The sequence below is a fragment of the Triturus cristatus genome, chromosome 5_1, assembly GCF_964204655.1.
Source record: "Triturus cristatus chromosome 5_1, aTriCri1.1, whole genome shotgun sequence".
In the NCBI taxonomy this organism is placed as follows: Eukaryota; Metazoa; Chordata; class Amphibia; order Caudata; family Salamandridae; genus Triturus; species Triturus cristatus.
In genome coordinates this window covers 762,614,334-762,758,512 of record NC_140587.1, presented here as the reverse complement: position 1 = coordinate 762,758,512, position 144,179 = coordinate 762,614,334, and positions in this window count along the sequence as shown.

Below are 144,179 nucleotides of genomic sequence, written 5' to 3'. Positions count from 1 at the left end.
AATCCCAGACAGACAACACGGTTCACGAAAAGTAAAATGCGAATAATATACATGACAACTCAAATACATTGTTAATACCAGACATAGATCAATTGATAAGAATTATGAAGAAATTAAAGCCACAAGGCGCGGCAGGACCGAATGGAATCCCAAATGCGCTATTTAAAGGAGATGTATCATATTGGGCTCACTATTTTTTTCCACTATCTATGAGCTGTACGTACAAATCAAATCCTGGAATAATGGAAAGGTAACATCTTTCAACCAATTTCTAAAAGTGGAAATCCGTCATCATCAACAAATTATAGGCGAAGCTCTACTCCTCTTGTTTATTGGAAGACCTCAAATCATGGACAGAGGACAAAAAGCTTATACCGTGGTTCCAAACAGGATTTTGTGCCTGGATTGGAACATAAACAAATCTAACAGCATCAACATTTTTAGTTGAAAAGGCAAAAAACAAGAAGACCCGGCTCTTTGCCTGTTTTGTAGACCTTACGTCCGCATTCGCCTGAGTGCCGGGTGGGCTCTTATTGTGAAAATTGGCAAAATGGGGCATTAATAGCAGTTTGCTGAGGGCTATAATTTAGTTATATACATGAACCTGGGCGCAGGTCAAAATTGGGGATGGCAGACAAGCAACAAACAAAATAGAGACAAGGAACGGATTAAAGCTGGGTTGTGTGTTAGCCTTGCTGACCCTGCTGAAGAACTTCAGGAAGATATCTGCCACCCGCCTTTCCTTGCAAACAAGGAAATAAGTTATCTTCAGTATGCAAATGACATTGTCCTAGTGAGCCAAATGCTGATAGGACTACAACGCAGCATGACAGGTCTAACAATTTATATGGACAAAGAAAGATTAGAATTAAATGTGCAAAAAACGAAAGTGGTTCGGCTGGTAGACTGCAAATACAAGTCACACTCCTGGTTCCTGGAAGGGAAAAAAGTTGAGGTAACTGGAACATATAAATATCTAGGATTCAATATCGAACATCAAATTAAGTACAAAGAGTATTCTGCAGTAATAATGGCAAAAGCCCAATCGCTAACTTCTGGTTTTAAGCTATTAAAAAGGAAACTGAGCTGTCAGTCCTTTGCCCACCCACTATCCGTAATGCGTGCCCAATTAATGTCAACAGTTAGGTACGGCAGAGAAATGATGAAGGGTCGTAAAGCAACTAAGGGTGGGCATGCATGCGCCCCCACGTGCGCATTTCTTGCGCATGTGCAGTTTTTTTGCAAGATGATCGACCCAAGTAGGAGAGAGACTGAGAGGAAGAGGAGGACGGCAGCGCGGGGATGCCGCAGTACAGGTAAGTGTTTATTTTGTTGTTTTTATTAATTTCTAATAAAATTTTAATAGGGGGGTGGAGGTGGGTGGCAGGGCGGAGTTCCACGGTGTTTGTTCCTAACTCTGTGGACCTCAGCGTTGTCCCGTTACACCAGCTACACCGGGGGTTAAACGCACCCATTCAAAATAAAATTCAAATGAGAGTATATAAATCAGTTTTTAACATATCAAAATCGGCTTCTCTGGCCCAAGTTTGTCTTGAGTTCGGATTGATAAATTAAACATTTCAAAGTAAAGCAGCCTTTGTTAAGTTAAACACTACAATAATAAACTTGAACTTGAAACTTGAAACTTGAACTTGACACCCAAATCGTCATCTCACTGAAAAAGGATGAAATATGTATAGGTCCCGATTTTGTGATTGCATACAGACAGTCAGCACGTGGATGAGCAGACACTGTCTTAAACTAAACACAGGGAAAATGGAAGTGATGCTTTTTGGAGAACAAACTTCCTTTTGGAACCCGTCATGCTGGCCGAAAGAGATGGGACATCTCCCAACTCCTGTCACTAAGACCCAGAACTTGAGAATTTTGATTCACAATAAATTAAGTTATACTAATCATTTAAGTGCCCTGTCCTCTTCCACTTTTTTCACTTTGAAAATGCTAATAAAGATTCTTCTGTTTATTCTGGTTCACCTTCAGAAAACCTGAATAGCATCTCTGATAATGACCAGAGTGAATTATTGAAATGGCTTTCTACTCACCGCACACCAACACATCCATACCAGACTGCAAATACAGCAAAAGACTGCGGCAACACTTCTCCTAAAAATCCCAAGACATCATTCAGTAGCCACTGCTATCAAAAACTTCCAATGGCTCCCTATCAGACAGTGGATCACATTCAAGGCACTTTGCATTGCTTACAGAACACTCCATGGCTTAGGCCCAATTATTTTCAAAAAAGTTTAAATTGATACACACCAAGTTCCACAACCAAACACATCATTGTTCCCCAATTCAAACACTCCACCTGTGGAGGCAGGAGCTTCTTTCAGAGAACGATAGCAACCTGGAATGCCCTATTACCTTCAGGAAGCTCCTAAAAAACAGGCTTTTCAGTACCTGCTAGCTCATTGCTGCCCCTTTCTTATGTCTCTTCTCCAGTATCAAAGCCAGCGCCAAGACACCCAAGTGCTTTAAATGTATATTAGCATAACATAGCATGGATTTTTGTGACCGTAGCATCAATATCATTCATATAGTTTTCAAAGTAAGAGGTAGGCTGGAATCCTATGAAGAAATTGATCAGTTGGTCCAAGCCTACCTGTTTGGAGAGTTTAACCTCCTCAAGCTCCCAATAGATGGCCTTCAGTCTTTTATTTGCAGAAGAGGGAATAGTTTCAGGAGATGACCAACACTCATGCAGATTCAAAGAGTATAGGGATTCTTTTACGCATTCCAACCAGGGTAGCAGTACACCTCTCTGTGATTTATATAGGATATCTCTTAGTCCCACCCTATATTCTGCCAACTCAGGCATAGACCAAATCTGTATCCAAAACAGAATCACTTTCAGGTGCACTAGGGGAACAATAGATTGGCAACCTAAGTCATGTTTAAAAATCAATGGCGTACTTTGTGGCAGTTTAAGGGATACTCTTAGAAATATATTCTGTGCCACCTAAAGGGCTTTAAGATTATCATATCCCCAAAGTTCTGCCTCATATGTTGCCGCACCTACAGGTTTGGCCCTCCAGACCTCAAGAAGGGGGGAGATTGTATGAAACCAGATCTTTTTTGTGAAATTTAAAATGACTGCCAGCCTGTGCTTTATTTTGAGAGTGCTTTCGGTAACCTGGCAATCCCAGGAATTCGCACTAGATAGGTGAACGCCAAGGTAATCAAAATCTAGCACTTTCTCCAACTCCTTCCCTTCCAACATTATTGATCTTCTGAAGCCTTTATAAGGGTAGATGGCCATAAAATGTGTCTTACTCGCTTTGTCCATGATCTAAGCAGAAAATATTGTACTTACTCACAAGGGTCTCTAGGCCCTTGTTTTTTTTTTATACTAATAAATTATTGTTCGCAAATAATAGGGTGGAAATTTTGGTTCCCCCTAGAACTGGAGAGTCATTATCACAACCCAAAAGATAATCAATACAGCCACTTATAAACAGCAAGAATTGTGTGGGTGCAAGGAAGCATCCTTGCATGATTCTTTTTGCAACCTTAAAAGGATTGGTGTTTTCCTTGTTTGTGCCCCATCTAACTTGTGCAAAAGTGTTGTGGTGAAGCCTGGCAAATAAGTTGAGGAGCTATGGTGTATACTGGAAGTCCTAGGTCTCTGAGCGTAAGCCATAGCTTCTCTTTAGGGACCATGTCAAATGTCTCCTTGAGGTTGACAAAAGCGACATAGAGGCTACCCCTTTTTAAGTCCACATCTTATTTATTAAAACCTAAAAACTAGGTTAACTGTACTAAGTTTGGGACAAAATTCAGCCTGTAACAGTGTTAAGATTTTCTTTTCTCCGACCCAGGTAAGGAGCTGCTCTACTAAAGCTCACAAAAGATGTTCTGGGAGAAATCAATAAGACTGAATGGGTGGTAATTAACTGAATCAGACTTAGGGACTTTCTTGTGTATATGAAAATGCTCCGCCCCTTTTCTTGAGGTTGGAATCTTCCCACCAGCTAAAATGGCATCAAAGTGTGTTTAAGGTAGTGTGCCCAAATTACCATTTCGGACTTGAAGAGGTCTACCAGTATTTGGTCTAACCTGGGTGTCTTTCCTGCCTTTTGAGATCTAATGGCTGTGGTCACTTTGGTCACTGAGAAAGCCCAACCATCTTTAACAGCTTCTAATTAAAAAGGAGTTTTGCAGGAAGTGGGGGGCAGCCTAAAATCAGGGGAATCAAGGATTTCTCTATAAAAATTTTGAATGGTTCACCCAGTCTTGCGAAAGAATATGTGCTTTGATCTTTATCCTATTTCTCTTGGTGATGTGTGTGATTATGTGCCAGAAAGCTGCTTGGTCCTTCAAGTGCGTTGCAGATAAAACATTGTTCCAAATTCCTGTATCCAATTCAGATTTTGAATGTTTCAAGACAAGTTTGCAGTCAGCTCTAGCTGACTTTATATCCTGCGAAGACCCTCTCTTGAGGGCACTAAGGAGATTACTCTTGGCTGACCTACAGGTCTTGTCATACAATGTAGGATCTGCCTTCAGAGGGGGACTATATTAGGGCAGGTTTAATTGAGAAAATCATTTTTAGTTTCTCAAACCATTTGGAATGAACATCCATAATCATATCAGGAGATTTCTCCAGGTTAGCCATGCAAGACAAAATTTGGGATTAGGTCTTGGTAAAGTAAGGCATACTTGGAAGTTGCCCATGATGTTCTCCCATGTAAATCTCCTCCCGATGTTACTGACTGAGAAAACACCTCAAAACAATAGAGGAGTCCTACTCCCCCCTTTGCCACCTCCACACATGGAGAGGTGGAGAGGGAAGTGGTTGATCTCATATCTAGGCAGGACTTTAATATAAATGAGCTTTCCCCAGGATTGTACATCTAATAAAAAGCGGTCAATACAACTCTGGTAAGTATTTCTTTTAAAAGTAGGACGCAACTCAAATCAGATTTAGTTCTACTGTCATATCCCCTCAAACAGCAACTCACACAAAGATCCAGCATTTGTATGGCTGCCCGTGGAAGTGAGGTTCAAGATGAACTCAAAATTTGGGAGGTGCCCCATATTGCTCTTCCTCACCTACGACCTTGTTATGGAGTGCTGTTGTTTCAATGCATACGCTAAAATCCCCAGCCACAATCACAGCTGCATCTTCTTGAGATAAGATAGAAATATAATCAGTTAAAAGAAGGAGGATGGAAGAATCAGCTGAAATAAAGGGGGATCTCCCAAGTTTCTTGAAGCATAATTTTATCAGCTGTGTCAATGAATACACCCAGTCCACTGGAACAAGCTTTGTACCCAGCCCCGCTATGTTCCAAGAAATCATTGTCAAGATATTTGTTGATGTAGGGGGCATTGCCACAGAGATCTGTGATTTAGACTTGGCCAATAGCTACCTCCACTGTGTGTAATATTCACTCCTTACAGTGTCATAGATAATCTCCCTCCAGTCATGCCTTCAATGAATAATAATGGCCTTTTTGCCCTGTATCGTTGATGCTCCGCTGTGGTTTCCACCAATTGCACCTTTCAGTGCACAGGCTGTGATTTGGGCTCAAAGTGGTTTTAAAAGAACATGGAGAAATTTCACTGGGGCAGGAATATGAAGATCAATACTCCATTCTTCAAAGACAGCCCACTCGGCCAAAACGGCACTCCATTGGGCCGTTCTTTTGAAGACTGTCTTGGTCACGTCCCCAGTTGAGTTTAACAGAGGCTTTTCAAATTTGATCCAATCCAGGTCATCACTGGATATGTTCCTAAGAGCAGGAATATGAGTAAACAACTACAGCAAAATCTCTCTGTTCAGGGTATCCATAGAGCCCTTAGGAATGTATCGAGGAATGAAGAGGAGTGTTAAGTGAGAACTATTCTCTTCGTCCCACATATAGAGGTTGAAATCTTGGTCATCTTCAGACTGAGCTGTAGAAAAATGCTGTACCAGGGGGCTATTACCTGCAGAACTATGGGATTCACCACTCTGGTGCTCACTAAATAATGCTTCTCAGCAATTTGAGACCAATTGTGGCCTAAGAATTTCCATATGTTTCGGAGGCCTCTTTCTTCCTCACACTGAATATACTCCAGCAAGTCGATAGACTTTATCTTTCAGGCACTTGATGATCAGTTATAGCTCTATAAGTGTGTGGACTCTTGGTTGATCCTAGGGATTTGGGCCTGTAGTTTCAGGGTCACCTTTTCAGACTGAGTACCATGGTTAAGCCTTTCACTTTGCGTGCCCGGCATTCCATCCACTCCTGTCAGATTGCCTCCCCTATTGAGGGTGCTGGACCATTGTCCAGACGTTCCGCACTTTAGCAGTTCCTTATTTCAGTTTGCTTTTGCGCCAAGTAGACATCGATTTCCGAAGCCCCGATCTGATTTGGCTCTTCAATTTCAAGTAATCCGGGGATGCCCTGTGAGACTGCGGTGGACATGTGGGTGGGGAGCAGGGGCTGAAGTGTTGTCTGTATCGGAGGGGCAAAGATAGGAAAACATTTTCCAGAATTCAGAGGAACCTGCACTTTGTTACTTCTAACTGTGTTGTCAGGTGGAGAGGTTCTTTTAAGCATACACTGCTTTTTGTCTGTGTTTTTATCCTTTTATTTTCCCTTACACTTATGCAGGAGTATCAAAGTGGCTGAGATGGCGATCCAGTTTCTTTTATTACTTGTAAACCTCTCGCATTGACTGCAGCATCGCACACTAGAGTGATCCTGTCCTAAAGCTGCTCTTGTTGATCCAATGGCCTGCTGGAGGAAGGACGTGCCAACTGATCCAGAAATCAGATAGTTGTTGAGAAACTTTCAGAGGAATGGCCGATTCAGATAAACTGTGGTTATTTTTATAACCAAGAAAAACAAGAGAAACTCCTGCACTACCTGAATTTCTTCTATATAGGCTTACTAGAGCTCTATGGGCTAACCATTACTAAAGGTATTAAGTAATGGGCACAGAGAACTGATATTTATCATTATATTAAAATTTTGGAACATATTTATATTCTTTTCAAAAAACTTTTTTTTTCATTTGATTATACAAAGTTTAAAACATATTTATGAAACCACAAATTAACCATTGATATGGATATACAGTTCTACCACATTTTAATACATCAAATATTTGTCTTTTGATAATGAAGAAAATGTACAATTATGCCTATGTAATAAAACATATATCCATCATGACATGCAGTCTTCCCTTATAGCCAACCACACATAGCCATTCTTGCCTCATACACAACAGTACACCATCACACTCTCATCTCATACATGACCTACCCAAACATGATTACATACTGCTGGTACTAACAGAGGTAATACTTAAAAAAATATCTGTTATTGTGTTCTAGGTTGGGATAAGGACAACCAGGTCAAGTTTCGGTGGGATTTCAAATTTGTATCCACCTTCATCAGGACCATAAGATGTAAGGTTATTTTGTTATGTGTAGAATACCTTAGATCTTGCCAACGGTATTCATGCAGTCAAGAATATATAAATAGGTCGTCATATGCAGAGGCTGAATCCTTGTTTGCTGGGTAGGGTTTATTTGATACAAAGGCCGAAATAGGGACAGAAACTACTGTCAACAAACCTACGTCCAAATTTTTGGTTTTGAAGTAAAATTCTAGACTGCCCCTGTAGACAAACTACTTGCCTTACACAATAAATTCATCAGAGTCTGCATAACCGTGACTTGATGTCTACCCAAGTATACACCAAGACCTAGGCATTTATATGCGTGCCAAAACCACACAGTACATCCTCTGCTTCGGAGGTCTGGCGTGCTGAGAAATCTCATGGGTGCCATCTTAAGATGTATTTCTGCAGATGAAAGTAATACAGGGTAGGTCGAACATGTGACAAGAATCAGCATTGACTTGCCCGGAGTAATATATATGTCAAACTCCACAGCCTATTTGTTGACATATAGCAAAAGAACGCCTCACCTACCTGATCCTTGCAAGATACCTATGTAAAAAGTGATGCAGGCAGCATATAGGTTATAATAGCATATCAACAGTTGTCATGAAATAGTCCCAATGTGATTACACTGCATCTTGTCAGTGCTATCTACAGATAGTTGCCCACACAAAAAAAGGCCTACTTACTCGGGCTTAATTAAAAATGACATAACACTCTCATATGATTAGTTGTTGTATGCTTGGGATGAGGGGAGCCAATGGCAGAAAGTGTGTTAAGTCAGACTACTTACCTTTATTAGGGTCAAACAGATAATTAAGGTATGCTCCTGAATTTCTGAAGTCCCATCGGGGCCAATTAGGTAATACCCCACATTATTTCTTCATTTAGACCCTCTTTTACCATATTCACGGAAAATATCCAATATGTTTCTCTTTCCTTGTGTAGCTCCAAGGTAGAGCACCCTAATTTAGATCTTACCTTTTCCAACATGAGTCATTTGAGATCATTTTCTGTATGTTCTTTATCGCAGCAGTGCTGGACCTTAGGAGTCCAAAGTTTGTTTGTCCTAGTTGCTGACTAATGCTCACAGAATCGAGTTCTACACTCTGCCGGTTTCTCCAATATACCCTAGGCCACATGGGCATATAATGAGGTACACTATATTTTTACTCCTATATTTGGTCATATCTTTTAGAATACCAGTGCGGCGTCTACATTCCCATCGCTCAGTAGTTAAAGCTGATTCACATGCATGGCATGTGCCACACCTGTAATTACCTTTAATTGGGGATAAATCCATTATTTACTCATTTACATATACCACCGTCCACTCACCTCAAAACAAACAAATGGGTGCAGTGACTTGGTTGTCCTTATTCCAACCTACACACAATAATGGATTTTTTTTAAAGTATTATCTCCGTTAGTAGCAACGGTGTATGTAATCATGGTTGTGTGTAGGTCATGCATGAGATGAGAGTGTGATAGTGTACTGTTGTGTATGAGGAAATAATGGTTATGTGTGGTTGGCTATTGGGAGCTGACTTCATGTCATGATTGATATATGTTTCATTACATATGAATAATTGTTAATTTGCTTTATTATCAAAAGACACATATTTGATGTATTACAATGTGGAAGAACTGCTTATCTGTATCAGTGGTTAATTTGTGGTTTCATAAATATGTTTTAACTTTGCATAATCAAATGAAAAAATATATTTTTATTGAAAAATGAAATGTTTCAAAGATGTAATACAATTATAAATATCAGTTCGTCTATGTCCATGACTTAATACATTTAGCAATGGTTTCTCTTGTTTTTCTTGTCTTTTTCCCCCTTTCTCCTTGACCTTTAAAGCATATTCAGTGGGTACCTTTTTTCTACTAGCATTTTGATAACCAACCTCCACCATAGTATTTTATAACTTAGTCTGGGATGCTTTTTTTGATGAAAAGACCTTGATTATACCAACCATATTCCCCAGTATCTCTGGTAATGTATTCAACTTATTGATGATTGGAGAGCATGGCCAGTTGTATCCTTCATGAGAAGTTTTAGCTCTGCTTCCATGAGATTAATCTTAGATCCAATTTCAGAAAGATGAGTTGTCAGTGATTGAACCAGATCTAATAGCAGCTCCATTTTGCTTGACTGCCAGTGTAGAGTCCTGGCTATAGTGTCTTGCTTGGCTCTTATTGCTACCATCTCTTGAATATGCTGTGTGGCCTGTGGTGTCAAAAGTGGCTCAGTAGTTCTTTCCTCTGGGCATCGGTCATTAACAGGGTTTGCTCCAAAGTTTCATCTATTTGAGCTTTAATATTAGAAAGAAAGTGATCTGTTAGGATTTCCAGTTCCTGGTCAGTGAAACTCTCCCTTCTAGGGAGTGAACGGGGGACCTTTTGATTTATGGGCAATTCACTTGTTTGGGGTAGCAAGTCCATGGGGCTCATCGGTTCCACAGAACAATCAAAGGATCGATAAACATTGTCAAGGTTGTATTTATATTTGAACTTTGAATTACACTTGAGGTTCCACTGGCAGTAACTAGAGAGTTACCTATATCACCTGTTTACCTATTTTTGGGGAAGGGCTGGGGCTAGCAGCAGGAATTGACTTTTGTATTTGTTCCTGCCCTCCTGTTGATGGTCTTCATATTCGAGTAGGGGGAGAGCAAGGTGTTGAGTAGAGTCTGAGGTCAGATTGATAATTGACTTGCACGGTCTTAAGCTGGGGCATGACTGTGTTCTATGCTTGCTAAGGAGCCCTATGCATGCAGCTTCTTTGCTTGAATTTTTTGAAGCAACGTGAGGTGTGCTGGAAAGACTGCTGGTTAATCACCCAGAATTATTTAGGACAATATGCCACAACTGAAATATCTCTTGGCTCCTTTGGAACTGCTTCTATTGCCTTACAAAAGTATTGTTTGATTGCTTTTTTTGGAGAGGAGTGCACATGAGAAGGAGACAGGGCACATCCCTTATGCCAGACGATAGGCACTATTCTGGAGCTGGTAGAAGTTGTTTGGTCTGTGGGTAAGAGTTGTAGTGACCGGTCTTTAGTTATTTCGCACCCAAAGCATTTTTGCACAATGGCTGCTTCTGTCCCACCATTTCCACGAAGATTACACTTTTGGCCAAAACTCAAATGATTTTGCAGGTCCTTCAGGACAGGATTGAAGAGACTGAGTGACCCTCTCTGTGCCATCTCACCTCCTGAACTGGTGCAGCTGTGAAGGGGCACTGGCCCAGAGCTAGGGGTCTTTCTTGATAAAGGGGCAGATGGCTGCTGTACATATGGGGCGGTATTCCACAATATGCCACCAAGAGTCAGCACAGGTACTCAGTGTTTGCTTAGAAATTGCTTTTTATCTGGTGCTGTAACTTTCAGTGATTTGCTATTTTACAGGTATGGCACAGTACTTTTGAAGGGTGTAGCATAGTACTGTTAATGAAGCCAATGTGGACAATATGAACAGTAGGAGAAATCCAAGATTTGAAGGAATGCAGTAGGGCAAAAAGGGCAGGAGCTGTAAACAGTGTGGGCACACATCTACAAAAAGCTGCACCTGGACCTAGCCAGGCTGCCTCCACTGGGATGGACCTCTCCCACTAGGCTGCGGCATCTAATGCCAGGCTATTGTACAGACCTATCACCAGTCCCCAGGGTCCCGAGCATGCACTGCCAACCACTCTACCACCACAGCACACAACAGATGTTTAATATATAGACTCTCCAGTTTCTCCGGCTCCTCCACCTGTATTTTATTTATTTTTTCTTTTATTTTTATTTTATAAAGTTTTATATAGCGCGAACCAGATCCTGAGGGATATCAGAGCGCTTTACAAAAGGAAGGAAGGGAGAGTACTATTACAGTAACGATATCAAGTAAGAATGCCAACCAGTATTAGTCACACAACAACCAAAAAAAAAGAAAAAAAGGAAAAATCACATACAAGTAATATACAACAGAAGGGAGGGAGAATAGAGCTCCAGTAATGATATCAGATATGAATACCAAACAATTAAAGTCACAATAATCACAAATAGGTGGTACACAGCTAGTAGTGAAATAAACAGGGCAATAACAGGCTGCTACCGGGGGCAAGCCTTACATCCGAAGGGGCAGAGAGCAGAAACACAAGATGGTAAAAAGGATGTAGAGTCAATAAACATCTGTTGTAGGATCAGAGGTTGCACGCAAATGCACATCGCCCAAATTAAGATAGGAATGTGTTCATTAGGAATCTTTTGGCTTTAAGTTTGAAAGCAGTTATTGATGATATTCTGCGTAAATCCGGCGGAAGAGAGTTCCAGATCTTTGGTGCAGCACCTGAAAAAGCTCGACGACAATTACTCTTTTTATTCATGATACGTGGTTTCAGGAGGAAGTTGTTAGTGCTTCTTGAAGCTCTTTCACCACATGATAATTCAAGCTTTTGTGATAGGTACTTGGGTGTGTTGTCATGCAAGGCTTTGTGCGCTAGAACGATAATCTTTAACTGGATTCGGGCTTTGTAGGGCAACCATTTAAGAGACTTAAGGACTGGGGAGATATGCTCATTTCGTTTGGTACCAGTAACTAATCTGGCCGCAGCGTTCAGTGCTGACCTCAGTGGTGCCAGGGTGTACTTGGGAAGGCCACAGAGCGTAGCGCTGCCATAATCTAGCCTCGGCAAGACCAGTGCTTGAACCGCTTGTTTGAAGTCATGTTGTGTAAGGAAGGGCTTGATATTTCTGAGTGTCCTCGTCAGGTGATTAGCTCCCTTACATATGTTGCTAATATGATTTTTCATATTCAGGTGCTTGTCCAAGCTGATTCCGAGGGATTTGGCAGAGTCTATTTTGAGAGGGGTGCAACTGAAAGCAGTGAGGTGAGACAAGCAAAGGTCTAGCTTGAGGGAGTGTTTCGGAGGAGAGATGAGAAGGAATTCAGTTTTGGAAGTGTTGAGCAGGATGTGGTTCTCAGTTAACCAATTTTGAGTAGACGTTAAGGTAGAATTGAGTGAAATGATGGCGTCCAGGGATGAGATTTTCAGGTAATGTTTTGTGTCGTCCGCGTACATATGGAAGGGAATGTTCATGTAATTTAGAGAATTAGCTGGAGGTTCGAAAAAGAGGTTGAAAAGGATAGGAGAGAGGGCGGACCCTTGGGGTACACTCATGAGAACTGGAGAGGGCTGGGAGAGGGAGTGATTTGCCTTGACTCTTTGTTTTCTGTGAAGGAGGAAGGAGGAGAACCATTGTAGCACCAGACCCGAGAATCCCATCCTGTTCTTCAGAGTGGAAATGAGGTTGTCGTGATTAACCATGTCTAATGCAGAGGAAAGATCAAGGAGGATCAGGAGGCAGGAGCCATTTTGATTGAGTATATTTAATATGTCGTCAATAACGTGTGTGAGTGCCGATTCTGTGCTATGCCCCTTCCGAAAACCTGATTGATGTTGGTTGAGGAGTTGGAAATTCTCCATGTGAGCACAAAGTTGGGATTGTACACATTTTTCGAGTAGTTTAGCTAGCGTGGGGATGTTAGATATGGGGCGGAAATTATTGAGGTCAGAATTCTCTGCAGTTGTTTTTTTTAGTATGGGTGATACCTGCGCTGCTTTTAGGCAGTCTGGGATCGTGCCCTGGGATAGAGAAGCGTTTACTATCCTAGTCCATGTGGGGATGAGAGCATTCTTGATCTCTTTGAAGATGGTTGAGGGCAATGGTCACTGAAGTGGTTGGATGAATTGATGTTCTGAAGAATCCTGTGGATGTCTTTTTCACTGAATGGGGTAAAGGTGCTCCATGAGGCCTTGTTCTTGATGATCAGGTTTTTGAGAATGGGCTTATCTATGACCAGAGGAGGTACGAACCCAGAAGCTGGCAGGAGAGCCTTCTTGGAGGCAAGTTCACTGGAGATGAGTCTTGATTTCTCAATGAAGAAAGCAGAAAATTAATCACCAGACGGTGTGCTGACATTGGAGACAGAGTGATTTGTACCCAAAGTTGATTGCTGTAGGTAAGAATGAGGTATACTGGCTGGTGTGCTGTTTAACTATCAAATATTGGGTAGGTTTGAGGCTACGGGGTGGTTAGCGGGGGTTCTTTTGAGTATCTCGATGTGGTGTCGATATACGGTGGGAATGCAGGACAAAGTCAATAGTGGGTGGAGATGGTGGAGTAGGCGGGGCAGGCCTCTGCTGATTCTGCTGGAAAGCACTACACAGAGCAGCCCCCAATAACCACATGGCAGATACTTGGTGGTGGGTGCTTGGGCACTGCTTGCTTGGTGGTGGGGGGAAAAATCAATTGAATTCAGCCCTCGATGTCTGTGGCGAAAACCTCTGCTGACGATTTCGGCATCTGCAGCGTCCTCACGTCCCGCGTTCCATGCGGCGTATAACATGCAGCGTCCATGCTGGCTTTCACTGCAGCCAAAAATTGCTGTAACATCACAGTAAATATTGCATACACTGATTCATATATGAATTTCACATCAAATATTCAAATGTAATTCACAATATGTAATATATTACATGCTGATGCAGTCCTACATTTGCCTTCTGAGTCATGATTCAGGCCTGATTTTGAGTTTTGCAGATGGGATACATATATGTGATGGCACATTCCATCTGCAAAAGTGGCTTTAAGTATCCCATTTTTTCCATCATTGATTTATCTTCTGGACAGAACAAAGGACAATGAAAATGGCTTTAGGTATGTGTTATTCTGTAACCAGGGGACCCCATCCTCTTTGTGAATGTATGCGCAAATATTTTTTAAGGGCAGGCAGTGGTCCCAGGGACCACTGCCTGCCCCTAAAAAATAAAATGAAAAAGTTTCATTTTTTTTAAAATTGATCCCGTTTTCCTTTAAGGAAAACGGGCTGCATTAAAAAAAAAAACTGCTTTATTTAAAAGCAGTCCCAGACATGATGGCCTTCTGACCCTAACAGGCCATCATCCCTGGGAGTGCCAGCCATTCCTAATGGGGTTGAAAATTGCAACAGCCTCATAATATGCATGAGGTATGCAATTTGCGACCTCATTGGGAAACCCGAACCGTGTCTCTGACACTGTTGTACATTGAAGTTTGCGACTCACAAACAGTGACTCGCAATTTAATGCAATTTGCGAGTCACAAACATCAATGGTTGTACATCTGGCCCATAGTTTAGGAAAGTTGGAATAGGGTTAGGAAATTAGGAATAGGTCTATGATACTAATAGTAGAGGAGATCATTGTTACTGCTTTTGCCTCACTCTGTCAAAATATTTTCGGGGAGATTATTAACTGTACCACCAATCTTTTTTTATTTTATTTTGTTACATCAGCATCCAGGGGCAAGAGGGATACCACAAAGAGGATGAGGGAGTTGGATGTGCTTCCACAAGTGCTGCTGGAGATGGCTCTTCTGGCCCCAGTAAGCCCTCCAGTTAATCATATTATTATTATTTCCCTAACTTTTGCCACTCAATATTTAGAATGATCTTTCATTTTTTTGTGCCTGACACCTAAAATGTTTCCAACTTGTCTTTGTTCTGATTCTTAAATTCTCCTTATCCCTGCATTGTCCTATCTACTAATTTTTATAAATTTCGAGTTTCTGTATTTCACTTCAAACTGTCTGTACTAGTCTGTCTGTAGCTTCCTTTCTTCTGCTTTGTCAGTATACTCAGTAGGCTTTACCTCTCCTCCAAGAAAGGGACAAGTCCAACAATGGCACAATGAGTACTGCAGACCAACTAGTAGCAATAAATTCACAGGTCCTGGGTATATGGTATACCACTTTACCAACAAAACAAACAAAAACAAACCCATCAAAAATATGAGGGGTAAAGGCAAAGGAAAAGACCACTTTAAGACTGACAGGTCTAAAAGTGCTATATTACGATTGCACAGTATGAACTGTGAATAACAAAAGGATCTCTACAACAAAATCCACATAAAATAAAATTTTGTGATCTGCATGGTACATACTTCTTGTAGCAGACATGTTAATAATCTGGGCTACTTCAGATGAGTCAAAACTGCCAATAGACAAAACTCTGATTCCTCGCCACCAGGAAAATTAATCACCAGACTTATCTGGACATTTTTATTGTTGCCTGAAAACGGTTGACTATAAAAGGAAATCTGAAGTGGATTATTTTAATCCGATAACAATCGGCAAAACACTGTAAAAAATTGACCCCCATGAACAAAACTGTCCCCCACCCTTCAAGCCTCACGGGGAAATACCTGATATGCCAAGTCCGGCCTTGTTTAAGTAGTAGTAGTGGGAAACTCTGACAGTTATAGGTTACCAGGAGTACTGGTACTAAAATTTTAATTCTGAAATATGCACCCAAGTGAGTTATTAAAACCTATGAGTACAGATTTCTAAAAGTCTATATGAATTGAGCTCTACGTTTTCAAATATGCTATGAACCTATTTTTGCAGTTTATATTGCTAAGAAAAAAAATTAAAAACATGTCAGTTGATACTTACTACATGGTACCATGGTACAGTGCATCTGGAATTGAACTGTACATAACTACTTTGCACTTGCAGGGAATTATTTGAATACGTGTCACACTGTAGAAATCATGCTTAAAGAGATCATGTATAATGTATGCTGTTTTTCAGACGTGAGTCTAACTTGTGCTTTGAAACAGCTTATGAATATTTATTTATTACATCATGAAGTATAATGCATTCCATAGAGAAATATTTTATTAAATAGATGAGTATTAATTTATCTAAAGACATGTGTTCATTTGTAGGTTGCTTCTCCATTCCATGGTATATATACCCTGCACTTACAGGAAGGTGGCTGAATGGAAGACTTGCCTGTAAACTGTGGTTATCTGTGGATTCTACTGTTTGTTTATCTTCAGTTTATAGTATTCTGCTTATCACCTATGATCGATTCCTCTCAGTTACAAAACCTGTAAGTACTATCTATCTATCTATCTATCTATCTATCTATCTATCTATCTATCTATCTATCTATCTATCTATCTATCTATCTATCTATCTATCTATCTATCTATCTATCTATCTATCTATCTATCTATCTATCTATCTATCTATCTATCTATTGGGTTTCTGGGCCTAGATCATACTCTTGATCATCATTGCTTAACACAAAGGTCCTAATCAATGGGATTGTGCTTTTAGTCTGATTAAATACATATGATAACTACTATACATAAAAGAACAGCATTTCATGAACAAGAAAAGCAGATCCATAGAGATTAAAATGCTATTTTTTACCATTGTTGAAAGATGGGAGGTGTAATCTCTGTCTTCTACAAACAGAATGTGTTTTTTTTAACGAAAATATATTTTTGAAAATGTTACACCCTTAAGTACATAGAACACACACATAGCTACTTTTAGCTGTTTGTTTTCAGTCCTTTTGTAAGTATTTGTATGATATATTGCACATGCCTACCATGTACCCATTCAGCGCAGTGCTCAGCCTTTAGCCATGTGCAGCAATGTCTAACATACGCAGTTAGCTTCAGGTCCCGGCTGCCCCCATGGATGTCTAAACCCTGAGGCACACAACCTTTAGCTCTGCTTTTTGTAATTCACATTAGAGCTTGACATTCTACTAGGTTCTGCAGTGGCAATCCATGACTCCTACCGGGGTTTTAATCCAACCATTGGCTTTATTGTTTTACTTTTACTGGAACAATCATAATTTTCATGAAAATTGTGGTTTTAGGAAAGTAGTCCCTGCTTCCTAATATACAATGGTGGCCATGCAATTGTGATTTGCAGTACAATCAGTTTTTAACATGGCAATTCTTTAACTGCATTTTCCAACTTCACCTCTCATGAGTCATCTTCTGGATCTGCACTCAAAAATGGTAGAAATACCAGTTAACACTGTAAAAGATATATTTTATACTGATAACCCATGGGCTATAATCACACTGAATGCTTATATTATGTGGCAATGAGGAAGGCTGGATGTTGAAACATGTTATCAAGCTGTGAATTACTTATGGTGATGAAATCAGGTTTTTCACATGCACACCAAAAATATGTGCATAATAATTAACATGGGATTGCGTAAATTGATAAATATATTATCTACTGGCGGTCGCCAGTGGATAGTTATAGTTCGGACCGTGTTTCCATAGGAAATCTGAAAATTCTATTTTGAACAACTTTGGCGCCGGTTGACGAATCCTCGCGAAATTTTCAAAACTAATGGGGCGCTGTGCTCAGCTCCTACCCTGAAAGTCTCGGGGCGATTCGTCAAGCGGGGGCTGAGAAAAGAGGGGGGTCCCAAAACTCATTTTCCCCATGCATTTTCCCATAGGACCTTTAGTCGAAGGTACAGCCCGAACAGCTGAACAGAATTACTTGAAATTTGGCAAAGAGGTAGTCCTCAGGTCAGGCATGTGCCTTTTGCATATATGGTGTCAATCTGTTCTGTAGTTCCTGAGAAAATTGCATTTAAAAGCACATAAATATCTATAAGCGCGCACCGTGTGCGCACCATAACGTGCGCAAGCGTAATTCTGTGTCGGCCGCCATTTTGTGTGTTTTGTGTGTGACAGTAAAAAGAAAGGTGGAGAACGTGAAAAGGGGGCAGGGTAGAGAGTTCCTGACCCCCTAGCCTTTGTCAGGGGGTCCCTGAAGGACCCCGAAGGGTGAAAAAAACATTGTACGCACGGTGAAAAACCTTAAAAAAAAAAAAAAACATTTTAAACGAGCCATTCCATATCACAGGATACAGTCAATCTATAACTATATACATAGGTAGCTTATTGTAAAAAAAATATATAAAAAATATAATAAAACATACATAACTTAGCATTTAAAAAACCTTACAAATTTACTTAAAAAACCATAGGTTTCACACACGTTATAGTTAGGCATTAGCATTTAAAAAACCTTGCAAATTCACTTAAAAAACCATAGGTTTCACACATGTTATAGTTAGCTGGACATTTCACTCGTAAAAAACCATTGAAATTCCCCCGTTATAGTTAGTTCAGATAACTATAACTCGCGCTGCCGCCACTCTATCACAAGGATGATGTCATCAGTGATGTCATGAGTGATGCCACTGACCATGTCATGAGTGATGTAATATGTGACGTCATCAGCAGTGGATTGCGGGAGCGCGAGTTATAGTTATCTGAACTAACTATAATGGGGGAATTTCAATGGTTTTTTACGAGTGAAATGTCCAGCTAACTATAACATGTGTGAAACCTATGGTTTTTTAAGTGAATTATATATATAGATGGCTGTAGGCACAATTGTCTGTAGTAGGAAAAATGTGTGTGTGGGTGTGTGTGGGCAGGTGTATGTCTGTTTGTACGATGTATATATATATTCACAGAAAAAAAACATAGGTTTCAGGCATGTTATAGTTAGAATTTAGCATTTTAAAAACCCTTAGAAATTCACAGAAAAAAGCATAGGTTTCAGGCACATTATAGTTAGTTGGACATTTCTGTCATACAAAACCATTGAAATTCCCCCGTTATAGTTAGTTCAGCTGATGACGTGACATATTACATCATTCATGACATGGTCAGTGACATCACTGATGACATCTCAAATTACATCACTGATGACATCACTGATGACATCATCCAGTGACTGTGTTTTTCTTTAAAGTTTAAATATGTATTATATATATATGCCAAGGTGTATTGAAGAATGAGTGGGTGAATAAGTGTCTGAATGGAGGATTTAGTAGGTGCGTGACTGACTGTTTCAGTAAGTGATTACATGTTTCTTAGTGAATGCATGGGTTAGTGACTAAATTGTATGAATGTCTGTATCAGCCTGTCTGTTGTTGTATAAGATGCTGCATGGGTTGGTCAGTAGCTACATGAGTGTCTATATGGGCTATCAATAGATTGCCTGAGTATTTGTATGGGTGCCTGAGTGTGTGTGTGGGTGGCAGGTGTGTGACTCTGTGCATAGATGTTTGAGTGGTTGATTCACTGTGTGTGTGGGTTGAAGAGTGCATGTGGAAACAGCTGTATGGGTAGGTGAGTGTGTGTATGGGTGTGTTGGTGAGTGAATGGATGTCTCAATGGTACATGTCCAAGTAACTACATATGTAAAAGGCAGTGTATGTGAAAGTTGAAGTATATAAATGACTATATGTGAGAGTCAGTGATTGTAAGAGTGGCTGTTTGGATGAGTGTGTACTTGTATCAGTGATTGTATAAGAGAGTAAGGTCAGTAAATGGAAGTGTGATTGATTCTTTGCATGAGTGACTATGTGAATGAGTAACTCTGGATGAGTGGTGGTGTGTGAGTGTTGTATAGGTGTATAGGTGACAGCTTATGATAGTGTTGTATTGATGAGTGACTGCATGTATGAGTGATTGTATGGGTGAATGAGTGGATGTGTGTGTAGACCTACGACTCAGTGAGTGCGTATGTAGTAACTGGTATTGGTGTGTCGATGGTTTCGAATAAAGGTGGGCGGAATTTGCGTAATCGCGTTACGCAAATCTCTGCGAAACGGTAAAAAATCTCCGCGTACACGCAGAAATTCCGCGAACACGCGGAATTGCTTGTTCGCGATGCTTTTTTCCTGTTCGCAATCGCTGTTTGTGTGCTCGGGGGAAATATCTTGCGAACACTCATTTTGAGAACGCGAACAAGCAAAAAATGTTGCGAAGTCGCGGAACGCAGATTTTTGGACAATTTCGCGTTCTCCGCGGAACGCGAAATTGTCCAAATTCCGCAAATTCCGCGAGCGGAACGGTATTTGCCGCCCAGGCCTAGTTTCGAAAATGGTAGCATGTATTTTACAGTGGGTGTATCAAAGGTTATATTAGAGTGTGAGGAGGTGCATCAGATTTTCAAGTGGATGATGTAATCAGTGATGTAATCAGTGATGTCATTTGAGATGTCACTGACATTGTCATTAATGATGTAATATGTCACGTCATCAGCAGTGCATTGCAGGTGCGCTAGTTTTAGTTAGCTGAACTAACTATAACGGGGGAATTTATAAGGTTTTGTACGAGAAAAATGTCCAACTAACTATAACGTGCCTGAAACCTATGGTTTTTTCAGTGAATTTCTAATGGTTTTTAAAATGCTAATTTCTAACTATAACGTGCCTGAAACCTATGATTTTTTTTGTGAATTTCGTAGGTTTTTAAATGCTAATTTTGAATTATAATGTTCATTAAACCTATGGTTTTTTCAGTAATTTTGATTTTTTTTGATGATATTTTGTAACTTTAATATACCAAAAATAGTTTTTGTAATTTTTTTAGTTTTTTATTAAAATAATTTGATTTCTTCTGTTTTCTTAAATATTAATATATATATTTTATTTTTTTGAGAAAAAAGTGGAGTCGTGCACCCATCGTGTACCTATCTCGGTGGGTGTGTGGATTCAAACCGCCATATTGGTAAAGTCATGAACGATGTGCGTTTCAGCCAGCCACTCCGCTTACACTTTCAGGGAGGGAACTACATCGCTACATGTCCCAGGTCTTCCCTGTAGTGATCTCATGATCACAGGTCAAGTTTTCAGCATGCCACAGCCTCTCCCTCACAGCTGCTTTACACCAACACCACACCCATGCAGCACAGGCGTCACAGGACATGTGACTCTGCCAATAAAAAGGGCCGTGCGCACATGCTCTACGCCATTTCCACTCTCTATCTGGGTGTATCCATGTGCTTATTATGTTGGGGGCAGCCGAGGTACTTTGACCGACACGGGTCTCCTGCAATGTCACAATGACTTGAGGTACACAGAGTTGGTGGCAGCCGAAGCACTTTGCCGGACACTCACCTCCTGCCACGTGATGATAACTTGAGGTGCACAGAGTTGGTGGCAGCCGAGGCATTTGGGCCGACACGGGCCTCCCACCATGTGGCGATGACTTGAGCTGCACTGAGTTAGTGCCACCAGAGCTGAGCAGGTTTACAGCCTGCGATAATGTGTGGCCTCGATACACTGTCCTGGCAATCAAGACCCAATTTGAATCGTGAGCTTGGCTGGATCGCATGTATGCCAAAGGAAGGTGGCTGTACAGACATGACACCTTGGCATGGTGCAGCAGGATGCGCTGGGGGCCTGTGCTGTGGAATCCAGTGATGGCTGAGGAGGTTGCTCCTGCACGTGGTGGGCCCTCTTCGAGACACGCCATTTGCGGCAGGTAAGCATTGATGTCTAGGTGTGCAGGGTCAGGCAGCCATCGCTGGGTGGCGGATTGGTCTGGGGACCAGGGCGGGGATGCTTCCGAAAGATGTAGGAATCATGCACATTGCCTGAGAAGTTTGCGACAACATTAGTGTACAGGCCTGCACATTGTTAGAATGTGTGTGGTTTCTGTTGTGGTGATTGTGTGCAGTGTCGGCAGGGGGCACAAGTAGTACATGTGTGCAGTTAGTTGCCCCCAACACGTCCAGGAAGGCTGCTATGGCGTGGTTCCCCTGCTTGGTCTCCAGTGGTTTCTGCGCAGCGTAGGTAAAGTGAACATGCAGGTGTCTCAAGCTGAAACAAACCCTGATGCTTGCAGGTGTGATAAATCCTGAATAATGAGACTGCAACAGAAGTTGGTGTAGTTGTAATGTTCCTTATCTTTCCCACGAAGGTTACGACCACACAAGCTTCTGTTACAGTCATTTTGTGCAGGATTGATCATACCTGTAAGCCTTCCGGTTTGTCCAAATACAATAAATTGTACCATATTACGTTTGTGACCATAATAACGCTTGACCATTGTCTTCATTTATCCAACAGGTTTCCGAACACAGAGTTTTCGGATTTCCAGGATGATCTAAAGTTATTTTGATCCACAAGTTGATGTTCCCCGTTGGCAATGCCACTCGTTGTTTGATGTTTTTGTGTTGTTAATTTATGTTTTTCTAATAAAGTACTGTTTTTCCACTACTGTTAACTACTAGACTTCATGACCAGGCGCACCCCCATTTCAGTGACTACAATCTTTGAACGGGAGCACAGAGGCGTCAAACAACGGCTGCTGTTGGGTTTGGTTGTGCAGAAATACTACAAATTGGGACGACCGGGTGGTGCGGATGCAGGGGCCCTATGTTGCTTTTGTAGATATGCATCCAAGACATGTGAGGAAGTTTAATACGGCTGGCTGGGAGACTCCTCCGACTCTCGAAGTTGTTAGTTGGAAGAAACCAGAGGCAAACAGGTGCAGCACAGCCAGCAGCTTTGTCTGCGTAACAATGTTGATTGTCCGCTATGTTGGTACCATCAGCCTGTGGGCAATGTGGCAGTGTGCACCAACTTGAGAATGGGGTGAAAATTCTTTTGCCACTTTTGCTGCGCTAAACTGCTGATAACTCGGTGATAAGTCCCAACTGTTGGGTTATAGGGTGACTCTAAAACAAGCACTTGTGTTTATTAGGACTTTGTTGTAGCTACATGTGAATCACAAGAAAAAAGATGAAAAAACAAGAAAAGTGGGCAGGGTACAAACACCCTGACCCCCTATGCCTGCTCAGGGGATCTCACAAAAAGCCCCAGGGCCAAAAAATTGTTACTATTTTTTTTTTAAAGCGGCTGGGTGCACGAATCCAGACGGAAAAAAATAAAAAAATTATGGGGTTTATTCTCAAGAACCTATCGCTGAGTTATCGGCACTTTGCTGCAGCAAAATAATTATCATCCCATTCTCAACCTGGTAAAAACTGCCGATATCTCTAGTTTTCCAGCGATAGCTTCCGCAAAAAAAACATCGCCACCAATGAGAGCGACAACTAAAGCTAATGATATGCAGAATAAGCGTTCCCGTGCAAAAAAACCACGAAAACACCACATCCCGATATTTTCAACGACCAGCGAAATCGGTGATGCTATCCAAAAACAGGCGATAAGCCGCGTTAGCAGTAGAAATTTAACATCTGCCTTTTACTGGTGTAAAGCAGGATGACTACCTACAGTATGAAAGCGAGCCCAGCCCAGAACCATATCTGAAGACCAACACATGTCATAGAGCTACTGATCATGCATCTCCGACACCCAAGAAAGCTACAACACCCACCGCCACCACCACCACCAGGACCTCCCACTCAAACCACCCCCCCTACTAACACCAAGGCAGTGCAGAACAGAACAGCGGACCTTCCCAAAATGGCATGGCCCCTCAGCCACACAATAGCTAAATGTTGGGAGACGAGGGAACCAAGTATGTGTGAAGGAGGCAAGTCACCCATCAATAACAATGCACACAATGCCAAGTGTAGCAGCAATGTGCTCGACAGACTTCACTCTGCAGAGCACAGACCTCTCCATGTGTACATATACTGCTGGTGCTTGTACTGTTGTGGACGGTGGATGCAACCATGTTACATCAGGCAGTGGGGAAGATCTCGATCATGTAGCTGTGTCTTTTCCCCCCTGTAAGCGGAACCGGAAGCGGAGTGGGCTGGTCCAACGTACGCCACTCCAGCCTAGGAGTGTGACTAAATAGGCTGGGGCTCTGGGCGTGGTTCACTTCTGTGAAGGTCAACGCGTCTGCCAGAGCAGCGGCTCTCACCCTGTCACAAGGCCACCACTGTGACCACGGGCCTCCTCGACAGAGGCCCCCTGCGAACCAAGCGGCACAGCACCGCAGAGTTATGTCTGTACAGACTACTGCCTTCGATGTACACTGCAGACGAATCACTGACACAATATCGAATGACTAAAAATCGACCTACAAATATATCGATACAAAATTATCGATCACATTATTATCGACATCACATACTTATTTAAAACATTACAAAAATATCGAACACACAATATCGAACTACAGAAATATAGGTACACAAAATATCGCAAACACAAATATCGAAATCCTAAAATATCGATGCTCAGTAATATACATATACTTCATAACAAAATATCGTAAACTAAAATATCGACCACTAAAATATCTCCATTTTACTAATATCGACTATATAACATTTAATTAAAACCTAAAATCAAACAACATAAACACCGAATAATGTCTTTTAACTCTACACAAAATTAATATTAAACAATTATATATTTACTACATTTAAAAATTGATTTAAATAATTAACTCTTTACTAAAACATTATTAACAACCTTCCTACATTAAACAACTATATTATTAAATTATACTTTATCAATTCATGCATCCAATACATAGGTGCCGATTACGATCCGGTAAAAACCGGGTACGAACCGTCGGTCGGAGCGTTTTCCCCGTCCGACTCGTACCCGGTCGTAAAACTTTACAAACATGGAATTACGATTCGCACGGAAACACCATTTCCGTACGAATCGTAAAAAACACCGACCGACGAAAATATACATACGAATGTGATCCGGGAATGCTGCGACGTGACGTCGGTACGCTTTCAGGCAGCGTTTCACGACGCAGGAATTACGATTCGAACCGACAGCAGTCCGGACGGCAATATTTTCACGGCACCCAAAAAGTGCGGGAAAAGCGAAGTACGCGCGAATCGACCAGAGTAGGTGGCCCGGTACGCGCCGACCCCCCCCAGCCCCCGTACGTACGCGCCGACCCCCCCCAGCCCCCGTACATACGCGCCGACCCCCCCCAGCCCCCGTACGTACGTGCCGAACCCCCCTGTATGTACACCCGTGTACGTGTCGAACCCCCCCGTGTACGTTCGAGTCGAACCCCCCCGTGTACATTCGAGTCGAATCCCCCCGTGTACGTTCGAGTCGTACCCCCACCCGTGTATGTACGGTGCGTACGCACCGTACATACACGGGTGGGGGTTCGACTCGAACGTACACGGGGGGTTCGACTCGAACGTACACGGGGGGGTTCGACTCGAACGTACACGGGGGGGTTCGACTCGAACGTACACGGGGGGGTTCGACTCGAACGTACACGGGGGGGTTCGACTCGAACGTACACAAGGGGGGGTTCGACTCAAACGTACACGGGGGGGTTCAACTCGAACGTACACGGGGGGGTTCGACTCGAACGTACACGGGGGGGTTCGACTCGAACGTACACGGGGGGTTCGACACGTACACGGGTGTACATACAGGGGGGTTCGGCGCGTACGTACGGGGGCTGGGGGGGGTCGGCGCGTACGTACGGGGGCTGGGGGGGGTCAGCGCATACGTACGGGGGCTGGGGGGGTCGGCGCATACGTACGGGGGCTGGGGGGGGTCGGCGCGTATGTACGGGGGCTGGGGGGGTCGGCGCGTATGCGGGCACGTCTCCATGGTTGCTATGGGAGTTCGGTGCGGACGGTGTTTTTTCCATCCGGTTGTGACCTCGGACGCACGGGATGGATCGTGATTCCTCGGTCGGACTTCACCTTTCACATTTGTATGGTAAATCGTACGAGGACGTGTCGGACACATTTTCCGACCCGAGGACGTGTGGGGAATGATTCCCAATGCGGTTCGTATGGACTTTTTACCATGAGAATCGTGATTGCCAGTTCGTACGGCACTTGTACGATTCGTACGGTAAAAAGACCGGATACGAGTCGCACGGGGAAATTTTTTACCGGATCGTAATCGGCACCTTAATATAATGTTTAGAAAAATACATATAGAATAATACACCACAAAACCACTAATTAGCGTTTTCCTTATTAGGAAACTACCAGAATAAAAAAAAAAAAAATTCGAACTAACCAATAAAAACACTCCTAATTCAAACTAACCAATAAAGCACAGATTACAACATCCAAAGCACTATAAAAAGAAGTTCAACTTCATTCACAGTCCAGAACCAAAAAAACAAATTGAATGAAGAGGAAAATCTACTGGATTGCAACTGCAGATATAAGAAAATCAACATAGAGCAAATATTTAAAACTATCAAAAGTAAGTTAACTATATTATACTCATTAAGACTCAAATGTAATAAATTGTAATTACAATATACATACACTATAAATAAATTAATGTCTTCTTTCTATTTCATGTTTTCACTACAGGAAACTCCAAAAGAAACTAAGAAAATACAGAACAACACCAAAAAAGATACAACTAAAAAGTAAGTATTTCACAACCAAAAATCAACTAATAGATTAAAATACCACCCTAATTAAATCCCAATTGCAAATCCCCTAACCATTCCCTAAAAAAATATAGAAACAATTATTGAAACAAATTTACTTTTCTTTTCCAGACAAAGAAAATACTAGAAGAAAATTCCACAAATAAAGAATAAAGAGCATTCTACTCAAACACATCAAAACCAACTTTGTAAGTATATAGTAACTAAATCTTGTTTTTTTTCTACTAAAAATTAATACAACATCATATATAATAAGTATATTATATATTTTTCATAGATAAAGCTACATCAAAATGACTGAAGGAGCTGAATTCATAACAAGCCAGAAGGGAAAAATGTTACTATGCTATATGGGATACACTTACACACAGGAAAAAGTGTATGGTTTAAAAGTTAACTGGAAATGCACTAAATACTACTCTAATAAGTGCTATGGGCGTGCTACAACACGACAAACAACAGTACTATACACTAGAGAACATAACCACCCACCAAACATTACTGAAATAGAAGTCAGATCTGCTTTAGAAACTATAAAGGAAGCTAGCACAAGTTCTCAAAAACCTACTAGTGTAATTTTAAAAGAGCAGCTTCCCAAAATTCCTAAAACTGCTACTACACAAATGCCATCTGTAACTTCACTCAAAAGAACTATAGCACGTACTAAAAAAAACACTACTACTTCAACCCCAATTCCTCACACATATAGTGAAGTTATTCTAAGTCCAGAGCAAAGTATAACTTTAAACAAAGAACCATTTGTCATTTTTGATAATAAAAACAATGACAAAAGAATAATAATATTTGGAACAGCTAATAATCTCTGTAAACTACAAGAATCACAGAACTGGATGATGGATGGGACTTTTACCATATGTCCCAAACCCTTTTTCCAACTATATACAATACACGTCCTATATCACAATTGCAATATACCATTAATTTACACATTATTACCAAACAAACAGAACTCCACATACACTGAACTATTAAATACAATAAAACAAAAAACAAATAACTTTTCCCCACAAAAAATAATCCTAGATTTTGAACATGCAATGATTAATACTATATTAAAAACACACCCCCATACCTCCATACAAGGCTGTTACTATCATTTTAATCAATGCCTATGGAGACACATGCAAAAATCAGCCCTAAGCATTGAATATGCAACTAATTCATCTTTTGCATATCAAATAAAAAAACTCATAGCACTAGCTTATGTACCTGACACAGACGTAACAGAACATTACAACATTTTAATAGACAGCGCCTGCTACAAACAAAATGAAGAAAAACTAAGTTCACTATTGGACTATTTCGAAGATACATGGGTCGGCAGGCTACATAGATCTGGCCACAGAAGAAACCCTAAATTCTTAATTCCCTGGTGGAACGTATACAGAAGCACATTAAATGGAGAATCCAAAACTAATAACGCAGTTGAAGGATGGCATAACGCCTTCCTACAATCAACAGGCAGAACAAAACCAACACTAGAAAGATTTATATCATGCCTACAAAAAGAACAGAGTTATCAAGAGTTCCGAATGGAACAATCCATAACTCAGCTAACTCCAAAAACCTCAAAACAAACTAAACAAATGTATAAATATCTAGAGCTTGTAATCACAAAAGAGGCACTGTTCCAAGGGGAATCAGGTCAAGAAGCGACCGTCATCCGCAATCTATTTGCGGATGACGGTCGCTTCTTGACCTGATTCCCCTTGGAACAGTGCCTCTTTTGTGATTACAAGATTTAAATTTTTGGAGCATAGGCACTGGACCATCATTTAGCTCCTGGTCCCCCCCTCTTTTTTTAAATATCTAGAGCAACAAGTAAAATTGTACCCTACTACCAAAGGCCTAGAATACCTAAACATCATAGCTAAAACACTTCTTTAAACTACAAATACAAATAAATGACTAATTACTCATTTTCAATAATATCAAACACATAAAATATATTTATCTTATTACAAAAATAATTACTGTGTGTAACATATTTATACATATTGTCAAAAATATATTAACACACATTAATAATATTTGTAATAAAATAAAAATAAACAATAATATTAAACAATACCCACCCACAAGAAATAATAATAAATTAACTTACCAAGTTTATTCCAAACTCTGAAAAATCCATTTCCTGCTTACACAATCCAAACATAAAAAAAAAGGTTCCAAAAAAAAAATGCAAAAATACAACTGTCGATTAAATCCATAATCCATTCACCAAATATCCTTCGAAAAACCATGAAAAACCCGAAAATAGCTAAAAATATTAAAAAACGATCCATGAAAACCGAAACATTTAAAGAAGTGTAAAAAACATATTGTTCAATAAAACGAACACACACTTCTTTAAAAAAAAAAACGAGTCCATCCGAAACGAAGAACCTAGAAAAGAAATTTAAAAAACAAAGCAACATACATTCCCACCCACATAAAACAACACATAAACACTTACTAACAATAATACTAGATTTAAAACAGTTCTAAATATACATTAAACACCTTAAACCTAACTCTCGAAACATGCCTACACATCGTTAAAAACACGTAAAAACACAACACGCAACTCTAACACATAACATTTCCAAATATAACTAATATATATACAGCTACACTAAACATTATCTAACTAGGCTCAAAATAAAGTTTTAAACCATCTAAAACATATAAAACAAACCTTACATTTCACGACGCGAAGTAACTCCCAACCGCGAGCTTCCCTTCAAACCAAATGACCCAAAACAACATTACCGGGTTACAAAATAGAGTGCCCAAAACATAATAAAACATTTAACTATACTAAAAAACCCTCATTAAATCAGGTAAAAAGTAAATTCACACACAAATATTTTATATTATTTAGCAAAAATAGACCTATTTTTTTCATGTACCTACAAATTGTCAACAAATGTTCCTAATGTTTAAAATTATATAAATAAATATTACAAAATTTAAAATATTTATTATTATAATTTCTAAAAAGAAAATACTACAAAACAATGTATGAAAAATTGTTACAAATATTTTGCATGAATGCTAAAATTTTATTTATGTTAAAAATATGTTTGTTTTGAAAACATTGTAAAAATATTTAATATTAATATTTTACATATTAATATTAATAAAAAAGGTATAACATGTTTGTACTACAAATATTAAAATGTTTATATATGAAAATATTTGCCAAAAGTTTTGTATAAAGATTTACAAAACCTATTGCTATGTTAAATTTAATTTAAAACACTACATTCTACAACATTATTAATAATAATTTTAATTTACTAAAATTTTTTAGAAAATATACTAAATGTACATAAAATTTGTTCTGACCTATATTCAATATGTTTCAATTTAATTACAATGTAAATAATGCTATTTCTGAATGATCTTACTCAAATGAATAAACAATAAAAAATTTGAAAAACTACAATAAAAACCATGTTCTTGTCTTATTAATTGTGGTTCTCTGATTATTAATATTGACCTTCTATTATGAATATTTAACATATAGAAAAAATTGTTTATAAAAAAATAAAAATCAATAAATATTATAAAATTACAAAATGCCATTACCCATTATTCCAATACAAAATATTCATATATTTTTCCTACTAATAATATTAAATATATCAAACATATCAAATTAAAACTTAAATGTATTTATTATCCTAAACTATAAATATTGAATTAATTAGTACAAATCCAATATATAATAATAAAATACAATTAATATACACTTAAATATATTTTTACTATTGCTATATCAATGTAATTTAATTTCATTAAATACCAGACAGATTGGAGTAGTTGCTGGACACTGACCATAAATAATTTAATATTCCCACTCCAGTCTATAATAAATTAAAGTAGATGCTTGACACTGACCATAAATAATTTACTATTCCCACTCCATTCTACAATAAATTAGAATAGGTGCTGGACACTGAACATAAATAATTTACTATTCCCACTCCAGTCTATAATAAATTAGAGTAGGTGCTGGACACTGACCATAAATAATGTACTATTCCCACTCCAGTCTATAATAAATTAAAGTAGGTGCTGGACAGTGACCATAAATAATTTACTATTCCCACTCCAGTCTATAATAAATTAGAGTAGGTGCTGGACACTGACCATAAATAATTTACTATTCCCACTCCAGTCTATAATAAATTAAAGTAGATGGTGGACACTGACCATAAATAATTTACTATTCCCACTCCAGTCTATAATAAATTAGAGTAGGTGCTGGACACTGACCATAAATAATTTACTATTCACACTCCAGTCTATAATAAATTAAAGTAGGTGCTGGACACTGACCAAAAATAATTTACTATTCCCACTCCAGTCTATAATAAATTTGAGTAGGTGCTGGACACTGACCATAAATAATGTACTATTCCCACTCCAGTCTATACTAAATTAGAGTAGATGCTTGACACTGACCATGAATAATTTACTATTCCCACTCCAGTCTATAATAAATTAAAGTAGGTGCTGGACAGTGACCATAAATAATTTACTATTCCCACTCCAGTCTATAATAAATTAAAGTAGGTGCTGGACAGTGACCATAAATAATTTACTATTCCCACTCCAGTCTATAATAAATTAAAGTAGGTGCTGGATACTGACCATAAATAATTTACTATTCCCACTCCAGTCTATAATAAATTAAAGTAGGTGCTGGACACTGACCATAAATAATTTACTATTCCTACTCCAGTCTATAATAAATTAGAGTAGGTGCTGGACACTGAACAAAAATAATTTACTATTCCCACTCCAGTCTATAATAATTTAGAGTAGGTGCTGGACACTGACCATAAATAATTTACTATTCACACTCCAGTCTATAATAAATTAAAGTAGGTGCTGGACACTGCCCATAAATAATTTACTATTCCCACTCCAGTCTATAATAAATTAGAGTAGATGGTTGACACTGACCATAAATAATTTACTATTCCCACTCCATTCTACAATAAATTAGAATAGGTGCTGGACACTGAACATATATAATTTACTATTCCCACTCCAGTCTATAATAAATTAGAGTAGGTGCTGGACACTGACCATAAATAATTTACTATTCCCACTCCAGTCTATAATAAATTAAAGTAGGTGCTGGACAGTAACCATAAATAATTTACTATTCCCACTCCAGTCTATAATAAATTAGAGTAGGTGCTGGACACTGACCATAAATAATTTACTATTCCCACTCCAGTCTATAATAAATTAAAGTAGATGCTGGACACTGACCATAAATAATTTACTATTCCCACTCCAGTCTATAATAAATTAGATTGGATGCTGGACACTGACCATACATAATTTACTATTCCCACTCCAGTCTATAATAAATTAGAGTAGGTGCTGGACACTGACCATACATAATTTACTATTCCCACTCCAGTCTATAATAAATTAGAGTAGGTGCTGGACACTGACCATACATAATTTACTATTCCCACTCCAATATATATTGAATTAGGGTTACTATATATTTTAGATTTTTTAAAATAATTACTAATTTGTAAACACTACCCACCCTTATCCCCTATAAATCCTACATCACTCTTATTAAATGAATTATCTTCTTAAAATTGTTAAATTTTAATTCAAAGAACATTTCTAAATGTAAATTATTTTTTATTAATATTAAATTTTATATATATTTCTAAAACACTCCCCACCCTTATCCCCTATAACCCCAAAATACCACTTATTACTTTTATTTTATTATTAAAATTATTAAATGTAACTTTTAATACCAAAATTGAAATTTCCATTATTTTTTTCTAATATAAAATATTACATATATTTCGAAAGCACTCCCCACCCTTATCCCCTATAACCCCAAAATCCCACTTATTACATTTATTTTATTATTAATTTTTTTAAATTTTAATTTTAATACCAAAATTAAAATTTCAATTTATTTTTATAAAATATTAAATATATTTCAAAAACACTCCACACCCTTATCCCCTATAACCCAAAAATCCCACTTATTAAATGTATTTTATTAGTACAATTTTTAATTGTAAATTTTAATACCAAAATTGAAATTTCAATATTTTTAATTAAATATTAAATATTAAATATATTTCTAAAACACTCCCCACCCTTATCCCCTATAACCCCAAAATACCACTTATTACATTTATTTTATTATTAAAATTATTAAATTTAACTTTTAATACCAAAATTGAAATTTCCTTTATTTTTTTCAAATATAAAATATTACATATATTTCGAAAGCACTCCCCACCCTTATCCCCTATAACCCCAAAATCCCACTTATTACATGTATTTTATTATTAATATTTTTAAATTTAAATTTTAATACCAAAATTAAAATTTCTATTTTTTTTTATAAAATATTAAATATATTTCAAAAACACTCCCCACCCTTATCCCCTATAACCCCAAAATCCCACTTATTAAATGTATTTTATTAGTAAAATTTTTAATTGTAAATTTTAATACCAAAATTGAAATTTCAATTTTTTTTAATAAAATATTAAATATTAAATATATTTCTAAAACACTCCCCAGCCTTATCCCCTATAACCCCAAAATCCCACTTATTACATTTATTTTATTATTACAATTTTCACATTTAAATTTTAAAAACAAATTTGAATTTAGTTTTTTTTTTAAATATAATATTTGTAAAATTATATCATAAAATATTACATTTAATATTTATTTCCAAAACACTCCCCACCCTTAACCCCTATATACACAACATCCCACAAAAAAAAATATTTTCATATTTAAAATTTAAATATTGCAATTTTGTTCAAAATTTAAATTCAAATTCTACAAAAATTTATTAAAATATTTTATTTCAAATATATATTTTTAAAACACTCCCCACCCTTATCCCCTATAAACCCAACATCCCGCTCCTAAAATTATATATCAAAATTAAAAAAAATATATTAATAGAAACAAAATTATTATTTTTAATACACTTAAATAAATATTTTCTGACACTTCTAAACAATAATTTTTAACAAATCACAAAATGACAAAATACTATCCTTTTTCGATATTTTTACTACATGATATTATGTCTTTCGATATACTATACCTCGATATTTTACTACACATAACAATCTCGAAATTTTTTACATCGATATTAATAACAGAGATATATTGTTCCATCGATATTTTGACTTCGATATTTCTGTATATCGATATTACATTTCCGATATTTTGTCTACTCACCCTGCAGACAGCAGGGCTCACAATTCAGATCAAGTCACGATTGCAGATGACGCACTCCAGTAGGAAAGAGACATTGCTCACAGTGTGGCCCGCCCGGACCACACATCATCGCAGGCTGCGCACACGCTGAATACTTCTGATGCCACTAACTGTACAGCTGAACTCAACGCCACGTGGCTGTGGGCCTTTGCTGACCGCTATATCCGGCCTACACTGCAGACAGCACGGCTTACAATTCACATTGAGCCGCGATTACAGGTGACACAGTCCAGTAGGCAACAGACATTGCTCCCAGAGTGGCCCACCCGGACCACGCATCATCGCTGGCTGTACACACGCTGAGTGCTTCAGGTGCCACTAACTCAATGCACCACAAGTCATCGCCAGGTAGCCTTAATAAGGCAGAATTCTTTAGGCAAAAGACATTGCTACCAATGCGGCCCGCCCGGACCACGCATCATCGCAGGCTGCGCACACATTGAATGCTTCTGGTGCCACTAACTGTGCAGCTGAACTCAATGCCACAAGGCTGTGGACCCTTGCTGACCACTGCCTCCGGCCTACACTGCGGACAGCAGGGCTCACAATTCAAATCGAGTCACGATTACAGATGACGCAGTCCAGTAGGCAACAGACATTGCTCCCAGTGCGGCCCTTCCAGACCACGCATCATCGCTGGCTATGCTCACGCTGAGTGCTTCAGGTGCCACTAACTCAGTGCACCACAAGTCACCGCCACGTGGCCTTATTGACGCAGAATTAATTAGGTAAAAGGCATTGCTCCCACTGTGGCCCGCCCGGACCACGCATCAACGCTGGCTGCACACACGCTGAGTGCTTCAGGTGCCACTAACTCTGTGTAGGTCAATTGAACACCACATGGCTGTTGGCCCTTGCTGACCGCTGCCTCTGGCCTACACTGCAGTTAGCAGGGCTGACAATTCAGATAGAGTCGCGATTCCAGATGACGCGGTCCAGTAGGCAACAGACATTGCTACCAGGGCAGCCCGCGCAGACCACGCATTATCGCTGGCTGTGCACACGCTGAGTGCTTCTGATGCCACTAACTCAGTGCACCACAAGTCACCGCCACAAGGCCTTATTAAGGTAGAATTCATTAAGCAAAAGACATTGCTTCCAGTGCGGCCTGGCCGGACCACGCATCATCGCTGGCTATGCACACGCTGAGTGCTTCAGGTGCCACTAACTGTGCAGCTCAACTCTATGCCACGTGCCTCTGGGCCCCTTGCCGATCACTGCCTCCGGCCTACACTGCGATCAGCAGGGCTCACAATTCAAATTCAGTCTAGATTCATTAATTTCAGAGTCCAGTAGGCAACTAACTATAACGTCCCTGAAACCTACATTTTTCGACAATGTATTCCATACAAATTTAATCTTTTGTTCCATATGCCTACACTGTGGTCAGCAGGGCTCACAATTCGAATTCAGTCTTGATTTATTAATTGCAGAGTGAATTGTACTCTATGTCCTCGGATTTTGTCAAGAGGAAGTGACAAAAAGCATTCCTCGATGTCTGTGCTAACTCCTGCCTTTGATGTACACTGTGGACAGGAGGGCTCACAATTCAGATTGAGTCGTGATTACAAATGACGCAGTCCAGTAGGCAACAGACATTGCTACCAGTGCAACTCGGCCGGACCACGCACCATCGCTGGCTGTGCACACGGTGAGTGCTTTTGATGCCACTAACTCAGTGCACCAAGAGTCACCGCCATGTTTCCTTATTAAGGCAGAATTCATTAGGCAAAAGACATTGCTCCCAGTGCGGCCCGCCCGAACCACGTATCATCGCTGAGCGCCACTGTTGTCACTAACTCAGTGCACCACAAGTCAACACCACATGGTTGTGGGCCCTTGCTGACCGCTGCCTCCGGCCTACACTGCGGTCAGCAAGTCTCACCCATATCCAATCCAATCCTGTCCTGCAAGGACACGCTATCATCGCTGGCTGTGCACACGCTGAGCTCTTCAGGTGCCACTAACTCTGTGCTTCACAACTCATGGACCCTTTATGATTGACTTTCGTGCTGTAGACACCGGATGCAACAATGTCACCTCAGGCAGCAGGAATATCCAGAAGGAACATTAACAATTTCTTCATATCAGCACGCTCATCTCTGGTGCCCCTACCTCAATGCACCACAAGTCATGGACCCTTTACGATACAATCTTTTGTGTGTGATTTAAGATCTGGTGCCCCTACCTTAGTGCACCACAAGTCATGGACCCTTTATGATTGAATCTCTGTGGGTGATCCAATGATCACTATAGTAGTTGTTGCCAGCACCAACTATTCCCTGTGGGCTGGCTTACACTCACCCCACACGTATCCAGCACAGATGTCACTGGACATGTGACCCTGGTAATAAAAAGGTGCCGAGCACACGTGCCCGTAGCCAGCTCCACTATCTATCTAACTATGTCCGTGTGTTCATTATGTATGCATGATGGCTCGGGTCCCTACCACATTACATTGTGCTGTTGACTGCGCACGCAACCGTGTTACCTCTGGCAGTGGGGAAGACCTCGGTTATGTAACTTTGTCTGGGTCATTGTATGAGTACATGGGTAGAGACTGGATGATTAGAGAACTGCAAGGAGAGTGTATAGTGAATTTATAAGTGCTTGTGGATTGACGGAGTGATTGGATAAGTACATATGTTTGCCGAGCCTAACCCCCAAGCACGTGCTTGGCTCTAATTGGCTGCCAACCAGTGGCAACCCCAGCGGAGCATCAGGATTGCAAACCAATCCACGGGAAAGGCCCAGAATCCTGTCTGCAAGATATTCCCAGCCCAACAGCTGAATCATTGACATCCGGCAGATAGAATCTTCGGAATTCTGTAAGCGTAAGCGGAGTTGGCAGAGTCGGCGCATGCCAGTCAGGGGCCCAACCAGAGCCAAATTTTGGGGTAGGCAGAGTGGAGGTGCAGGGGCTCTAAGAAGAGGTGAAATCACAACAAAGCCTAATTTACAAGTAAATGGTCATTTAAAGTCCTGTGCACCCAGCGCGTTCACACTGGGGGGGCCGCGCTGAGAGCCGCGCACCCAGGGTGTTCACACTAGGGGGCCGTGCTGAGCGCCGTGTTAGAATCCCCACTCCAAACTTTTCAAAAAAAGAAAATGATCCACTTCCATTAATTTATATTCGCCCCCAGGACCCCATCCCCCGGAGCATGCCCAATTCTTGAATGTTTTTATTAATCATTTTGAAGGGTGGCCGAGTGCTTCTTCTTCCCTTGTCCACTACTGGCCCCGGGGACGCCATCCCCTGGGTCCTGGCCTCTTTGTTGGTGACCGTGGGGGGAACCCCGATGCCCCCACAATCCCACTGGCTCCCCGCCTCCTGCGGGAGCGGGCATTGCTTTTGAGCAAAGGGAGCTGCTAACATACAGTCCCCCTTGCCCAAAAGCAATCCTGCTTTGCTTCATTGAATCGAGAGCAGGTTTTCCTCCTCTTGCTTCAACAAAGCAAACCAGGGTTTGCTATGACAGTGTGTGAGACGTGCTTCCACCCTGTCATAGCAAACAACAATGTCCTGGTGGTGGGCTCCCCTGGACATTGCAGGAACCGGCCCTGGGGGGTGGCGGTCCCCAGGGCCATCAAGGGTTCGCCCCCTTCCTCTATTTTCAAAGCCCCATGCCCCCCTGCATATTTAATTAGAGCCCCGGGGGTGGTGATCCCCGGGACTTAGGGGGGCCTCGGAGGCCTCCCAACAAAACAAGCCCCGGGGAGGTGGCGGTCCCAGGGTCTGCGGGAGGGCCGTGTGCCCTCCTGCACCTAATTTACATGGGAGGTGGCGGTCCCAAAAAAAGTTTGTCCCCCTCAGCTCCTTCCTGAAATCCCCATGAGTTTTCCATAGACTTCGTTAGACAAGGCTACAGCAAACACAGCTGAACAGAATTACACTAATTTTAGCAGGAACCTAGATCTTGGTACATGGATTGTGTGTATGCGATTTGATCCATTCAGTAGCTTTGAAGAAACTTAGGGTAAAAAATAATTATTTATTTAGGCAGTTGTTTCCGTAAGAGTCTCAAAAGACTCTTGCAAGAGGGCCAATTTATAAATGGAGCATTCTTATTGGCCCAGGGAGTTTTATTTCCCTTAGGCCATCTCACTCCTATGAGGGCTCTGATTGGCAGAGAGCAACATGAGAAAAATATTGTTGGCAGCCAATAAACGGATTGAATCCCCAGTTATAAAATACATTTTAAAAATGTATAAGGTGGCAGGGTAGGGATACCCTGACTCCCCTACTCGTCATGTGGGGACACAGAAGGACCCCTCAGGAGCCAAAAAGAATGGCAAAAAATGTTGTGATCCTGCGAGACTCACAGGATCGAAAAAAAGAAAAGAAATGGTGGCCGGGCTGCATATATAAACTGTAAGCCCCAGGGAGTCTACTCCCTGTATTCAATATGGGGAGGGGGGCAAACATATTGAGTGTGGAGAGAGAGGACAGTGCAGACCCCTCCTAGAGCAATCAGACGGCCCACCCCCGGGGATGAAAATATACTTTACACGGAGGTGCGGCCCCTTCCCGAACCTCAAGAAGCCTAGCAGAGCCCTTCCCTGGGGCTGAAAGTACATTGTACAGGGAGTAGGGCCATGCAGTGTTGTCATAAATGATGTCATTGGAGATGTCATCAGTGATTTAATAAATGATTTCATAGAACATGTCATGAATGATGTCATATTTTGAGTTCATCAGCAGTGCATGGTTGGTGTGTACATTATAGTTAGTGCTGCAAACTATATCTGCGAATTTCTGTGATGTTTTCAGGATAAAACTTCAAAGTTGTCATTGACAAATTCACATAACTATGATGTTCCTTTAAATTTTAAGCAAAAACATATCCTTTTATCACACCTAACTATATCCTAGATCCTGTGCGCTAATAGACAGAACTCCCACCCCGGTGGAGGGGTGGCCATTATTTACAGATCTATTTGGTCCATCTCTTCCTTCCTTTACCCTCAAATAGAGTGCATCGAGGCATTACCTTTTTGTATTAAATTTGCTGCTAACTTTACTTACTCAGGCTTATTAGTCTACCGCCCCCCCCCCCCAAATCTAAAATCTCCTATCTCCCGGCCCTTCTTGATTATGCCCTACAAGCCTCTTTTCGATACGCTAATTTTACCCTTTTATGGGACTTCAACCTTCACGTCGATAATATCGATGAACCCACCATCGCCAATTTTTTGTCCACCTTATCTGATGGTGGGCTAAACCAAATTGTTTCTGGTCCTACGCATAAGGTAGGACATCCCTTGGACCTGATCTGTACTAACCTAACGGATACCGTTTTAAGCAATCCCATCCCCGTAATCTGGTCTGATCACTTTGTGATCCCTTTTTCCATCTCCTTACGCCTTTGGGACCGCTCCAGACCCCTGTCCAACTCTGTGGGTCGGAATTGGAGGGTGATTTCTCCAGAGACCCTAGCCCCTCACCTTTCAATGTTCGCCCCTGAGGAGGCCAAAGATTTAGAATCTAGACTGGCTAACTTTAACCACTGGATCACCTCTGCTATCGATCTCCTAGCCCCTATCAGACCTATTAAATCCTCCCGTGCTACTCCTTCTGCACCGTGGTACTCGGACGAACTTCGTATTTGTAAATCGGTTTGCAAACAGCTCGAGAGAAGTTGGAGACGTGCTTACTCCCCTAACAGCAAATCTAAATATAAAACCGCCCTTAAGGAGTATAGGAAGAAAATCATAGACCACAAAAGATCTCATCTTCGGGAGAAATTTGCCCGGGCACAAGGGTCTTCTAGAGTCATCTTTGACACTGTTAGATCCTTTACTGACCCTCTGGCCCTCAAGCGTCAACCCCTGGTATCCCAGTCTCTCTGCGACAATCTTTCCAGTTACTTTGAAGAAAAGATTGCTACTATTCAGAATTCCTTTCCCAGCAAAAGTAATCCTCTCCATCTGAATTCACGTCCAATCAGTTCTAACCCTGATAGGGTCTTTTCTAACTTTGAGGTGATTTCCCCGGAACACTCGCTGTCAGAATTACTTAAATGTAAATCTGTCTCCCCTCTGGACCCCTGGCCGGCGAAACAGTATAAATCCCTAGCCCCTCTACTCAATCCTTTTTTAAATAAAATTTGGAACGATTCTCTTCAGACAGGAATCTATCCAGACTCCTGGAAACACGCTAGATTGGTTCCCATTATTAAAAAAGCAACAGCAGATCCCTCTGAACCAGCTAACTACCATCCCATCTCCCTGCTCCCAGCCCCAGCTAAAGTGCTGGAGAAATTTGTACAACGACAACTGGCTGGTTTCTTGGAAACTAACGGTGCTTTCCACATTTCACAGCACGGCTTCAGGTCGGGTCATAGTACCGAATCTGCCCTTATAGAGATGGCTGACGCCATTAGATGGAAGCTAGATGAGGGATCGAGAGCGGTGTTGATGCTGCTCGACTTGTCGGCAGCTTTCGACACCGTCTCCCACCCTGTCCTCCTCAACCGTCTGCAGGCAAAAGGCATACAAGGCAAGGCCTTGGAATGGCTTGCCTCCTTTTTGTCCAATCGGACACAGGCAGTATTCACTCCTCCTTTTACCTCAGACTGTCGCCCCCTCAGGTGGGGCGTCCCTCAGGGCTCATCACTGAGTCCCCTTTTGTTTAATGTGTATTTCTCCCCGTTGGCTGAGATTATCACTCAATCTGGTATCCAGGCCACATCCTACGCTGATGATATACAGCTTTTGTTTTCATTTGACTCCCCTTCCCAATCTACCTTTGACCCGCTGAAAAACTGCCTCCGTAACATCGCTAGCTGGATGGATAACAACTCCCTTCGGCTTAACGCTGGCAAAACCGAGGTTATATTTTTCCATCAGCCCTCGCCTTTGGACCCCAACCTGTGGTGGCCTCTTGATCTGAGCTCACCCCCGTTGCCTAAAGACTCAGTCAAAAATCTCGGAGTAATCTGGGATACCAATCTTTCTTTTCAGAAACAAATTCAGTCGGTATCTGCGGCCTGTTTCTCTAAGATGAGGATGATGAAAAAATTCATTAATTCCTCCCTAGCCAAACTAGGAAAACTATCGTGCAGGCTTTAATCACTTCCCATCTAGATTATGCCAACGGACTGTATCTTGGTCTCTCCCGGGGCCTTCAGTGTCGTCTTCAGACAGTCCAAAATGCCGCTGTCCATCTGGTTTGTGGGCTTCCACTTCGTGAACACATCGCTCCCCATCGTCACAGGCTGCATTGGCTCCCAGTTCATAGAAGGGCGGAATTTAAGGCTCTTACCCTTGCCCATCGCGCGATCTATGGGAAAGGTTCCGCTCATCTATCCTCTTGCCTTCGGCCTTACAGCAATACCCGACTTCTTCGCTCTAGCTTCAAACATCTCCTTTCTACCCCCAGAGTCAAAAAAGCTCGATCTGGGGGAAAAACATTCCAAGTTTGTGCTTCCTTCCACTGGAACAATTTACCCTTGTCCATTCGGTCCATCCGGGAGGAACTTCCCTTCCGGAGAGCTTTGAAAACGTTTCTCTTCTGTTAATACCACCTGAGTTCTGATGGTGCAGATCAGAGCTTCCGAATCCCCTCTATTTCCACGGACGGAGTGATCTCACAGTCACACACGCATACACACATCACACGCTGGTGGGGCCCATTACACCAACATTCATCCTACCACTCTTATCCATGCCATGTATAAGGGGAAACACACCTTTTAATACCTATCCGATCTGCCTGTACTTTGAGGTCAATGGCATCTACTTAGTTGCTTTTAAATCTAGCGAAAAACATTTCAAAGAATATACAAATAAATTCAATAGACATGACAAGAAATAACCACCCGACTCAGAGATTCAAACAGAATTATTTGTTTATCTAAAATTGTAAGAAAAGCCAATTAAATGCAAATTCATTTCTCTCATATTTACCTATTCTGTCTAAATGTCAGATCTTAAGTCAGAACCGGTCCTCTGTAGAAGAATTAGGGTTTCCTGCCGTCATGTAGAGTCACCGTCCTCTCCGTCAGCATAGGGACCTCGGATCATCAGTTCGGGAAGAAGTGGTGCTAGACCTCTCTAGTCTACTAGTATTTATACCAAATTTACATCATGAAATGTTACAATCCTCATCCGTTTAGCAGGAAAAGATGTTGTCTTGTTACATTAAGAAATGTTCTCATGTATTGTAAACCTCAAATTCTGAATAGAAATTATTAGTCCATAGCTAATTCGTTACTTTTACGGATGTCTCTACTGGATAAATTTGTATATAATGGTGGGATCATTATAAGTTCATGAAGTCAATATTTCAAGATTGCAACAAGCTCCATCTTCCAGGGGCACTTGGCAGACTTCCTGGACTTGTCATCATGCTCATGGCTTTTCAGTTCATCGGAAGTGCAAGGTCACAGGCAGCGCGAAGCCTTTTTGCAAAATTTCCATCTACTCGAATGCAGGCTGCGGGTGGTAGCCATTTTCTGGTAGGCCACATTAGATAACTTAAGTGCAAATAAACATAAAACAAAATTACTGCACGGAAATGATTATACAGTGTTATTCCCCTGCTAATACCCTTATGTGTATGTATTTATCTAGCCATTTGCGACATCAGAAGCCCTTAATGCATATTAATTATAAGCGCAAACACAATAACATCACATAAGCAACATCGATTTCTGTCAGTTTGCTCACCAACTTAGTTCACTTAATATTTTAGCCATGCAATAGCATTCCCACGTGTAATTCTTTTGTTAATAAGGTTGGTTAGACAACATTTGACAAACTTTTAATAATTAATAATTAATCAGTAGTACTTTTAGTTATAACATGCGAAAATGAAACAGGTATTCGGTTTTAAAGAAAAACCCTGCTCCATCAATCCCCCCTTTGGTGATATCTAATCACCACAAAAATCAAAACCCCAAAAATCCAAAAATCAATTTAGTTTCCCCTTTTGGAAGAATTCAAAATATCTTCTTGTTCATTTTTTTTTTTTTTTTTTAAACCCTTGTTTCCATCTCATCTTCCTTTTTAGTTTCTATATACATGCTTTCTCTTAGCTCTTCTAATTCTATTTCTTGTAGATCTCTTTCTGGTTTCTTTTGTCTCCTTTTAACATTTTCTTTTGTGATTTTCTTTTTATTTCTTCTATATCTACAACACATACACCCTAATATAAGGATCAATAATGCCACAATTACACATGTTAATGGAAATAATATCTTACCAAAAATGGTACTACCTATTTTAGCTATAAAATTCTTAATAGCAATCATCTTATTAGCCATTCTAGTCCAGATACTTTCAGCTTCCAGTGGTACTAATTCTTCATGCAAATCAGTAATATTTTTGATATAAACTTTTAGATCTTTACTTTCGTCAGGAATGTAAGTGCAACAATGTTGAACTTTCAGCATTCCACAGACTCCACCCTCTTTTGCTAAAAGAATGTCAAGGGCAAGTCGATTTTGCATCGCCATAGCACGCAAAGCAACCATTTCTGTATTAACCAAAAGAAAGCCTCCAGCGTTGCTTGTTGACAAGCGATCCACCACTGTTGACAGCTTCCGAATGGCAAATGCATTTAAAGAAATTCCCACTGCTGGAATTAAAGCTTCAAAAATATCTCCTACAATTTCTGTCCATGTTTCTCTTCTATAGCGTGTTAATAGATTAGTTTGTTCAGCATCATCTACTCTATCCATGTGAAAAATCTTTGGAAAGACCAGGCCAACATAACATGTACCAAACCAATGGTCAGGCAAACGGTAATAAGCCTTGTTCCCACAAATATAATACACTCCCGGGAAAACTGGATCTTCTCCTCCTCTAAATCCCCATCCGGTTGCAATAAAGTATGTATCATGGCACTCACTAGTCCATATGAAATAATAATCATATTGGGATCTCTTCCTGGTAATGCACAGTTTACCTTTCTGTGGGGCATCTATAGCCATAGTTGGACTGGCTCCATTTTTCAACTCCTTTTCTTTCTCAATATCCCACATTGTGTCACTCATTTTATGCCCTTCTGCTTTCTTGTGCATGTTCAATCTTCTTCTCTCAACCATGTCTAGAAAATTCTTCTCTTCTCCCTTCAAACTGCAAGTTAAATTATTTCTAAAAACATATTCTAATGTTAATTCCTTGGTTTCTAAAAAAATCTCTCCTAAAGTGTTAGCTTCTTTTGCAGGATTCAGTGCTTTATTCATAGGCAGTTGCCCAAGAATATTATCTACATTAGACATATTATAATCTAATTTCCCTAACTGGTAAAATATACTAATCAACACACTACAGGAAATTCCATATGTAGCCGGAAGATGATGATAAGTCACTCCTTCCGAAACAGAGGCAGGTAATTGCATGCAAACGTAGCAATCCCTTACTTCCATTGTCTTTACGTACTCATATAACAATTTAGAAAAAACATTGCTAGAAAAATCATTAATTGACCTATCCTTATGTATATGTATATTGCTAGTTCTAGTCGGTACTATTTTCGGTGAACTTTTACCTATATTAGTTTTGTTCTCAGTATGACCTTCTAAAGTGTCTATAGTGACTCTAAATGAAATCAGTAGAGCAAGCACTAATAAACCTGTACAGCAGCAGCACATTTTGCACCATCTTTTCAAAAATGTACATCTACTTTTATTATTCTCAGTGTTAGCCATTTTGTTAATTTGACCGTGTCTTTTGACTTAGCCTCTTCTACTCCTCTACCGAACTTTTAAGGGCAGCAAGTACCCAACAGATTATTACAATCTACTAATTTTTAGTATTTCTTTTTCTTCTCTTCTCCAAGTGATTTTCCTTGGATTTACTCAATTTGGATTTTCATCACTTTTCACTGTCTCTTCATCATCATCAAACTGTATCAGGTCCTGAACATCCGTCTCTTCTCCAATGTCGGACAAGATAACTCTCAGGATTCCCACAGCTTCTTCTTCAGCAACCTCTTTCAGTAAAGCCTCCTCTGGACTTCCTTGGCTGTCCGCCTCTTCTCCTTGTTCAGGCAGTGCCACATACGTCCATTCCGGTGACTAGCACCTCTGGGTTGGTTTCCTTATTCTTTTAGTTCTCTCAGTTATCTTTGTTTCTTCTTCTTTAGTTGGATTTTGACTTGACACTTCGTTCACTTGTTCAGCTTTCGAAGAGTTAACTCGTGTCAGTCTGTACCTCAGTCTCTTTATCTTATTTGGCCAGAGATCACCTTTAGCATTTCTCTTTTGTTTTCCTTCTTTATTGTTTCTTTCTCCAAGCCAAGTTCTCTTTCTCAGAACTCGTCCTCCATGTATCTCAGCATCACTTTCATCAGACTCTGTCTCAGTTGCCTCTTGTTCATTAACAGTTTTCTCTTTCCCAACAACTTCCTTTTCTCCAACAGTCTCTTTTTCCACCAATTGAGATTTCCCTACTTCTGTCCCTCCTCGGGTCTCCGACACACAATCTTCTTGCTGTCTACTTGTCCCTTCACCTAGCTTGTTGTTGATGTTCCCTACACCTCTTCTGGGTTTTTCCGCAATCTGTTCATCACTGTCTTTGTCTGCCCCTTTTTCTTCAATATTTATCTCAGGTGGAACTTGTCCAATTTCCCCATGTGATTCAGGTGTCTCTTCTGTTGGAATGTTCTTTTCTTTTCTTTCTTTCTTTTTGTGTTGGTCACTGTCAATTGGAACCTCAGGCAATTCTTATGAGTCTGAACTTGCTTCTGCAGTTTGCACTGTTCTCTTCAGAACCTCTTCAGGTGGGATGCAAATTTCCCTTGACTCACTTTCCCCACTTTCAGGATTCCTTTTCCTTCTTACTGTCTCACTGTCTGCATCATCACTGGAATCTGACTCTTCAAAGTATTATTTTCCAGTACCATCTCTTGGATTTGGAACTCTCAGTGTGTGACTTGCATGTATCTAATTTTTCACTCCAGCACACTTCACAGCAGTCGTTGTAGTCAAGATGACTTGTCTTGGCCTTCCCCACCTTGGAACCAGGCAATTCCTTCTTCTGTGGACTTTTATCCTTACCCAGTCCCCTGGGCTCAGATCATGGGCTGGTTTCTTTTCAAGTGTGGTGGCGTCTTCTCCAACCTGGTGAAACACAGAATGAACTGCATCAGCCAGGCCTTTACAGTAATCCAAAATCATGTCATCAGTTATTGTCATCAACTTGTTGACTGGTACAAATGCATGTCTCATTGCACGTCCCATGATAATTTCATGTGGACTCAAACCTGTCGTTCTGTCTGGAGTAGACCTAATGGTCATCAGGACTAGAGGCAAGACATCGGGCCATTTCATTCCTGTGGCTAAGCACATTTTGCCAATTCTGTTTTTGATGGTACCATTCATTTGTTCAACCACACCAGAAGCCTCTGGTCGGTAAGCACAATGTAGCTTCTGCTGTACACTCAATGCTTCACAAATTAGACTCATGATTTCATTATAAAAATGTCCTCCTCTGTCTGATTCAATGGTTGCTGGGAACCCGTACCTTGGGATGAACTCTCTTAACAGTAATTTGGCCACTGTTATCCCATCATTTCTTCTTGTTGGATATACCTCCACCCACCTGGAGAACAAACAGACCACCACCAGGACATACCTCAATCTGTTGACTGGGGGCATTTCAATGAAGTCTATCTGCATTCTTGTGAAGGGTCCTCCCTCTCTGCCTATTGTTCCTAGGCTCACCACTGTTTTCTTTCCAGGATTAAATTGCTGACATATCAGACATCTCTGGCAGAGACTTTCTGCTATCAGTCTGAACTTTGGACTGTACCAGGTTTGCTTAAAGGCTCTTATCATAGCATCCCTCCCCAGGTGTCCTTGGCCATGATACATCCTTGCCATTGTTGATAGCATGCTATTTGGAATGACTGGTCTTCCATCCCTATAGACCCACACATGATCTTTCTCTCTAGGTGCACAACCTGCTTTCACAAAATCTCTCATTTCTTCATCTCCTGCCTCATCCTGTAGCTGTTTTACTTCCTCCCATGTTCCCACCTCATTAGTAAACATTAAGGAACAAGAAGATATTTCCCTCTCCCTCCGGTTAATGGAATGATTGTTTCTTGCACAGTATTGTGCTATGTCATTAGCAAACTTATTTCCCACAGTAACAAAATCATCACCATGACCATGAGCAGCACATTTTACAACTGCTAATTCTTTAGGCAGCTGTATCACCTGTAGCAGTTTTCCAACCACTTCAGCATTCTTTATGGGAGTTCCACTTGAGGTCAGGAAACCTCTTTGTAGCCATAGCTGGCCAAAATCATGGACAACTCCGAAGCCATACTGGCTATCAGTCATCACAGTCACTCTCACACTCCTCCCAATCTTGCAGGCTTTTGTCAGTGCCACCAATTCTGCCACCTGAGAGGATTTAACTCCTTTCAAGGGTGATGCTTCCACAACTTCCGAGACTTTACACACAGCATATGCAGCACTCAACACTCCTTCATCTGTTCTCAGACAAGATCCATCCACGAACAACACATGATCACTTTCAGGCAGTGGCAGATCTCTTATGTCTGGCCTTGGCTTTGTACAGTAATCAAGTACATCCAGGCAGTCATGATCAACGTCATTTCTCACTCCCACACATTCAGCATCAGGCAACAGTGTCGCTGGATTCACATTCACACATCTTTCCAGACTTACATTGGTTGCACCAAGAATGACTTTCTCATATTTAGTCAGCCGACTATGAGACATGAACTGTGTCCGGCTCCTTGTTAAAAGGATTGCCACATCATGAGGTACGGATACCCTTACAGGGTATCCCATTATGATTCCCTCACTTTGTTCCAGACTTTTGCAGGTAGCAGCTACTGCTTTCAGGCAACCTGGTAAACCCACAGCTACTGGGTCAAGAGTTGCTGAGAAATAGGCAATTGGCCTCCTCAGACGTCCATGTTTCTGGATTAACACTGAAAGTGCACATCCATTTCTCTCACTACAATACAGCTCAAATTCCTTTTCATAATCAGGCATTCCTAGGGCAGGAGCCTCACATAGTCTGTCTTTTAACTCTCTGAATGCAGCCATTTCTTCTGGGTTTAGTTCCAATGGGTCTTTCACCTCACTTTTGGTCAATTTAATCAATGGTTTGGCAATCAGGGAAAAGTTCCTTATCCACTGATGACAGTAACCCACCATTCCCAGGAACATTCTCACCTCTCTTTGTGTCATTGGGGCTCTCATTCCTCTAATGATTTTGATCCTGTCACTTTTCTCAGGCCTTTCTCAATATTATGTCCCAGATACTGGACTTCTTTCTTACAGAACTGCAATTTGGCTGGAGATACTTTTAATCCTCCATCTGCCAAGTGATTCAGTAATGCAATGGTGTCTATTTCACAAGCTTCACGTGTTTTTGATGCCACAAGTAGGTCATCAATATACTGGACCAAGACCGAATTTTCAGGCATTGTCAGACTTTCCAGAGATTTCTTTAGCAATTGATTAAATATTGAAGGGCTCTCAATATACCCCTGTGGAATTCGGCACCATGCCAAAATCCGTTCTCCAAATCTAAAAGAAAATATTGGCTGGCTGTCATGATGCAATGGAATTGAAAAGAAAGCATGACACAAATCAATTACAGTATACCATTCTGCATCATGGGGAATCTGATACAAAATCACTGATGGATTTGGCACAATAGGACAACATGACACAACAATCTTGTTAATTTTTCTCAAATCCTGTACTATTCTGAACTTTCCATTAGGTTTCTTCAGTCCCATTATTGGTGAATTACATGGGCTGCTCAATATTTCTCTTAACACCCCCTGCTGAATCATCTTTTCAATTATGGGTGTTATTCCTTCAATTATTTCAGGTGTCAGTCTGTATTGCGGTATGTTTGGCTAAACCACTCCCTCTTTTACAGTAATCTTTACTGGATCTACATTTCTCATCAGACCCACATCTTCTCCAGTAAAATCCCAAACTGCTGCTTTCACTGTCTGTTTCAATTCTGGAGGTAATGCATCTGGATTAAATATTGCATATGTTCCCAAAGCCTCACATTCCCTGTTATCCATGGTCATTCTGTATAGAACATCCTCATCAGGTGTCTCAAAGGTTATTCCATCTGGAGTACAGAAAATAGTGCAATTCATCTTGCACAGCAGATCCCTGCCTAGCAAGTTCACAGGACTTTTGTCACACACCATGAATCGGTGCATGTCTGAAAATTTCCTTATTCTAACCCTTACTGGTTCAGTAAGTAGAGTTTTAATCTGTGTGTTGGACACACCAACCACTTGGATTGCTTCGTCCGAAAGAGGAAGATTCTTTATATCAGCTGACCTGACAGTTGATCTCGTGGCCCCTGTGTCAACTAGAAAAGTGACACTTTCACCATTAATTTTCCCATCTACAAAAGGCCCTGCCTGGTCTATTTCTAGAGCTGCGCCAAGTACGCACTCCTCTTCCTCTCTTTGGCAACGTCAGAAGTCTCCCTCGGAGTCGCTTCCCTCATTTTTCAGCCAGTACTGAGAAACTGCGCTTGCGCGTTTTGGTTTGATTACCTGTTCTTCATCGTAGAATCCCGACTCTTGGCTGTACTTCTGAGATCCTCTTCTCTGTGGTAAGGGTGGTTTTGGCACCTGATTCTGCTGCTTATCAGCCTTCTGCTGTTGCCGATGCTGACCACACCCCTCACTCTGCACCTGTGAATTCAATGATGGATTATCATCATTAGTAGACGGTGGATTCTTACACTCGGATTTCCAGTGCCCCAATTTTCCACAGTTGTGACATGGGAACTTTTTCTTGGCTTCTTCGATGTTCCCCTTTCCTTTTCCTGGACCAAACCTGGGCTTATTTCCTGGGTTATTTGCCTGTTCAACCAACTGAGCTTCCTGTCTTTCTGCAACTTTCACCTGTGCCCACATTGCCTTTTCTTTTAGCTTCCTCTGCTTTGCCTCAATCTCATCACTGAAGTATTTTGCATGTCTCAGAATCTCATCAATCTTCTTGCTCTGCCAGTCTACGGTATGCTGCCTTATCATTTCACTGATTTCCGGCCGCAAACCGTACACAAATCTATATACAAAATGGCTCAGGTCCTTGTCACCCAGATGTTCATCTCCACTGAACTGTTTGAAAGCTAATATTAATCTTTCATAATATGCATGGACAGATTCCTTTAACTCCTGATGTGTTCGATCTATTTTAACCCAATCGGTTTCCTTGGGAGGTACCTTATTTTTCAAGAAGGCCATAACCTGCTCATACTTCTTCATTACCTCCGGGTCTGGAGCTCCTGTTTTTGGATCTCTCGGGTATTCCTTAGTGGGCCAGTCTACTACTATTTTACATTCTGCCCACAGGTCTGCTGGTACAATTATATCAAACAGACTATTCAGGTCAATCCACAGTACTTTTGACAGCTTTACAAATCTGTCGACCTGTCTGTACCACTCAACGGGCTTTTCCCTTAGTCGAGGGAAATCATTTTAAAATGATAAAATATCCTGTCTGGTCCATGGGACATGTACGTACCCACCTCCTGGAATCTCTCTCATGGGGTAAGCTGTCACTGCCTTCTCTTTTTCTTTCAGGGGGAATGCCGAGTAAGTTCTATCTGCCCCATCCTCTCGCTTTCGGTACAATCTGTCTTTCCATCTTTCTACATCTCCCCATTTCTTCAGCAAAGCAATCATTTCCTTAATCTGTCCTGTTCGGCCTGCATTGTTCAGATTCTCAATGTCCTTATCTGTAAAATCCACTCGGTAAGGCCTTTGTAAAGCTTTTACCTTATCCATGTCAATTCCCAATTCACTGGCTATTCCTTTTAATCTATCATGTATGTTCTTTGCTCTCCATGTAATACTCTTACACAGGAAGAGGATCTCCCCTTCCTGATAATTTTTCAGTGTTTCTGTAGGAATTGTTCCTACTATCATCTCTTCCATTTCCATACGTAGCCTAGCTACATCAATTCCCTGTGATTCCTTTTCTTTTCTCTGTAAAGTTTTCAGCCAATCATTCAAATCTTCAGCAGTTATCACAGATTTTTCTGCACCCCCTGGTTCTGTCACTCTTTGTGGTTCTAAAATTGATCCTCTGTTCCCTTCCACACATCCAGAATTCAAACTTGAGTTAGTTTACACACTCAATTCTCCTCCACATATGGTATGTCTCCACTGATTTTCTCCTGTTCTCCACAGTGTTTCTCCTGCTCTCATTTCTGCCTGCTCCGGAGGAACAATCAATCTATTGCCCACATATGGTACTGTCAAACCATTCTCACCCGTCCTCTGCTTGTCAAAAATCGGCATAACCGGGCCTATTGTCACAGGCACTGTAATTGCCTCAAGATTTTTTGTCAGTTCTCTGATTTTCTCTGTCAGTTCAAAGATAGTTCTTGCTAGTTCTCTGGTCTTTTCATCCTCAAGTTCATTCTCCTTTTCTATCTCTCTTTCTCTCTCTCTCTCTCTCTCTCTCTCTCTCTCTCTCTCTCTCTCTCTCTCTCTCTCTCTCTCTCTCTCTCTCTCTCTCTCTCTCTTTCTCTCTCTCTAGCTCTTTCTCTATCTCTCTCTCTTTCTCTTTCCGCCAGAGAACAACTGCTTTTCAACCCAGGGGTGGTACCCTCTGTCTTAATAATCCGCAGGGTGTCTCTCATCGGGGTCACTGCTGTTCCTACCTCTGGTTCTCGTCTATACGGAGGTGGTCTTTTTTAGAGCATGTCCTCCAAGACATCATCATCAGACTCGTTTGCCCCATATCTCCTGGGTTCTATATTATGTTCTTTTTCTGTACATTTTCTCCCTCCTGATTCCTCTGCCGTTCTTACAGGATATAATCCCTCGGTCATACTGGCATCACGCCACCTTCTCATCCGGTCATGATGGGTTTCGCGATCATACTTTCGCCCAAACATGTACTTGTAGCTATCCCCACCCCTCTGCTTTTCTCGTTCATGCATTTCATCTTCCCATTCAGTCAATGCCTCGAACTGCGTCGGCCTAGGCCAAGGCTCTAGATTCATCATCCGATTCATCATCCGTTCCCGTAAATTCCTCAGTATGGCCAGATTAAATGAGCCATGTTCCGGAAAAGCTAAAACCCCATCCTCCCTTGTATACTTCATCCAGTTATCCAACCAAATACAGGTATGGTACCCATACTTTGCAACCATCAAGGATGCCGGGGTTCTTATCGGGGGCAATAACTGTCCTTCCCTAGTCACAATATCTTTATCCTTGTCGAACCAGTTCTTTACTTTACTAAGCAAGGATTTCTTTTTCTTTTCCTCAGCGTGGTAGTACATTTTCTTATTTTTCCCAAGCTGCTTATCCTTTCTACAGCTGTACGATCTCCTGTCCAATTGCAGCGCGACTCACACTAACGCACCAATCCTGGAGCGTCTACGTCACTGACTCAGTCCGCGAATCCCAGCGCGACTCACACTAACGCACCAATCCTGGAGCGTCTACGTCACCCTGTATGTCTCCCAATCCTAGCGCGGCGTACACTAGCACACCAATCACCGTACTTCCACTGTTTTAACCCACTGTCCAATCACAGCGCGGTTTCCCTGATGTCAGCAGTCGCTGCAGTCGCTTCTGTTCCTGTCTCCTGTCCTTCTCGTCTACCCCTCCTTTACAAGACTACTCGGTAGACTTTGTTTCAATTTCTACGAGCCTGTTAGTTACAGCATACAAACATCTCCATTGTCTGCTTCGCTAGCCATAGAACAGCAAAAGACCTTTCCCACGAGAATTCTGCCTTTCCCGAGAGCAGCGCTTACCTCTGCCCTACTACAGAATCGTTACTTCCGTTGATAAAGTAGCACATCCCTCTACTTTACCCTTCTAACAAGCACCAATTAACTGTTTTCTCCGGAATGCTCCTAAGAGTTTCACAATTAACCAGAATGCCTTCTCATTCACGCACTTTCATACCAGAAAATGTAGTTAATTCACACAGAATTCTGTCTTTCCTGAGAACAGCGAACAGTCTGTCCTACTACAGAATTATATCACACGTTAACAAAGCAGCGCTTACCTCTGCCCTGTCCTTCTAACAAGCTCAGAGAATACCTATTACCTCTCCAGTGGTAAGCTTTAACGGAATGCCATACGGATCCCTGAGACCTAAGAACAGAGCTTCACAGATAACCTTCGCTATCATACACACCTCTCCCATACCGAAAATAGGTTTCTAATGGCAACACATGGCGATGCTACCTCATCGAACCCAGACAATGCGATGCGCAACTTCAATTGTCACACGTTTTCCCCTGTCTGCATACAGGGCCAACAATCCCGCCTTTTTCCGAGAGCAACATTCCCTCTGCTCTACTACGGAACTGTCACCGACTCCCTACGTCCCAGAAGCCTTTTCACAATACATAAAACTGAACACAACTCCAACATATAGTGTTAGTACAAATTTCAATCAATAATCAACAAGCCTATATACATGCAATTTTGCCAGACCAAGACAAACCATCAGTCTGCTACCAAGAAACTGGTGCAGATCAGAGCTTCCGAATCCCCTTTATTTCCACGGACGGAGTGATCTCACAGTCACACATGCATACACACATCACACGCTGGTGGGGCCCATTACACCAACATTCATCCTACCACTCTTATCCATGCCATGTATAAGGGGAAACACACCTTTTAATACCTATCCGATCTGCCTGTACTTTGAGGTCAATGGCATCTACTTAGTTGCTTTTAAATCTAGCGAAAAACATTTAAAAGAATATGCAAATAAATTCAATAGACATGACAAGAAATAACCACCCGACTCAGAGATTCAAACAGAATTATTTGTTTATCTAAAATTGTAAGAAAAGCCAATTAAATGCAAATTCATTTCTCTCATATTTACCTATTCTGTCTAAATGTCAGATCCTAAGTCAGAACCGGTCCTCTGTAGAAGAATTAGAGTTTCCTGCCGTCATGTAGAGTCACTGTCCTCTCCGTCAGCTTAGGGACCTCGGATCATCAGTTCGGGAGGAAGTGGTGCTAGACCTCTCTAGTCTACTAGTATTTATACCAAATTTACATCATGAAATGTTACAATCCTCATCCGTTTAGCAGGAAAAGATGTCGTCTTGTTACATTAAGAAATGTTCTCATGTATTGTAAACCTCAAATTCTGAATAGAAATTATTAGTCCATAGCTAATTTGTTACTTTTACGGATGTCTCTACTGGATAAATTTGTATCTAATGGTGGGATCATTATAAGTTCATGAAGTCAATATTTCAAGATTGCAACAAGCTCCATCTTCCAGGGGCACTTGGCAGACTTCCTGGACTTGTCATCATGCTCATGGCTTTTCAGTTCATCGGAAGTGCAAGGTCACAGGCAGCGCGAAGCCTTTTTGCAAAATTTCCATCTACTCGAATGCAGACTGCGGGTGGTAGCCATTTTCTGGTAGGCCACATTAGATAACTTAAGTGAAAATAAACATAAAACAAAATTACTGCACGGAAATGATTATACAGTGTTATTCCCCTGCTAATACCCTTATGTGTATGTATTTATCTAGCCATTTGCGACATCAGAAGCCCTTAATGCATATTAATTATAAGCACAGACACAATAACATCACATAAGCAACATCGATTTCTGTCAGTTTGCTCACCAACTTAGTTCACTTATTATTTTAGCCATGCAATAGCATTCCCACGTGTAATTCTTTTGTTAATAAGGTTGGTTAGACAACATTTGACAAACTTTTAATAATTAATAATTAATCAGTAGTACTTTTAGTTATAACATGCGAAAATGAAACAGGTATTCGGTTTTAAAGAAAAACCCTGCTCCATCACTGACACTGCTTCTGCCTTCACATAAAGCGCCGGGACATCCCGTTGGGGTATCTGTGCGCTATACAAGATTCCCAAATAAATAAATAAATAAACTATAACGTTATTTTAACCTTTGTTTTTTCAGTAAATATAGATATAGTTTCCTCAGGGAAGTGCTGTTGCTTGGTTTGTTAGCTTTACATACCAACAGAAAAATAAACATGCTAAAGTTTCACAGTTGTTAGTAAATAAAAATAAATGTTGACCCTCTTTATTTAAATGTTTCCCATTGTTGAATTAAACTCACGTGGGCACCCAAACCCCTGCTGTGCCTCCTGCCAGGCACTGCTCACAGCCCACTGTTCTTGAACAATATAAAGGGGTTTCATTTTAAGTAAGGCAGGCCTGCTGGCTTTGTCAAGAAATGAACACAGTAACATAACAGTACCTATAATCCAATGTACTTCCATTAATACACATAACAATGATTAATAATAATCACTATTCATTGATAACATGTTATTTTTTTTTGTTTAAATAACCCTTAACATCCTTGGATTCTTTCTTTAACATTCTTTAAGGCAAGAAAAAATGCAGCCATAATATGAAGCACAAGGGTTCCCTGCACTATAGATGAAGAGATTATAGCTCAGAGTGTTTTAAAAATAATGGTGATATCGCCTGGAGCCATGCAATTAACGATCCAGAAGACTTACCGTTTTGTATATTTCCTTGGGGACTACTGTGCTCCCTACTGCCCCCACAACACTTTTATGAAATTCATAGAAACATCCACAGTTAAAGTACAGTTTATGGTTACAAAGCATAACCTAAGAACACTATAATTTGCAGTTATTGTTTGGTAATGTAATCATAACTTGTACCCCCGTCATGCATTGCTTATGACTTCACATATATTAAGCCACTCATAACATGTTAAATGAAATCATTAATGACGACATATCAAATGAACTTTACATCTCCAAATTGCATTTTTGGACCTTTCTTTGTCTTGGCTGATAGACTCAGAAATGCAAGGTGGGTACTCTTTTTTATCAAGGGAAGTGAGGAAATGCTGAGTAGTAAGAATTTTGTGGATCCCCACATAATCCAGGACTTTTCCTCACAGAAACAAGAAGTAAACATATGATTTCAGACAAAGTGTTTGCAGAACATTGTGGGTAATAAAAGGTAGTGAGATCCAAACAAGTCACACTACACTAGACTCCCCTAAAAGTCAAGCTTTTTAGAACTGTTTAGACTTAATAGGTGTTCTTTGGTGCCGAGGCCAAGCCTAAATACTGCAGTTACTTACATTGCCAGACTGTGTTGTTTTTGTTTGTTAAATATTTATTATTTAAGATTAAAAGTAGTAAACAATACATTTGTCAACTAAAATATAATGATTAGACAAACTTATTTAGTGAAGAAATCCCTTAAAAAATCAAGGAGTTATGAAATTCAATTTGAATAATGGGAAATAGCAAAATTACCCAGTAATATCTATCTATATTTTATATATTTTTTAGAAAAAGACAGAGAGAAAGAAGGAAGCAATAGAAAAAGTAGAGAAAAGAAAGCGAAGGAATAGAAAAGTATCTATAGAGTTTAAGAAAATGATGAGTGCGAAGACAAAAAAGTAGTGAAAGGTAGCCAAAGTAAATCAGATTACATTTTTGCGATATCAAAGAAGATGAGACAGGGCAGGCAGCTGGGTGAGCCCAATGCCTTCCAGCTGAGGGCACGTCACTCCTCCCCTTCCTGCTGTCATCAGACGCGCATGAGGCTGCTTCTGGGTTGTGTTTCCCGTGAGCCGTGAGCCACGATACGCGACCCGCGAGATGAGGGTCACAGCAGATCTACAGTAGCGGGACCTACAAACAAGACCCACGGAAAGACCACGTAAGGAGTTTGTTGGTGAAAATAAGAACATTTTTGGTACCCTAGCTGTCGACCTCTGGCTCCTTTGAGGACATGAGCAGCAAATGCAGGGAGCGGCTGCGTGAACATGTTACGTGAACCTACATGAACCTGCACTGAGCGGTAAAACGGGGGAAAACAGGGAGCTCCTCACTGCCGTGGGTGGCGTGGATATAAGGGAAATCTTCCATTGGATTCGGGGAATCGTTGTTAGATCGGTCCCGTCTAAGGGTCCAAGAGCAAGTACTTCTGTGCTCATGTACTGGAAGGTTTTGTTGTCGCCAGTGAAGCAGCAGCCTCCATATATGGGAGGGGAAATAAAAAACTTTACAAAACCTCTATAAAATTTGGAAAATTAGTTTGTCTATACTGCGTCCACATAGCAGATTTACAGCGATGAAACAATAGACATTCATACTGTGGGTCTGGATTGTGAAGCATGCAGCAAATGGTCCTGAGGGGGACAGAAATAGGAGCAGGAGCTTCGGCCTCCAGCCCTACAGCACAAACTCAGAAGGCTAAGAAAAAAGCAGCTCAATCACGCATTCTTGCAGCCAGGAGAGGAAGAGCCATGAAAAAGAAAAGCGGGGTGGTGAATACTTCAATTGATCATTTATCTCCAGGTCTCTCTCCCCAGGCGCTGGCTTTTTCAGGGTCCACCCTGGAATTCGCCACCGTCGATATGGTCGCTGGGGTAGGAAATGCCTTGGCCCCAGACAGGTCCCGAAAGGTAAAGGAGGTGAGTGACCCAAGGCCCTCCACCAATCTGCAGGAGACTTATGATGCTGGAAGTGATGTAGGGTCTGCACAAATGGCCGCAAGAAAAGCAGTTGAGGAGAAAAATAAAGTGGAAGGGGTGGACGATCCACCTAAAGATTATCCCTTATTCTCAAAAAGTCATAAGGCAATACAAGAGGACACTAATTTGCAACCTGTAGACCAGATGCCAGCCGGAGCATTTTCTCAGGATCCCTCAGTATGAGTCTCTCTGGAAATCTTGCCTGGTAACAACCTGGATCTGAGGGGGCAGTCTGTACAAGGTAAAGGTCTGGCTGCACCTTCACATGACGTACGGATACCAGACTGCCCAGGGTTTTAACCGTCTTCAATATGCCTGAGTCTTCCGATTGAAAACAGGGCTAAAGAGCTGGATTTGCAAAATCAGCAGAAGGTTGTGATAGCGATTGACCACTCCGGGGAAAGTGTTTGGCTGAGTCAGTCCTTGTTGGTCTCAATGCACCAAATGCAACAGCTTTTTGAGAATATTATGGAGGAAATACATGACTGTAAAACCTCTCAGGCCCAAGAGCTTTCCTTACTTCATCAGAGATTAGACAAAATCGAGAATATGGTACAGCAAATACCAGAGCGATTTAAAGTATTGGAACAGCGTGTATCTGATATCGAAGACCATTCCTTGTCCTGTGACTCTGATATTGCTTCTCTTTGAAAAAAGCTGCAGGCTTCACAATTGAAGATGGATGAGATGGAGAACTACACTAGACGATCAAATCTGCACTTCACAGGGATACCGGAGGACAGTGAACGCCTCAACCGCCAGTCTAACCCCTTTGCTTAGATGGAGACGATGATTAGAGAGCATAAACTTGAAAATGCACCGGAGGACCTTACTATAATGAGGGCTCATAGGGTTCCTTCCCAGAAACTTTCGAGGGCTAAGTACGCTAGGACGATGATTGTGAATTTTTCCAATTTTTGCATTAGAGAGGCTATTCTAACTAAGGCAATTCAAAGGAGGGAGATCGTCCTATCCGACGTGTCCAGGGTGAGAGTGTTCTCTCATATGTCAGCGTTTGTAGCACATCGGCGGTGGGATTTTGTGGACCTGGTGGGTCAATTTAAGAGCACAGGAGCGCAGGTAAAAAAGCTTTTAGTTTAGCCGGGTCATCGAAAGAACGTGAGACACCCTAATGGATAATTTTACATAGGCAGAGGTGTAAAATGCCATAACGAATCTTCATTTGTCTCATCCAAGGTCAAAGGGCTAGAAATTCTTTTTGCCGAGCATTGGTTGCATTGGTGATATCTTGAGAGATGTATATGTTATGGCCAGACCACACAAGGCGACATTATACCTTAGCACTCTTAAAGACACGCATCGAGTCAGTAAATTCCAGAAAAAACATAATGATGCCACGTGGTTAACTGGAGTGGGGGTTAAGACGGCCTAAGAGATGTGCTCGTTGAATATTTAAAGGTCGTGCAGATTGAAGGTCGAGAAGATCAGGTAAAATCTTTTTCAGGAAGGTCAAAAGGTCAGGACCCTCAAGATTTTCAGGAACACCATAAATATGAAGATTATTTCTTTTGTTTCGATTTTTAAGGCCCTCAGTGTGTGGTTTGAGATTTTGAATTTCCTGTTCCAGCATAGGTAAGTGGTAGCAATGTCTTGAAGATTACCAACATGCTGTTCCAAGTCAGTCATCTTACCCTCCATAATAATCAAATGATCTTCAATTTGTTGAGCTAACAAAATTGGTGAGGGAGGGTCACTTTTTTCTCTTTTTGGTTTTGTACCTGAGGAAGTTGGCTTGGAAGCTGAATGTAAGTCACTTGCAATCTTGATGCAATGAATTGAAAGACATATCTGAAGAGGAGAGCCGGCTGACAAATAAACCTAATAAGGCTGGAAATCTGCAGTGTAAGCAATGCGCTAGAAAAAGCTGACCTCTTACATGAATGAAAGGGAAAATCACTTCTGTGGCACCAGGAGTTCAATAATAGATATTCAAGCGATTCTTTTCTGTTCGTCTCTTTTCTTTGTGGGGAATTGTATTTAGGAAGCAAAACCTGGGGAGGCTGGAGATGTAAAAGCAAGAGTGACACGTTATAAAATGGCGGCCGCTCGCCTGTATCTGAGGAAAATCAACGCTGCAGCACCAGGAGCTGAAAAACGTACCTCCGACAATTCTTTCGGTTCATGAGGTTGAAGGAACATCAAGGATCCAAGTGCTTCATTAGATGAGGCAAGGCATGGTGGAGAAGGGCTAAAAAAAAGTGAATAAGCTCTGCAGCCATAACAGACCTTAGCAGTCCGGTGCCATCTTGCTTCAGCACTGAAGCCATGCTCCTGGGTCCATTATCAAGCCAAAACCTTGTGTCAAGTAGTAGGCACAGCACACAAGGCACCATTATTTTTTATCAGGAGTGGGGTGGGAACATTTAGTGGAAAGAATAGTGTGAATACCCCTGCATTCCAGAACTTATCTTCACAGAACTGAAGCAAGTGTGTGATTTTAGCCAAAGTTGCACGTGTTCAAGTGCCCCTCTGTAACTTAACCTCGCAGCCAATTTTCCACCGGTCAGCGGTCTAGTCTCCTGGCAATGGTGCGCCAACTGCGTGCATAAGTCAAGACCACCTGCGCCCGTAGTTTCTATAGACCAACCTTTTGCACTCTGTCCAATCTGTCCAGAAGCATGCTGGTCTTCTCTAGACCCGCAACTGAGCCCACAAAACTGCACTCATTGCAACTTTACACTCATTCTTCATGGTGACACCTCCAAATTTACCACCACAAATGTTACGAGTGCCCTGGGATTACGGAGCAACAAAACCACCACACCATACTGCGTGGAAGTTAACACATTTTGTTTTCATAGCATTAATTGTCTCTCACTCTCGAAACACTAACAGGATCTATTCAACTACATGCTGGATAAGGCTCCCAATGCCTTGTTTATGACTGAAACGTGGCTTCATAAAGCCTCCCTACCTGATGTTATTGCTGCGTTACCTCACAACTACTCCATCCTTAGAAAGGACCAACAGGATAAATCAGGAGAAGAGATAGCTATTGGCTTTAAGGACAAATACCACTGCAAAATTCAAGAGCTACTTATTCCGGCTTGTGAGACCTTAATTTCCTCACTCTGCCTCACTCCCAACTTCACTGTATCTGGTGCCTTGATTTATCGCCCCCTGGGGTATGCTGAGATTCGGTGTTTGCTGATCCCTGATCTAATATCCCCTTATAGTCTCATGGGCACCAACTTTAATTTGCTCGGGACCCCTGACCTTGACTTAGCCAACTCCAAACCTGCACATAAGGCAGGTCATCTCCTACACCCTATATTTTCAAACATCAATGGTCTCACTAAAGACCCTCCCTTTCCACTACTTTTGTCGGACCACTTTGCAGTACTTAACCCTATTGCAACTTACTCCACTCCCCACACAGCAATAGTTGGCCCACAAGTTAAGTCTGGAATCTGTTCCAAATAAAATGTCTCCTAACTCAATGCATGACTGTGGTATAAGACACCCATCTTGTTGCAGAAGGTCGGTTTAGATCAACCCACGGTCAATAACTGGATCTGGAATTCACTGGATTTAATCTTGCTGGCCAAATCCTACTCCTCAGTCAGATCTCATCCCCCAGCTCCATGGTTCAATGAGGCCCTATGCACAGTAAAAAAGAGGTGCAAGGAACTAGAAAGGCTATGGAGAAAATCAGATAACAGGGATCAGAAACTGGAGGCTAAAGCCGCAATTAAAAACTATCAAGTGCTTTGCAGAACCACCTGAGCAATATTGTTCGCTGACAAAATTTTTGCAGCCCAAAACCTCCCTAGAGCACTCTTTAGAGTAGTGAAAGAACGCTCTGACCTGAATAAAGCTTCCCTGGCCTCATTGTTATCACAACTACAATGCGAAGAGCTGGCACACTTCCTTTTTAAGAAGGTGACAGACATCCAACACTACTCTCCTCATGGTTCAGATGGGTAACTCCCAGTCAAACTGATGCAACCTCTACACCTGGATACAGGAGCCTCCTTGTGTCACAAAGGAAAATACTTCCCACACCATACACAATTTTAACTCACTGCCCCCCGGACACTCCCCATTTTTGGCTTTGCTAATGTCTATAAAATCCGGCTCCCCATGGGACTCTCTCCTGCCAGCCAAGCTCGACACATTGGGTACTGACCTCTTATCTCATCTGGTGGAACTACTTAACTTTTCCTTACAAGAGGGACACAGTACTGAAGCTTGAAAGCTTGCAATGGTTCTCCCTCTCTTCAAAAAGCCTAATTTGGATCCTTCTATCCGGTCCAACTATAGACCAATTTCTATGTTCCTTATCCTTTATAAAATTCTGGAGAAACGTGAATATAGAATTGACCATCTTTGTTGATTCCCAGAATTACTTGCACTAGTCTCAGTCAGGCTTTAGAGCAGGACATAGCACTGAATCTGCCCTCCTGGGAGTCACAGAACATCTGAGGGGGCTCCTAGATGAGGGAGGAACAGCTGTGCTGATCTTACTTGTACACTGTAACGTAACTGGTGCTCATGTAAAGCGCTCTGATACCTCCGGGTCTAGTTCGTGCTATATAAAACTCTACAAAAAAAAAACTGCTGCTTTCGACGCTGTGTCACATTTCAATCTGCTGGAAAGATTGAAGAGCCTGGGGTGTCTGCTGGAAAGATTGAAGATCCAAGGGATAGCCCTGTCCTAGATGTCCTCCTTTCTGATGGGTTAAACGTCCAAGTCTTTTTTGCTTGTTCCATGTCAAAAACACATGCTTTTATTTTGAATGTCCCATAGGGTTCAGCCTTGAGCCTGATGCTCTTTAGTATCTATCTTCGCCCTCTTGCAGACTTGACGAGTGGTCGTGTATGCTCGTGACCACGTGCGTTGAGAAGCTGCCCGTTCGTGTTGAGAAAGCTGCCACTTGAGAAAAAATCTACTTGAGCGGCAGAAAGGAAAGTGGCGCCTGCTTGTGCTGTGCATGGTGCCATTCGCGATGATTGCACAGTGAGGACAAGCATCCGGCACTGAAAATCACCACAAACAGCATTTTTCTATCTCACTCCGCCGCTTGTGGAGCTCCACGTAGCGCGGCGGAGTTTTTTTCAACTTCGCGGAGTTTTGCGTAGTGCAACTCAACAAACTCTGCCCAGGGTTAGTAGACAAGGCCTCTATCAGATGTCTACAAGTAGCACGGTACTCCATATTTAGGCTACTATAACGACTTCCAAGACAAACCTCCATCTCAGGCCTCATCTGTGAACTGCATTGGCTCATGGTGGACAAAAGTATGCAGTTCAAGGCACTATTCTACATACAAAAGGCTAGGTCTGGCCTTGGGCTGAGACATCTTCAAGTATTAGTAGTTCCTTACCGGTCTATGCACTCTCTGCATTTAAGCAGCCAGTCAATATGCATTGTTCCCAGAGTCAGACAAGCCCATTTTGGATGGAGCTCCTTTTCATATCGGTGCCCTAAGCTATGGAACTCCATAACCAAGTACCTGAGAAACTGCTTTTCTCTGACTCTCTTCTGAAGGATCTTGAAGACCTAGTTTTTTTAATCTGGTCAGTGTAGTTTGCCCCTTTCTGATGCCATAGCGTCGGGAAACACTGTCTGGGTAGCTGCACGCTTAATAAAATGTTTATAGTTATAAAAATAATAAAGGTTGTAAGAAAGCTTAGTGGGATACATTCAAATCACACAACCCTGAATTCTCCTTGTTACGTAGGTTTCAGAATTGTGAAGGTTTATCTGGTTCCCATGTTGCCGGATGAGTCATAGTACAACTATTGAGGTCATTCCCCATGGCAAAGTGGGATTTACACTATCATTGTCAGATCATATGTAAAACTTATGTGCAAAAGATTCCAAACCACTTCTTGCTTGCTTGGTTTTGGGAGCCTGTAGGCCTCATGGAACAGAAAATATGTTGGGTTTTAGGGGTAGAGTGCAACTTATGCCAAACAGGCCAGCTTACCACATTATTTTGACATTTTTTTCAATATCACTAGTAAACATTGGACTGTTAGTTTGGGGATAAATCGTCCAGTCTTCCCACTGCTGGGAGCAGAGACACTCTTGAAGTTTTAGGGGCGTGTAGTAAGATCTAATGCTGACTTGCTCCCACTCCATTATCCCTGGGTCTATTGGGCTTTGTGCTGCCATGGGGCAGAAAGACTTTTGGGGCCTTCAGGAGTGGGAGTATGACCTGATGCCCGGGCTGTCCCCCCCGCCTTCTTTTAAAAATAAAAACATCCTTGGTGTCTAGTGTGCTTTCAGCCCCCTGGGAGGCAGACTAGGGTAAAGCCTAGAAAGGCCATATCATGCTCTTCCTTTAAAAATAAAATGTTCCCTCATGTCTAGTGGCTCCCCCCCCCCCCCCCAGGAGGTGACACTGGGGATAAATCATCTTTATCCCCAGTGGGGGGCAGAAGAGCTGTTTATATTTAGATAGGTGGATCCCTGAACCTTGTCCAGGTGGGCATTTCACCCCAAAGGCAAGTCCTGGTGGATAGTGCACCTTCTGCTCACCCCAGGGAGTGCAGTTTGGGGATAAAGCCTTTTATATGCTTCAGTAGGACAGCAGAAAGGCTATTTTGACCATTTTGAGGGGTGCTTCCCCACCAAGTTTTTAAAAACGGATTCCCAATTAGGGCATAACCAAATGGCATGAAGGTATGTCTCCACCCCTCTATTAAAAAATATTTTACTTGGCATCTAGTGTCCTAGAAAACGCCAAATCACCCCATCCCTATGGTCTGATAGATTATTATTTTTTATTTAGTGGGGAGCACTTAACCATGTCCAGGGAGATTTCCCTCCTTGAAGGCAATCCTGGTGCCTAGTTTGCTTTCTGTTCTCACCCAGGAGTGCATAGTGGTGGTAGACCACACGGTAGGCCATGCAGTGCCACCCTAGGCACTTTCAAAAACAATACATGCCATTTTAGAGTCTTTGTTCCCCTAGAAGAATTGGGGTTACTACTAATTTGCCCCCCAGGGGGCAGAAATACTATTATCTTTTTTTAAGGGGGCTGTGCTCACCAATGGAAAGGGGGATCCCCCTCCCCAAACCAATGCCAGGCTCCTAGTAGGTGGATTGGCGGCTTCTCCATTAGGGTGGAGGAGCGTCGCCCCACTGCTTTCTTGCAGTGCAAGAAGCAGAACCATAAAATGTTTTTTAAATACCATTTTATGTTTCTGCTTTTCGCACTGCGAGAAAGCAAAAGGGTATGCCTGGTTGGGGGCGGGCGGTTCGGGCAAAGGAGTAGATTGCTCAATGCTGTGGGCCCTGACTGTTTGGTCGGTGCGCTGGGGCTGACCAAACCAGTCATGCGCACTCTGACTTTTCTCTAGAGAAAATGACCTTCCATAGGCGCCCTGCTGGAAGCCGTCCCCACCAATCACAACGCTGCCATTGCAGCTTTGATTGGCTTAGGGGAGGGGAGGGAGGCTGCCTGTGGCTGCTTCCTGTTGGGAAAATGCGAGACCCGGACAGAAGCTGAGGCGGCGCGGGACCCAGTGAGGTAATTTAAAAAAAATGTTTATTGAACCCTACCCTCCGCCTCCCCCCGCGAACCAGCGCGACCTCACCTGTGAGTCATGCTGGCCACGACTGAACCCTGTTCGGATCATCATCATGCAGCTATACCAAGCAGAGATTCATATGGGAGAGGTACATTTGGAAACAGGCCATTGTTCACTTTCCAGTGGTTCCTCTCCGACTTTGAACAATGCTAAGGGTTTGAGTTACGACTTCCGATAAAATTGAAAATTGCATATAATGGCTCAGGATGCATTCAGATTAATTTGCTGTTTTCCAGGCGCTGCGCACTCCAATCATCACAGAAATGATAAAAACTTACTTTCGACACATTTCAGAACATGAGGAAAGCTCTTCCTTCATTTCCTTTATTGAAAACAAAAGTTCTTTGGGTGCAAGGACCAGAAGGATTTTCCACAACTGTGCAGAGGACAAGACAGTCATGTCCTCTGCAGTGTGGAGTAGCGCGGTGAACGTGAAAGTCTCGCCCTTAACACTTACACAGTTACAGATTCATTTTTTTTATAGGCGTGTCCTAGTTTGTTTGATAGCATGACTAATTTCTTGGTGTGCTGCTTTAGAACAATGGTGAATGATGGTGTATGGGTACTTCATGTTTGTTTTATTGTCATATAATATTAGTGGTGCAATTGTATGATGATAGATGCGTTCTTGTTCAATGATGGGAGCTTGAATGCGCATAATTGTGGCAATGTTTGGATTGGATGAAGGCGATATATCACTCCTATTCTTATTGACTCATTTTGAAATAGCATGTGTCTCAGGAAATTTCTCCCTACATTTCAAAGTGTGTAAAAGCATGTGTGATTGTGTGACTAGGGGCTCAATCTGGAGTTTGTGAATAGGGAACCCTGCCACAAATGTGTCCTCCCCCATTATTATCAGTTGTGTAGGCAGTAGGTTTTCCGAAAGTGGAGCCACTGCTGGCTCTGCCATCTGAAACCCACATCAATGGCCTGCCAGAGTGGGGAACACCATTGTAAGGGCATTAGATCATCTGCCCTATTTAAAGTGGAAGCCTGTTGTTGTTTTTTATCTGTTTGGGACCTCCATGGAAAAACTGGTCGTTTTAAACAGAAACAAAAGCAATAATGACTGCAAACCCCTGGTAGAAAACTCAGATAATGTCAGGGTCATTCAAATGTATTTTGTTTTTTAACTATTTCTTTGGGAGTTTGTATTTGAAAAGCAAATAACTTCAGTGGTTGGACGCTTGGCACTTGACTGCCGCTCACAAGACTTTCAGTGCCTCGACAGTAAGCACAAAGGTAGAAGCTCTGCGAATGCACAGAGGTACAGATGGGCTGGTGGTGATATCTAAATATTGCATTCCTTGGTCCATCAGGGCTGCAGGCATAATGTTGTCCAACCTGATTGACAAAGTAAACAAAGCCAGGTTATAATTCAGCCTATACACCACAGTAAAATGGTGTGTGGGTTCTGACAAGTAATGCTTAGGCATATGAGGGTGGATATGTTGATTTATTACTGGAATTGTGAGTATACTATTATGGGTGGTTGGATATATTAAATCAGGTGCGTTGCCATATGACGGTGCTAGTGTGATAGTAGGATAGTGGGAATATTTGAATTTGATGGTGGTTTTATGTGAGTATATTGGTGTTGGAAGGAGTGTGAATGTGGGTCTGTGATTATTAGTATGGTTGCATAGCAGTTGTTGTCTAGAGATATAATGCTTGATGAGAGGTCAAATATGATGTTGGGCAAAAACCTTTATGATGGTGGATGAATTGTGATTTGATGGTACCTGGATATAGGGACCAAGTGTACAGGCTATACCACTTTGTCAACTGAATACCTTCCCCTGATTCTCAATCTGTACTATTTAAAGGTTCAAAGTACTGCTATATCCAGGACTCAAGGAGTTTAAGTTGACCAACCTCCACTACTTGCATGGGCACTTTCGTGATCTGTATACATGATAATAAGGGTGCTAATTCTCCAGTTAAAGTAAATTTGGATGCTCGACCTGGCACTTTTTGGCATGTTTCCCCTGTCTTTTTGCTTCTGACCTTTCTGGTTTTGGTAGTACTCTGGATGTTGTTTTTGCTGGTTTAGTGTTTCTCCAACAGTTTAATACTGCTGATCAGTACTAAAGTGCAAGTGCTCCTACTGTAAATTGTGTTTATGGATTGGTGTTTACATGATTGGCTAATATGATTTACTATTAAGTCTGTAGTACAGTGCACTGTGTGTGCCCAGGACCGGTAAACCAAATGCTGCTAGTAGGCCTGCAGCACTTGTTGTGCCACCCACAGAAGCCACCTTTCAAAGGGTTCTCATACATGCCAATGCAGAGTCTGTGCACAGTTTTTACTGCCATGCCGACCTGGCACGTGCCCCTACTTGTCAGGTCCTAACCATCCCTTCCCTCACAAATAAGACACCCCTAAGGTAGGCCCAAGGTATCCCATTGGACAGGGTGCAGTTTGAGGGAAAGGTAGGACATGTGCTGGTGTTTGTTACATGTCCTTATGGTGAAATACTGTGCATTTAATTTTCACTGTTGTAGACTAACATGGGAGCTGCTTTGTAACACTTTTACAAATGTAGCTTGCCAAGGGAAGCTGATACAATAATCGAGTTTAGTATGCCTGGACTCAGGATTTAAAAATACATCTCTAAGTAAAGATGATTTTTATATTGTGTTTAAAAATACCACTTTTACAAGGTGGGAATGTTCTTGTCTAATCATCTATGGGTCTATCCTGGTTTCTGTATTTACTGTCTGGGTTTTAGACTGACAGGGGCTGGTTTGTGCATTCACACTAGACAGGGACACAAAAGGGGTTGTGGTGTGTGCTGACATTCCTGGGTGACTTATAGCCTGGCTTATGGATCTGTCCTGTTTCTAGAGTGGTGGGAGGAGTTGCCACATGCACCAGAATGGACTGTCTCTGCCTTCTACAATGCTGTTGCCACCTCCGGTAGTGAACCTGGCCTGAGCAGGACAGAACTGGCATATGATTTTCCAGGAGAACTTTGTTTGTGCCAACACCACAGAACTTCAAAGGGAAATGGGGTATAAATATTGGGGCTCAGACCCCAGGACTTTGGAATTATTTTGGATCAAGGAACCTGCCAAGAAGATGAGCTTGAGAAGTTGTGAGGAGAGACTACCACGTTGTTGTGTTGGCCCGCAGTAGCTGCTTCTGTCTTGGGCAGAGATAGGACTGGACTGAACTTTCTGCAACTTCTTTCTGAGTTTCTCCAAGGCCGTGAGGTAGCGCTTGCCCCCCTGTTCAAGAAGTCTCAAGAACAAAAAGGACTTCAATCTCCTCTGGGTACCAGCTTCTGGAACTGGGGTTTTCAGTTGCCACAGAGGAAAAAGCTACATGACACCATCTCCGATGCCGCTTCTGGCTCCGTGACCTGAAGGCACTGCAGAGGGCAGCGCCACACTGCATACTGCAACCCTGATCTCACTGACACCACTGTTTGCCGCCACCACTGAGCTTCTGCTTGCACTGTGAACTGTGGGCACTGCACTCCGCACTCCCTCACTTCACACCACCGCTGTGGTATCCCCGACGATGCCACGACACAGTCACTGACGCCACTGCCTGCACTGTGGCCTGTGGACACCGTTCATGGAAAACATGGAGCACTGTCCCGCTTCACATCACAGCCCTGGACTTACTGCAGCCAGTGATGCAAGCTGACCTCAACGCCATCGCCTGCACTGCGGTTTTGGGGGCACCGCTTGTAAGTTACATGACTCATCGCCATGCCCCACACCATAGCCTTGGCCAGTGCCACTTCCTTCTTCTGTTCTTTCTTCTCACTGGCAACCTTCTTGGTACTGGAGGACCTGGTACCAATGTCATCAGGACGCAGGTGCACAAGTTGCGGAGATGTCTTTGGTCACACATCATGTGACGTTGTGCGCAGCAGGACTTCTGTCTGGCAGTACAACGGGTGATGATGACACCTTCTTCTCAGTCTTTTTGTGCCCCTGAAAGCAAAGAAGCCAGAAGAACATCAGTTAAATGTTGCATTTGTTGTTGTGGTTCAATTACTACTAGTACTAGTACAAACAATCAAATATAATATGTAACTTAGTGTATGGTGGTCACACTTGTTAGTGTTATATAATTAAATTTTGTTAACTTAGTTTAAGTTATAAAAAAAAATAATAACATTGCAGCCATTTGTGAGACTTTGACAACAAGGGCTTTCATCGTAAACTGTGTACACTCAGGAAGGATAGGGAAGAAGAAGAACAAAAACAAAAATACAAATGTAATGGAAGTGGAACCTGTTTGGCATTAATTTGCACATAACGTCATTCAGGGAGCTGCAGCTGGCAAAGGGGATGGAAGCAGTAAGCCAAGAGGAACAAAGGAAAGACATGCAGGCCTATATGGCAAAAGCAGCACAATACTAAACTACCACCACAAAATGGCCACCAGCCACATGGTCACTCACAGTCACAACAAGCAGGAGGCCTGGAAAACAATGAACTCAAGCAGGCCTATATGGCCAGACAAAGGAGGCATGCTAAACAACACAGCTTTAATGCAAAAATGAAAATCCACAGGGCTAAAAAAGGTTGGAAAGTTATGGAACAACCACACCACACACACACATCCAACAAATGCATTTATTTAACACACACCAAAAAAGTGAAAGACCCCCAAAAACACATTTTGCAATTCAATCCATGCCCTAAATGATGTTTAAATTCAACAGACACGACAGAAACAGTTGTTTCATGTACCCATGAGTAGCTGTGGGCCTACTGGCTGAAAGGCCTATTGGCAGACTAGGCCACAAGCTTGCAGTCCTATGGCAAAAGCACACTGGCTGGCTCCACAAAATGGCCGCCAGCCATATGACCAGGCCACCCACAGCAACAAGAAAGGGAAGACAGACAATGCAGGCTTATGGCAAAAGCACACTGCCTGGTTTCAAATTTGCCACCAGCCACATGGCCAGGCCCACAACAACAAGAAAGGGAAGACAGACAATGCAGGCCTAAGGCAAAAACACACTGCCTGGCTTCAAAATGGCCGCTAGCCACATGGCCAGGCCCACAACAACAAAAAGCCTGGGTCAAAAGGAACAAAGGAAACACATGCGGGCCTATATGGGAAACGCAGCACACTTCTAAACTACCACCACAAAATGGCCACCAGCCACATGTTTCATGCACCCATGAGTAGCTCTGGGCCTACTGGCTATCCACAATACATTTTAAAAAAATGATGAAAAGGACAAAAATTGTAGTTGCAGCAACTGCAATCCCCCAATCAAACAAACAACAACAACTTACTTGTAATATCTCAAATCAAAAAGTTCTCAAATCCAAGGATATATGATGCAGCAGACACAAAGAGCGATCCTTCCAGCTCCACATCCAAATGGAAAGTGAACAGGACAGGGACAAAGCACTGAGAGGAGCCTGCTGGACAGGAACAGGAAGTTGGAAACTCTGGGGCACTTCCTTCCTCTAAAAAAAAAAGTAAAAAAAGAAAAAGGACTCCTTGCATGAAAAAGTACAGCCACATGTCAATCTAAGGAGTTTTTTACATCCAAATCATCATTTTTGAGGTTTTATACTGCTCGAGAGATATTCTTCTCAAGATTGCAAATTTTGCGTGTTAGGCATCGCAAACTTCACCAAACTTCCGCCGGATGTCCGATGGCGCGTCCGAATGACGTGCTAGCTATCGCACACTCTCGCAGGATTGCGCGGTCGACTACCAAAATCTTGTGGCGCACGCAAACGGATAGGAACACCTGTCGGCAAACGCAGGGATCTCGGTAAGTTGCTACCACACACACGAAAATGCATTTTGAACAAAGGAAAAACGCTGCTACGTCGTGGATCGCGGAATTTTTGGTAACTCCATGTTCTACACGGAACGTGGAATTGCCAAAAATCCAAAAACTCCACTAGCGGAGTAGATTTTACCACCCAGGGTTACTTTCATGCAGATTTATTAAATAGTGTAAAAGTTATCAGCTAATGAACACTTGTTCGAACTCCTGTTTAAATGTGCCCTTACCCATTCCAGATAGCATGAAACTCAAAATATGAAGATTAGGTTTATAATGTTAAATGCCTGCCAATTGTTGTGCTGATCTGTGAAACTGTGCCAGTTATTGGAAAATCAATGACCCCCATGCCATTTTCTAACTTTACAGTCATATCAGAACTGCATGAAACCTGAAATTCCTGCACTAGGTTTAACCTAGTAAGAGGCTGCCAAATTTCAGGTAGATGTGTTTAAAAACTTCAAAGTCATAAGCACATTCAACATTTTTGTCCATGCAAAACCTAAAATCTGTTATTTCCTGTTTGGAAATAATAACAACAGAACTTGATCAAATAATCTGTGATGGCATCATAGTTGCTTCTGTTTGTATGATGTATTAACTCGATAGGCTATCTTGATATACTGTTGTTGGCAGAAAAATGCTCTTTCTGCTTTGATACTGTTAGCAACCTTATGCAACATCCTTCACTGTCTATGCCTATACTATATACAAGGCTCCAGATGTTAGGTAATTGAGAACTTATAAAAGGCTCCAGAAGTTAGGTAATTGAGAACTTTCTTAACACTGTTTTGCAGTTGCCATTAATTTTTCAGATATTGAGAGTTCAACTTCGTCCATTTTGTCATCCTAATATTTTACTCTTAAGATGTCAGACAGGTGATCCTCCCCATCCTTTGATTTAGCTAGGAATATTGTAATCATCTTCACCTTTTGTTAGAGTGGCTGCTGCCTTTCAAATCGATTAATCCAGAGCAAAAATCAACTAAATTATTGACTTCCCTGTTCATTTTAGTGGCAATGAAAGAGTCTGCCTATTTGTTCCCCAGAGCTTGAAACTCACTGGCTTAATACTTAGGATGTCCTCTCATTCCTTGTGGTCCATCTGAGTCATTGTCTGGCCAATCCAATAATTTAAGAGCTCCTCGCTGACCTGAACATTGCTCTTTGCTTCAATTATCACCTGGGCCATCTTCGTATATAGAGTCTACTATGCTACTTGTGGTAGATCTCAGTTTACCTTTCCAACCCACATTACAAAACAAAGGTGGCCACTGCCTTTTGTGATAATTCACAATATTAAAAAAAAGCAGGAATTCACTGCATATGTTGCATTTTCTTGTTAACGCAGTTATATGTCTTTATACAACCGTCTTTTAGGTATGGTACACAGTAGCAATACTGAGCATTACACTAACAGTATCCCACATAGGCATCAGATAAAGAAATGTAAAGTTCTTTCACTAGTTGAACTCCTGTTTGCAGAATGCAGCAAATTAAAGGATGTCCAATTAAAGCATTAGCTACACCCACAGTGGCATTAGTGCTGCTAAATATAACCAATTCAGGTTATTTTTTAGTATTTCAGGACCACCAAAACCATCAAGATATACTTTTTCTGAAAAGTTGTGGAAAGATTTGAAGGGAAGAAAATCACAATTCTCTTAAAAGCCAGTTATGGCAATGGAACTAGTGATGATTTTATCTCTCCGCCTGGTTGTCAATGATCCACAAAGTTGGCAAGAGGGACAACATCTCTCAAATTTCAATCTCAATGCTCATGCAAGGTGCAAAGAAATAAGATGAATGCTCATGTTGTGTCTATTTGAAACCTCAAATATGTTTGCAATAGACCCCGATTGGCCAGTTCAATCTAGAAGCTTCTATAAGGTCTGTGGGATGGCCAACCCTTTTCTGGTTCCAGGTTCCAGATCTAAGACTCACTGCAAAGTTGTTTCAAGACCTACAACAGTGTATCCTTAGCAAACGCCATCGAGGATCAGATATTTTGAAATTACGTAGTTGTTGGAAATGGCCCTTTTTGCAGGGTCATCTGTGGTAAATTTAAATTACCTAGACTTAATTTATGCGGTAAAATACAATACGAATAACTCAGTAAAAATAAGAGGCAGAATCCGTGGTATTCGAGGGTATAATAGGGTATTTATTCCTTACAAAGGAATGATGGTTCGAACCAGGCAATCGAGTTCCGTCACCACGAAGGTTCAGGAAGGGATCAGCAATACATTATTGACAAGTTGTCATATTTATATTGAAGTGCATTACAGTAAAGACAGATGCAGGAGGCGTAACAACTGATAAGAATACACATACGTAATAGAAAAGGCGTTACAATAGGCGTGCATAGGGGCGTATACTAAAAACGTCTTTATGATGATGACACAAGTGGGTGGATCCAGAAGAGAATCCTGCAAAGTCAGCGGAAATACATGGCAGAGATGCGCGCGCAGCCGCATGACGTGTGATTGACGTGTAACTAGAGGGTGAAGGGAACTTGACATTTAGCCCTACATGAGGAGACAGAAGTCTGGGGTGTCAGGACAACCTAGTCCTAAATCATATCTAATATCTTGTGTTTAAGGAACTATATTATCTGGAAGGAAAGGTCTTCTCGGACAGATCCTATTCTATACTGACTGCTAGTGCGTGTACAAGCGTCTAAGTGTCTACATGAGATGCGAGGGGGCATGGGCCTACCATGGTAACGAGAGTCATGAATTACTTGCACGGAGACAGTAAGGCCGGGCCCTTTGCTCTGCAGCTGGAGGGATGTTTACCTAAGCTACTAGACAGGAATGCATTTCTTAAAGAGCGGAGCAGATAGCTTGAAGGCTGAATACAGTTTTGGCAGGCAACAGGCCGGGCTAAGCACCGTTAGCCGCGCAGGAAGTAAGACAAAGTTCATGGATACAGATGCAGGTCCAGGCTGGAGCATTCAGAGGCAGAAGCAGGAAAAGGCTCGATGGCAGAATTCAGGGCCTACCTTGCCAGAGCTGGAAAACGTGAAAAGTATACCATATAAAGACGGTGGCAAGGCATACTTAGGAACGGAATATCTGGCCCATTCATGGCAGATATGAAAGAGTACATATTAACGTTGGACACAATTGTATTTGCGTCTTCATAACTTGAAGTGGAGGGAACATACATGTACTTGTAGCATGTACATGGAGCCGTTGGGGTCTAGATAGGGGACACAACTGACCATAAAAATTCATATTTCCTCATTCCCTCCTTGTCCCCTACGGACCCTCATGAAATATCGATCTTCAGGAATCCATCAATCTGTTCATGCAAAATCATTTGCTCTTCTTTCTTCTTCCGGGATCTTGAATGAAAACTTGAACGTGGAATACACGATGTGGCACACAGGCCGCAAATCGCTGGTCCACATTGCAGACACAGGCAGCAACTGAATACGATGAGAAGGCCAATACCTAGGAAGGATAGGACTTTCCATCCCCAGGCTGACAACACGCTCCAGAACCAACTGGACCATGTCCAGGTGCTTGCATTCTGATGTATCTGGTTTGCAATCTTGTGAAGACGAGTTATGGCTTTATATACGGATGGCGCGTTTTCTGGGATGAAAACACAGCAACTTGATCCGATGACCCTACAAGCTCCGCCCCTATCTGCTAGGATGACGTCAAGGACAAGACGATTTTGGAGAACAACAATCCGCATCGCAGACTGCTCCTCTGTTAAGTTGCCTAGGGCAGAGGTAGTTTCATTCACTACTGCTTCAAGGGTTCTGGTTAATCTACGTATCAGTTTACTGTTTGAGACAACACCTATGTAAGGAAAGAGACCTTTATTGAAGTCTGTATATTGTTCCCATGCTGTTTCGGTGTAGTCAACAATCAGGATATCTCTCTGGGGTCTATGGTGTACTAGATTGGTATTTCTATGATAATCAGGAGGGGCTAGGAAAACAGGTGGCAAAAGGAATGCAATGTAACAGGTACCATCCCAGTCTGGAGGTAGACGTATATATGCGGTATGACCACATATGAAGTAGGAATGACGGGAAGCTCTAAATGTAGACTTGCCTTTATCACTGAATTCGATCACAGTAGTACATTTACTATGACCCAGGTGTACTGAACCATTCTTTCTTACACAGAATTCACCTTTGACGGGTAATACGGACATAGCAGGCAAGACAAGTGTAGCTTCAGATTCAACATTTAGAATCATGCAGTTAAGTGTAAAATTACCTAATCCATATACTTCATTTTCTAGGTTAGTTCCTGTTCTTTTGGGAAGTCCCTCCTTGTTAGGGTAACAGGCTTTAAGCAAAACTAAGTTCAGGTTTCCCCATACCCAGTTGCTCTGGTAAACTACAGTGTTTGAATCTAAAGAGTTAATCAAACTAAACCATGCTCCACAGGAACCATTGTGTGTGAACGGATATGGAAAGAGAGGCAGAACTCCTTTGTATTTCTGATAGGGAGGGAGTCGGCCACATATCCAACAATTTGTAGCATTGCTAGTTTGATGGAAATGGTGTAACATACTAATGAATGTGTTGTTGCGCAGCGCAAATCTATAAGACAACTCATGTGGAGGTAGTTCACTAAAAGAATGTTCGGCAGTAACATTGTAAGCACGCTTGAAAATAGGATAGTACATATGTAACAGCATGCTTGCAGCAATAATAAAAAGATTTAGAAAAAACATAATCAACAATGTCACTATACAGTGACTATGAAGTGATTTACAGTATGCCTGTTTCTTGAGCTGTTTCTGTCTATTTTTCTCTCTCATTCGGTCTAGAGGATACATGTCAAAGACTTAATTCAACCGATTCACCTTGGAGAGGACTTAAACAATCGAATTGTCTGACTTGCTAGACCTTAGTTTCAGTTTGTATTCCTGTGTTTCGGTCTGTTCAACCAGGGGGAGTTTTGAATCAGTCTCTGGAAGGGGGCAGGGCTGAGAGTTCAGTTCGGATGGTAGTCCATGAAATTTCTTGATATGACTCGAGTGTAACCAACCCTTGCGACCTTCGACCTTCACTGCTGTCCTCGTCGTTAGAAGAACGAGCTTTGGTTGTTGCCAACGAGGCTCTAGCGGGCTCCTCCTGTCGAAGTTTCTCACGAGAACTAGATCTCCAGGAACCACTTCATGGGGCTTTACCTCGGTGTTGTCGGGAAAGGCTGCAGCTACCTGTGAACGGCAAGATTGTAGTGCAGACATCAAGGAAGCAAGGTAATCTGTCAGCATATTACAATCAACATCAGTTATTTTACGAGGTATAGGCGTCCCCCACATATTTGGCGGCCTACCGAAGACCACCTCGTACGGGGATAGCCCTGTGCGAGAATGTGCTACCATTCTCATGTAGAATAGTGCAACTGGTAAGGCTACTATCCAGTCGATGCCTTTCTCTCTACATATTTTAGAGAGTCGTATTTTCAGGGTCTGATTATGACGTTCCACGAGACCTGCTGCCTCGGGATGTCGGACACAGTGGAATTTCCATTGATAGCCTAACAAGAGTGAAATGTGTTTCATTAGCTCGGATGAGAACGGCTGGCCATTATCTGAGTACACGATACGGGGCAAACCATACCGTGGGAAGAATTCACGAACTAATTGTTTGGCAGTAGTCGGGGCAGTGTAATCTGAAACGGGATACGCCTCTGTCCAACGGGAAAGAGCGCATACAACTACGAGGACATATTTGAATCCTCGACATCGTTCCATCTGGATATAATCCATCTGGAGGACTTCAAAAGGGTGATCGGGAGGTTGAAATCCACCCTGCTCTACAGGTACGCCTTTACCTGGGTTGAACTGACAACAAATCATACAAGTTCGGACTTTCTGTTTGGCTGCAGCTCGTAAGTGTTTGTTGAACCAAATGTGTTGAATACTGTCTAACATAGCTTTTTCTCCTAGATGTGCTGGACTATGTATTGTGTTAATGATAACTTGAACCATTGAGTCGGGGAGAAACCATATAGATTTTCCCTTCGTCATCCATCCCTGATCGGTTTGGATCCCTCCTAATTCAGTCCATTTCTTTATTTCCTCTGGTGTAGCATGTGTCTGTATGTCAATTACATCAAGAGCGGGATCCTTAACTGTCATGCAGTGTGTCGGCGTCGGAACTATTGTCTTTGTCAAGTCAGTTGCATGAGTCTGATTCTGTGCTGTTTGCTTAGCTGTTCGGTCTGCTAGGTCGTTACCCTGGGAAATAATATCGATGAGTTTTGTATGAGCTTTGCACTTCATGATAGATATTGAAGTAGGTAGATGTATAGCATCTAATAGAGCTTGAATGAGGGGACCGTGTTGAATGTTGGCACCGTGAGAAGTCAAATAACCTCTCTCTCGCCAAAGAACTCCGAAGTCGTGTACAACTCCGAAAGCATAACGTGAATCTGTGTATATGTTAACTTTTCTATTCTTGGCTTGAATACAGGCTTGTGTCAGAGCAATAAGTTCTGCTGCTTGAGCTGATAATGTGTCAATACAATTTGTTTCAATGACTTCGGTGTCTGTCGTGACTGCATAAGCGGCCACTAGCTTTCCTATACTTGTTCTCATACATGAACCATCTACATAAAGTGTCAGGTCTGGATCTGGTAATGGAACGTCTGTCAAGTCTTGTCTGGGTTTCGTCGTAATAGTGATGACTTCAATACAATCATGCGCCAGTGGGTCTGTTCCACTTAATGGCAAAAGTGTGGCAGGATTTAATGTACTACAACGTCTGATTTCTATGTGTGGCTGGAACAATGTGAGTTCGTAACCTGTCAGTCGTGCTATAGTCAAGTGTTGTGTCTGTGTCCGGTTCAGGAGAACCTCTACTGCGTGTGGTACTTGTACTGTCAATTGATGTCCTAATACTATGGAATCGCTTTGTCTAATCGCTAGAGCTGTCGCTGCAACTGATTTCAGGCACGCAGGAAGAGCCTGAGCTACGGGATCTAATGTGCTAGAAAAGTAAGCACATGGCTTGTGTGATCCTGCTTGTTCCTGCGTGAGTACTGACAAAGCAGTACCTTCACGTTCTGTAACAAAGAGTGTAAAAGGCTTACTGTAACGTGGTGTCGCTAAAACAGGTGCTTGGCATAAAGCTTTCTTTAAGCTTTCAAAAGCTTGTGTATGTTCTGGAGTCCAAGGGAGGACAGTCGATGTCGCTGCCTCCTGGGTTGTCAACTGAATGAGTGGTTTAGCTAAAAATGCATATTGGGGAATCCACTGCCTACAGTACGAAGTGAGGCCTATGAAGGCCCGTACCTCCTTTTGTGTCTTGGGTGGTGGCATGTTTACAATTAACTGGATGCGGTCAGGTGTGAGCTGTCTCCCCCATTTGGACAGCAAGTGCCCTAGGTACACAACTTGCTGGGCACAAAATTGCAGCTTTGAAGGGGACACCTTGTGCCCCTTGTCGGCTAAGAAATGTAAAACCGTCAGTGATGCTTTTTCACATTCGGGTTCGCTTCGGGCGGTGATCAGCAGATCATCGACATACTGAAGCAGTGCAGTGTTAACTGGCATGTGGATACTGTCAAGTTGTCTTTTCAGTGCTTGGCTGTAGATGCTAGGACTTTCTGTAAATCCTTGAGGTGCGCGTGTGAATTTAAAACTTCGTCCATTTAAACTGAATCCGAACAAATATTGGCTTTCCGGATCGATTGGGACGCTGAAGAAGGCGTTCTTGAGGTCAATTACAGTAAAGAACGTTGCCTCTGAATCAATAGCTGTCAGTAATGAAGAGATATCTGGGACCACAGGATATTGTGGTACAATGCATTTATTCAATTCTCGCAGATCAATAACTAATCGATATACTGGGGGTGCTTTTGGGTCGGTTCGTTTAAGAATCGGAATAATCGGAGAATTACATATATTGGAGTCGGTTTCTACAACCACTCCTTGTGCAATGAGCTCGTCAATGATTTGCAGTAAAGCCACTACAGCATCTGGTGGTAACTTGTATTGTCGCATTCGTGGTAATACCACTCCTGCTTTGAGTGTAACTCGATATGGAGTAATGTGCATACAACCTACATCAGTGGGGCCTTTTGCCCATAAATGTGCAGGTAGATTCTGTAACCGGTGATCCATGTCTCTCGACACGTAGTGACCTTTAAAGTCACGCAAAAATAGTCGTACTCCGTCCGGAGAACAACATATTATAGCTCCTAGAGCTTTCAATGTTTTAATACCTAACAAGTTTTCTGGACATGATTTCGTAAGCAATAGATCTGTAGTCCGTGTTAATGGACCGACTGTGAATGCAAGTGGTTGCGATACTTCGTTAATAGTGGGCTTTCCTGAAAAACCAAGGGAAATATTTTGTGAGCCTGAGAGGGGTGCCCCTGGGACTTCATCGTGACTTATAGTTGTTCTGCTTGCCCCTGTATCAAGTAGAAACTTTCTGTCTTTCTCTAATACTTGACTCTGTACATAAGGACCCTCTTGATCTACAGGAACCTCAATAAGGGGTAAGCCAACTTCCCTCTCTAGGCTATTTCATGTGTAACGCTGATATTCTGGATAGTCATTTTGTGCATACTGGTACATCTGTTGTGTCGTGTTCTGTGTTGCAGCAATAGGCTGTGGCTGTTGTTGTGGTACGGTCTGTTGTGCAGCTTGCATAGGCTGTACATTCTGAGGTGCTTGTTGTTGGATCTGATCCTGTCTAGGCGGACGTGGTCTCTCCTTGGTTTTACCCGTAGAGATATTATGTTTCAGAACTGCACAATCGTTTATATAATGACCTGGCTGTTTACAATAGTTGCATGTCCCTTTAACGGGAACCGCTGAATTACTGGACTGTGTCACACCCTTTTTATGACCGTCAGCTGGAATTGACTGAGCGACAAGCATTTTCATTTTCGTGTCTTTCATACGCCTTGTTTCGTGTTCTTGTTCTTCTCTAATTCTATTCTGGTGATACTGTAACATTTGTAACATTTGTGAAGGGGTGTTAGCTTGCCAAGTGCTCTCGACTTTCAATACTCTGTTTTTAACCTGCGGCAGGGAATTCTCGACTAGTTTTGTTACAAAAAGGTGTGGATATGACTCACTATTTGCTTTCAGGCCGCTATTAATACCAAAACATTTTTCAAATCGGGAATAAAAATCACTGGTGTCTTCCTCGGGTTTCTGTTTACAGGCTGATATTGCTCCCCAATCTTCCTTTTTCGTAGTTAATAAACGTGGCAATACTTGTACTAATAGACCTGGCAATGCTTTTGTTTTGTCCCCAAGCCCTACGCCTGCAGTTCTGTTATTTTCTTCAGTTTCTAATGCGGTCCAATCAATCTTTTGGTCTCCCACTTCCCATTCTTTTTCCTTGAGTTTCTCATAAATACCGGCAGGCAATAATACTTTCAATATTTTCATAATGTCAGGATAGGTATAATCACCCATAAGTAACATGTCCTTTAGTTCACGGTGGAAACCTGCCGGATCTTTGTCATGGCTGGGCACTAATTTTTTCATTTCCAATAGTTCTATTTTGGTTATGGGCGTGTACACAAACACGCGTCTAAACGTATTGTCATCATTCCTGACTGGGTGTACTTCGCGTAAGGGATTCTGTCTGTCTATGTAATACGGGTTTCTCTCCATGGAAGGAGCTGGATCATGTTCTGGGCACAAAAAGGCACTATATCTATGTCTGTATTCTAGAATTACTTTAATTAGATTGGTACCTAAACCTCTCCATTTATTCATGAGTAGTTCTATCAATATATCAGGTAGGGGACCAGGATCGGAGTGTTGGCCTTTATATAATATAAGGAGATGTTGTATCATGTATATACTAGCTAAACGCTGTTCATCTGGGGCGAGATTCAGAAACGTGTGTGCTAGCGCATCATCACTATATTTTTCAGAGCTGTCAGCCCATTGTACTGCTGACCTGGCTAATTCTTGTTCATCCATAGAATCGAGCACATGGTACCCCCTTCGTTCTCGAAGTGATTTATCAGTAGCCTGGAATAAGTGTTCAGGGGTCCTTGGATTTGTAATAACTGTTTGAAAAATTCTGTTACATTCTGGATGTATCGGACGTATTGTTTTATTAACAGATCTTCCTTTCCCTACATAAGCTATCATTTGTTTAGCTGGTAATTCAAATTGTCCTGTGTTCATTTCTGACTGTTCTTCCTCCTCTTCCTCTGATTCAGTTTTATCTGCTTCTACTCTGTTTTCATGTATTCGTTCTACTTCTTTTCTGATCCTTCGGCACATGGCTTCTATACACTTCTGTTTATCATGTCTCCCGTCTGTTATATTCTGACCCCATTTGGTAAGTGCTTGCATTTCCTCCGAATCTACCTCAGGCCTGTCTCTATTTCTGATCAAACAGTTTATAAAAAAGCGTAACAGTAATTTTTGTATGTCCACTTTCTGGTATTTCATGGCTTCGGTAATACTTTCAGGACCTTGCCCTGATTGGATAAAGCGATATATTTTGTCTAGATGTTCAACCATTCCTGGTAACGTCATTAAATAGTTTGCAGCTCGTCGCAAACGTACTGAAGACAGCAACATTCTATCGTGTTTTCCTGGCACTGGATCATATCTACAATCGGAAAGAGGCTCGTTTAATATATTGTCTGATATTCTTTGGGGTGTACGTCGATATGCTAAATCTCTATAAGTCAATCTAGTTGTTGGCGGTGGCGTGGAAAAACCTCCTGTCGCACCCCCTGAGGTGCCAAGTCCAAAAGGATTTGTTGGGTGCAGGGTAGAGAGTGTCGGTGCAGGAAGGACTGTAGAAACAGATGGAATTGTTAGAACTTGAGTAGGAGTTTGTTGCTGCAGAGGTGAGTGCAGCTGGTTTTGGGGTTGAGTGTCGTTAACGGGTGGTGTGCGTGGCTGCACACCATTAGCATATTCGGGGGCTGCATCGTCTAAATAGGAAGAAAGGAAAATGTCTTTTGCGGTCTTGGGATGTACTTTAATCGGGAGTAACGGAGGTGGCAGATCTTCTTGTATCTCCAAAGTGGCCTTAGGCAAACCCTCGGCCAGAAGAGGATACATACCATTCATAACAGTGTTTCGTTGTCTGTCTACTTGTTCTGTTTTTGCTCGGATACCTTCGCCAATTAATATGTTTTCTCGGGCCTTTTCTGAATCTTCCCTACTTTTCTCTTCCTTTCTGAGCGCTTTCTCTGTGCGCCTATGCGATTCTTTACGCCATAGTTCAATGGCATCTTTCTGTGACTGTCTGGCTTTCTTTTTCCATAATGCTTCTTCTATTCTCATGATGCAATCTGCATCCCATGTTCCGGCAGCGGGCCATCTCTGACTCTCTGCTAAATCCTTGGTGTAGTCCACCCATAGATCAAGATATAATATGGCATCTAGGCCATGTTTATGGTACATAAAGTACCCTGGAGTGTCCCTAGGTGGGATGGGAACAGCTTCCTCGAGTATCCCTTTTCTAGTTTTTATCTGTCTTAATTTTGAAAATAACGGCATCTTGAACCTTGTTACTTAATTCTTACTCGGCTTTTGAACACAATAATTACAATAAACACAATAATGAAGATCGAACAATCACTCATACCACGACATTTAAAACATATCAAAACAGTTTAGAACGAACAATAATAATTAGAATAAAACTAGTTAATTGCATAATACTAAATATACTGTATGTACTGCTAAACAGCACAGATACACTGCTAAAACACTGCAGACCAGGTCTGTGTACCCCGACCCGTCTTGACCGGCACAAACTAATGTGCACGTCTAGATGCGTCCTCAGCAAAGGTACTCACCGGGAAGCACGGAACGGAAGGCCTCGGAAGTCTGGACTGGACTAGACCAAACTGGACTGGATTCGACTCGTGACTTAGATACTTCGGAACTTCGGAATCTGGTGGGCCTCTGTATACCTCGGATCTTGCTCTCTCAGCTAGGCTCTGGTCGGGATTCTCCGCACTCCTCACCGCCTCGTCTGGGTGTTGATCGCAGCCTCAGTCGCCCCCTTTGGCCTGAGGGAGATACAGGAAATCCTGCGGGTACGCGTAATTGTCCGTCCGGCTGTGGCAGGAGACCGGGTCTGCAACGCACCTCCGGCGCGTGGGGTGTGAGAGGTGTCCCTGTTCGGGCGCCAATTATGTGGTAAATTTAAATTACCTAGACTTAATTTATGCGGTAAAATACAATACGAATAACTCAGTAAAAATAAGAGGCAGAATCCGTGGTATTCGAGGGTATAATAGAGTATTTATTCCTTACAAAGGAATGATGGTTCGAACCAGGCAATCGAGTTCCGTCACCACGAAGGTTCAGGAAGGGATCAGCAATACATTATTGACAAGTTGTCATATTTATATTGAAGTGCATTACAGTAAAGACAGATGCAGGAGGCGTAACAACTGATAAGAATACACATACGTAATAGAAAAGGCGTTACAATAGGCGTGCATAGGGGCGTATACTAAAAACGTCTTTATGATGATGACACAAGTGGGTGGATCCAGAAGAGAATCCTGCAAAGTCAGCGGAAATACATGGCAGAGATGCGCGCGCAGCCGCATGACGTGTGATTGACGTGTAACTAGAGGGTGAAGGGAACTTGACATTTAGCCCTACATGAGGAGACAGAAGTCTGGGGTGTCAGGACAACCTAGTCCTAAATCATATCTAATATCTTGTGTTTAAGGAACTATATTATCTGGAAGGAAAGGTCTTCTCGGACAGATCCTATTCTATACTGACTGCTAGTGCGTGTACAAGCGTCTAAGTGTCTACATGAGATGCGAGGGGGCATGGGCCTACCATGGTAACGAGAGTCATGAATTACTTGCACGGAGACAGTAAGGCCGGGCCCTTTGCTCTGCAGCTGGAGGGATGTTTACCTAAGCTACTAGACAGGAATGCATTTCTTAAAGAGCGGAGCAGATAGCTTGAAGGCTGAATACAGTTTTGGCAGGCAACAGGCCGGGCTAAGCACCGTTAGCCGCGCAGGAAGTAAGACAAAGTTCATGGATACAGATGCAGGTCCAGGCTGGAGCATTCAGAGGCAGAAGCAGGAAAAGGCTCGATGGCAGAATTCAGGGCCTACCTTGCCAGAGCTGGAAAACGTGAAAAGTATACCATATAAAGACGGTGGCAAGGCATACTTAGGAACGGAATATCTGGCCCATTCATGGCAGATATGAAAGAGTACATATTAACGTTGGACACAATTGTATTTGCGTCTTCATAACTTGAAGTGGAGGGAACATACATGTACTTGTAGCATGTACATGGAGCCGTTGGGGTCTAGATAGGGGACACAACTGACCATAAAAATTCATATTTCCTCACATCCCTAAACTTTTTGCTTTCCTCCTGTATTTTTTCTGACCTGTTTGTGTTGGTTTTATGACTTTGGGCACTTTACCACTGCTGATCAGTGCTAAAGTGCATATGCTCTCCCTTTGTAAATATGACCATGTGAATTGGTATATCCATGATTGGCTTATTTGGTTTACCTGTTAGTCCCTAGGAGCGTGGCCTGTATGTGCCCAGGGCTGGTAAACCAAATGCTGCTGGTGGGCCTGCAGCGCTGGTTTGCGCCACCCACAGAAGCAGCTTGTAAAGTGTGTCTCAGACCTGCCAGTGCAGAGTCTGTGTGCAGTCCAGAACTGCCATCTTAGCTGTGGAGTGCACCCACTTCCCAGCCCCTGAACCTTCCCTTGGCATCATGTAAGTCACCCCTATGCTAGGGTGCATTGTATGTGTAAGGTAAGACATGCCTTGGTGTGTGTAGCATGTCCTGGTAGTGAATTACACCCAATTTCGTTTTTCACTACTGCAAGGCTACCTGTTCCCCATAGGTCAGAATGGGCAGTTTTGATTATTACATTCTATAATCCTAACTGACCCAAGGAACATGGTAGAAAAACGAATTTAGTATGCCTGAGCTCAGAATATTAAAATATATCTTTTGGTGAAGTTTATTTTTATATTCTGTGTTTGAAAACACCACTTTTAGAAAGTAGGTATTTTCTTGCCTAAGCCTTCCAGTGTGCTCTGCTGTTACGTGTATTGGCTCTCTGGTTTTGGAGGGACAGGGCAGGCTGAGTCCGACCTGGGTTGAATAGAGAGATCTGCATTTGGAGGATGGGGAGCTCCTTGACCTGAATAGGGTTGTGCCTGGCAAGGTGAATGCTGGCTCCACCTCCTACTGTGTGTCTGATGGCAGACCCCCTTTTTCTGAAAGGAAAGATGCAGCCTGGTAAACGAAGTGCTCCAGGACTGAGCAGAACTGGTTCTGGCTGGGTTCAGTGACTGGTAGCTTTTGAGAACAAAGACTTTGGGAGCATAAAATCTGTGCTGAAACCCCTACAATTTGTATTGCTCCTGGACAACAAGAGGAACCTCTGTCCGTGTGACTGAAGGAATCTGCAGGAGGTGACTGTCCTTGTGCTTGTGTGCTGTTTCTTGGATTGGCCTGCAGTAGTTACCATTGGACTTGGAAGAAGAGGGAAAAGGACTTTGAAGGAACTTTTATTTTGATCTTGCTAAAGCAATCACCTAAGGGCTAGAAGAGAGCTAGACTCCTGTTGAATTCTCAGGAACATCAGACTTCACCACAAGCCTCCTGTTTCCTCCTGTTTCCTCCCAGCGAGGAATTCTATCTGCAGGTGAGGCTCCTGTGAGTTCCAGGGCTTCTAGTTCTACTACAGAGAAGAGAGTGCTGAAATCGTCGCTAACGCCCGTTTGCGAGCCGCCGCAGCTGAAAGCGCTTGGAAAATCATTGCGTTGCTGCCGCTGAGTGCTCGCAACCAAAGCACATCGAACCGCACGGTTGCGGGCTGCCAAGTGCTCGCTAAACCCAAAGATCATCGCATTGCGCGTTTGCGGCCTGCCAAGTGCTCGCTAACCAAAGATCATCGCATCGAGATCATCGCATCACGACATCGCAGCGCGGACGCCGGGCGTCTGCCATTTTCATCGCATCGCATCAAGATCGTCGCTCCCTCGCGGAGTGCCATTTCTTCGCACACGCAACAGGATTGTCGCCTCGTCTCCTCCCTTGCAGCAAGGAGTCATCGCATCAACGGCCTAGCATGCAGAAGTTTGTCGCATTGCCTCCGCACGCATCAGCAGATCGGCGCTCATCCTCCCTAGCGGCAAGGATTAAACGCATCACCGGCCTCGCTTGCAGAAAATCATTGTTGCTGCTCCTTTGAGACATTTTGTTTGTTTTGCTACGAAATCCAGGTACTTTGTAAGTAAAAGGGTCGCAGAGACCACTGCTTTGAACTGAACTCCTCTTTGCACACTTTGAACTATTTTTGCAGCATTTCAAGAGTAATCATATTTTACAGTATTGTGGCTTTTTACTGTTATTGGTCTTGTGTTAAGTCTATATATAAAGATACTTATTTTTTTATAATTACTTGTGTGGTGTCCCTTTGTAGTGTTCTTCACTGTGTTACTGTGTATGGTCATAAATGCTTCACACACTGCCTCTGAGATAAGCCTAGCTGCTCATGCTACGTTACCACAGGGTTGAGCAGGGGTTATCAAAGGGTGTAGCCCTCTTTCTCTGACTTAAGAAGAAGGGTCCCTACTTGGACAGTGGCCAGCCATTGCCAACTAGAGACCCCTATTTCTAATAGTAGTCTAGAAAAATCATTAGATCTAGAAACACCTCTGCTGCTCACAGTTTTATTCCCTTCTCTGGAAAAGCTGACTGCCACTGCTGAGCTAGGGCTTGTGCTATAAGTACGGCATGACAAAAACTCCTGTCCCTCATGTGAGTCAATTTATGGCCATTACTAAAGACAGGCTCCAGATAACCTTTGATGTCAGAGAGTATTTAGCCTTTGAAATATTATTGCCTGTATCACCCAGGCACTGGAGCTAGCACTATTATTGCAGTGCACTTAGCAACTCTCATTAACTGGAACGGTAGGTTTGAAATATTGTGGGTTGCAAGTTTGATTAAACAGTTCAGTTGGATTGGGCCTCTTGCCCCAAAGCCATAATACCTATGCTTTGGGTTTGTATGAGGTTCCACGTTGACACCTCTGCCATTCACATTTACTGCCCCTGTTCAATACTTTGAAATCCGGGCTTGTGTGAAGTGATTTTTCTTGTGGTGTCACTTTTGCCTCCCAGCTACCTTGCCCTCTTTGTCAAAACACTACCAACATGTAAGCATTTTCGACAAGCTGCTTGTTTAAAGTAATCTGTGAATCAGCCAACACTCCACCAAACAAAACCCCTGAGACTTCTTTATAAAAAACAGAATACATTTATTTTAAGGTTGGCCTTCATCCCATTTCAATACCCATAAACCATTTGTGCATAGCTTGCATATATGTTTCCCTTTATCAATTTGTTCAGCATGAGTCAGGCCAAATCTATAAATGTTGGCTTCTTTTATCTCTTCCTTAATATCTTATAATTTCTTCACAGCTTAATTTGCATTCAAGGGATGTTGGTTTAGAAGAGTTGCATATTTCTCTTTAATCATCTTTTACATTCACATGAAAGTTCAAAAGCATTCTATGGAATCATATCTATCTCAAAAGTAAAGATGTGGTACTATGTTTTTGAAGATGGTGCATTGCTGTGCAAGTTTCTGTTACGGAGACAACACTCATGAAACCTATTCAGCTCTTCTCATGTTGGTCTTTTGCCTTCTGTATCAATTCTCTCTTTCTTCCGCCTCTTCTATTCTCGTCCGTGTTTCTCTTGCTCAAACACAGAATCTTTTTTGTCCTTTCGCATTTGCATCACACTATTCCTGAGCTAAAATATGGTCCTCTCTTTGGAAACATGGACCACTGCAAGAACGGGAGCTGTGCTAGCTGGATCAACTTAAGATTTCAAAGGAACAGAATTAAGGGGTGGCTGGATTCGGTTTGCTCTGAAGAATGCTAGTCTTACTTCACTCTGTGGACTGGTGACAGTATGTTTCTCATGCAACCTTAAACATTCAGCTGCCATCCTTGTAAAGATATGCCTCTATTTGCATGATCACCCTCACATTTATGGACTGCTGCTTCTGATTTTTCCACTCTGAGAGTGCAATGAGGTCTGCTAACCAGACCTCAGTGCAAGTGTTCTAACCCTAAACAGAAGTTATGTTAAATAGGATACATCCAGTTGGCAAGTACTGACTTCCCTATAAGTCTTTGGTACTTGGTACCAGCGCATGTAAGGTAGAATGTTCAACCAGGGATGCAGCACTGTTTGTACTATCCTGCCTTTGACAAGGAGAAAATAGACCCCAGTATGCCCCTGCAGACTGAAAGAGCAGTGTTTACTCTGCTAGTTCAGCTTTGCCATTACACCTAATGGCAAAGCCACCACTTCCTCTAAGGTTATGTAAGTCCCCCCTAAGAAAGGCCTTTGGACCGCTCTGACAGGGAGCTTCGATATTTCTTGACAACAACACTTCCAAATTGTCGTATTTTGCAGGGGAAAGTTCAGTAGCCCATTAGCTAACGCAGGGTTACCAACTGGTATCTGGATGGAACTATCTAACAAGGTTGAGTAAGGTATCAAATTAATTGTGGTAATAAATCCGACCTGATGCTCAGGCCAGATTTAAAGTTGCTATTAACATTAGCAACCTTCAGAAAGTTGCCACTCAGCACCCCAGTTAGTCCACTGGCCTCACTGAGGGGCATATGTATCAAAAACCGTATTTGCGATTCTCAAATAGCGATTTTTTGAGAATCGCTATTTGAGAATTGCAAAACGGGATGTATTTAAAAATTCGCACATATTTAGCGAATTTTTAATATTCCTTAATTGCGATTAGCAAATTGCGAAATCGCAATTAAGGAATACCTTCCCATTCATTCCTATGGGCCAGGAGGCCCATAGGAATGAATGGGAAGGCATTCTCAAATTGCGATTCGCAATTTGCAAATCGCAAATTCAGAATAATTTCAAAGGTGCAAGGGTGTCATGATGACACCCTGATGCACCCCTGAAATGAGCATGTGTGTGCATATGGCGCACCTACATGCCATAAGGGCATGAATGTGCGCCACATGGCACCAAGAAAAGTGCATTTTTGAAAGAATTCGCAAAATACCACCAACTTGAAGTTGGTGGTAATTTGCGATTTCTTAAGGAGAAATCGCACAACTGGGGTGCTTGTTACATAGCATTTAAGGAATCGCAATTTGCGATTCCTTAAATGCTTACGCAAAATTAAGGAATCGCAAAATTAGCGAGTCCTTATTTGTGCGATGCGAAAAAGGCTCATACATCGTGTTTTGCGATTTTGTATTCGCAAACGCTGTTTTCTTGTGAATCGCAGCGTTTGCGAATACAAAATCGCTTGATACATATGCCCCAAAGTCTCTGATGCACAGACAGAGTTCTGACAGTTTGAGGAGATGTGTGAATGACTCCTAGTATGATATCCATGAGTGTATATCAACCTACGGCCTACCCCAGGGTCTCCTATATATTGCAAAAAGGCAATTTAAGACATGGCAAAGGATTTTAAATCACTACTTGACCTGTAAAACAGCATACAGAGACTCTATAGTAGTAGGCCCAAGACATCTTTGAAGACTTACTTGTCTGAGTAGGATAGTTTAGACCGCCACTACTTCAGTATACACCTATATAGGTGTATCTCTCCTTGTCTAGGTGTATTAGTAAAGGTGTAAATAAGCATGTAGGTGTGACACTGGCTGGCGTACTACCTCTATAATTCTGTGCATATGTATGCGTGGCCTACTTGGTTGTATCAGTACTTGGGTACATATGAAATAGCCTCTATTAGTCCCTTTTTTCTGTGTCACTGAATGTGTAAGTAAGTATATCGTTATATGAATGGGTGTCTTAGTGACTCTATGGGTTTCTAAATGTCTCCATAAGTTGCTTACTGAATTGCTTACTCACTATGTTAGTAAATATTGAGGTATGTAATTGTGTGTGCAACTAAATCAGTTCCTGCTGGATATATAAGTGCTGAATGGGTGTGTGAGTGAATGTATAAGTGCCTCCGTTGCTGTCTGATTGGGTATGTGAGTGGACCTATGGTTTTATAAACAAGTATATGAGTTGCAGTACGGGTGACAGAATTGATGTAAAATTAGGCGTATGGGTTTGTGAGTGCGCCTGAAAGTCGCTGAAACTTAGAAGTAGATCTCTTACTTTTTCAGCACAGAGGATCCTCTCTATGGCCTACCTAACTCAATTGCAGAATGTATCCACACGCGCAGAGAGTGTCTATATTGCGAATTTTGTGCGCATTATGGCAGGGGCACTCGTATATAGTGCTAATGTGCTCCACACCAAAGTCTGTTCCTTCTGTTGTGTGAAGTGTGCTGTGGACTGGACAAGGTTGTCAATTGCAACCGGCAATAGAAACAGTAATACAAACACATCAATGATTTATACTTAGAGTGGTGATGAAGCACACGTTGATAAGGCTAATAGCTCTTGAACTGGTCATTAGCCTTTTGGCTCTGTCAATGCTGGTTGTGTTTTATCATGGTTTTTGTAATATTCTTTGAAGGAGCAATTACTGGAACCAAAAAATATTTCTGTGGCCTAAAAGTGCACCCGTTGACATAGCTGTCCCTTGAACTAGAGGGAAGTACAGTGTGAGTGGACGTGCACATTGTGAACGAGCAGATTGTCCTATGCTGGATGATGTAGTAGGCAGAATAAAAATGTAAATGATACAACAACAGACCAGTGACTGATGATGGCTGTCTGAAAACCTCTAGAAGTGAGTAGATTATGCGTATTATTTTAGTAAAAAAAGAATTGGCTAACACTAGTCCTAAAAACGTTCATTGCATTTTTGAAGCAGATGAAAAGGTGTATTTTTTTATATTGTGCCTTTTGGCACATTTGCTGAAAGGTACAAACATGATATACCTTTTAAACCCACAGTGTTCAAACTTGCTGTTCCTTAGTAAAAGACCTCTTGCTGTTTTTTTAGAGTTCCAAGCTGGTAAACAGCTTGTGAAAGCAGGTGTAAATATTACACGTGTTTTGTAATACATTAAAATACAATGAGATGTGATTGGATGGGAAATCAAGTGTAATGCTGTGCCAACCAACAGAACAGCTGATTTGTGTGTTCCTGCATTGACGAGGTATCATTTAAGCGCTTTCCAGAGGAATATGTCACAACACACGTATGCTCTTACTTTCCGCATTTCTTAAATAAACATTCCAAACTCCTCATAAATTTTTTTATTGAATACAAAAGAGGTACTTCAGCATTCAGTCCCAGAAGCACAGATCTCTTAGCTAGGCAGACCTTATGGAAGCACTTCAACACAACTTCATACCCAGCTGCCTTGTATAATGAGCAGAAAGCAACCCATGCAGTTTCTTCTACACACACTTAGAGAGCATGTGATGTGAAACAGAGGCAGATTAGTACCTATAGGGTTCTTCACATGTTTCACATTGTCTCTATATTGGCACTGACACTGTCATTGAGGTCTCTAGAAAGATGCTGAAACTCAGAAGAGTGGCATTATGGGAGACGGCCTTTTATTTTTGCTTACGCATGGCATTGCATGCTCTGCCTCTCTAATGAAACTGGTAGAGAAAAGTGAGGTTTAAAACATGTTGCCATATGTATTAACCTTTATCTGAGTTCCTATAAGTCTCTGCAAAGGTACTGCAAGAAGGCCGTAGATAGTGAGGTGTGTGATTTAAACTGAAAGCGAGCGTACTCTCACAAGTTTGAATGTCTGACTGCTGCAATATCCTGGTATATTTCTACTTGTACATATAGTCTGACTTGTGCTGCGGCTGATGACCCTAACTTATAACTATATGGCCTATCATTCTCCTGAGCAAATATTGTCAGAGCTACTTCACCTTTGAGTCACAGAAGCACATATCTGATTGCTAGGTAGACCTCATGGAAGCACTTGCACACACAACGTCATACTCAGCTGCCCTGTATAATGAGCATAAAGTGACCCATGCAGCTTCTTCTACACACATTTAGAGAGCATGCGGCGTGAAACAGAGGTTGTCTAGTACCTATAGGATTCTATAAATGTGTAATTTTACCCATAAAAAGGCACTGACACTCTCACTGTGTTCTCTAGAGAGGTGATAACACTCAGAAGAGTGGCAGGATGGGTGTCAGCCTTTCATTTTGGATTAGGACTGACATTGAGAGCTCTGTTTCTCTAATGTTAGAGAAAAGTGAGGTTTAAAATATGTTGCCTGATGTATTAACCGCTAATCAAGTCCATATAAGTCTCTGCAAAGGTACACTGCAGGAAGGTTGTAGATAGTGATGTGTGTGCTTTAAGCTGAAAGGGTACTCTCTCATGTTTGAATGTCTGACTGCTACTTTGTCTCTGATATGTCTCCGCTTGCACGTGTAGTCTGACATGTGTGGTGCAGCTGATGAGCCTAACGTAAAAACCATGCAATTTATCATTCCCCTTCACACATTTTGTCAGAGCTATATCAGCATTTAGTTAAAAAAGCAGTGATCTGTTAGTTAGAGAGGCATCACGGAAGCACTTGAACACACAGCTTCATACCTGGCAGCCCTGTATAATGAGGAGAAAGTGATCCATCCAGCTTCCACTACACACATTTAGGGAGCATGATGTGTGAAACAGAGGTAATCTAGCACTTAAAGGCTATTTTATATTTGACATGTCACCCCTAAAAGGCACTTACAAACTCATTGAGGTCTTTTGAAAGATGTTGAGACTCAAAAAAGCGGCATGACAGGAGTCGGTGTTTGATTTTGGGTTAGGCTTCGATTGTGAGCTCTGCCTCTCTAATAAAACTGGTAGAGAAAAACAAGCTTTAAAACATGTTCAAGATATATTAACCTTTATCCTAGTTAATAAAACTCTCTGCAAATGTACACTGCTTGTAGTTTGAAAATAGTGATGTGTGTGATTTAAACTGAAAGAATACTCTCTGAAGTTAGAATGTCTGACTGCTACCATGACTCAGGTATGTCCACAATTCTACGTGGTGTTCTGACATATGTGGTGCAGCTGATGACCCTAACTTAAAAAGTAAAAAGTCTTTTATACTCCTGCACAAATCTTGTCAGAGTTACTCGAGCATTCAGTCCCAGACGCACAGAGGACTTAGCTATTCCGGCATCACTGAACTACTTGTACACACAGCTTTATACATTGCTGCCATCAATTGTGTGTCTTTTGTAGGGGTGGGCGGAATTTGCGTAATCACGTTACGCAAATCTCCGCGAAACGGTAAAAAATCTCCGCGAACATGCAGAAATTCCGCGAACACGCGGAATTGCTTGTTCGCGGTGCTTTTTTCCTGTTCATAGTTGCTGTTTGCGTGCTCGGGGAGAAATATCTCGTGAACACGCATTTTGAGAGCGCGAACAAGAAAAAATTCCGCGAAGTCGCGGAAAACAAAATTTTGGGCAATTTCGCGTTCTCCGCGGAACGCAAAATTACCGAAATTCCGCAAATTTCGCGAGCGGAACGGAATTTACCGCCCAGGCCTAGTCTTTTGCTTTCTCGCTCTAAGTGTACCGGGTATGCCTAGACGTAGGTCCTGGGCTCACTGTGCCACTGGATTCAAGCTATCCTGACTGAAGAGGGGTGAAACCCTGAAACCGGTCCTGGGATGCTTGCTTTTGGTCCAGGGAGGACCTGGCTTGGCAGTTTGGGCTGGACTGTTCCCATGAGGCACAGGGTCAAGACTGATTTGCATATGGCCAGGTCTAAACTGGCGTGGCATGGAGAGCAAAAGAATGATGGATTTAACACAGATCTCTTGACTGGGGGAGAATGTTTTGATTTGTTCTGCATTCCGTACATCAATTGTGTGTCTTATGTTTAATGAACAGCAGGTAATGCATGCAGCTTCTACTATAAGCATTTAAAGAGCATGCAGTGTGAAACAGAGTTAATCTAGTATCTATACTCTTTATTACATGTATCAGCTTTCCCTTAAAAACGCACTGACACACTCATTGTGGCCTCTAGAAAGATTCTGACACTCACAAGAGTGGCACAACAGGAGTCTGCCTTTCATTTTAGGTTAGGCCTGGCATTGTGAGCTCTACCTCTCTAATGAAACGCTTAGAGAAAAGTGAGGTTTTAAAGATGTTGCCACATGTATTAACCTGTATCCTAATCCGTATAAGTATCTGCAACGGTATACTACAAGTAGACTGTATATAGTGAGGTGTGTGTTTTAAACTGAAAGTGTGTACTATGTCAAATTTGAACATCTGACTGCTACCATGTGTTAGCGATGTCTGCACTTCTATATTTAGTCTGACACTTGTGGTGCAGCTGATGACCTTAACTTAAAAACGATATAGTCTATCATACCCTTGTACAAATGTTGTCACAGCTAGGTCAGGATTCAGTTCCAAAAGCAATGATCTGTTATGTAGACAGGCATCACAGAAGCATTTGAACACACAGATTAATACCTGGCTGCCCTGTATTATGAGGAGATAGTGATCTAGCCAGCTTCTATTACACACATTTGGAAAGCCTGTGGCGGGAAACCGAGGTAATCCAGTGCTGAAAGGCTATTTTATATTTGTCATGTCACCTGTAATACTCATTGAGGCCTCTAGAAACATGCTGAGACTCAAAAGAAAGGCACAACAGGAGTGTGCCTACCTCTAATGAAACTAGTAAAGAAAAGTGAGCTTTTGTCACATGTATTAACCTGTATCCTTTTCCATAAAAGTTTCTGCAAAGGTAAACTGCAAGTAGGTCATACATAGTGAGATGTTGCTTTAAACTGAAAGCGTACTCTGTCAAGTTTGAATATCTGACTGCTACCATGCCTCAGATATGTCTGCACTTCTACCTGTAGTCAGACACGTTTGATGCAGCTAATGACCCTAACTTAAAGACTATACAGTCTATCATACCCCTGCACACATTTTGTCAGAATAAATTCAGCTTTCAGTCCCAGAACCACAGATCTCTTGCTAGGTAGGAGTCACAGAAGCACTTGAACACACAGCTTCATACATGGCTGCCCTGTATACTTAACAGCAAGAGATCCCTCAGATATGTCTGCACTTCTATGTGTAGTCTGACATGTGTTGTGCAGCTGAAGACCCTAACTTAAAAACTGTAAAGTCTATTATGCTCCTGCACAAATCTTATCAGAGCTACTTCAGTATTCAGTCCCAGAAGTACAGATGACTTAGCTAGGCAGGCATTATAGAACCACTTGAACACAGCTCCATACACAGCTGCCCTGTATAATGAGGAGAAAGTGATCCGTGCAGCTTCTACTACACACATTTGGAGAGCATGCTGTGTGAAACAGAGGTAATCTAGTACTCAAAGGCTATTTTATATCTGTCATGTCAACCCTAAAAGGCACTGACACACTCATTGAGGTCTTTAGGAAGATGTTGAGTCTCACAACAGTTGCATGACACACGTCGGTGTTTGATTTTGGGTTCGGCCTTACATTGCGAGCTCTGCTTTTCTAATGAAAATGGCAGAGAAAAGTGAGCTTTAAAACGTGATTAAGATGTATTAACCTTTATCCAAGTCCATAGCAGTATCTGCAACATTACACTGCAATTAGTCCATACTTAATGAAGTGTGTATTTTAAACTGAAAGCATACTCAGTCAAGTTTTAAAATCTGAATACTACCATTACTCAGATATGTCTGCACTTCCACGTGTAATCTGACAGGTGTGGCGCCGCTGGTAACCCTAACTTAAAAACTATTCAGTCTATCATGCCCCCTGTACAAATTTTGTTACAGCTACGTCAGCATTCAGTTCTAAAGTACCAATCTGTTAGTTAGACAGACAGCTTTATAACTGACTGCCCTGTATAATGAGGAGAATGTATCCATGCTGCTTCTTCTACACACATTTGGAGAGCATGCAGAGTGAAATGGATGTAGTCTACTTCCTATAGGATTCTTTACATGTGTCAGCTTAACTCCTTAAAGGCACTGACACACTCATTCAGGTTTCTAGAAATATGTTGACTCTCAAAAAAGTGACATGACAGGAGTTTAATCTTTGATTTTGGATTAGGTCTGGCATTGCGAGCTCTGCCTCCCTACATGAAAATGGTAGAAGGAAGCAAGCTTTGAAACGAGTTCAAGATGTATTAACCTTTATCCTAGTCCATATAAGTCTCTGCAACTGTAAACTGCAAGTAGGCCATAGTTAGTGAGGTGTGTGCTTTAAACTGGAAGCGTACTTTGTCACGTTTGATTATCTGACTGCTACCATGCCTCAGATATGTCTGCACTTCTACCTGTTGTCTGACACGTGTGGTGCAGCTGATGACCCTAATTATACAGTCTATTATATCCATGCAAACATTTTGTCAGAGTAACTTCAGCCTTCAGTCCCACAACCACAGATCTCTTAGCAAGGCAATAGTCATGGAGGCACTTGACCACACACCTTTATACGTGGTTGCCCTGTATAATAAAAAGCAAGTGATGCATTCAGATTCTACTACGCTCATTTGGAGAGCATGCAGTGTGAAACAGATGTAGTCTACTACCTATAGGCTTCTTTACATGTGCCATCTTGTTCCCTAAAAGGCACTGACACACTCATTTCGAGCTCAACCTTTCTAAGGAAACTGATAGAGAAAAGTGAGGTTTAAAACATGTTCAAGATATATTAGCCTTAATACTTTAATCCTAGTCCATATAAGTCTCTGTGGCAATGTGTGTCTTACTATAGGTAACAGGCGGGCTAGTTGGCCACCAAGGACCCTCAATAGCAAAGGGGATTTCATCCCCCTACTAGTAGTGCAGCAGGAGATCCCTTTGCAGAGTGGTGGTTGAAAGGGTTGTGGCCTCCTACCAGGTATGAGCTGTCCTGCTAAGTGAGACTTACTAGAGGTAACAGGAGGGGCGGTTGGCCCCAATTACCGCTCCTGTTATCTTTAGTAAGTCCCACTCAGCAAGATTGGTAAGAGGTCTTTGGAGACCACACCCCCTTTCTCCACCACTCTGCAAACGCAGCTTGTGGTGTACTATTGGTTCAGGCATAAAGTCCACTTTACTCCAAAGGGACTTGGGTGCCCTCCTGGTGCCTCCTGTAAGCCCTACAAAGTGTAATTCAGGGGAACTGGTTGAAGCCCCATCCCCCTTTCTCCACCACTGTGCAAACGCAGCTGCTAGTTAAAAAAACCTTAGAAATGTACTGAAAAAATAAACTGTTAGAGGAATGTTATAGTTAAGAAATAGATTGTTTTAACATAGAAATTCACTGAAAAAAACTAAGGCTACAGGAATATTCTAGTTAGGCTGATATTGCACGCATAAGAAACTCAGCCGTTATAGGTAGGTGAGCTAACTATAAATCACTCCCCCACAATGCCGTGCTTGTGGCCTCACATATTATATCACTCATGACATGGTCAGTGACATCACTCATGATATCCCAATTGACATCACTGATGACATCTTCCACAGAATCGCTTATGCAGCCACACACACACCCATGTAACCTTTCATATATCCACTCCAACTTTCACACTATTATTCTCAAAACCAATGACACACCCATACCAGTACTTACATACCCACTCACTGATTCATAGGTCTACACAAACAGCTACCCAGTCACCCATACAGCCACTTGTATACTAACTCACTCACTAATAATGCTACGGGTATATCTACTCACATAGCCACACAGCCACTCACACACTCTCAGTCAACCTTAGAGCTACTCACAGACCTAGTCACTCACCCATAGACTTATTCACACAGCCACTTACTCATCTACACACTTATACACACACCAACTCCCTTATTTATACAGATACTAAGACATACTTACTCACCTATGCAGTCACTGATACAAACACACACTCACCCATAAAGCTACTCTCACAATCACTCTCACAATCACTCACTCACACACACAGTCACTTATATACTCCAACACTCATCTATAATGCCTTTCACATATGCAGTTACTCACCCATATACCACTGACACATCCATTCACTCACCGACACAGCCCTATGCACACTCTCTCACCTATAAGCCCCTCTCAGACACACTCACAAACCTATATAGCCACTGAGTCACCCATTCACTCACCCATGCAGGGACCTTGAACACTGTTAAAGAGGAGTTCATAGTGAGAAGCTCACTACCATTTATTGGAGATTTTTTTGCACATCTTGGCAACTCAGTCAGAAAAGGAGGATTAGGTGGAACAGCAGGTGGCCCTGGAAGTCCAAGAGGGGGATTTTGGTGACTCTGGAGATGAGGGACCTCCACAGAATAAAACAAGCATTGCCTGCGATTTCTCCAGGATTCCGTCAGGAGAATCAAAAACAGTCGAAAATTTGTGGAATGCACAATATGTGACAAGACATTGTCAAGTAGTACAAATAAAAAATATTCTTGCGGGGCTATGTCCATGCTTTACCATCTAAAAACAAACCATGGCAATCATCTAACAGCAGCAAGAAGACAACGCAAGGCTGAAGAACCCTCAACTTCAATAGCTGCCGCAACAACTCCAGGGCAGAGAGTCCCTTAAAAGGTCCAATCTCAGGTTTGCGATTTGGCTACAGAGTTTTACCGGATGGCATCATACTGCATAGATTGTGGAATTGTAGGGAGTGCTGGAGAGTCCATAACATCTCTTCGCAATGCTGGAAAGAATAATTTATGTTGATTTTTTTTTATTTTTGGCCCTTCATATTTTTTCTACATTAGCAGGCATTTTATTTTATTTTAATTTATTGTTACAGTACTTACATTTAACTCACTGTATGCAGTCAAACCGTTACTCTACACATAGATACACAGCTAACTTTTGCCAGTTATCATTATTTTCTTTTTCACTTTGTAATTACAAGTCACCAGTCCATGTTTGAATCCTGTAGTGAGTGTGTCGGCAACATATACAAACATACTCTGGTTTTTCAGACCACACCGTGTTAAATTTTGCAATCTCTACTTCAAAACTATCATCTGTAATATCTGTGTCCTGTTGTACAACTCCTCGTTTTAACAACTCTTCATTTCTACTAAACCTAAAGCAGAAGTTATACACATAGTACAGCCTCCTAACTAAAGTTCACATTGAGTGGTGTACAGCTAACATACTGAAATAGCGAGATGTGTTTTGGCACACTTTATTTGATAAAGAAGCTAGTGAGTGTCCCTGCAAATTTGCATGCATTCTAATCTTGCAAGGATCCGATCCTTGTGAAGGACTTATTTTGTGTTTTAAACATTGCTTTGGAATGATTCGTAGAAATTTCCATAATATTTGAATAGATTGCAAATTTGTATGCTTTCTAATCTTGCAAGGATCCGATCCTTGTGAAGTACTTATTTTGTGTTTTAAACGTTGCTTTGGAATGATACGTAGAAATTTCCATAATATTTGAACGGATTGCTGTTGAATACTATTAGCATTCTCAAAATCATTGACACACCCATATCCGTACTTACATACACACTCACTGATTCAAAGGAATATATACACATCCAATCAGTCACCCATACAGCCACACATACACCAACTCACTCACTCATACAGCCACTGATATATGCACTCATATATACAGTCACTGACACAAGCACATACTCACCCATACGTCCACTCTCGCAATCACTCAGTCACACATACAGTCACTCATATACTCCAACACTCACCTATACTGCCTTTCACATATGCAGTTACTCAGCCATATACCAATGACACATCCCTTCAATCACTGACACAGCAATACACACACTCACTCACCCATACAGCCCCTTACACACATACTCACTAACCCTTAGAGCCACTAGCTCAACCATGCACTCATCCATACAGGCAGTTACACACGCCCTCACCCACCCACACAGACATTGAGACACCCATACACGTACTCAGACAATCAATCACTCACCCATACAGAAACTCACATACCCACTAACACACCTATACAACCACTTAGACACAAAACTGACAGACAGATACAGACATTCACACAACAATTCACTCACCCATACATTTACTGAGACGCCTAATCACTCACCTATGCAGTCAGTCACATACCCACTGAATCATCCATACCGGCACTCATACACCTATTGATTCATCAATACACCTTGCTATATATGCAATGAGAAAAACGAGGGGTTGAGGTAATGATACAACTGCACTAGCCAATGACAGTACTGAGCAAGGTATGTTTTAAATTGTGCAACGAACCTGAAGCACAGCCCTTCTACACTTCAAATGGAGAACAATTTCCAATTAAACAAATATAGATGGTTAAGCACTCAGATTTTATAGTTATATAACAGTGACACTTGCATAGATTCTCTTTCCATACATGAAAGTGATGTCCATAGTGCAGCAGCATAATTAATGCATATGATGAAATTTTCTTTGCTCAATCAATCTTTATTTATTTTCTTCTTATAAATAGTACGCCATCAAAAAACATAGTAACCAACACATTTAATTGAACAGGGACTTCTTCAGTGCTACAAAAGATATATACAACTCATAAATAAATATTTACAGTACATGCATACATTTAAAACAAATCACATCTGCATAATTAATACACTTCCCAACAAATTTCAACAAAATATATATTACAGGTGTTGGTACAGATTCCAGACGACACCTCAACTTCAACTCACATGTATTTATAATGGTAAAGTGAACGGTTGCACATGTTTATCAACTGTCAGTATGGCAATAAGATCATTTGACCATGATTTATCTCATTGAAACAACCAAAAAAAACAAATATCATCGGGCATCTTTAATCTTGCGGTTCTGTGAAAAGCTCTGGACCAAGCTGTGTAAGGCACCTAATTAACAAAATGTTTTAATTACAGGCTCAAAGGCAGATTATCACTTTTTAGTCTTTGTGAGCTGACGACAGTATTTGAGTAATGTTAATTACAATTCCAGCACCAATCTAGTTAAACAAACATTCAAGTAGACATACCTCCAAAATATGAATAAACATCACCAGTTCCTTATTTTCTACTGGCAGTGGAATAATCCAAGTTTTGTCAAAATGTGCAATAGAAAAGTTCTAGAAAAAAGTATGGTATGAACATATCTATTAGCAATAAGTATCTTAAATAGAAGAGAGATTATGAAAAAGCATAGATGAAAAACTACCTGTGGATTAATGTGTACAGGAGGAGATGGAGTGGCGTGCTATATTATCATAAACCGCACAGTAGCATAAACAATATCTTAGACTAGTTAATAGCTAGATATTAACTATATATGTCATCAAATTTCTCTGGTTTTGTGTGTGTGAAATCTGAGCCTAACTAGAACGTCCCTGTAACCTTTGTTTTTATCAGTGAATATATATATATATTCCAAATCTGCTGGTCAATGTGTCCTGAGCCTCTTTGCCATGGTGAGCTTGTCACGGGGTAGCAAGCCCCTATAGATCCACCAAATGTGCTCAATCCTCTAAAAAGAGAACACACCGCAGCAACGTTACTCAACACGTTTAAGAGTTCTCAGCTCCTTGTTCACTAGCATTATTGCAGTGGTCTAATAAATACGCTTGCATAAGCAGCAGAGCCGCGGTGTGCTTTCTCTTTAGAGGCTTGAGCAGTGGATATATATATTACCTACTGGTGGTCGCCAGTATGTAGTTATAGTTACAACCTTGTTTCTATAGGAAAAACATTTTTTCAGTTGCTCTATATCCAAAAGACTCTGAGTGATAGCTAAAGAGGTTTGAGGGGGACATGGACGTGGAGACCAGCCATGGGATGGAAGATGTATTGTCTCCTCTTGGTCTATAAGAACTAGAAGTACTGTCCATAGAGCAGGCCCCAACACCATCTGGACCTAACCCCAGACCCTCTCTAACTCCTCAGGCCCCCATTCCATCAAGGTCTCCATATGCATTTCCTGCCACTCCTTCTTCTCTAACAGCCCAAGTAGTAGAAGAGTCTAGGGACACATCTGCCCCTGACACCCTACACCGCTCTTGTGAGCCACAATCACTTCCTTATGAGTCTGTCTCTGTAGGTGCAGTCACAGAGCTGATGTCATCATTTGCAGAGGCTCAGGGGCAGATCTGTCAGGACATCCGGGACTTAATGGGAGAGCTCCAAATGCTCAGAGACAAACTCTCTATGTGGCTGCAAATCTTAACCGACGCCATCAACACCTTGGCAGAAGCTGCATTGTTAGATTGTAAACGTACCAAACCTTCTGTTGTTTGTTCCCCAGGTCAGTGGCATAACGAAACTTGAGGGAGTGTCCCTGCAAAGTACATGGAGGTGGAACCCTCTGGACTCACTCAGGACCTCTCAGGCCAGAGTACTGTGCTGAGGGGGTCCCATGGAGCTTGGCCCCTCCCCACTGCAGGGGCTGTGGGGGCCTTTGTTATGACACTTAGAGACACATGGAAAAAAACTCACTTGTTGTGCATTTGGGAGTATTGAGTCTACCAAGGTATCCAACAGAACGGGCATAGGCACGGGATGCCTATTCCATGGTCGCTGTCGGGTGGGCTAGCGAGTTAGAGAACTACAGTGAAAGCATGCCTGAAGTAAACCAATACAGTGAAAGGATATCCTGGTTGCTACATTACACAGGATAATGAGGATAGAGAGACTAGGGAAACACTTACTTGATTAGCGTTATGATCGACATTGGTCTTCAAACAACTGAATCAAGATTCCGAGAGGAGCTCCTGTGTCTCCAGTCAATACGTGCTGGTTGTCAAATGCGGAGGTATGGCATTAATTAGGATAGTCCACATCCGTGTTCACTGCTTGTTGGCCTAGTGATCTAGAGACCTACTGTTAAAGGAACCGGGAGGGGACCACTATATTGAAAGGATCTTCTGGTCATATTATAACACCAGAGAGTGAGATTAGGAATCACTTACTTGATGAACAATGTGAGTGACATCAATATCAAGCCGAATTAATCTGGACTCTGAGTGGGAGCTCCGGTGTCTCAGGTCATTATGCAATGATTGCCACATGTGGAAGCATTTAATAAGTACGATCGCATGGTTGCCGAATCCAGGAAAAACTAGAGCGCGACCTAGAAAAACCATTGAGTGCCTGTGGACGAAAGTAATCAACAGCACAATCATGGACATGTGACTCCGGAAGGGAGAAACAAAAGGATTAAATTGTAAACGGATTCTAATATATGGATGCGTAGCTCCTTCATAAATGATATAGGTTGGGGTGAGGTAATTGGTGATGCCTCAGGTACAATAAAGTTGCACAAGACATGGATTCAAATGTAGAGATAAAATAAAGTTGCCTAGGACGTGACTTCAAATCAAGAGATAACTGTAGTGATTATTAAGAACACCCTTAATCGTTAAAGGGGGCAGAGGATGACCCTTTCTTACATAGAAAAAGCATAGAGGGAAGCATAGATGAGAGGAACAGTAAATTATATCCAAATTAATGGGGCTAATTATTACAAATCTATGAGTTATGTTATGTTATGTTATATGATTTTTGTATAGCGCACGGATGCCGCAGCAAAGTGGCGTCCCGGCGCTTTGGAGAATAATAACACAACACGACAGAAAAGGTGGAAAAGATGGGCCTAGATTGTGGTAAAAAGGAAGGTTTTAAGTGCCTTTCTGAAAGGAAGCAACTCAGGAATGTCAATCTTATTCAAATGAGTAAGTGGTTTTACAGTTGATCAAGGTAGAGATACAACTCCTAGAATGATTTGCACATTTTGACAAAATTACAAGGGGACTCAACATGAATTGAGGCATGGAGCATACAACATATAATATGTACATAAAGAGAACTCTGAACAATGTAGTACACCAGGTTCTCGAAAATTGTGTGGTCCACTTGTTTCATGATATGTATACATTTGGAATTTAGAAAAATGTATTTTCACATTTATCTATAGATTAGCTGCCCGTAAAGTTGCCGTTGGGGACACTGTCGACATCACTAAGTTAGCATGAGCCCTACAGCCATTATGCAGCTTCATGCTTGTTACCACATGGTTACTACATGGTTTTATTTTTGCAAATGACTTTGCACATGAGAACTGTCTACTGTGTTTGTTCTCTGCCTGTTCATGGAGTTTAGTCTGAACATTGTGTGCAAGGTCGAGAAACAATGCCCCTTGTTATTCTGTTTTGGTCAGGTCCTTGCACCTAGACAAAACATGCCAATGCAATTGTTGTTGGAAACTCGTACTTTGATATTATGGGGATACATGCAAAGGGGGAACACACTATGAGAGGGACCTTTCCAAGGAGAAGAGCAAGATAGCACCTATGATGTAGAACTATCATCTATAGTCTAAGGTATGGGGTCTGCAGACAAAGCCCAGAGATCTTCTGGTATATAATAATACTTCTTCTTAGGAAGAGGAGGGTGGTAAGGCTCTATAGTCTTTTCTCTATTGTTTTTTCATTATGACATCTCCCTTCATGATATAGGGACTAGTTGCTCCGCTGACTGTATTTTGTATTATACATTTTCCTGTTTGTTGTGACATGTATACTGCATGTTAGGGCACGTTAGTTAAAATAAATATTTAAACTGTTTTGTGTCTCAGTCAGATCTTATTGTGGACAAGTACAAGAATGAGAGCGAAAGGGTATGTCTTGTTACCGCGATTCCTGAGAGATCTGGGAATGTTGTGTTCTGGGGTGTCTAATCACTTGTTTCTCTGTTAGTGAGCAGGAGAGCAAGTGAGACACTATATCTAGTCTGTCCTGGGCTTATGGGTACTCAGGTGGTAGGATGACTCAGTCCCTACTCAGTAAGGTCCCATAATCCTGCGCATAGTTCTGTTCTTGGGTAGAATACCTGCAACATCCCCTGATGCTTACATTTTCCTTTATGTCTCAAGATGTTATTTGTGTTAGTTTCTCCCATTTTATCTGACTGCTGTTTATAACAGTCTGTTAGTATTTTTTTACATATCTTATATTCACAGATAAAAAACAAATATCTTGTCTTGTAAACAAAAGTGTCGAGCTGGTCAAAATACAGTAACCAAGAAAACTGAAATAGAAAAATGTCTAATACCTCTGAGGAACAGTTTTTTTAAAAACATCTAAGTCAGTTCAGGTGAAAGGTTGTGAACAGTATGTACTTTTTTTATTTGAAACATATGGTGAATCAAAAACAAATTTTGATAGTCTTCCTGAGCGATCTCTCCTAGTACTCCAACAACACAAGTATGGTAGTGAAGGTCTTTGGGCAGGTGTGTGTACATGTCTGGCAGCTACCTGTGCAGGTAGGTCAGGTGGTTGTGCTGTTAGGGTCAGTGGCTCTGCAGGTGGGTCTGGTGGGGCCAGTGGTTGTGCCTTTGGGTCCCTTGTTTGTGGATGTGGGTCAGGTGGTTGTGCTGGTCAGGCTAGTGCCTGTACATGTGAGTTCAGGTGGTTGTGTTTGTGGGGCAAGTGGTTGTGCTGGTCGATACAGTGGTTGTGCTGCTGGGTATGCAGGTGCTTTTGCATGTGTTGCTCATGAAGGTAGAGTTTGGAACAGTTTGAACATTCCCTCCATCATCTTCATAGCCAAGTCATGTTGTCTTGCACTCTGTTCCCTATAATTTCTAACTTCATCTTGGTGCCACTTCATCATGTCTTGGCAACATTTCACAAAATTTTCCAAGGCATGGGTTTACCTTATCAATCAGTTGTGGAAGTCTATGAAGTAAGTTTGAAATGTTGGAGTAGTCCCTATTGTATGAATATCCTGCCGAACATCACTCTATTGTTGGAAGAATTTGTTTTCCCAATGGCCAAGATGACCCATGGCAACTCCTCGCATGGAATGCTGTCTGTCATTGCCTGCATGTCCACTACTATAGAGAAGGGTGGCAATTTGGAGGGTGAGAGAAGGAGATTGATGAATATGGTATACCTGTACCTCACCACAGGTTTTCTCTCCGTCAGATGTTTGAGAGAAGACCAAAGTTGTAACTTCATTAGAGGCGTGTGTAGAAAAATCTCAATATGGATGTGAGGGCTTTGCTGAGGTGATGGTTGCATAGCCGTCTATACCCTCTGTGGCTGTTTGGGTACATTTTGGGGACTGGCAATCTTTCGAAGTGCAGAAGGAGGAACAATGCTGACTGGACATGACGTGTCCTTCTGATTCTTAGGCAATGGGCCTACAATGCCTTCCTAATCCTCCAGCTCCTGCTCATCTTCATCCTCCTGTTTTTGAGTAGATGTGGGCGGAGCTTGCATAGTTTCACTCTGTGGAATTCCACAGAGTTTCCGACAAACTCTGGGAGATTTCATTGAGTTCAGCGAGCAATGGAACCCAGTCTACTTGCACGCTTGTTCAGAGTCAAGGGGCTCAAACACTCAGCCTGCGAGCACTGTCCAAACAAAGTCAATGAAAATTCCCCTCACAAATAATAGAAATGACACCATCTAGATAGGGGACCCCAACACACTCACCCAAAGCGGCTCCTGCTTAAGCTCGCCGGCTCCACAGACGATGCAACACCGCACTCCATAGCACACATGCAGTGGTCCACTCCCCACAAGGTCCACTGCGTGTGTGGAGAGGTGTGGCTCACTGGTTAGAGGTGGCAGACCCGCATGCAGAGAATCGGCCAGGGACCAGGGTTCAATTCCCGACGCGGCAGGGTCGTGGACCAGGGTCAAAACGGACTCGATAATTCTCGCCTCGGTACCTACTCTAACCAGGAACACACTCGGCAACTCTGGGCATTAAGCTTGCCTCATCTCTACAACGGCCCCCCACAGACGCCGGGGATGCCTGGTTTCACCTTGGAGATACCCAGATAGGGACCATCTCACAGGGAAAGCCAGGACGGGTTCCCCAGCGGTCTTCAGCGCCGGGACACTTCCGTTGGAGGTAGCTGCGCGCTTTACAAGCTTCCATAACATAACAAGGTCCAAGTGCGCAACCCAGAAAGACCCCCAGGGACATGAGGCCATGGTGCTTGCTGCACAGCATTGCCACAAGGATGACAGAGACCTGACTATGGAGAACAAAAGCCTTCTCCTCATCCTGTTGACCACCGTCATTCAAACTGCGACTGGGCAGAAGTGAGAGCAGACACTTCCTCGTAGAAGTCCATGCAAGGTTCAGGCATGACATTATTGCCAAGCCCTATTTTTAGTCAGTTTGACTGTAATGGGGGACCGACTCCTACATAAGGGGATTAGATGTTTACCATTCCATTGGCAGGAAGGTTGTATGCAGCATGTGAAACCTTGATGTTATAGTACACAAGAGAGCTTTGGACTCCAGTGTCTTCTTTATAGCTTGGATAAAACTGCCAGATCTCTCTCCTTTCATCTGAGGTAGCACGGCAGTGATAACATCTGTGCCCACATTACTACTGCATGTGGTAATACATCCATTTCTTTTGATCTTTTCTCTGCTTAGGTCTTACCCTCCAATCCCTTTCTTCGTAGGCTGCATCCTTTATGCTTCACACCCATGGGTCGTTAATCTGGGTAGAAGATTGAAGTGTTGCTTTTCCGAAGACCATAAAGTGTACCCAGGCTTATAATAGCTGATAGAGACCCAGCGTTTGCCACCACATTCTAGCATGTTGCACCTGCTTCCCTGTCATGAGCAATGCATACTCCTACAGTAAAACAGCTCTAATCTAAAAGGCCTCTGGCCACAAAGCTTTGAAAGCAGTCCATCCGTCATGGTATTCCTATAGCATTTTAAGTATTTCAAACAAATGGGGCGACCTCTCACCCCAATGCCGGACGCACAGCGTGAATGAATGCATATCACTGATGCCCACATTAATCCGATTTCATCAAAATGTATTTCAATTTCATCCAATACTTTGCGTTTTCATAATTTATCCATTCGTCACATGGGAGTCATCTTACATTTAACACAGTTTCCTGAAAGCAGCAGACATGCTGGTAAGCCTTAATCTGTAGCCTGGAGTGTATGTAAGTCATCCTCATTGTTTCATTCCGATAACCCAATGCATTTCGTGCCCTTATTTTGGCCCTTCGTCAGGGGTATTCTATAATTAAAAAACATTCTCGTGAGACTGTGTTTAAACCCAATGAACATGTCAAACACTGCTTTAAAACTTCACAACTCTTTCCCCAGTAACTTATCTCATAATTAACATATTCCCGCTAACTATAGCAAAAAACAATATTTACAAAGATGATGTTCACATCCCCCTCTTTTGGCCTCCCTCCTTTCTCTCATACTAAATCTCTTCATTTGAAACCTCATTTGAAATCGGATTAATGTGGGCATCAGTGATATGCATTCATTCACGCTGTGTGTCCGGCATTGGGGTGAGAGGTCGCCCCATTTGTTTGAAATACTTTCTTAGCACGTGGCTTTTGGGCAGATCATGAATCTGGGCTTGCACGTGTACAGACTCATAACAGAACTACAAGCAAAAGAAGAAAGAAAATAACTTGGTGTGCACTTTGTCACCTTCATTTGATTAATCATTCACGTCTGCCCCCTAGACGAGTTGCACCCACTGACGATATCAAAATATGAACAGCGACAATGGAGTCACATGAGAGACTTTTAAAGAACACGTTCTCATAAATGAACTTTCCAAACTACACATTTTCAAAAAAATGTTGATGGATTGGGATTTAATTTTTTCATTCATTTTTGTGTTCAGATCCCACTTGTTAAGTACGAGTGTTAAAATCTGTGAAATACTTTCCATATGTAACATAAGACATCACTTAATTAATGTTGTGAATGTCATTCAAGGGTGGGCGGGGAAATGAAGATTGATGTTCGAATAATGGAGTATGAGGCAGCATAAACAACACGGTTTGGTAAACGGAACATTGGTAGTTTCTATCATGGCCATGGCAAAGCATTATGGGACAGGAAGTTTATCAGTTTTTATAAGAACTTCTCTGGAAATTGGGAGAGCCTGCGGGTTATAAACAGTTAAGAGCATAGCGTGTCTACTCGTGAATTAACTACTACACACTGTGATCATACTTAAGACTGCTTCGAGACTCATTAAAGAGCACAATAAATAAGTTAAGCAGCGCGTGAAGGGTTAAAGGTCAAAGAGAGTCAGTTAGTGAAGGGAGAGCGGCAGGTGGAGCAAACAGCACAGGTGTGTATAAAGCAAAGTAAGGTAAACATCAGAATGAGTAGATGAACGTGAAATTGTCGAGAGGATACAGAATTTGAAGGTAACTATGTTACAAAAGACAGCATATTAAGATTATAACCAGCCAGCATAAACATTTTTTCCACACGTTTATTGGCATTGATATATGAGGTTTCAAATGAAGAGATTTAGTATGAGAGAAAGGAGGGAGGCCAAAAGAGGGTGATGTGAACATCATCTTTGTAAATAGAGTTTTTTGCTATAGTTAGCGGGAAGATGTTAATTATGAAGCAGTGTTTGACATGTTTATTGGGTTTAATCACACAGTCTCACGATAATGTTTTTTAATTATAGAATACCCCTGACAAAGGGCCAAAATAAGGGCCCTAAATGCATTGGGTTATCGGGATGAAACAATGAGGATGATTTACATACACTCCAGACTACAGATTAAGGCTTACCGGCATGTCGGCTGCTTTCAGGAAACAGTGTTAAATGTAAGATGACTCCCATGTGACGAATCGATAAATTATGAAAACGCAAAGTATTGGATGAAATTAGAATCAATTTTGATGAAATCGGATTAATGTGGGCATCAGTGATATGCATTCATTCACGCTGTGCATCCGGCATTGGGGTGAGAGGTCGCCCCATTTGTTTGAAATACTTTCTTAGCACGTGGCTTTTGGGCAGACCATGATTCTGGGCTTGCACGCGTACAGACTCATAACAGAACTACAAGCAAAAGAAGAAAGAAAATAAAATTGGTGTGCACTTTGTCACCTTCGTTTGATTATTCCTATAGCTTTCCCTGGCTAGACAGTGCTCAGGCAGGTACATTGTGAATGGGTGAATCTCAGTGGCAGTTCTCAAGATTATAAATCAGAACTAACATCCTTGCAAGATGGGTAGGCTCGCCTTACAAGCTCCCTTTGTTTTGCATTACTCTGATGTGTATATGATCCACATTTCTCATTTAAGCACTTCCCCTAAAGCCTCAAGGTAGCTCAGTGAGTTAAACTCTCACTGTTGCGATCCACTGTACCCAATACATCAGGAGAACAAATACCAGCATAACCAAGCTAGTGTTTCCCTGTTTGAAGTTGGTATACTGAGCATAATTAAATTGAATAACAGGAAACCCTATTGTTTATAATGGTTTGAAACGGCAAATCGGGTATGTAGTGCTGCATAAAAGCACATTATTGTACAGAAACACTGCAGGTAACATCTTGTCTCAGTGCTACTCAGACAACCACGCTCGATCGGCCTGCTTCATCTGTATAATCAAAATTATTGGAAATGGCTGGCGTCGTTTTTAGAGGGGAGGGGGCAGGAGGTCTGGTGTCTTCCCAATCCAGCCTCTTCTCATTCACTGAAGGTGGGGGTCCCACAGGGTTCGGCCTTGAGTACGACCCTGTTTTACATCTTTAGCTGCTATGGTCGAATCTCTGGGGGCCAAGATTGTGTCCTACGCAGACGACACACAGCTGTTTTTACATGGAAGGAACACAAGCCCTGCCCGGGTACATTAATCAGCACTTGCCTTTCAGCTGTTTTCGGTTGGCTTACCACGATCCAGTGAATGATAATATCTTCTTTTTTTGCAGTGCTGGAACTCTGCAACTCTCTGAAACCTGAATGAGCCAGACAACAAGCCTTTCCAAAATAATGTATTTATATCTATTTTTAAAAGCACTGGATAATTGATCACACCAGTTTATTTAATGAGGTAGGCAGCAAACTCTGACACACGCAGTAATCAGAGCTTTTGCAGAACTCTGAGCTCCAGGCGGAGCACAGAGTGGTGAAAACTCAGTGAACTCTGCCAGCAGAGCGGAGTTCACCGCACAGCACTATGCTTGAGCATTGCTGGCCATAGATAGTGCTGCTTGGAGAAGGATTGGATTCTCTCCTCTGATTGCCTGCCACCCTCCACTTGTATATGGTCCGGCTTCATTGAACAAGTCATTGTTCCCACTACCCTTATAGAAGAAGATTGTAACAGATAAAGTACATCACATACAAGGGTAAAGGGTTAAACTCTAAAGATTAATGAAATGCATCTTCAGCTGCCATTGAAGCAATGGGGAAAACAGAAAAATAATCCCAAATGGCACTAAGAGAGTGCAAGAGGTGGGAAATGACCTTAACAGCCTTGTGTGCTGTTTCTCCACAAGCCATAACATGATTGCCTGAACCACCCATATGCCTTAACATGCATGGTTAAGGCAATGCGCGTTCTAGTTGCTGAGCGGGTGGGCGGGAGAGGAAGACAGGAAGAGGAAAGATGATCGGAGGAGGACTCAGTGAGGTAAGTGGAGCTGGGGCCACGTCTTGGGGTTTAGGGGTAGTTTGTTGGGGTAGGGTAGGTTTTAGGACTCAGGAGGGGGTGTGGGTGTTTTGTAGGGCAGGTAGCAGTTTTAGGGCTCAGGGCAGGGTGAGCTAGGTTTAGGGAAGTTTGCAGATATAGGGGACAGTTTTTACGCACAGGGCAGTGGGGCTGGGGTAGTTTTTAGGGTAGGGAGACAGTTTCTAGGGCTAAGGGCAGGGTGGGAGAAAAGGGGGCAGTTTACAGGGCAAGGGACAGTTTTAGGCCACAGGGCAGGAGGGCTTGGTGGAGGTAGTTAGCAGGTGTTGGAGACAGTTTTTAGGGCTCAGGGCAAAAGGGGGCTGGGTCGGAGTAATTTTAGGGTGGGGACAGTTTTCAGGACTACCGACAGGGCAGAGGAAAAGGGACAGTTTACAGAACAGGGGACAGTTGTAGGCCTCAGGGCAGGGAGGGTTGGGTCGGGGTAGTTCAGGGATGTAGGGGACAGATTTTAGGGCTCTGGGTGACGGGCCTGGGGTTTGGGTAGTTTTTGGGGCATGGGTTTAATTTTTAGGGCTTAGGGCAGGAAGAAAGGGACAGTTTTCAGGGCAGAGATATTATATTTTGCACACATGTCCTTTTACCCATCATGCATTTACCATGAATTTGCATAATAAAGGCATGCGTGGTAAAGAAGCGGTAATGGTAGAGACCGCGTGGTACAGGCATGTGTTGTTCAGGCATGCTTTGTGCCATCATACAACCCAAGAGGTAAGTGAGTCCAGCATTGGCTCAGTTGCCTCCCCAAGTGAATTCTGAAAACAATCTGGCCAAATGGTGGTGCCTTTTACATCTCAGTTCTCAGCTAATATATTGAGCCTTTTTCCATATCATCCACCGGAACATCCTGTTCACCATTCATACTTCCATTTTATATCTATACTTCTCTGAATCATCCTTTCTCAACTCCTTTCATACTTCTTTCTGTTTAATTTTGCTGCATTCACCCATTCATCCATTTCTCCCTATGCACTCTTTAATTCCTTATCTTGCTGTCCATCTAAATTGTGTTTCTCTTAGCCATCCCTCATTAGTCTCTCTAGCCTTCCCTGCCTCTTTCCTGTCTTCAGGATTGTGCTCTCTTTTCGCACACATTCCCCCACTCCACAGATATAACATTCTATTGTCCTGCAAAATTCTTTATGATCTTATGTTTGCAGATCAGTGGAATCAAATTCAAGGGAGCAATAAACAACTTTTAACGGGGTTTCTCCTGCACACAATACCCCTGAAGGGGGTAATTCTGATTCCCTGATGTGAAGGCACACTGAATATAGCATTTGTGAAACACACCATATGATACAAGGGTGTGGCATTCCTATAGTCTAAGGCTCAGGACATATTGTTTGGAGTCAAGGACAGCAGGTTTTCATGTTTAATTTGTCTTTGAGACACATAGGCCCAACCCCCTGCAGCACAAACCCTTTAGCTGCTAGTTTACAGTACAACATTATGGATTAGGTAAGAGCAGTGTCTTCCAGCTAGGGTAATATATATGCCCATAAGTTCAATACTATTTGTACTTGTCATTAATACAAAGGCTTTATTATTAGAGTGTGCACCATAAAGAAATGTGGTCAGCCCGGACTGCACTACTAACAGTGGTTCCAGTATAAGAATGTTAACATACATTTATAAAGTTTAACAACATGAGGCTACATTTAATGCTCCCAGAATGCTCTCTGATTTGATGCAAATATTTGCAGAAGCTTGGAAGCAAGATTGATAAAAAATATATGCTTTCAAAATAAAATGTTCACAAGAAAATTAAACTAGAAAAAAAATGTTTTGCAAACTTACTGTGAATTTTTAGGTGCTATTTCTTTGAAGCCTCATTTAGAAAAAATGTGTTGATGTATGATAGTATTTCCAATAATAATACCTAATGGAAATCAGTGTGGCTAGTTACACCAAGAGTTCTAATGGAAACATGAAAATATACCAGCATTGGCAAAGCCAATAGGTCTGACATTGGTGATCAGCCATTTGGTTTTGTCAATGCATTTCTTGTTTTGAATGATTTTTGTAAAATGTTATTGTTGTGGGATCTGTCATGCCCTCACCATTATAACAAACATTGGCAAAAAGCATAAATATGTTTTGGTCTCAAAACCACACATTGATACAGTAGTCCCTGGCATGTAACAAAACTACTGTGTGTGCCAATATGCTGCTTGTGAAAGATCAGAATGATGTCACTCACATTGAAATCAGCCATTAGATAGAGAGGGGTATAACATTTTAATAAAAACAACATGTTGTGGTTAACGATAGACCTAATTAAAGGCCCAATTCTCAAAGAAAGTTACAAAAGTGCACCCATGGTACATGTCCTTGCATTAGTGCAGATGTATGTCTTTCATGAATTCACAAGAATTAAAAAAAGTAGGCCAGGAAATCGCCTCCCTGGAAAATATCTGTGAACTGCATTTTAGCAAGTGCAAATATGCATGTGTAGATTTCCTCATGAGAAAATCTGTTATGAAGTTACAAGTTTACTTTTCCTCCAACCTCTTTATCCCAACCCTGAAGGAAGTGTTACTGTGAAAAGGAGGCAAAACAGAGTAAATGCTAGTATTCAAACCCTATTATAGTATCAGCCACAGCATAATAAGAGAGGCTATTATCAGATCTCCAATAAAATGAGATTGCAGCCATAATTTGTCATCACACTAAATAGCACCAAAGGGCAAGTGGAATATTTTACAGGACAAGTAGATTTATGGAGCAACCTGTCCCATGGACAAGTAGATACTTTATTAAATTCCACACCCCTGTGACATGTCTGAGTTTAGCATGGATGGCATAATTTAACATGGTGATTGGGAAGGCAAACTTACCAAGTCCATCAAAAAATCTGTGCCTTTTGCATATCCCCGTGACATCAGCTTTTGAACCAGGGGCCTTAAGATTGGACTGCATAAGGAGGTCCTTGATCCAGCAGCTTTAATAACACGTTTAACGGTTATAAACTTTATGATTCATTCATAAATGGCCATAAGAAACTCAAGCAGACTGATAACAGAAGGTAATACCCAAAATGAAACACCACCATAATATGATTAGAAACCTTGGCTTACACACGATTTCGAAAAGAGTAACTTATTATGTAATGTATGGAATATTGTAGTACCATACACAAATTAGCAGACTTACCTGATGGGCAGGTTGTAGTGGGCCTGATTGATTCTGCCAGTATGTCTTCTGGAGGCCTACATGTTGTTGTGGAAAATCTTAGCAGAGACTTGTTCATGACAGAAGCTGAAATTAAGGAGACACATATGTATTTGAACACCTAAGTGTACTTGTTTATAGAAGAGACAGTACAATTATTTTACAAATACTCTTTGAAAAAAAAATGACTTAAAAAGCAATATATATATAAATATACAGGCTATGAGTGAAACGTTTGATTATACACTCACATTGGTGAACATGTGTTAACAGTTACAAAGTAATTCGAATACTAAAAACAAGTAAAGTGCATATTGAGGTTGATGATGATAGGGCTATAGAAAGAGACCTTTTGACCTGTCAGCTTTTGGATTGACTTTATCCTCCTATTTTTCTGAAGTACTAAAGTGCTTGTGCTCACTCCCTAATACATGGTAAAAATGACTTGCTTGTGATTGGCATATGTAATTTATGTATAAGTCCCTAGTGAGGTGGTACATCATATACCCAGGGCCTGTAAGTTAAATGCTACTAGTGGGCCTGCAGCACTTATTGTGCCATCCACTTACATAGCCCCTTGAAACATGCCCCTGAATGCAGTTTCAAACTACCAAATGCGACTAGGCAAAATAAACCTCTGGCCAAGTCTTACACTCCCCTTTTATGTCATGTAATTCACCCCTAAAGTAGGCCCTAGGTAGCCAATATGGCAGGGTGCATTGTAATTAAAAGGTAGGTTGGACATGTATCTTTTAGTCATACATGTCCTGGTAATGAACAAATCCTAAATGTGTTTATCACTACTGTGAGGCCTATCCCTCCTATTGGATAACATTGGACATTCCTTATTACATTTAATAAGATGTACTTTTCGATTGGAAGCAGGTCCTATGTCATGTTTAGTGTATTTTAAATTGTAATGCCAACCCTATGTAATGGTAACGTCTGTTATTTTATTACAATTTTGAAAATGCCACTTTAAGAAAGTTGAATTTTTCTGCCATAAGCCCTTTTGTACCTGTAGCCTGCCTTGGGTCACATGACTGGGTGTAACTGACAGTCAAACTTTGTGAATTCCTCCCAGACAGTCACACAATAGAGGGATAAGGAGTGTCACAATGGGCCATCTGCTGTCAGTATGAGGGAGCAAAACTCAGCTTAGCCCTACCTGCAACTGAACAGGGTGTGCTCTGCCTTACCCCTAAGGGCCTAACACCTACCCATTGTCAATGCAGCCAGCTTTGGGCCAGGGGAGTCAGGAAATTTTAGGCACTTTAAAGCCACTGTCTAAAGGTGTCTGCCATCTTACAGAAGCAGGACACCATACTGACTTTAAAAATAAGATGCCAGACAGTGCACTTCTGGACCTGTGGCTACGCTGTCAGAAAGAAGGACTACTGTGCTGCTGAAAGGACAGTCACTCTACTGGACTGTTGACCTCCTGCTGCCTGGCTGAATTGCTGCTTTTCTACCCTGCAGCCCTCTTGCTTGCAGAAGGAGGACTTGACCTGCAATCTGGACCCAGGACTACCAGAGTGTCTCCGAAGGGCTAGGTTGCTAGTTTCCTGATCTGAGCCTCAGGGACACAAAAGACTCCCTTCAACTCAAACCTACACCTGAACCCAGCCCGAGTGAGTCCTGACCCTCAAAGTAGTACCCCACCAGTCCTGGACCCTTGGAGGTGGTGCTGAATGTGACCAAACAGAAAAACTCCAAAAGTGGCGAATTGTTGGATAAACACTGCTCTGAGAACAAGGAGGGGACCAGGAACAAAATGCTTGCCTATCTGCCTATAGTGCATTGCCTGTCAGATGGATTTTGCAGCTTCTTCCACTACATTATTTTCTTCAGCAGCAAATCCTTTTCCACACCCTGCCCTATTGGCTACCTAGGACTTACCTTAGGGATGTCTTATATGTAATAAAATGTGAGCTTAAGGCTTGGTAAGGGGGATTTGAGGCCAACTAACATAAGCAGTTTAAAATTTGTTTTAAGTTGTTACTTATGTGGATGGCACAATATATTCTACAGGCCAACTGGTAGCATTTAATTTATAGGCTCTGGATATATGGTATACCACTCTACAAGGGATGGACAAATAAGTTAAATACGCCAATAGGGTATCAGTCAATTTAACCATGTTTTAGGGGAGTGAGGACAAGCACTTTAGCACTGGTTGTCAGTGGTAAAGTGCACAGAGTCCTGAGGCCAACAAAAATGAGTTCAGCCAAATGAAAGAGAGGATACAAATCTTTTAGGAGAACACGAGCCTAAGGCTCACAGGTATAACAAGAATAATAACCTTTAAATTACCAAAAATATACTGTTTTCTCTAAAATCGGACCACAGACTGATACTTTTTTTTTTTTAAAGTATGAGGAACAGCATCCTACTCCCCCATATCCAATCCCTCTTTCGCATTGTATAGTTAGGCTATACTGTTTTAGGTTTAAACTTATAATGACTGATAAAACCCCACCAAAAGGGAAATAGCCCTCACCTGTGTAAACATATAAACACCGAAAAAACATCTATACAACCACAAAATAAATGCCATTCAAGGATCTAGGTTTAGGGTACAGTGTGATTTGAATTCTTGCTAGAGGCTTGGAGATGTCTTATTGAAATTGTCAATTCAGGTTTATGTTTTATTTATTTGAAGGTGTCCTACAGAGTCCTCCAAGGATCAGATGAAATGGGCAGCAGAGCATTGATCCAAATATGTGTGGCATGGTTGGTGGCATTACTTCAATCTGCACCAACAATTTTCTTCTGGGACATTATAGCAGGATACAGTGATGTACCGGAGGGAATCTGCGATTATGAATACAGCAATGCTTGGGCATATGTGATCCCCTCTTCTTTGGTAGAATTTTACGTACCTTTCATAAGTATTGTGTATTTTAATTTGAGCATATATTGGAATATCAGAAAGCGCAGTGTAAAGAGAAAGAGGGACTTGATACCTGATTCAAGCAATAAGGAAGTGGTTATTTTCTACACACACCAAAGTGACTATTCACTGCAGAATAGTACAATCCCCCCACTGCCAGCGGAAACCACAGAACAGACCAGCTCTTCCAATGGACAAAAACAATCATTTTTTACTAGAAAAGTGAAGCTTTTTAACAATACATGCATTAAAGAAATGATTGCTCCAATAGTGAATCCAGGAACTAGCAACAATCAAGCAGCCATTACTCAGCAACTAAAGCTCAAAAAGGATAAGCAGGTGGCAAAGTCGCTTGCTGTTATCGTGGGTGTTTATTTTATGTGTTGGCTTCCGTTCACATTGGTGGTTCTCATTGAAGCGGTCTGTCCAAACCAGTGCATTGAATCACATATATCTGAAATAGCATGGTGGGTCTTATGGATGAACTCTTCAATTAATCCCTTTTTGTACCCTCTTTGTCACAGAAAGTTTAGGAGAGCTTTCCAGAAACTTTTATCTGCTGTAGACTGAGCCATAAGATATTCGCCATATCATTCCATGCAAAACATTTACATGCACCCTCTAGTTTTCAGAGATATATATGTTTATTTATGTACTTATGCACCTATAGGTTTCTGAGAGTGTTGTTTGCTGTTTTTCTATTTATTTTTATTCACAGAGCTGTGGAAGTACAGTGCTCCTGTTGTTTAGTATGAGAGAAGGAAAAGTTGAAATACAATAGATTATGGATGGAGCTCACAAAAATACTTTTCTTCTTCTATTGTACGTTGATCATGTTGCTATTATTGCAGACTCTATTGCGTCTAAAAGTGAGCCAGGGTTTGTATTAAACATGCTATTGACCAGATTCCACAATCTTTTTTGATTCCCCAGTTTATAATTTCCAAAATTATTTAGCATCATTTTGTAATAATATACAAAAAAGAGATGGACAGAATGCTTGAATTAATCTCTTCCAATAGTAATCACTGAGCTCTGAAACAAAGTCCATCATTATTTTGCATACCATGTCACCACAGTTTAGACTCAAACATATGCAATTCAGTCTTGACCTTGCACCAATTGGAACAGTCCAGCTCGAACTGCAAGGCCAAGTCCTTCCTGAACCGAAACACAAGTGACTCAGGACTAGGTTAATTCTAGGTGGGGCTCATCAGCCAAGGTTCCCTTGGTTCCAGTGACATAGGGCCTCATTTACAATAAAATGGTGTAGGGCAGCATCTCATGTCTTTTTTTAGCCCTGGGCATAGTGGGTGTAGCGTGGCTACGGGGAGGACCACGGGGTTGAGAACAAACTCCGTGGAACTCCTCTCCGCTACGCCACCCGCCTCCACCCACCCTATTAACAATTAATTATAAATGACGTAAAAGTAAAGAAAAACAACTTACCTGGACTGCGGCGTCCCCGGGCTGGGCTCCTCCTCTTCCTCACCGTCCCTGCGAAATCTGCGAATGGGAACAGTCCAGCCCAAACTACCAGGGCAGATCCTTCATGAACCAAAAACACAAGCAAACCAGGAATGGTTTTGCCCTAGTTAGGACTCATGAGACAGGTACATCTTGTTTCCAGTGACACATTGTGCACGGGACCCACGTCTGGGCATAGCCATCCCACCTAGGGTGGCACACTAAATTATAAAGAAATTGGTGGATGGGATGTTTGAATTAATCTCAGCCACTAGTAATCGCTTGGGGCCTCATCCCAGGCCATTGATATTTTTCTTAGCATGCCATCTCAATTTGCACTCAGTCATATGCAAATCATTATTGCCCTCTCCAATGGGAACAGACCAGCCCAAACTGCCAGGCCAGGTTCTTCCTGAACAGGAACATAGTCAACCCAGAATGGGTTTTTCCCTACTTAGGGTTCATCAGCAAGTTACAACTTGGTTCCGATTCACTTGGGGCCACATCCCAGTCCATTATGATTTTGCACACCGTGCCACTTCAGTTTGAACACAGCCATATGCAAAACACTACAGTGGGAACAGTCCAGCCTGAACTACCAGGCAAGGTCCTCCCTGAACCTGAACACAAGTGACCCTGAACCAGGTATTTCCTAGTTAGGCTGCCTCAGCCATGCACAACTTGGTTATAATAACACAGTGTGCATTGGCTCCATTTCTGGTCATATCTGTCAAATTTACTCTGACACACTACATGGTGGAGCTCAGTTTGTATGTTATACCTTACAATTAAGATGAATATAGCATCAATAAATATAAAGTCAAATACAAAATCACCCAATACCACCATGGTAAAGAACTGAAAGTCAGCAGATGCATTACACAAGTTAAAGGCTATGACCTAGTACTCAAAGAAACCAAAACAGGTTGGGATAGCAGTTTTCCACTTATCACTCTCTTAAACTCATACCAGGTTATATTCTTGCCAGAAATTCAACTTTGTGAATGTTGTGCCTGTGGGCTTCTCTATTAGAACTGACACTATTATAAAAGATATCTGTTTTTTAATGGCTGCCTTAGTTAGCGCACAGTAGGTGATACACAAGCAAAGTTCCACTTCAGGTTTTTGAATGAAGAATAATTGTGGCACAACAGGAAAAGTAGAATGACTGCTTGCTTTAGAGGCCACATTTTCTTTATGTACCCTTGTAAGTTTTGAGCACCAGATTTTGTTAAAGCAAATACTCTAGCACATTGTGTTGTTGCTGCTGGAAGGTCTATTTGACAATAATATGTTCTATGAGTTGGTCTTTGATAAAGACCCTATTTCAATCCTATATACTTTTGGGAGTGTTACTACTTCTATCCTCTTTATCTGAATGACTTTGGTTTCTGAAGCAAGCAAACAATGGTGAGAGTTTGAGTGCTCATTTCTCTTGTTTCCTCACCAAGTCCCTTCTTTTATGATTCACAATTCTTCTTTCAGACATTCCAGCCAGCAATAAAGAGAAAGGAAACAAATACTTCTAGCCCTCAATTCAATAGGATGATTCTGATGTGTAAGTCAAGGAATCACTACCTGGTTCTCTCCTGGCTGCCCCTGATGACCACCAACATGCCTGCATCCCGGATCATCCTGCCCTTGGCACCCTCAAAGGTTTTGGCTATTTTTCCACCCTCCCATCACTGTAGATAGCCTATTTCAGGGGGGGGGGGGGGCTTCTGGCAGGGAAGGATTCATGTTTGGGCACAAAGCAGGTGGACAACCTTGGCATCAGGAATAGCAGTGCAGGTGAATTCAGGATGGAATAGGAAGCCTTTTGGTTCAAACCACGGCTGGGGGCACTGTGCTATATGGAGAAGGGCTCATGGAGCCCGCTACAGCGATTGCCCATAGCCTCACACAGTACTCCATTACATGGCCCTGGAGATTTAGGGGGATGGTGACTGCAATAGGGGACCAAGGTATTACCTGGTTGGCCAGGCTCATCTTCCACTGCGCGCCAGGGGAGATACCTTCTTTGGATTGGCTCTGCCATGGTTGTGTTGGGGGGTCCAGATGTCATGTTGACCCACGCTACCTCTAGCTTGAAGGGTCAGGAGAGTTTGCCTTGTGATGTGCAACTGATCGTTGGGGGATCACGGTCCCCTAGTCAATTGGAATAGTTGATTCCATAGGTGCCTGGGGTGTGGTCAACCATGACTTCTTTAAGAGTTATTGTTAGGAGATTCCATGTATTTGTTACTCCCAAAAATAAAATGATGTACATATTATAAATAATATGCAAGAATGATTTTGTGAAATGTTTTAATGTTGTATTTATGAATTTGTAATACATACAGCCTGATAATTGTTGTATTCTCTAACACAGGAATGTTGTTAGCTTGTCTCTGTTTTCCTAGGGGGAAGCTGCCAACCTTGCAGGGGAGGGGAAGCCTTGAGTGGGTGGACTCAATAGGTCTAGGTACGGTCCCTCACCTGTGATGTGTAAGTCAAGAAACTCCCATAATTACTGTATAGTGGAGTGCATCAGTTAAAATGAAATTGAGGTATCTCACATTGTTGTCTTTTCTTTTTAATAGTAATAGTTTCCATTCACAATTGAATAATTTCACAAATAGGTCATGTGCCATCCATTCTGTGTTCTTGATCAAAAGCAGTGCTTCAAATGGGCAGACCCACCACACCTATACTGTTTCATTTGAAAGATATTCATATTGTAAACACTGAACAAAATGTTATTGAGAGACCTAGCATAGTTAATGTCCATATGTAGTGCTAGAGGTACTCCTTTGGTTTGACACCACGTGATGACCTATGACTACCATAATTTTAATTGACTTTGGTGTTTCATTTTACCCTAGCATGAATGTACGTCCTGCATATGCCTTGCTTCCCTTGAAGATTTCTTCTGTATAATCTCGTAGTTTTAAAGTGGGAGCTGTCACAGAGTCGAACAGCTTGCCAAGAACAGAACATGTGGGATGTGCATTTGAAAGCATGAGAGATAGAGTTGAGGAATGTACTTCTTGTTCTCTAAGTGCAGTGTGATGCTATAGGCAGTGGTGCACAAATGTGCATTGTGTTGTACATTGGGAAGTGTTATGAAGTTCTTACTTTTGGCTTTGACATGCCCTCCTGTTATCTTGAATTCTGACTCTGTCTTGATAGAGCTTTCTGCGCCAGGCAGACACCCAGATTGCTCAAGTTGTTTGGGTTAATCACGTTCAAGATTGCTTTCTTTTTAAATGGAGATTATTGAATGTACCACCAGAGGCTTTCGTAAGCTTTGTTAAGATAAAGGCTGGAGCATATGAGAATGTAGAGGAAATGTAGGAACTCCTTTTGCCCTGGAATGCTTGTATGGAAGGTTTCCAATTCCAGTAAGTTTCCTTGGCGCGAAAGTAAGGCCTCTAGAACCTTCTAGTGTGTTTTGAGACTATAAAGCTGAGGTTTGTTTACTTAGAAACCGGGAGTGTTGGAGCCTGAACGGTGAACGCATCGTCAGTGCAGGTATCTGGTTGTTGAGTCTCATGACTTCGGCTGTGAGCCGCCAGTCTGGAGTGGATCAGGATGAAGATTGCACCAGGTGAAGTGTTTGATTGCCATTGTGATGCATGGATGTTTGTTTGTGCATATTCAGTTTCCAATGGCTATAATCATCTGAGGTATTTTCTTTGAGTATTGACTTTGTTATGTGTGAGTGAGCCTGAGTTTGCACATCTAAGTTAATCATCTGAAGTATTTAATATATATATCTTTCAGATTTTTCTCATGAAGTCCAGTATAACTTGCTTATTCTTATGTTTATTATTATCCATGCATTTAACAGTTGCATTGTTATTATATATATATATATATATATATTTTTTTTTAAACAATGGTCTTGCAGCTTGGGAGAGCACTCGACGGCGCTCATTTATCATGTAGTCTACCTTCAAGCTCCACACAATACTTTGTATGCCAACGCGTTTCGAGGTGAAATCCTCTTCTTCTCGGGCAGCAATTCTCACATTTGAAGCTAGCATTACTTTTTAAAGCATTTCCGGTTTTATTTATTTATATAACTGCCCTCCAGTAGGCGTGTGCAAAGTGCAGTTCATTATGATGCATGCTGGGACACCAGGTCCTTAATGCGAGAATTAGTATTCATTTTTGTAAATGTCAAATGTTCATTTACTTTTTAAAGTTCATTATTCCCTTAGTAGGTTGTGGTTTGCTTAGGACAGACTTATTTAGCATATACAGCACCGTGCCACGCAAGTTCAGACAGTGCAAACCTGCAGCCTCACTCAGCTGGTTGAACCTTTCTCCTACAGCTGATGATGGTGCCTCTCCCCACGGTCAGGCTACCGTGCGAAAATCTTTGAAACAATGGCCTTGCAGCTTGGGAGAGCACTCGAAGGCGCTCATTTCTCATGTAGTCTGCCTTCAAACTCCACACAATATTTTGTATGCCAACGTGTTTCGAGGTGAAATCCTCTTCTTCTCGGGCAGCAGTTATCACATTTGAAGCTCGCATTACTTTTTAAAGCATTTCCGGTTTTATTTATTTATATAACCGCCCTCCAGTAGGCGTGTGCAAAGTGCAATTCATTATGATGCATGCTGGAAAACCAGGTCCTTAATGCGAGAATTAGTATTAATTTTTGTAAATTTCAAATGTTCATTTGCTCTTTTAAAGTTCATTATTTCCTTAGTAGGTTGTGGTTTGCTGAGGACAGACTTATTTAGCATATACAGCGCAGTGCCACGCAAGTTCAGACAGTGCAAATCTGCACCCTCACTCAGCTGGTTGAACCTTTCTTCTCCAGCTGACGATGGTGCCTTTCCCCACGGTCAGGCTACTGTGTGAAAATCTTTGAAACAATGGCCTTGCAGCTTGGGAGAGCACTCGACGGCACTCATTTATCATGTAGTTTGCCTTCAAGCTCCACACAATATTTTGTATGCCAACGCGTTTCGAGGTGAAATCCTCTTCTTCTCGGGCAGCAATTATCACATTTGAAGCTCGCATTACTTTTTAAAGCATTTCCGGTATATGCTAAATAAGTCTGTCCTAAGCAAACCACAACCTACTAAGGAAATAATGAACTTTAAAAGAGCAAATGAACATTGAAATTTACAAAAATAAATACTAATTCTCGCATTAAGGACTTGGTGTCCCAGCATGCATCATAATGAATTGCATACAAAGTCCGGAGCACAGCGATCAGCAGCTGAAGGGCAGTGCGGTGCGGTGGAGCGTGGGACAAGGAGCCACTATCACTGCCAGCACCGCCGCAACACCACCGCACCGCACCACAACTGAATTCAGCTGGGAGTTAGAGCGTCGGCAGACCCAGACCCCCGACAGTGAGTAGGGAGCAAGCGCAGCCGCCATAAGGAGCGGCCGCAAAGTGCAAGCCCGAGGGGGGGAACCGCGTAGCTGTCCGGACTAGGCCGGGTGCGGCTTACGGCGCCCTTGTGTGCCCTGCTCGCTCCATCGCACCAGCACCAATGCTTCTCCAAAGCTCCTCCTACGCCCCAGAGCTTTAGCGCCCCAGCTCATTGTAAAAGGCTATTGCCAGAAAAGTGTAGAGTGCAAAGAGCGCAGAGAGACGCATCTAAGTAATTTTGCTTCCTTTTTGCTGGGCTTCTGCTGGGCTTTGATCCTTACAGTAGTGCTCTATATTGAACTCAATACTCAACTCCATATTGAACTCGGCTTGTTCTATCAGCAGGACTGCATTGACCACAAACAGCATTATAGAAAATAATCAAGCAAGCAACTAAGCCAACAAGCGACTAGCCAACCAGGACCAGGACCAGTATCTCACCCAGCATCTTGACCTTGATTTGGTATCACCCCTTAGCAGGGACCTTAGTGTCCTCAGTGGGAGCGTCAGTCCAGATAAATCTGCTAGAGCACTTCATCTGAGCGTAAAACCAACAGTACTATTAACAGCACTAATTGCGCCAACTATCAACTATCGACTGCCAACTGCTAACAGTACCATCAGTACTAACAGTACCAATAGTACCAACAGTACCAACAGTACTAACAGTACCAACAGTACCAACGATAATCAATGGCAACTATAACAATAACCATATTACAGCAAATAGACGACCATGAGATCAGGCAAAGAAAGGAGGTCTGTTACAAATGTCATCAACAACAGGAAAAGGAAAAATAAGACTTTAGGTGAACCAACTAAAAACCAGTCTATTACATCTATCAAATCTATAATGTAGGCCTCAGCGGACTCAGCGGACACAGCAGTCCATAAGGATTCAGGTACACTTGGTGGATATAGATGGGGTAACGGATAGACCAAAGCCATCGCCAGTGAATCCGCATGAAAACTATTTTCAACCTAATATATACTCTAAATTTTCATTCGTGAAAGATGCTGGGGCAGTGCTGAACCTCATTATTAACAAGCAATTGGGCCTCCTCTCTCCATTACATTCAGAAATGGAAACTCCAATAGGCAAGGGCACACTGGCCAAATCTGCACTGGGAGGCAGCGTTGAAATATCATCCAGTGCAAAAGTCGACAAAGCAAAAAAAGAGATATTAGACCAGGAGGGGGCACAAGCAAAAGCAAAAGAATGGAAAGATCAGCAAAACGTCAAGCACAGTGATAAACACATTGGAAAATGGTACAGAGAAAAAATTCAGCTCACAGGAAATCCACCTACCTCTACCCTTGCGGAGGCTTAAAAAATGTCGTCAAGAATACCATTGGAGCCAGATAATAAAATACGGACCCGACAGTGTACAACAACTCACGCAACTGCATCTGCAGTACTTTTGGAGTCAAAAGCTTTCTCACCCACCTCCGACACAACTGCGGCAGGTATTGCAGCCATCGCTACTTCAGACAATTTATCCATCAAACTAGCGAAAGTTAAGAACCTACAACTGAGTTCAGATGCCCCAACTTCTGACTATCCTAATGAAAGAAACAATGCAATATCACAGCATAGTGAGGAACAGGGAATGGCATCAAATAACATCGCCATCAACATCAACACTAAGTTGATAAAGTCAACGCTCTCCAGACCGCAGTCAGAATTTGCATCCTTTACTTCTTCGAGAAGAACAGCGAAAGGTGGGGATGAACAAGAAGAGACCCTGGAAGAAATCCCAAATCATGCAACTAGCAACACTTCCTTCCTAACGACTGAAGAATGGGAAAACTTGGTAACCACATACTCCTCCGAAGACAAAGGTGACACAACTCTTCATGATACAGGAAGTGCAACAAGGGATCCGATAGTGAAAACGCCAATTGGAAGGAACAAAATATGGGCAACAAAGGCCATGGAATATCACTCGGATGAGATGGATCTTCAACTCACCCTTCTCAACTGTCTAGCCCTGCATATCACAAGTATCGACAGTAAGCTATCGGAACTGAACAACTTCATTAAAAGAGCCCAAACTGAAATGACAATAATCCCTCCAAGTTGCACCTGCCACCTAATTATCGACAAGCTTGCAACACTACCTGCAGTGATGGGTGATCTCCTTACAGACATAAAAAACACAAATGCAAACAACACAACAAACATTGGCAAACTTAAACCTAATAAAAGAAAACAAACAAGCGAAATGGCACTGCCCGACCAGGATCAAAAAGAGCGGAACAATCCAGACAGGTTTGGCAATGCCCCGGTCACTCCTCCCACGGTGGCTAGAAAAGATTCGTGGCCAGTAGCAGAAGTGGCACTCAAGTCGGGACAACAAGAGGAACCTGGGGCTCGTGGCAGAGCAAACAAGATCAAGGGCTCAGGCTTTGGCCCCCCCAGAGCCCTTAGAAGATCTCCAACAACAACGGGTTGAGCAGAACTTTAGCAGCTACATCAAACAGACAAGCCAGTCTGACTAAGGGGACACATCGCAGAACAAGTGGCAATCGGCTAAACAACGCAGGAAACAGAGGCAAAAAGGGGAGAACAAAAATCCATAAGATCTTTTTATCAAGCAGCAGCAAAACCCCAGAATGCATGTCAGTCAGAACAAAGAGTATGTGGAGAGTCACCAAACCTTCAGACTGAGCTGATTGCCACCGGCGCATCCCGTCCAATAGGGTTAGAACATGTAGGAAAGATTAGTTTAAGTGAGCATAAACTTCTAGAAATCACCAACTCAACAGATCAGGCGGAAAACAAAGATACGATGGCTATAGCAAGGGGAGTCGCCCCGGCGAAAATCGCAACCACCAAGGCGTCCACTAAGCCAGCAGAAACAGCGGACGTCGAACCAAAAGTGGAAATACCAAACAGAACGGACTCATATACACAGCAAACCCTAAACGTAAGGCCGAGGAAAAAAGAGCCATGTATTGAAACAGCAGTAAGAGCGGAACCAGAAGACCAGACATCCCCAAACGATGGGAGAAGAGAAAAGGACCTGTGCTGCAGGATACCCCAAACAACTCTCGACGTGGGACGTCCAGGACAATTCTGTTTATCCCAGAGTATAAATCGAAAGGACAGGGCGATATTCTAAACAGAGAGAACATTCTCTGAATACTAACTGCCATCAGTAATCTGGCCGGGCTTGGTTCACAAGACCTGGAATCTGTAGAATTTGAAACGTTTAAACATCTGTAGGAGCAAGAGGTAACAAAAACAGCATGGGCAACAAGTGAAATAGCGGATAAAATTCTTAAGGAGGAGCACCAATTAGAAGCCTGGGGGATCTGACTAATGTTTTACTACGCAGTCGGTTATCCAGAACTATTACTTCGACTCCAACAAGAGCCTAATGACAGCAGGCCAAGAAATAGGAGAAGTTATGGTCCCACTAACTCGGTGCTAAAGGGGGCACGCAGTACCTCAGTAGAGGCCATGGAGAGTAACAACCCCTAACACCCTGAGCTCATGGGATAGCAGTGGAAAAAATATTTCAATTGAGTGGACCTGGATAGCAAAAGCTATAAACATCAGACCCGAGAACCCATCACAGAGAGCAGATCAGGGAAAAAATATTCAGAACCTAAAACTATGCTCCTGGAATATAAATGGCCTGGGAACCAAAACCCTACTGACGTACCTCCAACAGTATGATCTAATACTCCTTCAAGAAACATGGTTGGAAGACCCATTTCACCTAAAAGGTTATAAAGCATACCATCTCCCAGCAACCAGAAGCTCGAAATTTGGCCATCTGAAAGGAGGCCTCACGACATACGCCTCGATCAAAACTATAACGACCGTTAAGGAATTAACAAGTAAAAACACCCCAGACAGACGGAATAAAGACAATACAGATGGTAATTGCAGGACTTAAACACAATCAACAGTTAATACTTGCCAATATCTATCTACACTCTCGCAAAAAAAAAAACGGTTCAAAACTCCTGGTTGCCAAATTAACAAAACTAATTTCCAAAGAGGCAACTTTAAATTACATTGTCTCTGGAGACTTTCACATGTTTCTTTCAGGATGCGCCGACTTGGCAGATGACCGACAATCAGCATGGGGGGGTCACACTTCAAGATGAGTGAAAGTGGGGCAAGCAAACTAAGATCTCTAAAGACCGGTTGAATGATCTAGAAAGTCTGTCCCTGGTAGCATTAAACGGTCGATTCACAGGGGACCGCCCTCAAGCCGCAACCTTCCACAACTCCTTCACAGGTACTGCAATGGACTATACCTTTTCATCTCTATCACTCATCAGTTTAAAAATAGATTTCAGGATTGGAACGCAGGATTACAGTCATCATCAACCACAAGAGCTTATATTCGCCGCTCACAGAACGGCACTCACTCATCCAACTACTAAGGCAACTTCAAAGGTCACACAAACGAACGACCCAGGAAACTTTTGGCAGTATCAAAAACACAGTGGCATGAAAGCAAACTGGCATGTGGTAGCAGCATAACAGCGTGGGAAAAAATTACCAAAAGCTTTGATCCATCTAACTCTAAAACAGAGGCAACAAAAGAAAAAACAGGGTCAAAAAGCAAACGGGAAGCATTCTGCAGGCCGGCAAACAATTAAAAGAATCAATCTTTCGACAACTTTAAATGCCGAACTGAGACAAATAAAGAGCGGAATACACAGAACATTGCGCAGCCTCCGGCAAAATGGCCCAGCAGATAATGTACAGTCTGAATTAAGGAGGCTAAAGGCACGCAAAAACAAAATTTTCTGACAAGTGAAAAAGGACAATGCTGACACAATATGGGCATAATTGCTGCATGACGCAAAAACTAACAACAGTGGTAGGTTTTGGCACACAGTCAACAATATATAAAAGAATCCAATGGCCCCAGGAATAAATTCTCATATAACTGAGGACGCCTGGGCAAAGCATCTACAGCTTCATTTTTAACACAGAAGCAGGTGATATCAAACAAGATACATCAGTGCACCAATGCGACCATCAGCCTTCAGGACATCAAGGCCTGGTACTCGCTCCCTTCTTCTCAAATAAACAGATTGTGAACAGAATCTCGAAAAGCCAAAAGGAGGGAGCGTCTGGGCCCAGCAGTGTACCACCAATCATTTAGCAGGATCCACATTACTGGGCTGAAGCTCTACTACCCCTTTTTAATATTATCATGGAGGCTGAAAGAATTCCAGATTCTTGGAAGGGATCCATTATTTCACCGATCCACAAGAAAGGCAGCAAGACTGATTCGAAGAATTACAGGCTCATCACATTAATGGGCATTGAGGCCAAATACTATGCAGGCCTCCTACTGGACGAACGTACGGCGTGGGCACTGGGCACTGGAAAAAGCCCTAATTCCCATCAATCAAACAGGCTTTCAAAAAAGCATGGGGACATCAACAAATATCCTTGCCCTTTCGCTTTTAATAGACACCAAAACCATCAACAAGCCACTATTTGTCTGCTTCATTGATTACAACGCTGCTTTATTAACAGGGGAAAGCTCTGGGCTAAACAATCAGGGTGGGAAATAGCACCAAACCTCCTGAATCAGTTAATTCTACTCCACTCTAAGACATGGGTCAAAATTAAGCTGGGAGTTTGTCAAGAAGAATACCAACCACCAAAGGGCTGAAGCAGGGCTGTGTCCTCGCCCCGACCCTGTTCAACCTCTTTGTGTCTGATCTCTTTGCTCAGTTGATTAACTGCAACCACCATGCTCTGAATCTGGGTGGCTTAATACTTTCAAATTTTCTGTATGCTGACGATCTTATGTTGATCAGCCGAACTCCAATCGGCCTGCCGCACCTGATAGACACAGCGGTTATATAGGGAGAGCACTCCAGTAATGAACCACTTTTGTCAATAGTTCTGCGTTTAGTAAAACAGCGGTGCTACAGTTATGTAGGAGTTTGTCCTCTTCTACTATGCTAAAGACCAGATATTGACAGGGTGAGAGCCTGTATGTAACTCGATCTCGCAACAACTGAAGCAACTAGAATATCTAACCAGACGTCAACTCAACCAACAACTTCATGCTTCCACATTAGTACAGTATCACAAAGCCAAACGGATCCCCAGAGGACTACGACTTTCAATAAGACCCATGCTATTTCGTTTCCACCTTAACCCTACCTTCATGAACAAATGGTTCTCAATTCTCAACAAATGTTCCAAATAATGTGGAAAGTTCCAGATAATGTCTTGTTTCTTTGTTGAAAATTAAAGCACATTATGATTTCAAAAATTGTATAGTGTCAGATTAGACACTTTGTGAACAGTGCACAGTTACATACAGGCTCTCACCCTGTCAATATCTGGCACCTGATAGACACAACAGACAACTTCGCAGGAAAGAACGGGTTAAGCATAAACCTTGAAAAATCTAGTCATGGTATTAAACCAGCAGAGCAAAAACATCAACCCTGATGGATGATGGGGGGCTGGCTGTTGTAGAAGGTCGACAAATATAAATATCTGGGATCAATCTTTGACAGGAAGGGCACGTATCTCAAACAAAAGGCAGCTATCAAAGGCAGAAGGACATTAATGGCAATTTCACTAAAAAACATCAAGCACAAAATAACCGGCCCTAATCTTAACCCTCTACTAGAACTGCTTTGAGCTAGGCTTCTACCTACAATCACTTATGGTAGTGAATCGATGAGAGGGCAAGATGAGATCACCTTGGATAAGGTGGTCACCAGGGCTGTGAGAATAATATTCAATATCCCACAATATACTTCACCAGCACAAATAAGGCTAGAGTTCGGGCTCCAAAAGCAGGAAATAACACGGAAAGGTGCCTATGCCAAATGCTGGCACAAAAAAAAGAAAGCAGAGCCCGTCACCTTGAACTCATATTCATGAAAGGAGATGATAAGAAAAAAAGACAGTCTTGCCATGGCCTACCTTCAGTCAGCCAATAGGCATCTTGCTTTACAGGACATATGGAAAACCAGTATACCCCACAAAGCTTCAAGGATCTTGTAAATAAATCAGTAAAGATTGTATCCTTTGAAGATGACAAAGCAGCACTAAGCAGGAAGGCTCATGAATGGTTTGTAATCCAGAGTTACTCGATGTGCAAACCACAAACATACCTAGGAACAGGCTTCTCGAGGCGCATGAAGGAACGTTTTTTGCTTCCGCGGTTGGGAAAATTACAGATTAAGAGGCACCGCCCTCCATGGAAAAGCACAGACACAACTAGTCATTGTAGACTATGTGGCGAGATTGAAGAGGATGTCTTACACCTACTGTGCATATGCAAGGGCTTAGCCGAGGAATGCAGACAGCTATTAAAGCCGCGCCTGCTCGAAAGCTAGATACGAACATGTAGACAGGAGGTGAAAGCCTGTTTCGAGGGAAGCAACGTGCGGTTGGCCTGCAGCTTTGTCCGCTTTATGACTGCAGTAAAAGCAAAGCTAACTCCGGCAGTATTCTAATAAACTGGTCCTTAACCCAAGCTCATTGATCTCTGAGTTACTCGCTGGAATCTTCTTTAAAAGAGATCTACTGTAGTTTCTACTGTTACAACTACTATTTCTTGGGATTTTAAATAGCTTTTTATCTGGGGATCATTAATCCCACCCGATTTTGGCGGCGAGGGTAGGTGAGCCTGCACACAATCTCTGGATTTCCAGACACTAACTGTTGGTGTCCCTTTTATTCCGCCATAAATTGATGAGGCCATACTATTTAGGCCCTTAGGTTCCGTGACATCAGTGGGACATTGCCCACTGTATTACGATGTGGGAGGTAGGTTTTCCCCTCTCATTTTTTGTAGATAGCATTTGATACCCTGGTCCTGATGTATTGTCAAGAAACATGTCGACCGAATGAGAGTAGGACGTAGGCATCTAGGCACTTAACCCCTAGCTTTACGCCACTCTATTGACTTTTAATCAGTCAATTTACCTACCAGAATAAATACAATTCAAGGAATAATTGACCTGTTTTAACTCACTCACACTACATCTACACGACTGGGCCCCTCACCCCCACTGCACCAAACGGCAGGGACAAAAGATCTCCGACAAAGAGCCCCATTTATGGGAGCCCGTCAGGCATTGCAGCGCATGCCCGACGAGGAGCAAGCCCAGATGATGAAGCATGACACCTAGCTTGCTGGGTGTGTGAGGGCTCCAGTTCCGAAGAGGGGTCTCCCCCTCTCACTTTGAATAATAGGATTCACTTATTGAACCTACATATCGAACCTAGTACTCGCTGACCTTATATGTCTCCTCCCCCTTAGAACTGCATACCCATCTTTATACACAGATCATTAATTGTGTCACAAAAACTGCCGATTGCATCTGCCAAACATGCACTTTTGGTTGTGCATCTCTAGACTTCCATGCTAGTTCAGTCATGACTCTTAAAGTTAATTTTATAAAAATATGGATTGCCTTAGGAACTCTTTAAGAGAATGGTGCCTAAATTTGATACCTTGCATTTTTTCATGACACCCATCGCACCTTGTTGATTATACTGTATTCAAGTTTTTATATTCTTTTTATAATTTTATGGATATATTGTAATTTCAAAATTAATTTTAACTAACCTTTCTATCACAAAAAGTGTTGTTTTTCACATTTTGAACGCGTGTTTTACTATGTAGTTGATTGCAAAGGTTTTTATTAATCATGCAATAAAGATTCTTACTCAACTCTTATGTGGCCTATCAAATCTGGGAATTAGGTGATTGTCCCGTTTTTACTTTTCCCTTCTTCTCTCCATCATACCATGATCGAACCTTAGGGCCATGCTATTAAGGTCCCAACTAGAAGTAGTTGGTGGTTCAATTTTCCCTATGGCATATTTAAGTTAATCGTTTAACCCTTTGTAAAGGAAATTAGACTTGTTATCTTTTGCCTATGCTTCCTCTAATAGCCACCTCTTTAAAGAAATTAAGACATGAATTAGATTCTTCAGGCCAGATGTACGACCTTTTTTTGTGGTCGCCAACGGGATTTCAGCCCCTTTGCGACCGCAAACAGGCCAGCCCAATGAACTAACCCTATTTTGCGAGTCGCTCATCTATTAGCGACTCGCAAAATATGGTTAGCGACTCGCTATTAGGAATGGGAGTGACAAGGGCGTGGAGTGGCATAGAGTGGAGTGTTGCAGAATAGAATGGCATAGAGTGGAGTGGCGTAGAATGGAATAATATAGACTGGAGTGGTGTTGAGTGGAATAACATAGAGTTGACTGGCATTTCATGACGTAGAGATGAATGGCATGTAGTGGATTAGCATAGAGTGGAGTCGCGTAGATTGATATTGCTTGGAGTGCAGAGTCATAGAGTGGAATGGCACTGAGTGGAGTGGAATAGAGTGGAGTAGAATAGAGTGGAGTGGCACAGAGTGGAATGTAATTGAGTGCAATAGCATAAATTCGAGTAGAGTAGAATCAAGTGGTGCCCAGTCGAGTGGCGTAGAGTGGAGTGTCATAGATTGGAGTGGGGTGAATTAGAAAAGCGTGACATAGAGTGAAGAGACGAGGAATGGAGCGGCATAGAGGGGAGTGGTGTGTTGTTAAGTAGAATGGAGTTGTGCAGAATTGAGTGGTATTGAGGGAAGTGTCATAGAGAGAAGTGTTATTAAGTGGAATGACTTTATATGGAGTGGTGTACAGTGGCACGGCATACAATAGAATACCATAAAGTGGAATGGTTTACAGTGAAGTGCCTTACAGTGGAGTGGCTTAGAGTGCACTGGAAAAGAGTGGAGTGGTATACAGTGGAATAGCATTGAGTGGAGTGGCGTAGAGTGAAGTGGCTTACAGTGCAGTGGAGTAGAGTGGAGTGGCATACAGTGAAATAGCATAGAGTGGAGCGCACACACAATTGCATAGAGGAGGGTGGCGTAGAGTGGAGTGGCATAAAATAGAGCACATAGAGTAAAGTGGGTTTGGGTGAAAAAATAAAGCAAACACAAGGAGATGATAGACGGAGCACTGAAACTTTGCAGACACTCACCCCCAGTCACAGACCTGGGTTGAATCCATCATCGTTCTTTAGCTCACTTTGCCACCCCAGTTCAGACACAGCTATGTGCAAATCAGTCTTGACCATGTGCCTCATGGGAACAGTCCAGCCTGAACTGCCAAGCCATGTCTTCCCTGGAGCGGAAAAAAGCATCCTGGGACTGGTTTTGGACAGAGTAGAGGGCAAAGGCCTACAGTCCAGTGGTATAGAGTGCAAAGGTGGATTTATTTTTTATCTTTTGTTAGTACTGTAGTAGTACCGCTGTACTTTGTAAACTTTTTAAGGCTTGTAGAGGGGGCTGCGCAGGCCCTCCTCTCTTTTTAAAAAAAAAATGACCACCATCCCTTTTAAAAAAAATTGCCCCTCTCTTTAAAAAAAAAAAGCCCCAGGGATAGGGTTCCTGGGCCCTCCCCTGGCTCAGGTAAACTCCCGCCCTAAGCCTTTAATTGTCCTAGGGACTCAGACCCTCAAGGCCGGCTCACTTCCGGAACACAGTAGATTCCCTGCCTACACTAGCGCAGCCAGGGAAACGTGTTTGGACCTGACTGGCAGGGGTATTTTTAAATCTCCTACAAAATGGGAGCAAAATTAAGTCTGCTTCCAGCTGGCAGGAGATTTAAAAATGCTCTTGCCAACTGGGAGCAGACTTGTGTTTGCACTGATGGGGGCCGGGAAACAGAACCCATACTGTCCTCACCCAGACAGAACAGCATAAATCACTGCATTCTCTGGGCGGGAGCAATGCAGGCTATTTCACCATGTGAAGAGCCTGCTGGGGCTGCGGGGCCCACATGGTCCCTAATGTGTTGTTTGTGGATTCCCTGGTTTTGCACTGAGGGGTTCACCTATATTTGAGGAATGTCCTAGGGGAAGGGGTCCCTGGAACCATAATGAGCCCAGGAAGGGGGACATGTGGCCCCTTTTAAATAAGGAACAGCCCCAGAGGATGGGGTAACCGGGGCCTATCAAGGCTCGGGGAGAGAGACCCTTCCCTTTTAATAAAATACAGCCCTGGGGTTATGGGGGTCCCCTAGCCTAAAATGCCCCCTCTTTCCATTCTATTGTAATGTGGCCCCATCAATGGGGTACCAGAAGCATAATAAGGCTCAGGGAGCATGACATTGCATCCACCCTCCCCTTTTAAATAATGGACTGCCCCAGGGGATGGGGCCCTGAGGCCAAAAGAGGCCAGGGGACGTAGGAGGCATGACCCTCCTCTCCTTATTTATTTTTTCGGGCGCCGGGAAATGGGATCCCCATTGCCTATTAGGGCTCAGAGAGGGGGGGCTGCATTCCTCCTCCCCATCAGTTATTGTATTTGGTGCAAGTAGATGGATTCCCTGGGGTATATTAGGGCTTGGGGAGGGGCTGCATGCCCCTCTCCATGATATTAGTTTTGGCATCGCATATTACATTACATTAAAAAAACATAGAAATTCACTGAAAAAAAGGTTGTTTAAAGTAAGTTTATGGCTAGGTGTGATAAAAAGAACTGATTTTGTTGAAAAAAACTTAGAAATGTACTGAAAAAACCAAAGGCTAAAGTGACATTATAGTTGGGGGTAACATGTCAGTGACAAACTGACAACATTAATGATTTGATCTAAAAGAAACACAGATATTCAGCAGTTATAGTTATCAGAGTTTCTTTTGTGCACATTACTCTATAATGGTTTGGTATTAGAGCTATTATAATAAGGGCAAAATGGCTCAGAATGAACTGGGGTGGCAGAGTGGGCTAAAGAACGGTGATGGATTAAACCCAGATCAGTCGACTGGGGGTGAGTGCTTGCAATGTTCAACACTCCGTCCATCATTTCCTTTGGTTTTGCTTTGTTCGCCATAAGTTGGCAGGGTATGCTCAGACGTGAGTCCCTTGCTCACTTTGCCACTGGATTCAAGCAAGCTTGGCTGAAGACGGCTGAAATGCCAGAAACCGGTCCTAGGAAGCTTGTTTCCGGTCCAGGGAAGACATGGCTTGGCAGTTCGGGCTGGACTGTTCCCATGAGGCACAGGGTCAGACTGATTTGCATATGGCCATGTCTGAACTGGGGTGGCAGAGTGGGCTAAAGAACGGTGATGGATTAAACCCAGATCAGTTGACTGGGGGTGAGTGCTTGCAATGTTCAACACTCCGTCCATCATTTCCTTTGGTTTTGCTCAGAATAACATTAAGCATCATTACTGCTATCATAAATACAACCCGCAGAGGTGAAGCAAACTTGTATCATGTGCAACATTGACACTATACTATATATTTCATGGGTATCCTAGTTCATCTTTGCCGCGTCTTTCTTAATTTAGGCTCCAGGGGGGTCCCTCTTTGTTTACCCACAGGGCTTGGGGGAGCAGGGAATCATTATGCAGCCCCCTTATATCATTAAAAAAAAAATAAAAAAAGTTCAATACAGGGCACTAAAGGCCATATGTACTAGCATTAAGAATACCGATTTCCTAATGTATCAAACTCTTTTAATTTTCATTAGCAATTCCTTGTGGGTTGTAAATAGACCTACTTCATGCATATTAATGTGGTAGGTCATAATTTGCGACCCCCTAGGAATCGCAGACATCACAGGGATGGTGAACTGCTGAGGTCAGCAAATCATCATGTCTGTGATTTCTTTACGATAAAGCAACCGTTTTTTCATGTGGCCCATTTTCCTTAAAAAGAAAATGGTGCATGTTTATAAACAATAAAAATAAACTTTGCAGTTTCATTTATTAAGATCAGGCAGTGGTATGTGGGACCACTGCCTGCTCTAAAAAAGTATTTGTTTTCCATTCTCCTAGGGGAAGGGGTTCCCTGAGGACCCCTTCCTATTTGCGAATGGGTTTTCACTCCTTTAACCCCTTCTGTGCCCATGACGAGCTGGACTCGTCATGAGCCGCGGTTGCGCTGTGCCCATGACGAGTCCAGCTCGTCATGAACCCCGCCCGCTAATGCAACGGCCGGCACAGGGCGGGGAAAGGGCGTGGCACACAAGGGGTTAAGGAGTCTGTGAACTAGAAATGTTCTGTGACCGTAACTCATTTATTCATCCCACACAGATACAGTATTTAAAAGACAATGCCCTAAACACGCCTCTTCCAAATACCAAATTGCAAACAAATCGCGAATCCGTAACATGTTATCAAATTGCAATTATTGATTCGTAGATATGTAAGAGTATTTTTACAGTTGAAAACAGCCCGATTGGCTGTTTCTGACTGCAAAATGCTTCGTACATGTGGTCCTATGGCCTCAATTCCTGTTATGGATACCAGCAACATTTTTCTCATATTGTTGGCAGCCAATCAGAGTGCTCTCTCCTGCAGGGGTCTGCCTTCTGTGGGAGCGAGATGACCCAAGGTTTACAAAGCTCCCTGGACCAATCAGAAGGCTCTATTTTTAAATTAGCACTCCTGCAAGACATTCAAGAGTGTCTTGTGGACCCAACCGTCTAGATATATAGACATGTTTAATCCTTAATTTCCAAACTATCACTGAACGGATTTCCAACAAATTACAAAAGGCAAATCTGTGAATGAAGATCTAGGTTCCTGCCAAATTTTGTGTAATTTCATTCAGTAGTTTTTGCAGTAGCGGTGTCTAAAAACATCTAGGGATAATGCATGGGGAAATTTGTTTTTTGACCCCCCCTGTTTTCTCAGTCCCTGCTTGACAGATCACACTGAAACTTAGTGAAAAGGTTTGGAAAGCTATATGCTGATTCGTCAAACTGCGCAAAAGTTAGCAAACGAAAACCGCCTAATTTTTATATACAAATATACAAGACAGGCGTGACTCCTGCTACCCACAGAGAACTGCAAAGTGAATTACTAACGGGAGGGGAAGAGATTGTTGCAGGGATTCTGCACATACACTGAACTATGTGTAGGAAACGAGGACCTCAGTGTGTAGTGGTGTACCAAAATACCCACCTCGGTGCCCAGAAGCCCAATCCGACTAGCTATAGTGACTCATTTGTTCTCCGTGCTATAGCGAAACTACCAATGATTAGACATCCTAGAACAGGCTACTCCGTCCCTCTCAGGATACATGGGAACAAGAACACTTTTTTGTGCAAACTCTCATGCTTGTCCACCACATGAGTATATAGAGTCAAGGAATAGTTTAACATTTTTATTTTAACTAACGTGCTCTATAATGCAGTACACTAGCCAATACTAGCAGCAATATGCATGAGATCAAACAAATGAGCATTGTTACAATTCCATATAGAACAAAAGGGGAAATCATATTATAATGATGGTGCAAACAGGATTATAGTGCCTTGTCACCCTCCCCGTGCTAGAAGATAGTTTATTATAATTATAGAAGACCTCCTGGCTTTGTCAGGTGTACCCCATACCTCCGAGTTCATATGCAGGAATTTACATCACCAGAAGAGCACAGCTCTTCTATCCTGAAAAGCGTTTCTCCAAGTGTGTTAACAGGCATGCAAGTCAATATTAAAAGCACCAGATTTCCAGGTTTGCAGCTATGTTCTATGTTATGGCTAGGGACGCGAGACTGACCAAAGTAAATCAACAGAGCTCATCGTTTTTCGACCTTGAACACGCTGTGCAGGTGAGGAGCAGAGTGTTCAACTAAATATGTGAAATGCATACAGTTCTCATGTGAAAGCGAGCAAGCAAAGTGTTTACAAGAAATGTGGCTTGTAGTAACATGAGCAAAAGCGGCCAAGCATATACTAACTTATGCTAACTTAGCAATGTCCGCAGGTGTGTCTATATCCTCACTACAAGGTGACCGACGTGGGAACCGGAGGGCTCTGGATGACGACACGATTGTGATCCCCGGTAAGCATTACGCCGTGGTAGGAAGAGGGAGTCAGTAACCAGCTGTTGGCTCCTGAAGATGAGAGCGAGAGATACAGCAGCGAGGATAAGTGGGGGCGAATCGGGCGAAGAATCCAATATGAGTGAGGATGAAAGTGTATTATAGGAAAAAGAGGCTTTAAAAGTGTTCATGGATTCTGCCTCGCATCGGAAATTTAACGATGGAGGAAGCACCTCCTTGCAGGCGACTAATAGTGATGTGGGCAGAAATTTACAAAATCTGGAAAAACTAAAGAAAAGGGAAATCTTGCGTTGGTGGGAAATAGCTCCCCTTAAACAATACTTACAAGTAGGTCGAGTACCCAGTGGTTTAAGAGTAATGATCACCCTCACGTATGAAAATCCGCACCCAGGACTATTAAAAGAGTGGGTGGAGAACAATGCAGAGAGCTCAGCCAATATGATCAAAATTCTAATAAAATATGCGGAAATTGAGGGGGCTGAAGTGATTAATGAGTTAAAAGAAGTATTACCTGTATTAGAGGGGGAAACGGATCAGACAAGGATCAATAAATGTAAAGGCATCATAAATAACCGTTTAGAGAAATATGAGAAGAGAATTAAAGATAGAAAGGCACCAAAGTTTCTAAGGGACAGACTGGATTATGACAATGGGCAGATTTACACCTTTGCGAGGAGATTTGATAATACTAGACAACATAAAGTACAGAGTGGTAATGTGAACAGAGAAGTGAGCTCAAAGAGCGAAATGAGCTCAGACACAGGATTGGAAGTTGAGCAAGAGGAAAGAGCAAGAAGAACAGGGACAATGAAACTTACAGTGTCAGGTGAACTACGTTTTTTACAGCTGGACCAGAGGACAGATCACTGCCCCATGAGAGGGAGAAGTAGACCAAGAGAAAGAGGAAACAAAGGAGAGGCGAGGGATATAGACGAAATGTCAGGAGAAAAACCAGGTAGATCGATGCGATCAAATACAAAGAAGTAGAGCAAAGGGGGAACGAAGAACAACACAATTATTAATTTAAGCTCAACAATATTTATGGAAAATGACAAGGAAACCCTGGAACTTAGTTTATCATTTTGCCAACAATTTGATTTCAACTATACCAATAGCAGAATGGATTTATATCGCTTTGTTCAAACGTTGAAACTGACAAAAGTGCACAAATAAGAACTAAAGAGAGTAATTACAATGAGTTAAACATATAGCCGCCTCAAATACCGGAGAATTTACTGGCCTCGGATATCACAATCTTGAAGGATTTGTGGGAATTAGAAAATGAGGAAAACATTGGCACTCTATTGACCCTGGATCAGGCTAATACATTACCGAATATCGTTTTACTGTATGAAGATCATACCCCATTATGCCCACGTTCCAGATTTGGCCCACAAATGACTAGAGACAATGTGGACATATTCTCAGATAATGTCATCAAAGATTTGAGAGCTTTTGACTTAAAAAAATAAAAATCTCAAAATAATGACTGTTCTATGCTATGCTCAACACCAAGGTATAGACGTGCTCCTGCTTCCAGAGACCCACCTGATGGGTAACTATTTCCCATTCCTGGCACGCTATGGGTATGACAGAGTATGGCATTCTGTGTTCGCCCGAGGTTCCCGGTGGGTGGCTATCCTCTTGAGGCATACCCTTCCCTTTGTGCTCTCTGCGGAACACTGAGCGGAAATCCCCTCATCCTTGTGTACATGTACTCACCCCCCTCGATGCTCACAACGACCCTAGAACATTCCACTGACCTTCTCACCTCCTTGCCATTGGGATCGGGGGAGATTTCACCGTGGTTTCCAATCCACACCTCGACACGACAGGCCCGCCATCCAACTCTATAACTGCGCAAGCGAAACAATTAACAAATTGGTCTGACCCCCTGGGCCTCTGTGATACTTGGCGAATCTGGCACTCTCACACCAGACAGTTCACTCATACATCTGAGCACGATCCAGAATGTCTGTATACTACCCAGAGGTATCTCCGACCACTCTCCACTGTTCCTTAGTAGGAGGGCCCCTCCCCCTCGACACGTCCTACCTGGTGGATGAACGCCTGGTTCCTCCAAGAAATATAATTTAGAAAGGTGGTGGGGGAGGAGCTCAGACAGTACTTCCTGGCCAACTCTGGCTCTGTTCCCTCTTCGGGTGTCCTATGGGAGTCGGGCAAGGCTACCATCTGTGGCTTTGCCAAGGGCCAACTCAAACATCAGTGGCAGGCCCAGCTACATCAGATCACTTCAAGAGAGGCTCAAGCTTCACGCCTCGAGCAATCCCCTCCTATTGACGGCGGCACCACCCAAGAGAGTCAACTCGCTCACCTTCGGGCCGAAATCAAGCAGCTTTCATTGGACGCTGCCAAGCTCCTCTGGAGATACTCTGTAACTAGGGGGTATGGATGAGGCGATAAGAATGGAAAGATTCTCCACAGACTAGCCACATACCCAAAGGCCAACCGCATTATCCCTAAAATTGTAGACCCAGATGGGCTGGTGCACCGATCCCCGCTGGCAATGGCCCGTGCCTTCGCTTCCTACTATCACGCGTTCTACTCGGTGAGGAGCCCCGAAATGTTGCTCTCCAAATTGCTGGATGCTGGCCATGCCCGCCTCCCCCATCTTGGCACAGATGCACAAGCTGACTTGGACCGCTCCATCATCCACGAAGATATTAGCGAAGCGATAGCTCACGCCTCGTCGGGCAAAACCCCAGACCCGGACGGCCTCCCTCAGGCATACTATGCTATATACCGTGAGACCCTCAACCCACACCTCGCAGATCTTTTTGGCGAGGCCCTGAAGAAGGGCTCCTTCCTGCATGAGACGGACATGGCCACCATCTTTGTTCTCCCTAAAACACAACTGCCATCCCCTCGATGTGTGGACTACCGCCCTATTTCTCTTATAAACACGAAGGTTAAAATATTTGGCACAATTCTCGCCCAACGGCTGAGGCCCTACCTCGCCACATTGGTCTACCCGGACCAGTGCCGGTTTATGCCCACGCATGGGACCAGGCATTGCCTCCGTCATCTTCATCTAGCCTTGGCCCACCGCCACTTGCTTACTTCCTACTTGGCAAATCTTCTCGTTGATTTAGAGAAGGCCTTTGATTGGCGGTACCAGGGCAATGTGCTGGACATGATGGGTTTTAGCCCCCGTTTTCGCAATCTGGTAATGGTTCTTTATGCCCGGCCCCGGGCGCGAGTCTTAGTCAACAGGGTATTATCAGAGGCCTTCCCCATTCAAAGAGGAACGAGGCAGGAATGCCCCCTCTAGCGCCTCCTCCTCGCCCTGGCGATGAAGCCCCTGGAGACCCTAATTCGATCTGAGGACCGCGACCGGGGCTGGGAATGGCTCAACTTGGAGGCAGACAAGATTGCACTTTATGCAGATGATGTTTTAATCTGTCTGGCCAAACCTGCCCAGTCAGGCCATCACTGCCTCTGGATCCTACACTCCTTTGGGCAAGCCTCCGGTCGACGACTCAACCCCAATAAGTCGGTCCTGTTCCCTCTACACTTAGCCAGGGACTGCTATGACTGGCAATCCACAATACCTCTTAGCGACAATCCTTCAAATATTTCGGGATCTGGGTAGCCCTCCTCCCTGACCTCGGCTGGTCCCTCAACGTTACCCTGCTTGTAAAAAAAAGCAAAGGAAGACCTCCACAAGTGGCAGGCGCTTCCCCCTCCTCATATAAAAATAATTTTAAAAATGGCCAAGCCCTGGGGGAAGGGGAATGGGGTCCCCAGGGCCAATAGTGGCCCAGGGAAGGGGAGCCACGCAGCCCCCCTTCCCTATATATTTTTTTTTTTAAAGAGGCCATGCCCCGAAGGGTGGGGTCACCGGGGCCAAAAGTGGCCTTAGCACTCCTGCTGTGTGGGACTTATTGGAGGTAATAGGAGGGGTAGTTGGCCCCCAAGGATGTCCTTGGGGGCCAACTACCCCTCTTGTTACCTCCAGAAAGTCCCACACAGTGGGATTGCTAAGACGTCTTCGAAGGCCATGCCCCCCTTTCTCCACCACTCTTCAAACGTGCCTCCAGGCAAACTACAGGATGGGGGATGAAGTCCAATTTACTCCTGAGGGACTTTGGGGGCCAAGAGGCCCTCTTGGTACCTCCTATAAGTCCTATGCAGCGGAATTCCTGAGCACTGGTTGGAGGACCAGCACCTTTTCTCCACCAATCTGCAAACGCAACTACTAGTTAAAGAAGTCTTTACAATGTAATAGGTTTGGCATTTGCAAGAATTAGAGCTATTGGTGATGTAAATGTAAAAGTTTTTCAATAATGTTTTTTGGAGTGGAGTGTGTATAGTGAAATTATGTGGTGTGTTGTGCAGAGAAATTATGTGGATAGAAATTATGTGGTATTTAGTGTATAGGAATTATGTATAGTGGAATTATATGTTATGGAGAGTAATTATGTGGTATGGTAGTCTGTGTTGTGGAGTGGTAATGTCAGGTTTAGTCTTCCTCATTTCAAAGAAGCTTAACTATGAACTCAGTGAGACAAAAAAAAGAAGAAATCACCGAGGAGGATTTGTGGACCTAGTCAGAGGTATGAGCAGGGCCACTAGAATTATGCGACTGTTTGGCGGCATCGACTTTCACACAATTAAACATTTTCTGCATTAGCAACATGATTCATCATCTGTTCCCTAATATGCAGATTTGAACAAAAAAGCCTTGTTTCTAGCTCAAATGGCCCAAATGTTACCAAAAATGCAGCGACAAGTGTTACAGCGTGGTGAAAGGCCCTTTCCAAACCTAGAATGGTCACCTGTTACTTATTGCTAAATGTGGGTGTTAAATTGGTACTAATGGCGTGCAAGCCACTCTTGCTTCATTATGCACCTCTCTTGTCTCTTTCTGCATTTCTGTTGCTTCTTTCTGCACAATACTTTCTTTTTGAACTTCTCTTGCCTCTTTCTGCAAATCTCTTGTACTTTCTGCACCTCTCTTCCCTCTTTCTGCATGTCTGTTGCCTCTTTCTGCACCTCATTTGCTTCTTTATGTACCCCTCTTGCTTCTTTCTGCACCCTTCTTCCCTCTTTCTGCACCTCTCTTGCCTTTTTCTGTATCCCTCATACTACTTTCTGCACCCATTTTGCCTCTTTCTGCACCTCTGTACCTTCTTCCCTCACTTCTTTTGTTTCTTTCTGCAACTGTCTTGCTTATTTCTACACCCCTCTTGCCTCTCTTTCCACCCCTCTTCGCTCTTTCTGCACTTCTGTTGCTTCTTTCTGCACTTATCTTGTTTCTTTCTGCTCCTCACTTGCATCTTTCAGCACCTCTATTGCCTCTTTCTGCAGTTCTCTTGCCACCTTCTGTACTTCACTTGCCTCTTTCTGTAAATCTCCTGCTTCTTTCTGTACATCACTTACTTCTTTGTGTACCCTTTTGCCTGTTTCTGTACCCCTGTTTCCTCTCTGTGCAACTCTCTAGCCTCTTTCTACACCTCTCTTTCCTCTTTCTGTACCACTCTTCCCTCTTTCTG